We start from the raw sequence: 114,348 nt of genomic DNA on the forward strand, positions 1-114,348 counted from the left end.
ATATTATAAAAGTGTACTGTAAAGTTAAAATCAAATTGAAAAGTAGCCACACATACTGTAATAGAAATTGAAAAGTAGGTACACCTACTGCAACAGAATAAAATAATTAGTCTTTCTGACTCCATTCTGCTTGAGGCTGCCCAGTTCCTATAACACGTCAAGTGAGCAACTTCTGCTTAGACCTGCACAGAGACATGCTGATTATTAAAGGAATCTTGCCTGCAGCCTAGAAATTACAAAAACAACCTCCCTGCTCAAAAATTCCTCCCCAAGGAGGTAAGGAACGTATGCACAAAAATAATGATTGTTCATCGAAAGATTTATAGGAGCCTTGTGACCGAGCCATGGCAACCCGAGTTTGAAGTTTCACCCTCACGCTTGCGCCCTTGCTGACGTCCAGATGTCTGTGGTTAGTGGTCACCTCCTGACTGCAAACCCTTCCTGTTTCCTCGTTCCTCAGAATGGACAGAAAAGAAGCATGAATTCTGTACTTTCTCATGATGGTTCTTTAGGATGCTAGGTCACCTTTTTCTTAGCTTGCTTGCTTTCCGAATAAAGTCACTTTCTTTGCCCCACCTCCTTGTCACTTGACTTATGGGCCATGTGTTGTAAGAAGTCGGAGCTTTCACATGATTACAATACTATCATGACTCTTCCGTGATCTGTTTATGTCCAGAAGTACGTTGGGGCCCTGCCTTGGAAAAAATCGTCTGCCGGTGCTAGCAGAGCAGGACTCTGCCAGCTGATGAGAGACACTCTGCCAAGGTTACCACATGTGATTTATAGGGCAGAAGGGTCTGAATCAGTGGGTAAATGTGGTAGCAATGGCAGACAGATAGGTGTGTTGTGGAAGAGAGCACGTGGGTGAATTTGAAGAGTTGAAATACCTCTAGAGGGTTCATGGTAGACATGGTGTATTGCTCATGAGAATAGTGACATCAACAAATGAAATACCAATGACAGCAGCAACATCAATCCATGAAAGACGTCCATAATGTCATGTAATTATTTTTAACCAAAATCCTGAAACATGGACTTGCAAACAAATGCCACATTCCTTGAAGTAGTCACCTTGGAAGGGATTTCACACTTATCTTAATAGTGCTGGCCTCCTCAGGACACTGTGGGATGTCTCTGAAGGGATGATCTTTGAAAGCCTGTGGTCTCGGTGCTGATAAATCTTTACCTTTTGAAGGTGGATTTGATTCATGGTAAGAGTTGGAAGACATACAGAAGCCAGTTTGGTAGATAAAACAGTGGGTCAAATTGACTCATAAACGTTTTGGTTGAAATCAAGTAAAAAAAAAGATTAATTTTTTGTGTGTCATTTGTAAACCAAGAAGTGTTCTGTTTTGTCTTGTTTCATCACATATGGGCACCTCTCCAGGCTGGTCTTATTGGAAATTTCCCTCCCAATTAATTTACCTGACAAGGTCAAATAAAAGTAGATATTTTATATTTAATAGCCTCTTAACATCATGAAAGATGTCTTGCTATCCCCATGAATCTTTTCCTGAGGATTTCACTACAGTTATCATTTACACATAAAAAATACCAAAGTATGAGTTTTAGAAAAGTAAATGATCTCTTTAAAGCCTAAACATATAAGTCTAGGACAGATAGTAAGTCATAAAGTTATTAAAGTAAATCTGCCACTAAAATAAAACTCTAGTCTCCATTACATCATAGTCTTGTTATATAACACTACTCATAAACTTATTGGGTCAGCCACAAAGTTTGTGTGGGGGCTTTTTTCCATAGTGCAAAAGACACATTTTTCATTTTCATCAATAACTTTATGAAATTGGATATTTTGAGTATGTTGGCTATCTCCTGTGTGGTGTATTATTGATTGTTCTCAGTTAATGTCTTGATCTGATTGCTATCATCAACTGGTCTACCTGACCATGGAGCATTGTCCAGCAAGAAATTTGGCAAACCACTTTTGACATATTCTATCAGTCACAACACCTCCTCTATACATTGCACAAATCTTTTGTTCTGTGTTTCAGTTGTGTTTTTACTTTTCTGGAAATAATAAAGCATAATACGTCAAAAATGTCGCTTGTTTTCTTCCATCTTCAATATTAAAATGGCTACACAAAAATTCACCAATTTTGATAAGCTTCTAAAATGTACACTGATATGACAGCTGTCATAATATAGTCTAACAAAACTGTTTCAAATGAAGTTCAAGACAACTAAGTGCTACTAGAGCCATCCTACAGGAAAAACCAAACAAACTTTTTGGCCAACCCCATATTTCAGTGGCAAATGTTTTCTCTCTTGATAATGAATAGATAAATAGAAAGGCAAGTTGAGATGCTTTTACCAGTGCTTCCTGATTACCTGAAGTGTCTCATTTCCACCTACTAACCTCACAACCTGTGTGCTTTCAGTTGTACCCATGGCAAAATGAAAAGCTAGTTTTGTATCCGATGGCATTAATGAGGAATATGTTCATATTATCCCTCAGTTCTGTGTTCAATATGTTTATAAAACTGGCATCAGTACTAATAAGGGGGCTCAGTAGCCCACCTTTTGAAACCATGTTGAGGATGTAATTTCCTACACCCCAAATGAGGTTGGTGCCAGAAGTTGAACGTCTGCTCAGAATATAACCTCCTAAGGATTAAAAGAAAGATTAATCCACAACATTGGGGCTTTTATTGTAATGCTGAATTAGATAAACAATGGCATTTCTTTTCAATATAACAAGGTTATTAAAAAAATGCCAGTCATTGTGAATCCTTTCTTTAAAAAATTATTTTTATTTTCTTTACAAAACAGAAACTGTGCAGACAGTGAAAATCACTTCATTGCCACCTACTTCTAATTTCTGACTCGAAGGCACTCAAATTATGAGTTATGTGTGAAGAATTCATTCTGAAACGATGCATGTGTAGCTTGCATGATAGACAAGAAACAGGTAAGCAGAGTAAGCTTGGGTGCTTGCAGCTGGGTGGGATCAGCAGGGTGGGCAGTGTGTGTGTGTGTGTGTGTGTGTGTGTGTGTGTGTGTGTGTGTGTGTGATGGGGTTTTAGTCTGAGTGTGACCTCTCCAAATTCACATGTTGAAATCCTAACCCGCCAAAATGATGTTGCCTAATAAAGATAACCAATGGATTTATAAAGAATAACTGACCTGGTAACAAATACAAATGAGAAAACACAATTTACTCAAACTTATAGGGCAATTCTATATTATAACAGCTGTAATATATAACATAGAGCTATAAAATATTAACTATAAAATATAATATTCATATAAATAACTATAAACTATAAACACAGAAGAGTTATCCTTGTTAACTCTCAGTCTCCCTGTACAAGAGAATTATTGGACTGTGTCTGCAGCCCAGCCCAATCCCTTTTCTTTGCATTTCTGCCAGCCTCTTCTGGATCTTGTAATGTTCACATCCTAGGCTGCGTACGTTAGAATAGTTGCATCTCTCATGAGGGCCTTTAACCGGTGAGAGTAATCTCAGTCATCTTATCTGCCACCCATTGTTCAAAGTGAATTCTTCGAAGATGAAATCCTCATCGAGGGCCTCCCTAGGAGATGGCTTCCCCAGACAGAAGGTTGTGACTGTGTGTTACCCACAAACATCCCCCCACCCCCACACACACATCTATTTCCTCACCTGTCAACTCCGCGCTGCTGTCTGTATTGCAGCCATGGGCGGGGCGCTCAGAGTGCCTTCTGGGAGGATCATAAAAGCTTTGCTCATCTTGCAGATGCCACTATCTCAGGAATGCTGCCTGGTGCCCTCTTCTTAAACACCTTGCCTCACCCCACACCTCACCCTCTCATTGCTCATCTCCATTTTCCCACCCTCCTCTTCCTCTTAGTCAATTTAGGCTGTTAAAACAAAACGCCACAGACTGGTCTTTTGTAAGCAACAGTAGTTTATTTCTCACCGTTCTGGAGGCTGGAATTCCAAGATCATGGTATCAGAATGGTCACCTTCTAATGAAAACCCTCTTCCTGGTTCACAGCTGTCGCCTTCCCACTGTGTCCTTATGTGGTGAGAAGGACTAGGGGTCTCGCTGGAGCCCCTTTAGAAGGTACTAATCCCATTTGTAAGTGCTTAGGTCACCCTCATAAACTAAGCCCTTCTCCAAGGCTCCATCTGCTAATAGCAAGTTAAAGAGCCCCTTTGGCAGCTATTAAATATAAACCTTCCTGGACCAGATAGATCCTCAACAGACAATTTCCGACAAGATTTGGGTTATGGGTAGGGGCTCCAGGACGGCATTAATGGCCCTCCTTTCTTAAAACCTAATCATGTAAGTGACATATGCCACAAATACCTGAAATCAGTCAATCCATATGACTGAGCAGGAAACAGTAGAAATATTGGATGATAGAACCTTTCCTTGCTAGGGCACACACACCCGGATGGTATGGCAGAGAACACACTGCCATATCACTGATGATTTACATCAGGGTCTTCTCTGGGAACTTAGGGGTGACATCCCCCAGGATGTCCTGAAGCTGGGCCAGGCTGGGGCAGCCCTGGAAGGGAGATGCACTCGTTAATATTCTGTAAGCCTGGAATAGAATAAGGCACAAAGGGCAAGAAGGCTAGAGTGAGCATATCCTGCCATCTTTCTTGTTCCTAAATGTTGCATATTTTTCTGATTATTTAAGGAGCATGCCTGTGGTAGACTATCTTGTAAGTACAGAAAAGTAGGGAAAAGAGAATAAAAATAAATTAGAATTCTTGAAAAACTACTGAAACCATTAGGACCATTTATTGCTTCTCGGACCAAGGCAGTGCTCCCTCACCAGGCGCTGTGGGGTCCACCTGCCGTCTCCCCTCGCTCCTCAGCCACAGTGCTGTTCTTGGTCTCTGGCAGTTGGCATGCCCTGCGCCCACCCTCGTTACCTGGTTGCTCCCACTTATCCTTTGATCTCAGCCGGGAGAAGCCTTCCCTAACCTCCACTAAAGTCAGGCCATCCTGTTATCTCCTCCTCCAACATCATGAACCTCTCCTTTGTAGCACATGTCCCAGATGCAGTTTTATAGTTTATTTGTGGGATTATTTGTTTGGGATCTATTTTCACCATCAAGCTGCAGGATTCATGAGCAGGGTCGATGCCTTTCCTTAAAAGAAGAAAGTTGTATCCCCAGTGTCTAGTATAATGGTTCCCTTACCCCAGCTTCTTTGGTCTTACTTGACTAAACTCTCCCCATCTTTCAGGTTGAGCTTGAATTCCACACTTCTTCCACCATGCTTTCATTAGTTCTTTCCTTCTTCTCATTTCCTACTAAATTTGTATCCAGTTCCCTATGATTGGTACTGAATTGTTCCTTAATTAAATCATAATCTTAAGTGACTGTGTAAGTAAATATTGACCGGCTTACCTCCCTTGCACCCACTGTGTGCCAAGCACGGTTCTAGAGGCTGAGAGCACAGAGAAGGTCTCCTCTACCAGAAAGTCAATACTCCAGCAGTGGAAGACCAATGAGTAAATACGTAATGTAATTTCAGATATAAATACTATGAAGAACTGAAGCCAGGTAATAGGGTAGGTAGAAGAACAGGGGCTTGAAAACACTTCCTGGTGACTACATCGATGGTGGTTACAAAGCGTCATCATGCCAGGAGTCAGGGCTGAGGAAAAAAACCTCAACTAATGAATTTCTACTTTTTTTTTTTTTCAGTCAAGAAGGTAAGGATTTATTAGTTGAAGTAATGGCTCCAGTCCTGGAATCACAGGTAAGCTAGTGCTCAAAGACCTGGCTTCCAATGACTTCTGGAAGATGGGTTACATAGGGGAAAAAACACATAATGGTGGCTAAAGGAGTTGGGGTTGTGGGCTCTACTGATTGGCTGGGCCCAGGGTCAGGCATAGGTGATCACTGTGTCAAGTCCTGATGTCAGCCATGGCGATGTTCTGTCAGGTTCCATGAGGGCATAGTCTGTAGGTTCCTCCACTCTCATGTTCCAGCCCGGGGCTGAAACAACTAGAAAGACTGCTGTGAACAATGTAAGTAAATGAATCTTATTTTTATAAGAATACCTTATAAATTACTTTTATCTGCCTTTACATTATACCCCACATTACAGTCATTGGTTTTTTTAAAAAGCATTGTTTGTAGTTCATAATTGCTCACATTTCTAAGAACGTAATGGCAAAGCAAGCAATGTGCAAATGTTTTCAATTCTGTTTCATCAACACATTAATTCACTCAGCAGAGGGAGCTCATGCTTTAATTTTGGAAGTTGGACAGAAAGTAAGAAAGGCTCATGTAAAAAGAATCCGAAATAAACTATGCAACTATCATTTTTATTATTATTTTTAACCTTATTTTTATTGTTGACACTATTACAGATGTCCCCACTTTCCCCCTTCTGCCCACCTTCACCCAGCCCCCGCCCCCCTTCCCTCGGGCCATCACCACACTGTTGTCGGTGTTTATGGGTTATGCATATAGCATGTCCTTTGGCTAGTCCTTTCACCTTCTTTCATCCAGTCCCCCAACTCTTCTCCCCTCTGACAGCTGTCAGTCTGTTTGTGTGTTCATACCTCTGTTTCTATTTTGTTTATCAGTTTACTTAGTTCATTAGATTCCACAAATAAATGAGATCATAGATTTGTCTGACTGGCTTATATCACTTAGCATAATAGTCTCTGGGTCCATCCATGCTGTTGCAAAAGGTAAGTTTTCCGTCTTTTTGACGGCTCCATAGTATTCCATTGTGTAAATGTACCATAGCTTTTTTTTATCCACTTATCTACTGATGGGCACATTGATTAGTGACACTGAGCATTTTTTCATGTCTACTGGCCATTTGTATGTCTTCTTTGGAGAAGTATCTATTCAGGTCCTTTACCCATTTTTCAAATGGATTGTTTGTATTCCTGGTGTTGAGTTGTATATGTTATTTATATATTTGGGAAATTAACCCCGTATAAGAAGTATCACTGGTGAATATATTCTCCCATTTGGTGGGTTCCCTTTTCATTTTGTTTATGGTTTGTTTTGCTGTGCAGATGCTTTTCAGTTTGATGTAGTCCCATTTGTTTATTTTTTTCTTCTGTTTCCCTTGCCTTAGGAGACATATTGGCAAAAATATTGCTATGAGAGATGTCTGAGACTTTACTGCCTATGTTTTCTTCTAGAATTTTTTGGTTTTGCTATTCACATTTAAGTCTGTTATCCACTTTGTATGCACTCATGTGTATGGTGTAAATTGGTGGTCTAGTTTCATTTCCTTTGTGTATCTGTCCAACATTCTATGTTGAAGGTGTTGTCTTTACTCTATTGTATTATCTTGACTCCTTTGGAATTGGATTGATGCTGGCCTCATAAAATGAGCTTGCGAGCCTTTCCTCCTCTTGAGTTTTTTGGAATAGTTTGAGAAGGATAGGCGTTAGTACTTTTTGGAATGTTTGGAAAAATTCACCTGTGAAGCCATTGGTCCAGGACTTTTCTTTGTCAGGGGTTTTATGATTCAGTCAATCTCATTAGTTGTAACCTGTATGCTTTGATTCTCTGATTCTTCTTGATTCAGTTTTGGAAGATTGTATGTTTTGAGGAATTTATCCATTTTGTCCAGATTGTCCAACTCGTTGGCACACAGTTATTTGTAATGTTTTCTTACAATCCTTTGTATTTCTTTGATATCAATTGTTACTTCTTCTCTTTCATTTCTGATTTTATTTGTTTGGGTCTTCTCTCTTTTTTTGCTGATGAGTCTGGCTAAAGGTTTGTCAGTCTTGTTTATTTTTTCAAAGAACCAGCTCTTGGTTTCATTGTTCTTTTGTAATTTTTTTTCAGACTCTTTTTTTAAAAATTTCTCCTCTGATCTTTATTATTTCCTTACTTCTACTCACTTTTGGCTTTGTTTGTTGTTTTTCTCCAGTTCCTGTAAGAGTAAAGTTAGATTGTTTATTTGAGTTTTTTTCTTATTTTTTGAGGTAAGCTGGTCACGCTATAAATTTCTCTGTTAGGTCTGCTTTTGCCACGTCTTGTAGATTTTGGATTATTGTGTTCTCATTTTCATTTATTTCAAAGTATTTTTTGATTTCTTCCTTGATCTCATTGTTAACCCATTTGTTGTTTAGTAATATATTATTTAACTTCTAGGGCTTTTGTGTTTTTCAGTTTTTTCTTGTGATTGATTTCTAGTTTCATACCATTATGTCCAGGGAAAATACTTGATATGATTTCAATCTTCTTAAATTTACTGAGACTTGTTTTGTGTCTTAACATGTGGTCTAGCCTATAAAATGTTCCATGTGTGCTTGAAAAGAATGTATAGTCTGATGTTTTGGGACAGAATGCTCCAAAGGCATCAATTAAATCTACATGAGGTAGGGTGTTATTTAAGGCCACCATTTTCTTGATTTTCTGTCTGGAAGATCTATACATAGATGACAATGGGATGTTGAAGTCTCCTCCTGTGACTATATTACTGTCAACCTCTCCCTTTATGTCCATCAAGATTTGCTTTACATATTTAGGTGCTCCTATCTTGGGTTCATAAATGTTTACCAGAGTTATATTCTCTTGTTGGATTTCTCCTTTTATCATTATTAGTGTCCTTCTTTGTTTCTTATTATAGTCATTTAAATTCTATTTTGCCAATGTAAATATTACTACCCCAGCTTATTTCCTTTCTATTTGTATGAAATATCTTTTTAAAAATCCCTTTAATTTTAATCTGTGTGTATTTTTCATTCTGAAGTGAGTCTCTTTTAGACAGCATATGTATGGGTCTTGCTTTCTTTCCCATTCAGCTAACCTCTGTCTTTAGATGGGAGCATTTAAGCCATCTACATTTAAAATAATTATTGATAGGTAATTATTTTACTTAAAATGTAAATGTGACTATATTTTTAGTTTTTAGTTTTCTGAGGAACTTCTTGTGTTTTCCACAGCAGCCGCATCAGTCTACAGTCCCACCAACAATGCGCTAGGGTTCCATTTTCTCCAAAACCTCTCCACCACTTGTTTGTTGATTTGTTAATAATGACCATTTTGATCAGTGTGAGGTGGTGTCCCATTGTGGTTTTAATTTTCATCTCTCTGATGGCTAGTGATGTTGAACATCCTTTAATATGTCTATGGGCCCTTTGTATATCCTCCCTGGAGAAGTGTCTATGTGGTTCTTTTGCCCAATTTTTTAATTGGATTGTTTGTCTTCCTGGTATTGAGTTGTGTGAGTTATATATATATTTAGGAGATCAAACCCTTGTCCAAGGTATCATTCGCAAATGTGTTTTCCCATATGGTTGATTCCCTTTTCACTTTGATGTTTTCTTCAGTGGTGTAGAAGCTTTTTAATTTGATGTAGTCCCTTTTGTTTATTCTTTCCTTTATTTCCCTTGCCCTAGAGGATATATCAGCAAATTGCTGCATGGGATATCTGAAATTTTACTGCCTATGTTTTCCTCGAGGATTTTTATGGTGTCATGGCTTATGGTTAAATCTTTTACACATTTTAAACCCAAAGTTTATTCTGGTGTATGGTATAAGTTGGTGGTCCAGTTTCATTTTTGGAATGGTGGTACCATTCCAGCTCTCCCAACACCATTTGTTGAAGAGACTATTTTTACTCCATGTTATGTTCCTGCCCCCTTTGTCAAATAATAATTGACCATAGAGATAAGGGCTTATTCCTGGGGTCTCTATTTTGTTCCATTGATCTATGTGTCTGGTCTTATGCCAGTACCAGACTGGTTTGCTTACAGTGGCCTTGTAACATAATCTAATATCAAGTATTGTGATCCCTCCTACTTTGTTCTTCTTTCTCAAGATTGCTGAGACTATTCAGGATTGATTTTTGTTCCATATAAATTTTTTAAATATTTGTTCTAAATCTGTGAAATATGTCACTGGTATTTTAATAAAGATTGCATTGAATCTATAGATTGCTTTGGATAGTATGGACATTTTAATGATGTTAATTCTTCCAATCCACGAACACAGTATATGCTTCCATAGCAGACCCAATTTCAGTGGTCTCCCAAAGGCATCCAACAAAGGGAGGCATGATTTTTTTTTTTACAATTTAGGATTTAATTCTTTCTATCAAATTTCTGCTCTTTTCTGTTATTACTATCAATGTTACTCTGAAAAGTACAGGTGGAAGGAAATCATTTAAAACATCCATTTGTTTATTAATTTGACAATCATTAAGCATTTATCATGTGTCAAAGTACCAGGTTATATGCTAGTAAATCAAGCATGCTGAAAAATACATGATTTCTTCCCTGGGAACTGATAGTATTATGGGAAACAGAAATGTATACAAAGATAATTACAGAATGATATGATGTGTGTTAGTTGGCATTAATATTTTCCTTTATCCATGGAATCTTCCTTCACAATCTAAGGTATATTTTTGAAATTGTACTGTTTTGGGATTAGCCCAGTTATAGTGATTTTTACATTTGAATTAAGAAGAGTTTGGGGATTTTTAAAGAAGGAAAAGACAAAAATAATCACTTAAGATGCTGCACATTCATTTTAAAGCTAGACATAAAGTTGCAAGCACTAAATAAAATAAATATCTTATGTTTTTTATGTTTTCCTTAAAGTTTTTCCCCTTTTTTCTTATTTATAAATCTGTTTGACTTTGATAATAAGAAAATAATAGGGTTTTTAAAATGTTTCTTTCTATCTTGTAGAAATGTACTAATTAGAAATTTATGATAAGAGCATGAGCAATGATAGGAAAATTTTCTGCTTTTTTCTATTACTATAGTCCTTCAGATAAATGATAAATTGCAGTTTACACACACAAATCCCCATCTATTAGTTTTGCTGATTTCACCTATGATTGAAATGCTGCTGACACAACTTCATGGTTCCAGCTCTTCATCTGAGAGATTAATTTATTTTCTCAACCTTTATCTACTTTGGCTTTGAACTTAGATTATGTCATAGTAAACATCCTTTGAAGTCTTACTCAAGTAGCTGCTTTCTTTATTATCTCAAAGGACAGAGACTTCTGTACTCACATGTTCAATGCCAAATTATAGTTGCATTAAAATAAGTCAAATAAATTTATGTTCTGAGTTCACAGTGTGATGTTTAAAAGCCACAGAAAGATGGACTTGTGAACAGGTATCTTTTTTCTAGATGAATCCATGGACTCCTGAGCTGGGATACCTGTTCTAAATGAGCCAATTTGGTAAGCAAAACAGAACTTCATTGAAGAAAATTCTGCCCCAAAATTAATTCACCAGTCATATCTATTTAAGGAAATGAAAATAACATGAACCTGATCAAATGGTCTTAGTTCCAAGGTATATTAAAAGGAAACCTTATTTAAAATGAGAGTTGAAGACTTTCAAGATAGCAGTGGAGTAGATAGATGTTACACTCACTTTCTCCCAGGACCAAACTGGAATTACAACTAAAATATAGAACAATCATCCTGAATAACCTACTAAAGACCAGCTGAAGAGGAGTCTAATAACCAAGGATACAGAAGAAGCCACATTGAGCCTGGCAGGTAAGGCAGATACATGAAAAAGGATAGCCCTGCTCCCATGGGTGGTGGCTGAGGTTCCAGAGGGATTTCTCAGCTACAGGGACTCCCCCTGAGAAGCATAGGACCTAAGTTCCATGTAACATCTGACTGTGAAAAGCAATAGGGTTTCTGGCCACCAAGGGTAGATGGAATCCACTGGAGACATAGGCATCCTTGTGAAGGGCCAATCCATGAAAACTTCACTCACAACAAGTTGCCCAGGGCTCTGGTAGAGGGAGGGCAGTAGGGATTAGAGTCACCTGAAGAGAGTCTGGAATTTGAGGCTCTGGGGAGGAGGCTGGGGGAATAGCCACCAGGATCCCTACGCTGAGTCATTCTCTACCACAAGTGCTATCTTTCTTGGGTGGAGCACTTCCCTCTGAGCAGCATCGGCCTAGGGGAAAGCAATTACCCCACACGTTGGAATCCCTCTTTCCCCATCTTGCAGAACTTAAGCCCTGTTGAAGAGTCATCTGCATAGGCAGGGATGTAAAAGTGTGGGCACACGAGGGGTATCAGTGACTGACTTTGGGGTGAGGCCATTCCACCCCCTTTCCCGTGAAGCTGACTGGTGCTTCCCCCTCACAGGAGATCCAATAGAACCACCCTCCTTTCTGGGAAAACAAATAGACTCCAAATGAAAGAATAGGAGAACTCTCCAGAAAAAGAGCTAAATGAAATAGAGACAAGCAATGTATCAGATATAGAGTTCAAAGTAATAGTTATAACTATTGGGAGAACTACAGTGGCATGAAAAAGGACATAAAAACCATTAAAAAAACCCACTCAGAAATGAAGAATACAATATCTGACATCAAGAAGGAATACACTGGAAGGAAAAGACAGTATGTTGGATGAAGCAGAGGATTGAATTAGTGATTTGGAAGACAAGGTAGAAAAACAACACTCAATCAGAGCAGCAAAAAGTAAAAAGAATAAATAGTTTAAGGGACCTTAGGACAACATGAAGCATAACAACATTTACATCCTAAGGGCATCAGAAGGAGGAGAGAGACAGCAAGGGATCAAGAACCTATATGAAAAAATAATGACCAAAAACTTCCTTAACCTGGTAAAGGGAAAAGACACACAAGTCCAGGAAGTCAGAGAACCCAAAGAGGCCTACACCAAGATCCATCATAATTAAAATGGCAAAGATTAGAGACAAAGAGAGAACCTTAAAAGCAGCAAGAGCAAAGCAGTTAATTATCTACAAGAGCATTCCTGTAAGACTATCAGTTGATTTTTCAAAAGAAACATTTCAGGCCAAAATAGATTGGCATGAAATATTCAGAATGATGAAAAACAAGGACCTGCAACCAAGACTACTTTACCCAGCAAAGCTATCATTTAAAATTGAAAAAGAAATAAAAAGTCTCTCAGACAAGAAAAAGCTAAAGTAATTTGTTACCACCAAATCAGCATTATGAGAAATGTTAAAGGCCTGCAAAGAGGAGGAGGAGGAGGAGGGGGAAGGGGGAAGGAGGAGGAGGAGGGGAAGGAGGAGGAGGAAAAGGAGTACCTATCAATAATTATTTTAAATGTAGATGGCTTAAATGCTCCCATCTAAAGACAGAGGTTAGCTGAATGGGAAAGAAAGCAAGACCCATACATATGCTGTCTAAAAGAGACTCACTTCAGAATGAAAAATACACACAGATTAAAATTAAAGGGATTTTTAAAAAGATATTTCATACAAATAGAAAGGAAATAAGCTGGGGTAGTAATATTTACATTGGCAAAATAGAATTTAAATGACTATAATAAGAAACAAAGAAGGACACTAATAATGATAAAAGGAGAAATCCAACAAGAGAATATAACTCTGGTAAACATTTATGAACCCAAGATAGGAGCACCTAAATATGTAAAGCAAATCTTGATGGACATAAAGGGAGAGGTTGACAGTAATATAGTCACAGGAGGAGACTTCAACATCCCATTGTCATCTATGTATAGATCCTCCAGACAGAAAATCAAGAAAATGGTGGCCTTAAATAACACCCTACCTCATGTAGATTTAACTAGACTTTTGATCTAGTGATTCCATGTGCTGGGATTATACCCTAAGAATCCTGAAACACCAATTCAAAAGAACCTATGAACCCCTATGTTCATAGCAGTGTTATTTACAAAAACCAAGTGCTGGAAACAGCCTCAGTGCCCATCAGGAAACTGAGTGGATTGAAAAAACTGTGGTACATTTTCACAATGGGATACTACACAGCAGAAAGAAAGAAGGAACTCCAACCTTTCACAACAGCAAGGGTGGAAATGGAGAGTATTATGCTAAGTGAACTAGGCCAGGCGGTGAAAGACAAATACCATGTGATCTTACCTATAAGAGGAATCTAATGAACAAAACTGACAAATGAATAAAATAGAACCAGAGACTTGGAGACAAGGAACAGACTGATAGCAAGCAGAGGGGAGGGGGAAGGTAGATAAGGGGGAAAGAAGGGGAGGGGTCTAGTCAAGGAACCTGTATAAAGGACCCATGGACATGGACAACAGGTTGTGGGTTGACTGTAGGAGTGGGGAGTTGGGGTGGGGCAGAGGAGGGCAACGGGAGAAAATTGGGACAACTGTAAAAGAGAAACAATTTTTTAAAAAGCTCCAAAAACCCATATTAAATTTTCCTTAATTGAAAGGAAGTGCAAAATTCCCCTGATCACATTCTGTCTAAACATGAACATTTTTATGGCTCCCCCTTCATTAATTACCTCTTAAATGTTACAATATCCTTGTTTGTACAGAAAATTAAATTTCTGTTCAACAGGCTTTGCTAATTACAAAAAAAAAATAAAGAGAGAGAGATTCGGTCTGCTGAGTTGGAGAAGGGAAAATGGGAGAAATAAGTGGTGATTACTTCGGCCTGTGAAATGCCTTGAGCTATATAACTTAGAACATGTTAGCTGTTCTCATTTGGTGCTAGAGGCAAGAAACAGACTAAGTCCTCCTTGAATGATGGAGGTGGTTAGAGCTAGCTGAATGAGTTTCTGGGTGAATCAACAAACATTGGCTGAGCCTCAGCTATGTGCAAAAAAAAAATTGAGAGGATGTACAATCTTTACCAGGATTTTCCAAATTTAGGTGATATACTTTTCAAAAGATCAGATGGGATTCAGTGTTACATTGCAAAATATGATATCTTCCATCCTCATGGTCCAGGGATTTGATTAGTGTTAAATAGCCTTAGTTTTCTTTAGCAGAACCATGTGCAACAGAAGGACCTCATTATAATAAAAGAGAATACACCTTCTTTTGTGTTAGTTACTATGAATAATTTCAAAATCCATGCAGGAGAAATAGTAATTGGATAGAAAACTTCCTTAAACTTTGTATCAGGCCCAAAATGGTAAAATAATTATTACCAATGGGAAAGACACCAGCTAGATTTTGTGTTGTAAATAACACAATGGCCTGGAAGCAATTATTACAGGCCTAATAAGCAAAGCGAAATAAAACAATTACAAATGAGGCTTGCTGTCAACTTCAATCTAGGGTTGGAATGAGGTGCCAAGTTGGTCTCTGAGAGTCAGAGATATTAATTATATAAAAAGCTGGCTGTTCATTGGGCAAAGGGTGAGTTTGAATCACCAGGTATGTATTTTGATTTGTGAGTGTATGCTATGACATCTTCTTTCACTAATTTCCATTTTCAATATAGGAAGTAAGAACTGACATCTCTTTGCTGTCACCAACAGAAGTGCTCCCCACCACAAGAGGAACTTTGGGGTCCTTCATTTTCAATCCTAGAAGGTCATTTAGGGTTTTCAGGGTGATCCAGGTAGTTCTCTCTCTATGGGAAATCAGAAATTTCTTTTTGGGACCTCCCGCCATTCTCTGCACTAGATAAATGCAAACTTAAAGCTGATGTCAGTAACAAAACACGAGGACTTCATGCTCAAACTGAGCAGATTGAATGGAGCCCACCATGGATAACAAAACAGACAGATACTTGTAGAACAGTGGCCTCATCAATTCACAATTAAATTCACTGCTCTACATATTTATTCTTCCATCTCTTCTAACTTAAAAAAAATAACAAAGTGGATTTTAATTAAATCTTAACTTACAAACAAACAAGGATCTTATATGCCAGGGATGAGATTTCTCAAGTGAAGAAATAATTGTTGGCTAAGTTACAAATGATGATAGAACACTGACAGAGAGTTAACTATATGTGCACTGGGGTGTATGTGCTATTTATTATCAGGCAGGATTATGGAGCAGAAAAACACTGTACACACCAGGGAACAAAAGAACCCGTTTCTAAGCCCAGTCTGGCCAGTAGGTAGCCAGGTGAATTTAGGAAAACCGTCAACTCTCTTTAGACCTAACTCTGTCTGCAAATTAGGGATTTGACTAGAAGCTTTTTTTGGCTCTCAGGGGCTATATTTCTGTGAGATAAGGCTGGTTGTTTTATTGAACCACAGAAATGTGGTCAAAGCATAGAACGTAAGACTTTTACAAGCCTGTGGGGACCTTCGTCTCATGTATCATTGTTTCTCAAGCATGGCTGAGGCGTTTCACAGCTACAGTTGAAAGCTGGACTTTTATCAATTAGCAGAAGTAGTTAATGGGCAGAATTTCTTTAAAGTTTTGCTTCCACCCATTTGTCTAAAACTAATGGCATAAGTGATGGCTGACAATAAGATTAAATGAAAGAGTAGAAAATAAATATTTATAAGGTGATTTGCAAATAGTTGACTATGCTTTCTCTTCTTTTTAGTGGACTTCTGTGCTCCCAGTTTTAATCTAGTGCAGGGATCATATGACACAGTCATAGCATTCCTATTTCTTTCAGTCTAATTAAAGTTTCCACTATTTTATGGCATTCCACAAAGAATACAGTTTCTGATTATTTGATTCTGTTTGCTCCTTTGCAAGAGTAGATCTGAGAATCACTGGTCTAGTTTAATAGAAGAAAATAATAATGAGGCCCAAAGAGAGAAAGTGACCTGGTCAAGGTGACACAGATAGTTCATGTAAAGAGCACCATGAACGTGAGGGCACCAGGTTCCCTTCCCAGATTCCTCTGAAGCTGAAATGGTTCCATGCACCTGGAAAAAGCATGGTCTAAATAACTTCTGCTGGTTAATAATAAATAAGGAAACCATTTCTCAAGGGAATCAACTTGCTTAATTTGTTTGAAATTAAATTTTGTGGTACCTCTGTAAAAATATTTTATGCAACACTATTTTGTTCTCTGTAGGAGCCATTAAAAGGGCAGAACTTTTGGATCTGCCCAATAAATCATTTCACATTGTATAACCGCAGAGCCAGCTCAAAATAGTCCTATCCTGTTTAACAACATACTGAACTACTTTTTAGAGACAACAGACCAAATGGCATGCATGCAGCTGAAACATGCACAGAGGAGAGAATTTTGATCCCCAGTGGCTCCTGGAATCTAACACACACACACACACACACACACACACACACACGCACGCAGGTCTTGCTTCCCCTCACCCCCACCACGGCACAAAAGGACTAGAAAGTAATCACTCACACACACACACACACACACAGAGGCGCATCTTGCTTCCCCTCACCTCACCCCCTGTCCCCCACAGGACAAAAGGACTAGAAAGTAATCAGAACTTGAGCACTGGAACGATTTCTGGAGTGAAGGGTCCGCTGTGCAGGAAGATCCAGTGCTGGTGCCCTGTGGGGTCAATGCGTTGCTCTCCCGCCACTTGTGATGAGGGCTGGCTCGGGGGCCCCTGGCCAGAAGGAATGTGTACTGTTTTGGGAATGGATGATAACTCCTTTCTTATCTTCTTTTCGGAGGGGCTTCTTGTCCTGTGACTGCTTCTCGCTGCACAGACACACTGAGGTAATGTAGCTCCAGGCCACACATAGGTTTCTGCAACCTGGACCTGTGCTGCCTTTGTCTGGGACCTCTTATAAGGAGCCTCACACTGGAGGAGGTGCGGTCTCTCTCGAACCGACTCTCCGCAGTGGGCGCACTGCCCTGTAATGTCAATAATAAACGGCCTGTTCCTATCTGCCAGTCCTCCAGGCAGTTTTGGAGTATCATAAACACTTAAGCAGCTCCCTGGTTTGGGGCTCCTGAGCTACATGCACCCACCATAAATGGCTGAGTTCTAAGGTCCTCCAGTTAAAACTCACCCCATCAGCCCTTCCACATACATGTTCCCCTGAGCCCTAAAACCCTTATCCTAGTCCAGTGAGCAAGGTGGATTTGAGGTACCACTAGGTCTCCCATCTTGGCTGATGCCTTCTTGATCAATAAAACTTTCCTTCCTTCAAACTCTGTTATTTTGAGTTTCAGCTTTTTAAAGCATTAAGCACACGGACTTGGGTCTGATAACAACAAAATAATTTCAGCATTGAACAAAAATCATGGTGGAACCTTAGCTGACTAAAGCGATGGAAACTGAACAATGAAGGCAGATTGGCTAAGTGAGAATTTCTTTATCACAAGGATTCTGTAAATGTTGCCTTACATTATGTATTTTGTTAGAAAGAATGACAGAGATATGGGAATCCCGGAGGATCAATTAGAAGCTCCAGTTAAAAAAATAATTCATATGTGTTTCTCATCAGGTTAGGCCAGTGGTTCTGAGGATAGTCCAGGTTGCATCATGGTGGTACTGTGACTGGCTGAATAGATGAGCAGTTAAAGCTGTTTTCTTTTGAGACAGTATTTAAATAATTTGGAAAAATTGTAAAACAATGCCACTGTTCTCACTGATTTTTATTTGAAAAGTAGTTATTCTTCATAAACCAGATGTTCTTTATACTAATGTGCAATGAGTTCATCCGCATTATTTTCAAATAAATAAGTAAATATTTAAGATATTTCCCAGGTTTAATTTCAAATACTATAAATGTCAATAGTATTTAAAACAAAACAAAGTTTGACGGAGTAAATTTGAAAATCTAATTGGCTTTATTATGCAGTTTATGAATCAGGCAGGTTTTTATAGGAAGAATGGTGGGGTAAGGGACTATTGACAAAATAAAAAAAAGATTCAGTTTGGGGTATTTGGGAGGGAAAGAAGAGGAAGGCTTTTTAGCATGTAGACTGCATCTTCTTTCTATAGAGGTAGAGAGGGGCCATGTGAGAGAATATCTTGCTGGTGCTTGAGCAGAAAATTCCAGACTTGTTGATTAAGATTATATTGGTGGGAGAGGTTCAAGTTGTGATTTAGATCAGGTATTAAATCTAAGTTTGTTGTCAGGGGCTTTTAGCACAAGTGATGCCATTTGGGTCCTGTGGTTTTCTCTTTAACAATGGATATAACCCACAAAAATAAAAGATCTTTAGGGTTCTTAATAATTTTTTTAACTTTTTAAATTTATTGATTTGAGAGAGAGAGAGAGAGGAAAAGAGGAAGAGAGGAAGAGAGAAAGACAGAAATGCCATTTTTGTTCCACTTATTTATGCATTCATAGGTTGCTTCTTTTAAGTGCCCTGGCTGGAGATTGAACCTGCAATGTTTGCATTGGTACAATGCTCTAACCAACTGAGCTACCTGGCCAAGGGTTCTTAATAATTTTTAAGGGTATAAGGGGTACTGAGACCATACAATTGAGAATCGCCACGGTAGGCAGTGGTGATACAATGGTGAACAACTACACTTTTCTCATCACCATTGGTCAGAAAATACCCTATAGAAGGACAGAGCCCTGGCCGGAGTGGGGGAGGGGTGGAGAGGGGGTTGCCCAGGGACATTCGTCTCCAGACTTGGAAAGAATTTTTTAGTGAACAGTTTTTCAAAGAAATAGAGAAAGGGTTTCTCGATCACTGCCTTAGACTCCACCCCTTCCATTTCTTAAATATTCAACATCTTTCTTTTACTCATATGCATTCCACCAGCATTCAAACTTCTCCCACTAATAAAGAAGGTAAGACTGAAACTCTCCCATCCTCACCACTGTCCTCTCTATTCTCTCCTTCAGACAATTTTGTAAAGCACTTTTTTGCCTTACTGGCTCTGTTTTTTCTCATCCCACTTTCTCCTCAACACACTCCTTTTCTGCTTTTGTGTGGGTTAGTACTGCTATGTCTGTCATCCTTTTCAGTTCTCGTCCTACTTGATCTCTCAACAGTACTTGGTATATTTTACCACTCTCTGCTTCTCAGAACATTCTCTTCACTGCTTCTGGAATATCCCAGTCTTTGGCTATTTATGTCCCCTCTCTAGCCTCTTGTCCTCAATCTCTCAGGTCTACTCATCTGTCCATCTATTCGTTAGCTGTTGGAGTTCTCTAAAGGGTTTATATCCAGAATTGCTTCTCAGCTATGCTTGCATCAGTACCCATGCCTTTAATTCAAATAACTTGTAAACGTATACACTTGACTGTGAACTCTTCCTGAAAACGTCCAGCTACCTACTGGACACTCCCCTTTGGATTTCTTGAAAGGATTTCAAACTAGTATATGGAAATCCAGATTTCTGATTTCTCTCTCAAAGGCAGTTCTATTCCAGTGTCAATGACTTGGCTTCTCATTGTGCAAATTCAAAGCCTAGGAGTCACTCCTGACCCTCTAATCTACGACCAAGCCCTATTGATTTTGCTTCTTAAACATCTCTCCTACCTGTTGTTCCCTTCCACACCAGCACCCTAATCCACAATGCCATTGTCCTTCTCCTGGGCTGCTGCGATACCTACCTGTCACCTTGCATTCACTTGTGACCCCTTTCAGTCTTTTGTCCATACAACACCCAGAGTGAACTTTCAAAATTGTAAATATTCTCTATCAAAATCTTTTATGTTTGTCTCTCCATTACCTGTACAAAAAAATTTCATATTCCTTAGATCTGTATTAAAGGTCCATCAGAATCTGGCCTTCTTCTCCCTTTCCAGCCTTAAGCACTGTGGGAAAGGGTGGGGGTTCCAGTGACCCCCCCCAACATGCCACGCCCTAGGCATTTGGAATGGCTCGTTTCTGAAAGTTCCACAGTATGCAAGGCCACAGGCCCATGCGCGTGGGTTTTGCCTTAGCTGGAATTCCCTCTCCACGTCCCAGTTGTCCCCCTTCCCACTTTCTGATCACTTGTATTTATAAATCAAGTTGTCACTCCACTTGTGTTTTCGGAGATGTCTCTCTGCATGTCCACCTGTCTCACTTCCTGTTCTCTGCTCTACTCCCAGGTCCTAGTTCACAGGTCCTATTTAGAGCCCTCTTCACATTTTGTTGTTAATTGTTACTGACTCCACTGCCTGCCTCCCCTATTAGGCTCTAAGCGCCAGAGAGACAGGTGGTGTGTCATTTCTGTCAAGTGCCTAGCTTGGTGCTGACGTTTGGGAAGCTCCCAATAGCCATCTGTGAAACAGTTTTAAGTGAGTCCAAGGGATACCTGGAGGGACCATTTGAAAAATAAAAGAAGAAAGGCCTTTAGATGGTTCTAACCTGTGACAAGCTCTCAGGTAAGTAAGATAAGGAGCTGGTAACTGCTCTCACTTGCTTATGGATTGCACCCTGGACTTTCCTTGGATTTAATAAAGATGCCTGTGCACCAGCATAGACTTCGACTGTCCTGGCCTGGACACAGAGGGAGAGGAATTCCACTAGATGGAGGTTAAGGACAAGGCATTTGACCCAGGGGACAGGTCCTGGGAGAAAAAAAGCCTTTCACATGTTCCTGAGGGTGACAGTAGTGCCAAGATGCCCATGGGGGCAAATTGATATTAAGCCAATTAATATGTTGAGGAAGTAAAGTTTTCTGAGATAGAGTTTAAATCCTTTCCCACCTCAGCTTTATTTTTAATGGAAGGAGAACTAGAGAAAGGAGTTATAAGAAATAACATAGTCTGCCTTGAAGATGTTTCCTCTTGACAATCAGGTTCAGATATCTGAATAAAAGATGCTCGAAAGTATCAATTGGGGATGAGCTGGTGCAACTGTTTATTCCCTCATCGTCGGCCTAAAAAGAGAAGTAAATCAGGAGAAAAAGAGCATACTATTAGTTCAGGTGGAAATATATGTTCCTGACTTGGGTCCAAAGGCTGAAATTCTTTTTCGTATGGGTTGTTATAAAACTTAAGAAAAAAAATTTTTTTTTATGTTTTGGCCAGAACACAGTAATGGATTGATAAGCATTATGGTCATTAATAGCCAGGTATTAAGTTTCTCTAGTTTGAAGCGCTCGGGGCTGGGGCAAGTGGCTGTGGCGTCTTCTTGGAAGAAGGACGAGGAGGGAATGGATGCAGCGCAGATTCATGGGGGAGGCTATTCGCGAGGGGTTAGGAAGAAATCAGGAAAACGGCCTTGGCTACAGAGGAGAGGCTAGAAGGAGACGGTGTGAGAAGCAGGTCGGACCAGATTATAGAGAGTTTTAAAAGGGAGTCTTCAGGTGGGACATGGTATCTGGGGCCAGTGGGAACCACTCAGCATTTCCGAGCCAACATTTCTGGGAGATTAACCTGACTTCGGTGTGCAGTGGTTCCCAGTCCCAGACTTGCAGACTGAGCTGTGTTTGTCACCTGGGAAGATTTGTGGAGATTCGGAGCTCTTCCTGGGTCATACCACAGGAGGTTACAATTCAGTAAAATTGAGGGAAATCTCAGGTAATTACATTTTTAAAAAGCTCCCTAAGGAATCCTGGGACATTTGGGAACTCTGCCCTGGTTGGGTTGTGTGGGTGGTGTTGGAAGGACAGAGACCCTGTTGCTGTGACCTCAGGGTAAAAGACGCTGGTCTGGACCAGGGCAGTGTGAGTGCAGAGGAAAAGCAGTAGGTGAGCTTGAGGGCTGGTGCACGTGACCGTCGTCAGACCCTGGTTATGTGGGAGGAAAAACAAAAAATGGTGGTACCAATAACTGGTTTAGAGGAGTAAGAGTCAGGGTTACAATGGACTCAGGATTAGGTATAAGAAGGAAGAAAGGGCCAGGAGAGAGCAGAATTAAAAAGGGACTTGGGAATCATTTATGGAGATACTTCCTGGAATCTCAGGAATGGTTAAGACATTGAGTGAAGAAGATACATGAAAAAAAAACCCTAGCTAGAAAGGAGGCAAGGAGGACGCGTGGGGATGAGAGCTGGCTGCACCTGTGGGAAAGGCCATCTTATAGACGAGGCATGGATTTGCTCAGTATTATCCCATATGTAAGAATTAGAGGAGAGCCGATCTCAGGTCAAATAAGAAATGGCTTCCTAAAACAGAGCTCGCCCAGGGAACCACCAAATCCAACTCTGTCTATTGGCTGTTACAGTTCCAGGGAAATTTACCACTCACTTTCCAGTTCTAACACGAACTAAACTTGATTAGTTGACCCTCTGCAGGGAGGAAATGAAGGGAAAATTATAGCTGAAGAATGAGTAATGGTTAGATTGAGCACTTTATTACATCTTCTGGAATGTCATTTTTTATGCATACAGAGTGTCATCCTGGAGTTCATTCTTAATTATATTTCTACTGAAGTCAGAGGCATCAAATGTGGTTTGAAGGAGTCCACTCGCAACTTTGTCCTGAGGCCTCAGGTTACTGGGACTCTGCTCTGGGTCCCAACCCTGGACTCCTTGTGCCGCACCCTCCTCAAGGGTCAAGGAGTCCTCAGGGTCAAAGGGACATTCCAGTCACAGCCAGTACCCTAGGTATGATTCTACTCACAGCCAGTTTTCTAGCCACAAGCTGTGGGAACCCCCGTCCTCAGAATTCCCTGCCCCGAAGGCCCCAAACCCACTTCCAGGGCCCACATGGGCCTCTGCTCTAGTCCCTCCCCTTAGAGAGAGAAGATGTGCAATTCGGAATTCACCCCAGGCCTGTGAGGTGTTGGGGGATGGGCAGAGCGTGGACATGTGAGCTGAGAGTCCAGTCTGTGACGGAATCAATGCTGGGCGAGAAGAGAACTAGACATCTTCTGTTTGTACTCTTGCTTTGGGTCTTGTAAATGTTAAATGGCACGCCAGCCCAGGCAGTGATATTTGGAAAGGAGGATATTTATTTACAACTAGGTAAGCAGCCATGTCGATCTTTAGATTTTCTCCTCCTTTTTCCAATTTCCTCCTAGTTTTCAAACTAGACACCAAGCCAACCTGTTTTTTAAAGGCATTTCTGTTTCTGTTGTATCTACTATATCAAATATAGGAATTTCTTTTTGATTAAACTTTTTTTTGGTAAATGCAATTATAAAATTAATGCATGTTCATAAAAAAATCATTTAGAGCTGCTGTAAAATCTAGAAAATAAAATTCATAACCCAACTGTGCAGAGAAACTACCATTAACATTATGTGTATTTCCTTCCATATTTATTCTTGCCCTGTGTAAGTGTGCTTATATTGTATATATAAATAATATTTTCCTACAAATTTGGTAGCAGAGTACTCAATTTTTAAATTTTTTTACTTAAAAATAATTTTTACTTCAAATTCTATCAATATCACGCAGAAAAGGTTTTTCAAGACAGCTTCAGTTCCAATCATATGTTTACGCCATGACTTGTTTGAGCGATCCCCTGTTGTTGAATGCTTACATTATTTCTAAGTTTTGTTATTATAAATAACATTGTGACAAGTATCCCTATATATAATAACTCTTTGACCTACCTGATTGTTTCCCTAGGGCAAATTCCTGGAAGTGGAATTGATGGGTCAAAACCTATGTGTGCAAAAAATTTTAGTTCTCTGGACACTTTATAATTTCTGTGCCTTTATAGAGCCATCACTTGCCAAGATTCAGCCTAAGGGCAATTCTGAACATCAGCTATTGGGGAAAACTGGCATTTACTAAGTAACTGCTGTGAGCTTGCCACGGTGTGTAAAGGATGCGCCTAAATATACATTATTATGTGTCTCATTTTGTCACCCCAATAACTTCCTTGAAGCATTGTCCCAAGTACACCAAGGAGGAAGTTAAACTCGAGCTAGACATTTTCACAGCTGGAACTCGAGCTGGGTCCTCTTTTGCCAAGGGTGGTGTCACCTTGCTGGTACCATCTTTGACTAGTTTCTATTTCTGATAGGCTCGGCATGGGCGACCCTCTTCTCCCAGAAAGATTTGGGTTTGCAGTGGCTAATGGTCAATGGAGAGAATGGAGAGAAAAGAATAGAAGGACTGGGAGAAAAAGTGCCTTTAGAACTTGCACCAGCTCCGTGACCAGCACCCTAAGCTCTGTTAGTCAGGTTCATCATGATATATCAACAGGATGCACTGAGACCAAATATGAAAAGCTGCAGGTAAAAGAGGAGAGAAAAAGGAAGACAGTTTTGATGTCAAGCTTCTTTTTTTCTTGATTCAAGCAACATTTCCCTTCCCTATTCCTTTGGCAACAAGATGAACTCTAAGGAAGGAAATAAAGATGGCAAAATTAGGGAATTCTGGAGTTGTAAAATACCACGAGAGGAAATAATAATGATAATATTAGTAACGATGGCAGCAGTAGTAGTACCAGTGGTAATAGCTGTATTAATTGTAATAGGGGTTTTATTGAGCACCCAGTATATGCTCGGCCTGATGTTTTGTACTTTACAAACATGACATAATTTAGCACTCATGGTCATAACCTTCTTTTACAGATAAGGAAACAGAGGCTTAGAAAAGTTAAGTAATTTATCAAATTACATAGCTAAAGAATAACAGAATCAGAATTTGAAGCTATGCATTCTGATAATGGAGTTCATGCTTATAAAACACAAGTTCTCATTGCCTTTAAGTATTAATAACAATTACAATTTTGCTGATTGTCCACCGCAGTCGAGTGCTTCCCATTCATTAATGCACTTAATCCCCAAAACAACCCTCCAAAGAGAGGAGCGGAAAGCAGGCTGCCCCAGAAAGGACTGAGAGGCTTGGAGGCCTTGGAGCTTCGTGTGTTAGAACGGTATCCGCCCCCCCCCCGCGCCTCTGAGACCCAGGGAACTGGCTCCGCGGAAGGACTCCTCCTTCTGCTGCTACATCTATGAGCCCTCCACCGATTTCAGTCTAGGAACCCGACACAAACCTTTTCTCTGTGCTTATTTGACCTAACGTTCTAGCTGATTATACAATATAATCTTTAAATTCATGGGGAAACTGAAAATGAAATATAAGTGACAATAAAAGGGACCTAGATTCTATAACACATATTTTCAATAAATAATGAATGAATTTAAAAATGAATGCACAAATAAATAAGTAGATCTTATCGCAATTTGTCTTGCTTCTTCAGCTCAGGTAAATAGTAATACTAATATTTATAACTGCTAGGCATGAAAACAAATGTTTTACATGGATTATTCATGTCATTTTTGTTTACAAAGCTCTCTAGTCTCCATTCTTTAATCTTCCCTTTAGACTTATTTCCTTGCACATCCCCTTTTGGCATCATTCTGACTCTTTCTCACTTTTCCACATTCTTTTTAATAATTTAGGAATCCAAACATCTCTGGATATATAACTTCAGCAGTTTATAAGTTATATCTTCGCAGAAAAAAGATTGTATTTTTTGAACTAATGATTCCATATAGTTTTTCTTAGCTACTTACCACAGGTTTTCTTGGTGGGGGGAGGGGCGTTAAAGACAGAGGGAAGAAGAGGGGCTGAAATTCACGTTCTGTGGCTGCTCCGGGCCGCTCAGTGGCTATTGCTGCCACACAACATGAAGGATGGCCACGCTTTCCCCTTTCTTCCCCATAGACCATTAGTACTAATCACAGATAGAATCACACACCGAGAGAGGACACAAGCATTTATTTTCTAAAATGTTTCGCTACGACTAGGACTCCACAAATGTACTGCTGAAATGACAGTATGAGAAATAGCCTCTTCTCTGATTTTCCCTATCACAAAGCTGGATGTTAGGAAGATGGCCTAATCCATTTTCACTTAGATTATACTGTTTTATAAGCTTCACCTTCAAAAAGCCATTAAGGTGCTACCTGTCTGTATTTCTGAGAAAACTATCTAGTTACTGTCATTGAGATGGGCAAAATTGTAAACCTCTGAGTCTGTAATGTACAATATTGTGCTTTTCTTGAAAACCAATTCCATGTAATGGGTGTGATGCTGTGTTGTTTAATCCGAAGTGCTGGCTCAGCAAGTGTTAGTCGTTTCTTATTCACAGGACTACAACTTTCCCCGCTCTCCACAGTGGGCCTGCATTCAGAATTCACAAATTACCTGGGTAGACAGAAATACACAATGTTTCAACCTACAGAACACTTCCTTGCCTTTGGCATGTCTCCCTCCTCTCCCTTCCAAAAAAGATCATAGACGAAATCCCAGTAGTTTTTCTAGACTGAACCAGTGTCTTCAGAAGACATTTAGACTACTTTACTGAGGTATGGTCTGGGGAAGGGTGCAGAACAAAAAAATTGGCAAAGAGAAAGGACAAAGGACAAAGAAAACCTTGCAAGGGGAACAAGTCACAAGCCAGAAATACACACGTCTTATGATCAGAGACACTGACTGCTTTAGTTCCAGACTAGCTTTTCAAGGGTGTTGTTCTAGTGAACAGCCTTGGAAGATAAAGACAGTGTCACTCTGTGGAAGAATTATCAAGAATTTTTACTGTAAAATGTAAGAAAGATAGTGTTACCTTTTGGGAGGCTTATCACCCATTATAAAAGATTTGAGTTCCCCGATCTTAGGATGCCTGTCCTATAACACAGCCCATTGCACATCCAGCTGCCAACTGGCCCTCTGTGCATTGCCTTATGGGAAGTGGGGCGTGAGAAGCTGCCATAATACCACTACTCTAGCTACGCTATTCCTGTAAACAATGAAGTCCTTTGCCTCTGACCCAGGAGTCCTATGTCCTCTGTGAGCATCCATCAAATTGTGTCAGGCTAACTTGTTAGCTTGTAAATAGGGCAAAACCTCAGACCCTTTATAGTTCTTAACTATAGTTCTTGACGAGGTGGTATTAAAGAATTTTATAACACTGGGAGGGCTGACCCTGACACAGAGGGATTATCTCTCACAAAGGATGAGAAAGGATGGTTGGGGGCGTGGCTCCTAAATCTAGTCAGAATGTCACTTAGTTGCAGTTATTTCTGTGTCTCTTCAGAGAAGCAATACTCACTTTTATAAGAGGAGTCATAGATTCTTTGAGAACTAGCAGTTCTGTGAATATACACTTAAAATCACATGTGAATAAACACACTTTGCATGAAATTTTAAGCATTTGTGGACCCCTTAAAGACATTATTGGTCCTAAGTCATGTCCCTGGTTTGAACTAATTCTAAGGGCGAGAATGACAGTGTTACTTCTCATAAGCCACTAGCACTGAACTGATGCTCACAGAAGGGCACAGGGACAGACCTGGGAAATAAGTAAGTTAGAGGACTGGAAATTTACATAGATAATACTCTACAGCGCGAAACAAAATAGGACACTAATTCAGGGAGGGTAATAATCATAAAGGAGGTCCTGATAATTCTCTAAGAAACGTAACAACGTAAACAATCTCAGGAAAATAAACAGACTCAGACAAGGTGGCTAAGAACATGGATTCTAGAACAAGATTATCTGGGCTCAAATTCTGTCTCTTCCACTTGCTAGTGATGTGATCTGGGGCAGTAACTTCACCATTCTGTATTCAGTTTCATCCTCTGCACAACTGGTACACAGTACTTACCATAGTATAGCACCTAGTATTACATAGAAAGTACTCAGTAAAAGTTAGCTACTATGGTAGTGTCTAGATATTAAAGCACAGGCAGTGGGTGATAAAGAAGACTGGCAACTTTGGTAGAACGATGCTACTATTGTCTGATAGAGACCACTAAAACCTAAAGGGATGAGACCCACTAATGGGTGTTATATCCGGCAATGTGAAAGAGAAAACTGACAAAGGAGGCAGAAACCATATTTTCCTAAAATATAACTTGAGTGGAAGTCTAGGATCCTCACAGGAAAGAAGGGCGTAGAAACCATTTGAGTAAGAGCTTAAAGAGAAACAAACAGAAATTTGCCTGTGACTCTCTCATACATCACACCATGGGCCACTTATTTCCTAACTCACTGGGTTTTGTTTTTTTCTTTTTTTCCCAGTTGACCCTTTGCTCCTTGGCCTTCCTTGGTTTTTGATATCTGCCTTTAGCTCCTCAGTATTTAGCAAAATGCTGAGACTTCTACTTCTGGCTATTGAACCCAGCTTCCTCTGAACTTTATTCTCAGTATCCTCTGCAGTCCCAGTGTAGGATGTCTTCATACATCCACCTCCATCGTACGAGTGCTACCAACTTTCAGCTTCCAGTGGTGGGGGTGATGGGGTTGAACAACACAGGCCACTTTGTCCAACAAGCCATGTGGACGGGTCTTCCCCAAAACAAATTACAAACCTGGAAGATGAGAAGGACATAGCTGGGAAGGGGTGCTTCAATTATCTAGGCTTTAGAAATTCTACCTCTTCTAAAAGGTTCTTTTTTGGTTCAAAAGCGAGAGGAATAAATGAGGGGAACGGCCGTCAAACTAACCACAAAGCTGGTGATTTGAATTGAACATCATAGAATGTTTGGGGAGAACGTCTTTGGGTTCATAATAAGAGGAGGAGAAAAATGCTGGTGTTTTTATTTAGGGATTTAAGCTTATGAAAAGCCAGTTTCAGAAAGTACAGAGCAGTAATCAACCCTCTCCCATTTACCAGAAACTGTAAAAAGGAAATATAGCATAAAATGCATAGGAAGCTCTCAGAAATGAAATTTGGAGAATGTCAATATAAACGAAGAAGAAATTAGAAGCTGGGCAGGGGCACTGTAGCCAGATTGCTCTCTGATCAGCAATGACAAAGGACATGAACAAACGATGGAAGTAACGGGACAAACTCTTGATGAAGGCAAGAGTGTGGCACAGAGCAGTGTTAAGTCGGCCAAAACACTAGAGAGAGATGTGTTTTGTGGAAGATGCTATAACTATAAAGTATATCAAAAAGAGGATAAACACACTGCTCCATGGAGACAGAGTGATATTAACAAATGCCAAAGAGAAGGCAGAACTGTCTTATTCTAATATTTGTTTCTGTATTTCTCGACAAAAACATACTAAAAGCACCAGAAAGACTGAAGCTCAAGATACCAGGATATTTTAAGAGAGCACTTAGTCTCTTTAAATTTGTTCAAGTGGTCAGACCGATCAAAGTGAATTATGTCCCAGGACTTTGAAATAATTTGCAGGTGAGATTGTGAAACCACAATCAGGAATCTCTTTGAGACATCGCGGACACCAGAGCGGTGCTGGAACAATGGAGACAGGCAAACATCGATCCTGATTTTCAAGAAGATGGATTTAGATGCAGTAAACTTTGCTCTCAGGCAACTTTCTGGATCTTTTCTGGAATGAATTATTGATGAGAGGGCCTAGAGCACTGGTCCCTAAGAGGAGCCCAGGCTCTCAAGAAAACCAACCTCATTTTCTTTTGAGAAATGATTTCTAGGCTGAGAAACTAATCAGCGTCAAAGACACAGTACATGGGAATTGCACACGCACTTGGCCGTGTGTGTGCTCCCTCTGCGGAGGAGACGGAGAAATGTAAATGCGTGATACCACAGAAGGGTTCGGACTTGAGTTGAATGACAGTTTGATGTGAACGGTGTGATTAATTTTCTCATAGGTCTCCACTTGGCTTATTCTGCTCAGTATTTTAATCAACAGCTTACCTACAGAGGGAAGGTTTATCAGATTTGCAAATAATAGAGTGAAAGTTAAAGAGTATCTTGGAAGGATAGAGGGCATATATAAAATTTAATACAAATTTAAAATTTTCCAAAGGGCTGCAAGGGAAAACACCACTTTAAAAGTCTTAAGGCATTTCAAATGATTGCCAATTTATGAGCCATATCCTTAAGAGTCTATGATTTCATAAGCATTAATACTACATAAATAACAACTGTAGCAGCAATGGCCACAACAAAAAAATATAAACAAACCAAAAGGTCATTGCTTCTTTTGGCTAGTTCTAGGTACATAATTAAAAGTTTTTTTATTAAAAGATTTCAAAATTCCTAATATTTCCAAACACCATTCTAATAACATTGCAATTCCATCAAGTCACCAATGCAAAGTCTATTTCAATAAGCAAATGCTACCCAAACATACATTACACTGAAATGACCAGAAGCAATTGGTATGGTGCCAAGAATGTAATAATCATATGGAAAATTCACTTTACTTTTTGGCTGCCTGCCTCAGTTTCCCCTCCTGCTAAATAGGGGTGGAAAATACTTGCCAACACTGCTGGAGAGGCATGGATCATAAAGATCAGCAAAGTGATCCCTCTCAAGCTCTTTGGCTGAATTCCTTGGAAGGAAATACTCAAGCGTCCCTGTTCCTCTCGTTAAAGACAATTCTCATTCTTCAGTGTGAGAGGTCCATGACTCACCACCTAAGGTTCCCATTAATTGCTTTCTTGTTCCTAAGGTGAGTGTAGATACTCAATGCCATACCTGGGGGTGCAGGACCTGCAATGAATGCTCTGGCCTTCAGCAATTCTTTCCTGAAAGCAAAGACCACAGAGGGTCCAGCCTGAAAGCGGAGGGGTAGGAAGCTCTCAGAAATGGAATGGAGGCTTCCGATTGGTACAGCTAAAGGCAGCACAGGCCTGTCAAGTCCCAGCTGGAAGTGCTGTGATTTATTTGCATTGAAGATGCCAAGAGAAGCTTTCTGGGAAGAGATTCCACTGAGGTAGCTGGGAGAAGAAGTCCTTACGGTCAACCCAGACTTGACTTCAAGGGCATAGCTTGGTGTCAACCAAGACCACAGACATTGAGATTATCTGCTTTTATTTTGCTCTCTCCTTCATCCTGCTACCACTATGAGAAAAAAATTGAATTGAGATTTATTTTAAGGTCTTCTGTCCATAAAGAGAGCTCCAACTTTTCTACTTCTCATTTCTTGTTCTAATGTTGGGAGGGTTATCTGTTGTTTCATCATTGTGGGACATTTTTAACTAATGCATCTTCAGTATGAGTTAAAAAAATCCTATACAAACTCAGCCCTGAGACTAGTGTGCCCAGCTGTGTGCCTTTAACGGTGTGAGGGGCTTCATGGGGGCAAAAGGACAAATGGGCCCATGATGTCCCTGCCCTTGGCCTCTGGCCCAGCGGTCCGCCAGCAACGTTCATTGCACACCAGTTCCTTCCTGTGTGGGAACTATTTTTAGAACAAGACATAATCCTTACCCCCAAAGTGTTTATGACTTAATATGGGGGATACTCAGCATACATAGTCTTGATTAAAGACTGTTACATAGCATGCCAAAGTCAAATATCCAAGTCACAGAAGTATTTTTTTTTCTGGCTAAAATTAGCAGCATGCTTATTTACACAGACCAAACATAGAATATGCAGCCTTGTTTTTCTCATTTTATAATAGGAACAAAGATAAATGTGAATTATCCCCTTTCCATGTCTTTGTGCACAGACGCCAAATCAAAATCTGCAATGAAATGTGATAGAAGAAAAAAGTTACATAATGCAAAAAAGATTGCAAAGTTTCTAGAGTTTCTTACTTGCTTTGCTTTCCCAAACAGAAGGATACAGTTTTCCTCCAGGCAGAACATTAAATTTATTTTAGGGTCTGAATCCCTCTCAATGACTTGTGCAAAGGAAATGATTCTGTAGATTGAGGCAGTTCTTCTGTAGGCCATTATTTTTGAGGAGCTAAGAGTCCTTTAGGATATGTTTGTTGATCTTGTTTGCATAAGTTGATCAAACATCACTCTTTGCAATTATAGAAGTATGTAACACTGTATTGTATTTGGTTTTTATTTCAGCAGGACAAATGTTTGGCTTTGTTTCATAAGATAAACCAGCAAGAATTTGCATTCTAACACAACACTGGTTTTGGGTGAATAATAAAAGGTTATGAAATATTGAAGAGTTACAAACTTAAAAATCTTGAGTTTGCACAGTTGAATGAATAAAAGGGTTTTAATTCTCACCGCCACCTGCAAAACATGTTCTTTGTTCTTCACTCATATTTGCAAGGTTAAGAAAACAAGACCTTGGCAGCAGTAGATAAGTAGCATTATTTCAGCACTCACAGGAAAACACTGGCACGACCCACTGCCACTTCCTCTTCGTGAAAAGATGCTAGAAGACTTGATGTCGCTTTAGGAGAACATGGCGCAGAGGAAAGAAGGCAACTTTGGGAGCAGACAGATGAAAAGCAAGGTTCCTCTCATGCCTGCTAGCTGAGTGATCTTGGGTACATTAGATTACTGTGCTGTGCTTCTATTTCTTTGCACAGGCAGCTCAGATTCAACCTGGACTAACCCTTCCTCTTTGCCACTGGTGCTGAAGACACTGATACAGGGTTGCCCTTCAGGCACTGTGTCAAGGACAGTGAAAAGCCAAGGGCACATTCCTTCCTGGACTATGTCTTAGTGAAATCTCAAGAACTGAAAACATAAGTAGGACCAGAAAATTATTTTGCCCATTCTCTTAAGTGATTTAAGAATCTTTGCTTAAAGAAGCAACATACTAAAATGTAAACCAACTGTAAAATTTATCCCTACCTTTCTGGTATGATTTCCCTTCTATTCTTGCTGGTGAAAATTTTATAATTATTTGCAAAGGACCTGAAGGTTTTACATTCATGCGTATTTTTGTGTGGTGTCAGTGCTGGTTCAAGGAGACAATAGGGAGGAAGGGAAGGGGAGGAAGAGAGATGAAGAAAACATAATAAAAAGAAGTTGATGCCTAACACTGAGGTGAATACAAATGCAGTTATAAAATGTAGTCTGAAGGCATCAATCAATAAAATGAATGCTTCCCTTCTAGGAATCCTAATACCTTTTGTGAGTAGATTCTCTCTCCTGTAAGCGCTCTCCCCCTCTTACTCTCTGGCTCTCTCTCTCTCACACGCTCACTCCCCTTTTCTCCTTAGAAAATTACAAATTGGTATGAGTTTGTCACAGTCATTGGGCAAATTGCCAGCTCACACACTGGCCCCTTGAACACCTACTTGCTACCATGGTTTCTTTCTCTACATAAATTTAGAAATAACAATGTGGAAAACTTACCTTTCCTCTGTTCACAAAACAACTTCATTTTACTTCTTAGAATAGCCATCACACTAAAATGATGGGCTGCAAGTTGGGAAGCCCTGTAGGATGTATCTGCTGCTGCGCCCCCCGGGGAGGCCTGCCCAGATGCTCCAGTGGGAGGGTGGGCAGCTAGATGGGGGACAGTCCCGGGCGGGGGTGCTTTGTGCCTACTCCCCGAGTATGTTCTTCTAATCAAATCCTGTCTGTGCTCTCAACCCTCTTAGGATCCCACCTTCCTCAACTAACTCCAGTTTCCTCCGCCCTTAAGCCAATTTGGAATTTCAATCTCAATCCCATTCTTACACAACACATACTTCTCCCTGCCCTAGGGGTTACCCACTGGAATAAAATTTCTTACCGTCAGCAACAAAGACCTTCTTTAGTCAATGAAACGAAATAACCACATAGATAGATGTAGTGAATTCAGGCATGTTTTCAGGTGTTAAATGTGTTTATTAATTTGTTTTAAATTACAGAGCTAATGCGTATTTTTGAAAATTAAATATATAAAAGCATATAAAGTAAAAAGTGAATGTCCTTTACTGTTCATATTACTAATAAAATTATTTAGAAAATTGCCTTTCACTGGACAGTATGATTTCTGTTGGTGGATATAAGATATATATGAATCATATACAAGTCTTCTATTCCATTCAGCTGGATAGGTTTAAAGGACAGAGTAAAGGAGAATATCTTCTAGAGGAAACCGGTTAGGATTTATGCCATTTAAAATACGATTTCTAAATTGCTTAAGCCTATCTATCAAAATCTAAATGGAATATTTAAAATCAGCATCACATAAAAGCAATATTCTGTGAAATGATTTCTGAACTGCAAAAATCTGTCTTTCAGACCTAGCATCTGAGAGCATAGAAACTGGATAGATTGCTGTATTGGAAGCGTCACCCGATTTCCTGCAGAAGGTTGCACTTGACTCATATGGGAATATTCCAAGGAACATAGGATCCAGGTGTGTCTCTTGGAATCTAGAGCAAAAGGACAGATTTATATGTTTACATTTGGAAAACATTTGTGACAAGTGAAAACCTGCAGAATATAAAATAAGAAAAAAACCACCCAGAGGGCAACCAGGACAATGGGAGGTGAGGCAATGGCAACATGAGAAATGTGGAGGAGTCCTGGGGTCAGGCGGGCGAGAGAGAGTCACCGAGCCCTCCTGGGGAGGGGCCAGTGAGAAGTGGAATCGGCCTGCGCTTCTCCAGAATGAAGAGGTGATTCATGGGGTTAGGAAAAGCTATACGGGGCCGCACAGAGTCAGCAGGAGAGGAGGTGTGGGGGGCTCGCCCCTCAATACAGAAATAAACAAGAATAACTTTTTTATTGTCAGCGAGGTCACTGAGAATGACATGAATTCCTCCCACATTTAAAAATCTTGTCACGGACAATGACCGAGGAGAGCTGAGATGTTCGCCTGGCAGGGTGTGGATGCGGGCGGGGTTCCTGCTACCGGGGCTTGGGGAAGGGCCCTCTGAGCGTGCGCACCTCAAATTCGCAACTGCACACACTCCCAGTGCCTGGCTGGGGTGGACTGCGAGCGACTGCTGGAGTGGCCGGTATCCTCGGCCTGAGTGTCTCAGGCTCTGGGCACAGTTTCTGAACTTCTATTGAGGACCAATGTGTCCTGGGGAGAAAACCAAGCAAGAGAGGAACAAATCACTGATGGCAAAAAAATAAACCTTTTTTTTTTTTTTTCCCCAGTGATATAGATCTGAGCCCCACTGCGGGCCAGGCAGGGCCTGGCTGATGGAAACAGGCAATTCAAGGGCCACTCCACTCTTTTGCTCAAATGCCCTCAGGATTCTGGTCACCTTTTCCTCCATGGAAAACAACCATGGTGGGTTAATAAAACTTGACCACAAAGACAAGGGACGGAAATTCAAAATTTTATGAGCAGAACACACCATTTCTGTGAACTTATCTTCACAGGCCATTCTAATCTTCTCCGGGATCAGCAGACTATTGAACCTTAATGCTCCAAGCAGGCCTCTCTCCCGTCGAGCTGCATTCACCGGGTCGTGGATGGCGAAAAACACCGAGCCCCCCAGAAACACCCCAGACTCTCCCACACCCTTGAGGGAGAACAAGTGAACTAGATTATGACTCTCTCTCCCCCACCCCTCTCTCTCTCTCTGTCTATCTGTATATACATGTATCTGTGCCTCAATAGGTATATATGTGCATGTATAAAATATTAAATATTTTATATATAACTTTTCCCTCGAAAAGTAATTTACTATTTAAACCCAATATTCCCATTCTTAGAATTCTAGTCTAAGGAAATGATCCTAAATTTAAAAAGGAGATATAGGCATGAAAATGATTTTTGCAAGGTTAAAAAAAAAACAAAAACCAGATGCAACCTGATGGCAACAGTGGTTTGTGCTAGGTGCCAACATTGAGAGGTATTTTAAAAATATTTATAATGTTGTTAAATTATTTTGTAATTAAAATGTTTAATGAGGCTTTTTCTTTTACATTCCTGGTAAAAACCGCAAACAACAAGAGATGAATGTAGCTTTTCCCTCCCTGCACGAGGATCACATGAACGTGCATTTATTCAGAGAGCGTAGCTTACCTTGGAGGAGTACAGGGTTTTCGAGTTTTGAGATGGAGGCAACAAAGAGACGTGGAGCTCTGTGGGGGTGTCACAGACGGTGGGGATTTTATACTGGCCTGGACCGCGAGTGCACAGGACACCCTGAGGAGAGTAGCTCAGCTCCTCGATCGTAAAAAGTCCAATGGCTTGAGTAAATGCACCTTCAATCTGAGGCAAAAAAATAAATAAATAAATCAATTAGAATTTCCACGTATGTGAAAATACAGTCAACGGTGGCATCAACGTCATGCTGTTTGTCTGAATTTTTAAAATGCAGTGTAAGAGGGTTTTCAGCGTGTCTTGGACAATGCCTCTGGAAGTTTACTTAAAAGTTTACCTAAAAGCATTTCTAAACATCTTATGAGTGTTCAATTCAAAGTCAAAGGCCTTGAGGTGAAATCTCAGCTTGATATTAAAATGTTAAAGGTCCTAGGGGAGGCCTCAGAGAGCCCGTAGCTCAAATGGTCTCTTTTCTCCCGGATGACACTCTCATGGACTGATGTGTCCACAGACGGGCCCTGTGGAGAGCCAATCCTCTCATCCTAACATCCGCGTGGCGAGCTGGCTGGCCTCACATCTCTGGACTCAGTTTCCTCACTTGTAACATAAAGTGTATGAACTCTGTGTTCTCTAAGCTTCCCAAACAGCTTTGAAATGCTCCAGTTTATAGATGTGCTAGACATTTGAATATTTATGTAAAACAGCTTGTGATTTTTCAATCCTGTCATGTACTTCAAATTTAAATTAAAAAAGCCTGTGGGCAAAATAGGCTATCTATCCAGTCACTACTGCTGCAGTTACTTGATGTTTGTTATCCCAGCCCAATTTCACACTCCTTGAAGCTAAAGACCATCATATAAGGCTCAGCACTTAGCACTCCATCTTACTTCTCTCCCAGATGTGGGGCTCATTCTGTCCCCTCAAAGCTTAGTCCCCCTCAGTCTAGCTCCCCCCTGGCAGGCTGCATGTTTCTTCAAATAATACCTAAAACACCTTTGTTCCCTTCGTTATTTTTTAAAACTACAAGAGATGTGAGTTCTGAGGCTGGTCTGAACAGAAAGATTCCAACTACAGAAGTAGAAAAGTAAGATGAAGCATAAGTTAGATGGGATATTTTCCCTGAAGATCCTCATAGCAGTTTTGGCTTTTACAAATAGGAAGGGAGGCAAATCGGTCACACGTACCTGGCCTATGTCATTGGCTGGATTTATACTCTAACCAATATCCATGACAATGTCTGTTCTGATGTTCTAGTAATAAAAAAAGTAAAAATGTTTACTGTGATGAACACAACTCAGGGAAAGAAAGCTGAGAAATTGTTCCTGCCAGGATGGCATTGGTATAGAACCTTTCTTTGGACCACATTATATTTCAAGAGAAAGAAGCAATATTTTATGTCACACAGTTTGTTATATATAAATTTCAGAGTTATACAAACACTCTTAACCAGCTTAAGCACTGATTATTTTTACTGGAAACAATGGGAGAAAAAAATACTTACTTGACTTTGATTCTGAGTGATGTAACATACTAAGTTTAATCCACTATGATAGACATGCGTTATGACACAGAAAACAGAAAACATCTATGGCTCACAAGACCCTTGCTGCAAAACTTTGTGGCAACCACAGCGCCCAACAACCAGAGTCCAAATGGCTGCTTGACATTTACTGAATCACAGAACTCAGGGTGTACATCAGCAAAAAAAAAAAAAAAAAAAGTCTTTCAATTGTTATCTGTTCCAGATTTTTCATTTTTAGAGCAGAAGAGAGAATAAATCGAACATTGAAATTTGGTGACTGAAAATTCTCTGATAACATACAAATGAAGAGAAAGACAGCAGGCCCAGCCAGGCTGGTGGTGACACCTTCGGTCTCCAGCATGTCTGTATTTTCTTTTATGTGACATCATAGTCTCATAATGGCCATGGCAAATAGATTCTACTTCTAATTATTGATGGAACAATGGAAACTCAAAAGTGTCCTTATTTGATAAAAGGCTTTCATCTAACATATTTCTTATGAAAATTAGGTAGTGATCCAGAATGTTCTACTATAATAAAACTTCAGGCACTTACCTCTCTTATTTAAAGACACAATGAAATGTAAAGTTCTCTTTGACACCAGTTAGTAAGGCTGGCCTTCCATGACACGAGTGGCCTCAGATGGAGGGGAAGGGAAGGGAAGGGAGGGGAGGGGAGGTGCTTGCAAGTCTGCAGAGTTAGTAAAGATTTTGCTTTTAAGACTGTGGACTCACTACTACTTCTCATTGTCTTTTGATACGGCTAGAGAGAGTGGTTTTAGGTTGTGGTTGCCAGCCTGCGGAACGGCTCACAATGATCCCTACGTCCAGGTATCATAAGGATGAAGCCTTATGTAGACCCCTCCTCTGCTTTACCAGGGTTGGTTTATGTGACCAATAGGATTGGCAGAAGTAATAGGATGTCACTCCAATACTGGGTTATAAAAGACTGTGGCTTCTATCTTGTTAGCAGATTATAAATACGTATGAAATCCTTCAAGAATGTCCTGTGATGGCATTTCACAGAAATGGTCACCATTCCCAGTTGTCCCAACAGTCTACATGGAAGCCCCCTTTAGGCTGCGTTTCTTCCTGAAAGTGGTTTCTTTCCTTATTCTGTTCATAAGGGCCAGGGAAATAAAGAGGAGAGGCCACTGGTGGTTTTCCATGGGAGCAACCATTGCACCAAGGCTGAGCTTCTATTTTCTTCTGGTAACACAGAGAAATTATCTGTCGGCCAAACGCATGGTGTTTTCATGGTGCTCAGAGAGATGGGATGTGTGGGATTTTGGTGGGTCTAGAGTGCAGCCCGAACGCCCTCCCAGCCGGTACCGACCTTACAAGCGCCTGTCAGGCAAGTCTATTTCAACTTCGCAACAGGAGGCTCCAAAGACAAAGTAATCAAAAACTGGCCTTCACCTGTCTCCCAGTCAATGGTTGACTCGTAACCCCTGAAGAAAAGGATTCTTGAGATGTGTGGTTTTGTGATTGTCTTCTAATTGCAGACTGTAATGACTAACCAGACCCTCTAGGAGCTGAGCTCATTTGTATGCACTGCAAACCAGAGGAGTAGACTTGTACAGTGGTGTGCCAGACATAATACATGCTGTAAGTGTGCTGAATAAATCAGCATTTATTTCCTTCTTACTGTTTGTTTTGCCTGATGAAAACATCCAATGGCCCCCTACCAAGGACTCCTTATGCCTGGAAGCTAACTGCTGACAGCGGTAAGATTATCCACCCTAGTGCTTTGGGCCAGTATTGGTGCTTGTAATCCTATTGTCATCAGACTGGGGAATTCCACCCGCTTTTTACACAAAACATTACTTCAAAGGTTCTTACTGGCCTGTTTATTTGTCTTTCTGGCCTCAGGATTGAGCCTCCAGGTGTGGGGGATCAGGCCCCTAGGCTACCTCTCTCTGGCTTTGAGTCTACTCTGCTCTCCCAGGCCTCCCGCTGCCAGCTCCTCTTGACGGACACCAAACGGATGTCAAGGTGAAAGAGAGGCATAGGCCAGCAGCTTGCCAGCACTTTCTGCCCTTTCTTCCTCTCTCTGCGAGCCAGGAGGTGGCCCTTAAAAAAGCTCAAGGTGCTTTCTCCTGACAGGCAGCCTGCACCCTGGGACGCCCCTGACAACTGGCCAAGCGCCAGAGTCGGGTCAGGCTCTCCGTGTCACCCTGCTCTCTGAGGGCTGTCACTCTCTATTTAAATAATTAGATCATTTGTTTTCCAAAGCATGTGAGCTCCAGTTGTTCTGCGTCTTGTTAATACATTGTTATCGTCAAATGTCTTCTTTTGCCAGTCTAGAAAGTAGAAATGGTGTTGATCTTATTATGGGGTTGATTTCCATTTTCAAATCTTTGTGTCCTAACTTAAAGGATACACTGAGTGTTCAACAAAAGATGAGCCACTGCTCTGGGTTCCCGTTAAGTGCTCTGCCCTAACTCCACAGAACCCTCTAGAACTACCCAGTATAATCTGGATCATCAATTCAGCTGTATTTTATTTGTGTGCCTATTTTTCCCAATAAAAGCCTTTCTGGACATTTGGATTAAGGAGCAGCTAAATGTTCTTTATAACAGTGGGTCACTAGAAGGTACAAAATCAATTGGTGCTAAAATTGCAAACAGAAGGAAACTCTTCCTCAAGGTGCCACGGCTACTCTCCTAGCCTGCGACTCAAAGGACCGTTTACCTGAAGTATCCAGTAGCTGAGAGACGAAGGCTTTCATCAAAAGCAGCCTGCGCCTGTGAAAGAAGAGTATCACATGCTACAATAAGGATGTTTAAAATAAGAATCACTTCCCACTCCAATTTTAACTTTAGTATGTGTTAAATAAAGCTATCGGCGGTAATAACTAGGAAGAACCAACATCAATTTATCCCTTTCGGTGTTCTCCATCTCCACAGGCCTTTGTGGTTCACTGGTTGTGGTAACAGCATTTGCTCAATGTGTTATCACGGCAATAAGTGATACCCTGGTATGTTACACTCGTAGCTTGGATGGTGCTGGGCAACCCATATTCGGCTTTTAAAAGCCTGTCACTCAGTCATCTGGAAAGACTAAGCCTATTGACATAAAACATTTCAGGAAACAATGGGGGGTTGGATGTTTAATTTTTAAGTCATATATCTATAATAGTCACAGGAGAGGGGTAATAAATATTTTGCTGAATTATACCATTAAAAAAAAAAGTTTCCCCTGACTTTGTAGTGCACACAGTTGACTAATAGATGAACAAGTGGGGGTTAGGTCCAAGTCCCCAAGTCTGAGAAAGGAAGTATGGGAAGTGCAACCATTAGAGAAGAAAGTAGGCTGAATGGCGGCTTCTATGATGGGGGAGGACTGGTCCGCTTCCTCTGAGTCTCACCCCTGGGAGACGGAGTTTCTCCATCCAGGCTCTCTCAGCCCTCCTGGGCCAGGCAGCACAGGGCAGAGGGCAGAAATAAGTATGTCCCCAAAGGACTGAGAGCTCCCATAAACATGAGTTATAGAACGAGTCCTAATTTTGTGGAAGAGAAAGAACCGTTTCCATGTCGTACTTCCCAAATGCCATTTCCTCCAGACCAATGCTTTTCATGTGACATTCTAGAACAGGCATCATGGCACATACTCCCAGCCTTTATTGCTATCCATTCCATATCATCTGAAACTTTAGAGCTTACTACTCTAAAAAATTTGCTAGTTGACTTTAAAATGCATGTTTTCTCTTCCAACTACATCATAAGTAGATCAAAGGAAGCAGTTAAATATTTCCATTCCGTTCCAACTATTGGTTGACTATCTACCCAATGGCTTGCTTTTCTATTCCTAAGTAAGTGTTTATGTGGTTTTTAGTTTTATAGAAGAAGAAATGGGAAGTGTTTTCTTCCCATTTTAGGAACAGTGGAACCCAAAGAAGGAGAACAAACAGACTTACAGCTATTATCTAGAAAATACATAGGTTCTATAGGAAGAAATATTAATTAATTCTTGCTTAAAATAAAGATTCTGATAGGAAGTACAGTCAATAGTATTGTAATAACTATGAGTATATATGGTACTAGATTTATCAGGTAATCACTTAGTAAGTTACATAAATGTCAAATCACTGTGTTGTAAAAAAAAATTATACTGTATGATTTCAATTAGACAAAGCAAATTATCAAAGTGAACACTTTAAATATGTGCAGTTTATTGTATGTTCATTATACCTCGGTAAAGATATTTAAAATGAAAAATAAACACATTAAAACATTTTTTAGGTTGCTTCCAACACTTCAGTAGATGATTGGATCAAAAAATTATGGTACATATACACAATGGAATACTACGCAGCAGAAAGAAAAAAAGAACTACTAAACTTTGCGACAGCATGGATGGAACTGGAGAGCGTTACGCTAAGTGAAATAAGCCAGGGGGCGAAAGACAGATACCATATGATCTCACCTATAAGTGGAACCTAACCAACAATACAAAGATGCAAGGAGAATAAGACCAGCAACACTGAAAGGGAAAGAAATCAACAGAGACAAGAGGGAAGGGGGGGGACGGGGAAAAGGAAGGGAAGGGGAAAGTCAAGGAACATATAGCAAAGACTCATGGACAAAACCAAAGGGGAAGAGCTGAGGGAGGGAAAGAGGGAGCGGGCAAGGGAAAGTGGTGGGGGGTAGGCAGAGACAAATGTATTTGAAAAAATAAATTAAAATAAAATTTAAAAAATATAAAAAAATAAAAATAAAATAAAATGATTTCACCAATAAAAAAAATAAATAAATAAAACATTTTTAAAAAAGAGTTCTGGACAGACAAACCATCTTTTTCTCCAACACAGGATTTTCTTCCATCACACCATGAGGCAATCTCCACATGCCCAGAGCCAAAGAGCCTCTGCTTGTCGCTATGCCACCGCAGTGCCTGTTGAAGTGCTCTTTCTGTTGATAGTTCACTCACATGCATCTCTTTCACTTTCCCCCTCCTTTACGCTAACATAAAACACAAAGAGATCCTCACCCAGTCCTTCCAAGTGCCTTGAGGATTCTTGCTGATGATGGGTTCAAGGCGCTTCAGGAGAGTTTGACAAGCATCCTAGGGATTATGTTTTAGTTAAAATTCTGATCACAATTTTACACAAACACCAATATCAAAACCGCATGATATGTGCCGTTTGAGGCTTATTTAGGAGGCCCAAGGACATGGCGGGGAGGCCCATCTGGTAAGAGGTGACATGGCCGGTCTCATGGGGGTGGGCTGAAGCGTGGCTGCCTAGGATGGGGGCCACGCTAGGAGGTCAGGACTTAACAGAAAAACGGGTGGCACACCACCAGCCACTAATTTTAAACACAGCTATGGTCGGATTTATTTTGTGGGGAAGTTCACTCTGGCAGCAGGAAATTGGCGTGAAAAGCAATGAAGCCAGGGTGGAGAGAGCGAGCCTGCAATGGCCCTGAGGGGGGCGTGAGCCTGAACAGAACGGCCTCAGTATCAGGACACGGCAGTGGAAATGTCTCTTTCTACAGAGACGTTTTTGCACAGAATTGCAATGACTTGCTAACCAGTGAATTGTCATAAGGGAGGGAGAAAAAGAGGTGGCATTTCCAGCTCAGGAGAGTGCCTGGGTGCTGTGCTGCTGACTGAGCTGGAGACTGGGGAAGGGAAGTTTTCACTGAGAGGGTGTGGGAAGGAGATGAGAGCTGGGTTAATTCTTAACATCTTCTGAGTGCCGCCCACGTATTGGTCCTGATGGGGTTAATAATTTGGATACTACTGCAAGGATTCTTACCTTTACTGCAAACCCATTGACATCTGCCACCAAAGAAGCTCCAGAGATATTTGTATTAGGGACAGTTTCTGTGCTTGTTCCACACAGGTGGATACTGGACAGTGGTATCCTTAATTCATTAATAGCCACCTGGATTTTAGAAGAGAGTATTTTTCCCCCCAAATACTTTGTTTAGTCACAGACCTACGCATGTGCCCACAGTAGCATCTATGTCAAATCCTGATATGCCCAATGGGGACTAGTGGGCAGGATCATAAAATTCCTCCAGCTGCAAAAGATTCCTTTATATAAAAACCCTGTAGCTAGTGTGGACCCCAAGCCTTGAGCACATTTTCTTTTTCTTTGACTCTCTCATGTGCAATAGCATCAGGAAGAGGAAACAAGGCCCCACACCAAGGTAGGAGGAGGTGCTTTATGTCTTTGTCATCATGAAATGAACACCTCTGAGGCCTTTCCCACACTCTGCTCTGAAGAATTCTAGAAAAGCCAACCCTCTGAGAAAGGAGATGCCTTATCCACATTTCTGGAGGTGGCCCGGGAAAAGAGCCCCTCTGAGGAAGAACAATGGCCTTGTTAAAGCAGCAGCGCCAACACGCGCTCACAGCAGACGGTGCCATGGCCGCTTGCCAACACAGGATGTAGCTGGCTGCTTTGTTCCTCCTCTGTTTTCGGTGCTGGGGGGCAAAGCCACATTACTCATTTCAGCTGATCCAAAATTCTCCTCTTTCCTGCAAGCAGCATAGCTTAATAGAATCTGTTCACAGCCGTGACAAGCACATGGTCATATGGAGTCCTTCTAGACCACTGACTTTCAGAAGATCATCTGCACAAAATACATAAGCTTAGACATAAAGGCCTGGTAGCCCCATTAAGAAAACACTGACGTCTCACCCCTAAATTGGAAAGAGATATGACCAGACAATTCTCAAGTGACTGATAACATAAAAGAAAATATATATTCAGCATCTCTCTAATCAGAAAAATGCAAATTGAGCAATAAGGAGGCACTATCATTCACCTGTTGGTTTATCTAAGATATTAAAACAATCCATAACATACAATGTTGGTTAGTAGTGTAATGAGATGGCTACTTTCTGGAAAACAATTTTGTACTGTGTGTCAAATGATTAAATTGTAACAGGTTTAATAAGGTATTTGTGGGGGAAAAAAAAAGATATACTCTATGGCCAGTAATTCCATTTCTGAGGATCTATTCTAAGAAAATATTCATTGATTTGATCACAGGTTTATGAAAAAAAATTCATTGAAATGTCCAACAATTGAGGAAGGTTAAATAAATTATATATACACCCATATGCAGCTGTTACATATCATAAGTGCAAAGAATTCTTAATGACAGGGAGGAGTGCTCACTCTATGTAAGGACAGGTGAGGAAAACAGGATAAAAATTAGATAAACAACATATGAGCAATTTGAGGGGGTGGGGAGTCAAGATGGAAAAAAAAACCCCAAACAGTGATTATTGCTAAGTGGTAGAATTATGTAGGGTTCTCTAAAAAAGACTTATTTATCTCTTACAAATGTTTTATAACCTGTATTATTACTACTATGATTAGCAAAATAGAAACAGTAAAAGTTACTCTAAAGTACATGAGCCCAGAGGAAACTGGTAGAGCTTGGTTAGAAATACCATATGTGATTTATACTATCAATTGTTCAGAGTCCTCACTGTAAAAAAGCCAGAACTAGTGCAGTACATCAGAATTTACACATCATTCTATCGCCTAGCAAAGGTTTTTAAAAAGGCAACTCACTTGTTAATATATCTAAAGGAAAGCAGCAAATAACCATACAGCCTGGTTTAGCAATAAGACAACCCGAGAATCTTCTGCCACATTCTTTTAAGAGGCTCAGTTGCAAACTGTCTTGTTTATCCAGTTTCTGTTTATAGCTTAACAGTTTAAGTGGTCAAAGCAAAAGCCTCCTCTTCTTTGTGTTTTGGAAGAGAGAATGTACATTCAGTTTCTCCCTTACACCCGTACCTATAAGCACATATCCATCTTCACCCAATTATTTGCATTCTTACCTGAATCATTTTGGTGTGGACCACCTGCCCCACTTCAATTCCACCATGGGTCACCAGCACAGACCTGTCTAGATAAATGTGAACCAGGGCAGCAGCCTATGCAAAAAACATAGAAACAGTTTCCATGATCTTTTTGACTGATATTATCGTATATCTTGTCAATTAAAACTTTTTCCCTGGAAATAATCCCCTCTCTTCCATCTCCTGCGAAAATTATCCACAGACACTCTCTCCGTTGCCCTGAGAGCACTGAACAAAGTAAGGGCAACGCTGGGGCATCTCATGACCACCCACAAGAGGCTGGATTGCTGGCGGGTATGTTTTGAGACTGGGGCAGGACTCTGCTCCTTAGGCTACTATTTCCTCGCTGGGACATTCGAGCTCACTGGTACCTTTCAAGGATATCCTGACAAGGGCGGGGCAACAATTTCGGTTTGGGGTTTTCCTTGGGAGGAAGGCGTCAATTTAAGATGCAAAGTTAAATCTGCAATAGATAGTTTAGGAAACAGGGAGAACAATTATTTATATGAACACACAGTCCCACAGTTGTAGGTTGTTACAGAGAAGCAAAAATGAAAATCCTACTAAGATGAAACAGACAGACATTAAGTTTTTCACTGCAAAATGAGCTAAGCCTACTCTAAGTCCTCTTGGCACAGAATTGCAGAGCTTTCATTGAAAGGGAACTTGGAAGTAATCTTATCTCACTGTGAAGCTCTCAGAGGGATCCAGAAGGAACCAAACTGCTAACAGAATTAAAGGCTGCTGTAATCAGAAGCATCCAAACTCTAAGCTAAACATGTTTTACAATTAACAAGAATATGCCATCTTTCAAGTCTGCTCATGCTAAGCTAGGGAGTATGGAAATATCTCAGGAAACTGCAGAAAACAAGGAGGCTCCTTCAGTTTGAGTCTCCAGTGTAAGAGCAATATTAACAGCATATGGTCATAAGAAAATGCTCCTGATGCTGTGGTTCAGAAAGGCCTGCAAGGCACACCTGTGCAGCTGCTCCACTGGGATGTGCCAACCCCATAGATGAAGTCTGGAGCTGCCAGGGGTCATTTGAAGCTCTATCAGCGAGGTTTCTAAATATCTAAGTGTCCATCCACAGTGGCATAATTATCTAGGATCTGTAAAGGCAGGGTCTTCAGAAAATTCTAGTAACAAGCTAATTTCCATTTAATAAAACTAAAATCTTAGTATGCCTTTATTACACACTGAGATTACTTATAAACAACCTTGGTCATAAACCAAAGTCAATGGACTCATATGTCAATCACCAGGTACATCCCAAAGAAAGGACGGCATTCCTAGATCAATTTCTTCCCAGAGCCACTTGTGGGCCACTTTATTGGTGTCCAAAGGTCCACATTACTCCAACGAGTGACAGGAAGTAGCCTCTATCATTCCAAGTAAGACACTTTGATGGTGAAAATGGATTCTATTCACTTGGTCACAGGTATAAACTATGGATGTAATGGGAAAATAGGGATATAGGGGTACCCTGTCTCCAAGGATAAAGGTGCATACATTCACAGCCCAAGGGAGAATTTTAGAACCTTAAGAAAACCGTTGTAGCCATTATGATCAGCCCAAGGGCTTGGGAAGACAGAGCAGAGTGTGTTTTACTGTCTGTTGACACGTCCCTCCTGGAAACATTGTACTATGCTCCCGGCCATTTGTTCTCAAGACAATAAAGGTCAGGAGTGACATTCTCTGCAGAGAGCCCAAGGCCCACTGCCCTCAGGTTGTGTGTTTGACGTCACCTGATGCCAGCTGCAGCGGCTGCTTCTGGGCTCTATTCTGTGGCACTTTGTTGTGCTCTCAGCTAGAATATGAGTCCCTGAAAGGAAAAACCATGGTCCTAAGGCATCCTTTGGAATGCAACGTAACACCTCACACATAGTAAGTGCTCAATAAAAATTTGATAAGTGAATTTGCAGCAGCATAGCCATTCGATCTGCTTCTTGAGCCTGTAGGCTCTATATTTGTCCCCTTGCTCAGCTAGCATTTCAGAAGTTGTGAGTGAAATTCATAGCTGGCACGTATGAATGAGTGACAATTACAGTGAATTGTGCATGTCTTACATTGTGTGGCCCTCCTGGCAGCGGCCCTTTGCCTGGGTGTCTGGGGCAGCATTTCTATCACAGGCCACTCAGTAATTTGTTTCATGTGCTGCTGCAATCTCCCTGGGGCCATTTTCAATGTCAAATTTGGTGCAGTTAAGTGGCACCACTGGATGGTTCATTGTTAGCACCACGAAAGATAATCTCTTGAAACTTCGCCTATGAAATAGGCACAACTGGAGCGTTAGAACAGATGGTTCTACAATGTAAACTGGGGACTTAGCTTGTGAAATTGAAGTCTTCAAGTAATGACTGCTGGTATCGGTGAGAAGTTTGCTCTGGTCCCGCAGATTCCCAAATGCCTCAGCCGTTCAAACATCTGCGTTCTTATTCTATGCCAGCTTCCATACTAGGATACTGGGAATAGAGGTTAATTAGATATGGTGTGTCCTTTGATGTTCTTGCTGAGGAATTAAAAAATGTAGGTGAATATGTTGGGAGAGCAAGGGCTGCTTCTGCTCAGGGAGGTGGCATGGAATGACACAGGACCGTAGGATCTGTTTCCCGACAGTCACTTTCTTGCCCAACAGCATCACTAGCTGGATGTCCCTGGGCAAGGCAGCAAACTTCTACGGGCTTCAGTTTATAAAATAGAATCACATCTACCCAACAGATAGGGGTGCAATCAAGTGGGAAATTACAAATCACCCAGCCTAGGACCATATACATAGAAGGTGCTCAAATATCATTTCTGGTTCTTGCCTCTATTTGATCTGCTTCAGAATAGGTTTTCAGCATATGGCGTCTAGGAAGCAGCTTGACTGATCTCAGATTCTTTGATTCAGCCCTAAACAAATGTTTTAAAGATGGAAGCCAGCTAATTTCCAAGGAAGAACAGGAGGGGCTGGTGGGTGAGGGGAGCTTTTCAGTAGCCTTTGAGAATGAACTTATACTGCTAGCTGTTGCCTGGTTTCTTCCCTGCTGTGCTGAATCCCACCTCAGTTCCAACCATAAGGCTCCAGAGAGGGGCAGCCTGAGGTAGGTGAGAAAGCACAGCTCCTGCAGCCTCCCAGACCTGAATGTTAGCCCTGGCCCCGCCTCTCATCAGCGGTAAGACTTGGGCAAGTTATTTAAGCTCTCTGAGCCTCAGTTTCTCATCATTAAGATAAGGCTACCAACCTTATTGGTTGCCCTGAGGGTTGAACATAATAAAATCTAAAAGAACTTACAATATAGTAGGCGCTCAGTAATCATAATTATTTTTTTATCTACTTTTTTGAGAAATTTCTGATGAGGGAAATGAGACAGACCCTGGTCTACCAGGGGCCAGATATTAAGTAATGGCAGCCATTAAATAGAGACAGCTGCCATGTCTACTGCAGCCTAATGCCCAAGGATTTCCATACAATCCATAACAATGGAGATTGTTTTCCCTGTGAGCCTAGCCTGCCTGCTCAATGACAGATAGCCCAGGCTGACTACTTGCAAGTTGACAGCAAATCAGTTTACTCAAAACTCCATGCCAGGAGTCCCTGCTCACTATGCCTTTTTTTAGTGGTACTTTCCCCCTCTTCCTTTCTTTTGAATAACCTTGTTTTTGCCTTTATTCCTCAACCACAGCTTCTAGACTGTCTCCCTCATCCGGGTAAATCAGGTGCAGATGACTAAATGACTCTGTTGTTTTTGTCCTCACAAACAGGCAGGAGATGGGACGGCTGTAATAAGATCACCACTTGTATTGTTACACTGTCCCTCTGAGCAAATCCACCTACAATCAAAACTGCATGAAACGTTCTGATGATCACATCAAAGCTGAACCAAGATGGGTGCGTGAACAGATGACTATGGAAAGGAGGCAAGGACCTTCCCGCCTGCTTCTCTTGACTGCCTCTGCTCTCCCAACATCCAGCTTACACCCCACTGCCCTTCACAGAGCCACCCCCATGTACCCCTGTTCTGTCACCACTCAACACACCTGCCATGTCTTCACCACGGCTCAGCCAAAGGGGTGAATTCTGCAAAGGGGAGTGACAATCGTTTTGAGGGCTCTGCCATCTTATCCACATATGTGTACATATATGTATACGTATATGTAAGAACGTAGATAACAGGGGTCCCATATCACTGCTGAACAATGAGCTAGAAGAGATCAGTCCTTCATCAGCTGTTCTGGGTAAGATTCACTCAAGAATGAAGAGGTGGAGACAGAAAGTGAGATTTAGCAACCAAGCAGGGAGTATATTTAGTCGATCAAAGAAATTAAACTACAAGAATAGATTTTCAGTCTTTCCCTTCACAGTTTTAATGACGAGGAAGTGAACAAATTCCTAAAATTGTGTTTTAAAAATGATTTAAGTGATTTAACTTTCTGGGTTCAGTTTACCCTCACCTACCAAAAAGGGGAGGGGCACCAGTAGCCTGTAGCTTCCTGATGCTATTTCATGGTCCAGAGACACAGATCCTAGAGGAGTTGAAAGAGGAGTCTTGGCAGTCATTGGTCCCACCTTCTTACTTTATATTCGAGCAATCTGGGGCCCAGAGTGAGTCAACTCAGCTGTTTCATTGTCTGGGCCAGGAGTAGAAATCAGGTGTCCCGATTTCCCAGGAGGGATGCTTGTCACCAACCCTGGGAACATGGGCTCTTGTCTCCTCTGGAGAAAAGCTACTTTGGTTGACCACAACTTTGGTAAAGTTTAACAAGCAGGTTAATTCACCTTAACAAGCATGGCTGATTCACCTTAATTCCTGAACATCTTTAGATTCGTCTATTTGGAGAACTGACCTGACTCGAAGCTTGTGAGCCAAGGCCAACAGGGTACTTCAGGGGAACTATGGCCAGCCCCTTCTTCTTCCAGTAATTCTCTGAGTTGAATTTTTCCACAGCTGCTTTCCTCAGGGAGTAGGAAGACATGGCCATACATGGTTTCCAACACTCTATCAGGTTCTTGGTATTCATCTCTTGTTTGTAGGGTGTCTGATCAATTTCCTTGCACATGTTTATCATTCGTACCTATAAAAAAAAAAAGATGAAAAGGATAGGGTGGGGGGACTTGGCAGACAGACTTTTCCACCCACTGTCTCCTAGTCAAAATCTGCTCATCCTATTAAGACCCAAACTGAGTTCAACACACGCCTTGTTGAAGCCTTTCCCAATGTGCTGTAACACTCTCTTCTATTCAGAACCTCTTGCAAATGTTAGCACCCCCAGGCCTTCCATACTGCTCTTGTATAAGTTCAAGGGAAGGAATCTTTTCTTTATGTTTCTCATATAACTCAACCCAGTGCAGGTACATTGTATGCTCTTAATACCGGATGTTTGTGAATAGCTGTTGAAAGGTAATCTTGAATTTAATTTCCAGACTACATGATCTACATGATTCAGATAATTCAGATGCTGAGGCAAAATAAGATCACTTACTTCCAAATGGGACAATATGAAAGTCTCTTTAAATATAATCTGTAACTAGGATGAAGAACAAATTAAAAGATTCCACCCTAGGATGCATGAAGTACTAAGGAAAATCGTTCCTGAATTCCCAGAATTGGAGATTAAGACCCACAGCTGAGAACAGAGGGTCAAGTACTTCACATTCTCAGTTGAGAAAACTCAGCAGTTGAGGCCAGTCATCTCCTCAAGCTGACAGAGGCCATTACAGACATACAGTCTCCCCATCCCCCTAAAAAATTCCCAGATCACTATAAAGAGATGACTGGAAATGAGTGAGCTGTGCATTTGGGGCAAGGCAGTGTTTTTAAAGGTGGCTATTCTTTCCTCCATCTTTCCTTGTGGATGAAGGGAGGTCATTATCTGATTTTCTTCCCCAGAGCTACCAAATGCAACAGAGCATCTGGGAGAGAGGCTGTGGGGAGATGACCAGAAAGGGAGAGGCAAGGATCCCCTAGAGGTTCAAGAGACATAAAGAAAATGGCTCCTGCCTGTGGTCCCAGAAATGAATTGGGGACAAGGGATTTTTAAGGACTGCTGCAGCCTCGGACACAGAGGCGTGGGCATCAGGGAATGCTGTATGCGGGGCAAGCTGAAGGCAGGTGAGCTTGAACCCCCTTCACAGAGGGCTGTTGATTTTCATGAGAACTGGCGGGAATGGAACCCAGAGACAACATACTTGAAAAGTAGCTACATCTAACCAAGGAGAGGACAGAGAGCTTGCTGGGAAGAGTCAGATGAGGAGATGCTGCCTGTTTTCCTGGCCCTTGGCTTCCTCCCTACCCGCAACGCTGCAGCAGAAGGCACTAGGGAGAAGGGCTGAAGCAGCACACCCTGTCCCCACCACTGTAACTTCACTCAAGGGATCCTTGGGTACAAGACGGGTAGTGAAGAAAACAGAGTTTGTGAATGATGGAGTTGAGACAGACAACGAACTGAAGCCAGACCATCGTAGTGACTGAAGTGACTGAAACTTTATAACAGCTGCCTGAAGTGTTATGGAAGCGGGGGAAAGAAGGGTGTGACAACTTGCAGCAGTTATCACCCCAACCAATGGAGACTTCTCACAAAACAAGTTAGAATCCAATGCTTACTCTTCAATATCTTCTTGCCCCCAGGATTTTTGAGAAGGAGCCCAAGTGAAAGTAGTGAGTTGGGTTACCTGGGGCAAATCATTTGGCTCCTGTAGGCCTCACATTCCTCAGCATGAATGACTCCCAATGCCCCTCTCACCTCTAAAATTCGGTATCTTTTGTGAATGAGACTAATTTAGTGCTACCTTCTCAGGGGACAACCCACACTTGGCTGCAATGCCTGTGATGCAGGATTCGGAGGTCAGCGCTGCCTCAGGAAAGCCAAACCCATGGAATGCTGTGCTGGGTGGAAGGTTGGTTCAACATGCCCACCCTCGGCAACGCAGGTTGGGGAACTTGTAACAATTATCCATTTTCAGAATTCTGTTTTCTAACACCTGGGGAAATCCAGAGTTGATGTGAGGAGACCCTTGTCCTTCCGTACCTGTTTTACCATCCTGAGATCTCAAACTGAAACCGGGTCAGAAATGACCAACTCTCTCGCAGTCACATCAAACATTCTAAGACCCATGTCTCAATTTAAATGCATGTTTGCTGTAAAATGATATTTAAGGATTTGAATAATTTTTCTTTTGAATTCTTTTTTAAAATTTTCATATTTTAGAGCAAGTGCATTTTCCCCAGATTTCAAAAATCCCATTTCCAAAAGCCCATGAAGCATTAATAGGCCCTAACCATTTAATTTATAGAATGAAATGAATATAAATAATATCCTAGAAAACAGGAAAAAATGATTTGGCATTTGGTCTAATGATTGGATCTCATCTAGGGCTAATTTTGTCCTTTTTTCTCCTGAGAATTTGGCAATGTCTGGAGACGTTTTTGGTTGTTAAGACTGGAGGGTAGCTATGCCGCTGAAATCTGCTGGGTAGAAGCCAAGAATACTGCTAAGCATCCTACAGTGTACAGGACAAGTCCCACGACAAAGAATTAACCAGAGAAAAATGTCAATAAGGCTGAGGTGGAGGACTAATGCTTGCATTTGGGATAAGAGCTGAAAGCAAGGAAACATGGAGATAACACACCGATGCAGACTTAGCCAATATCTTTGGGCTCATTTTGGAGACACCAGTAACATGTGGCTACCCTAAAATGAGGGCCTTTATGCTTTTATAATTAAATATTGTTTAGCTATTGAAAAGTTTCTGAATTAAACCATTTTAAGTAACACTTTCCAGAATGTCAACTTGCTCCTTAAAATACTTACCAATAATGACTTATCCAGGGAGGCGCCTCCACTGCTCTCATGCTCCATATCCAGGGCCAAAATTCGGCCGTCATTCATGAACCCAGCCTGCAGAAAGAGAATTGACATTTGATACTACTGCTGCGGGCCAAGTCTCTCTAAAGTGTGCTTTGTCACTTGTGAATCCTCCACACATAGGCTAAATGCTTCATGACATTGGATTTGGTAATGATTTCTTGGATATGACACCAAAAGCAGCAGCAAAAAAGAAATAAATAAAGTAGACTACATCAAAATGAAAAACTTCCATGTATCAAACGACACAATCAACAGGGTGAAAAGCCAATCCAGCAAATGGGATAAAATATTTGCCAACCATATATCTGTTAAAAGGTTAATAACTGGGATGTATAAAGAACTCTTTCAACACAACAACAAAAAACAGTTTGATTAAAAAGTGGACAAAGGACTTGAAGAGACATTTCTCCGTAGAAGATATACAAATGTCCAGTAAGCACAAGAAAAGATATTCAACATCACTAATCGTTAGAAAAATACAAATCAAAACTACAGCATACCACCTCACATCCATTAGTATGGCTACTATTAAAAAAAAAAACAACAGAAAATAGTTAAGTGTTTGTGAGGATGTAGTGAAATTGGAACTTTTGTGCACTGTCAATGGAATGCAAAATAATGTATCTGCAATTGAAAACAGTATGGCAGTTCCTCAAAAAATTAAAAGTAGAACTACCATATGATCTAGCAATCCCACATCTAGGTATTTATCTAAAATAATTGAAGGCAGGATCTCAAAGAGATATTTGTACACTTATGTTTATAGCAGCATTACTCACAACAGCTGAGGGGTAATAGTAACTCAAGTGCCTGCCAATGGATGAATGGATAAACAAAATGTAGCATATACATACAGTGGAATAGTATAAAGCCTTAAAAAGGGAGAAAATTTTGACATTCTATAATATGTATGAACTTTAAGGACATTATGTTAAGTGATATAGGCCAGTTACAAAAGAGCAAATATACTGTGATTCTATTTTTATGACTAGTCAAATATGGAGAGACAGGACGTAGAGTGGTGGTTTCCAGGGGCTGTTGAGAGAGGAAGGAAGGGGAGTATTGCTTAATGGGTGCAGAGCTTCAGTTTTACAAGATGAAAAGGATTTTGGAGGTGGATGGTGCTGACAACTGTGGTGAATACTTAATGCCACTGAAATGTGTACTTAAAAATGACTAAGATAGTACATTTTATGTTATGAGTATTTTGCCACAGCTAACAATAATAATGAAAAAGGAAAAAAGGAAGGGTAGAGAAAGATAAAAAAGCAAAACAAACAGAAACTCTTCCTGTTTAATCTATCACTACTATTTAATCAATCCTTTTTTCTTCTTGTAAAGCAAAGCAATGATGTATTTGTAGACCACTCATTCTTGCCACCCTTGAATTATGGCTCCATGCTCACATTTCTCCTAATCTTCAAATCTGGTGGCTGCTCAGAATGTACCCTGCACATTTTTTTCCACAGGGCCATTTTCAGTCAACATTCTCAGCAGCATTTGGCGTTGCTGAAAGTCTGTTAAATAAATACCTTCCTTGCTTTTAAGATGCATCCAATATTCCTGTTTTCTCTCTGTGCACTGCTTCAATATCTCTGAACTTATTAAAGTTCACTGTAATGATTTTTACTGAATGGAAACAAAATCAAACTGTGAATTTCAGCAGTTTGAAGTTGAGGCTTGGCTCTGCTACTTAACCCGTTGTGTTCCTTAGGCAAGCCCTATAACATCTGACCATCTTTGAAATGGCAATAAATATGGTAGTGCATGGAAAATCGTAGTCAAGTAACTACAACACAGTGTGTTCTAAATATAAAGTATTAATATTAATGGTATTAATAAGTTAATACCATCTCTTGTCCTCATACCACACTTCATTAGAAAACATTTTCTCATATTTTTAATCTCCACTATGCTGATGACTTCTATAACTATAATCCAGTCCTTTCAATAAAGTCCCATATAGTGAAGGACAGTTGTTACTTCCTCCCAAAAACTTACACAAACTCATCACTGTCTCTCCAGAATGGTTCCTCCTTCCAACTTGGTTCTGTTTACTAGAAACCTCTAAGTTATGTGTATGGTTTTATTCTGCATCATATTTTTCCAAGTGTGCCACCAAATTCTATTTGATTTTACACAACAGTGGCTCTTGGAGTCATCTCTTCTACCCCTTATTATTGTAGCTCAGACTTCAACTGCTTCATGTCTGAATGCACCAGCTGCCTCCTAGTGGTCCACCTGCCTCCATCCTCTCCCCTTCCTAGGTCATCCTGCCCACTACCATGATATTACTCTCCCCAATGCACCCATGTTTGGTTAGGGCACTTGACTGGTCAAGGATCTACTCAGTTTCAATCTTTCCTATGAGAACAAGTTTAGACCCACATCCTGGGATTCTCAGGCCCCTCTCAGTCAGGCATCGCTGAGCCCAAGGAATCCTATTTCCCATTGCTTTCCAGCAAGGCCTCGGTGTTCGAATTCCCACTCTGCCCTTACTCCTGCCCCTATCAAAACTGCCATGTGCATCCCAACTCTGCACTTCTGCTCTTAGTCTTCACACCACCTGGCATGCCTTCTTTCTGCCTATCCATTCTCAAATGTCATTTGTTTCACCTTTTCTAAGAAGTCTCTTGCACACACGCCAGCTCATGTTTATCTCTCCCCACAGTTTTACTATGTGTGCCTCATCTTTTAGCCTGAGATTATTATGCTTTCATAATGACTTCATATGTGTGAGTCTTATTTCCCTCTCAATCACTAAAATATAATCTGCTTCAGAACAACTTACTCTAATAAATCTTTGCTGAACTAAACCAAAACCAAATAATAGCTTAGAGTGAATGTGAACTGAAATAGACACATTTATTATCTTCTAAAAATAGGTATGCAGGTACACCCGTTGTGGTAGAAATGAAACTATGTGTTCAACAAACCCTGTTGTCTTTTATCCTGGGCACAGAGGAAGACTACATTTCCCAGCCTTCGTTGTGGTTAGGTGGCAAAGTTCTGGCCGATAGCGCGTGGATAGAAGCAAGGTCCACCACTTACAGGCCTGGTGACTAAAACACCTCCCACATGACACTTTCTGCTCCTTTTCTTCCCCTGTTTGCTGCCTTCTGCTGAAGATCCAATGGAGGACTCTGAGTCTCTAGGGCAGTGCTATCCAACAGAACCTTCTGTGGTTTTCTATATCTGCATGTCCAATAGGGCAGCCACTAGCTGCATGGGGTTCTTGGGCAGTTGACATATAGGTAATGCAACTGTGAAATTGAAGTTTTAATGTTATTTAATTTAGTACATTTAAATTTAAATAGAGCCACAGGTACCTAGTGACTTCTGCATTCAACAGCGCAGTCTGAGGGGAGGAGGGGAAGCTGGAGGCCCTGCGTGATTTTGTGGGGCACATACTCTCCCCCCTCCACCGTCTGACCCCCAGTGATAACATTTAGCTGTTACTTGGGCAAAGATTAACATAATAATGGTTTAAATCCCTGAGAGTTTTTAGTTATTTGTTAGATCCATTAGCCCACTCTGATAATTTATAATTCTTATAAAGTCAATAATAATAATAATAATAATAATAATAATTTTCTGTTATGGAATATATTCTGGGACAGAGTTTTACAACATATTCTGATATAGTTAAAAATTAGGACCCTGTTGGCAAATAATTATAATTTTATATAGCACCATTTTTATAGGAATCACTCTATTTTTATGTCTTTTATAGCATGATTATCATATTTATTTTTATAGACCTATATATTCACATGTTTTCCAGTTAATCACTCTGTAGCAGCCAGTACCGGCTAGCTTTTCACAAATTGTCATCTTTGACAATTTGGAGCCAAGCAGGAAAGCTTCATTTTACCAGCCAGTAATTAAGCAATTAGCTCAAGAAATATAAAGTTAAACATGACCACAATTGGTTGATTTGCTCGTTGTTATTCCCCATTAGAGAATAGCTGAGTACCGCCCTCTGTATTTACAGAATGTTATATTTACAACAGGAATCCTCCCCTTCCCTTCTTCTGCTCACTTTGTATTTCCCAAGGTAAGGGTGGTGGCCCGCAGTTACTAAGTTGCCTTCTCCTCGTTCCAGGATGCAGCGGACTGGACGACCATGTCTAAAACAGAAAAAGGCAAGAACGTAAACTCTTCTACCACGTAGGTACTGTCTGGGATTTATGCAGCCCTGAATGGCAGCTTGAGTGGCATCCACTCACTTTATAGAACAACAGAACTGCTGCTCCCTGAACTCAGGCTGTGCTGATCTCAAGCACACACAGTGGCCTCCCCTCTCTTTCGGTCAGGGCACAATTGCCGGCATTCGCTACTTATGGGAGGGAGGCTCATGAGTGCCAGAGGCTCCACAGTATTGCTTTGGGGGATTTCCCACTGCGATAATAACCTCCACTGTAGGAAAACAGTCCAAATGCCACATTAGAGACTCTTTACAAATGGAGGAACTCAGGTGGTGTTCATTGCCAAGTGATCCCAGATAGGACAGGTGTGGAAAGAAGGTCTTTTCATATCATGGATAAAGGGACTGACCTATATTGCTCAGCAAAGTAATTAAGCCTTCTATGTGTACCTGCTCCAAAGATAATTTCCTATGGAAATATTTTGAGATTCTTGAAGAAAAATGGTAATACAAATAAAGGTAAGCGTAACAAAAGCAAAATCTCCATTTAATCAAGGGACCACAGGCACATACAGGTGCTAAGGATAAGTAACCTCCATCCTTCCAGTACCAGTTTCTGTCGACTCTCCAAGTGTTATAGTATTTTCACTGGGGTAATTATTCTTTTTGTAACTGATTCTTATTTTGTCTCTTATGGTATGTGGTTGGACAATATATGATAAAAAGTTGTAATAACTGGCAGCTTGTTTGTGTATGTGTACATTATATATGATTTTAAATAACCTTGACTGAAATTCTTCCTCCTTAATTCTGATATTGCTAATATTCAGCATGACTTCACTTTATGTTTAGTCTATTCAGCAGATTTTCTCCACTTGTTTGCTGCAAATGCGGTGATGGCTGCCATGATGTTAGTTTTAAACAACTTCCCCCTGAACGCCCCGCTAACACGCTTTACATGACACATGACCTTGTTAGCTGGGACCTTCAAGACCGAAGCAACTATGTCCTATGGATGACAACAGTTCTCATTAATCTGTCCCATCAGCAGCAAGGGAGTTGAGACAGCTCCTCCAGGTTTTAATTCTACAATGTTGTACATGATACACAAATTGTGTGGTTACATTAAATAACGGGACAATTTCCAATAACCATGGTGATCTCAGTGGTATTTGGCTACAATGACATCACCAAAACTATCATTAATATTGAGTAGTACTCTTGATAGCAATGAGATACTTCTGTGCTAAGTTTTCTTTGTTTTAATAAATTTCCCCCATGAACTATTCATATACCAAAGCATGTTTTTCACACGAATCCCTAGGAATATGTTTCCTGAAGCAATGAGGTTCTGTGGCCTTCCCAGCCTCTTTCAGATTGGGTCTTTTCCCTGAATTCCGCTGTTCTCCACTAGAAAATGCATTCTTTTCACCCCGCATTTGGATTACTGTACAGTTGGCCACTAGGTCTTTTCTGGATTCAGGTCTTGCTCTTTTTTTGCCATCCTAATGCTTTTAAAGATGGGGATGAAGTGATGGGCTCAACTTCATACAGGAAGTCAGGAGCAGAATAGGTCTAGAATGGAGTTCGCCTGACCCTTCTTAGTGTGTCACCTTCCAAAGGCCTCATTCTCTGCATTCCCACATTCGTACTTGCTCTGGTAATAACACTGCTCTTTATGACCTACTGAATCAAGACCTCTGCTTTCACCCCCATGCCTAAACTAGCCACCCCTAAAGTGCATCCTCCATTCCAGCCGGGCAGTTCTTGTACTATCCTTCCTTTCTTACATGCATGCTGCCTAATGTATAGGCAATAAATGTTTGCAGAAGGGACAGGTGAATGAATGAATGAATGAACGAACAAGTGGTATTTGATCTTGGTGCAGAATTGTCTGGAAATGGTATCTCTCCTCACAATCTAGACAAACCTCATTTTCAGTATAAATCCAAACTTAAGACCTGATCTCCATGGGACTTTCTGGAGGACTCTAGCTCTTAGCAGCCCTCTGTTCTCTTAATTCTTCCAGGTATGCAGACTCTGACTTAGCTGCTTTTACATTGGGTCACATTCTTGCTGGTGTGGTTTCCTAACTGCTTCATGTGAGTTGAGTATTATAAACTTTGGAGGACAGACCTTCTTCTCTTTTCTTTTTTATTCTTTTTCCAGTTTTATTGAGAAGCAATTAATATAACCACTGTATAAGTTTAAGGTGCACAGCATGATGGTTTGGTTTACATAGATTACAAAATGATTACTACAATAGGTTTAGTTAACATTCACCATTTCTTTTAGATATAATAGGAAAAAAGGAATAAATTCTTTTTGTGATGACAACTCTTAGGATTTACTCTTTTAACAACTTACCCATATTATCATTCAACAGTTTAAGGGGTAATTCACTGCTTCTTTTGTATTCTTAACAGTGTCAAAAATATAGCAAAAGAGACCTGCTGATTCCATAATTGTTTTAGTTACAGATCCACAAACAGAAGGCCTCTACTCCTATAATACTAGCTTAAAAGCTCAAAGTTATTAATTCTCAAATGCATGAGAATATGGCTATTAGCACTCCAAAGTCCTTCAGTTTCTGAAGTGACATTTTTGTCTCTAATTGCTCTTTGTGTATTTTGCAGGCAGAAACCATTTAGCTACATTCTTTCCATAAAGGTCCCATGTTACCTGCATGCCTCTGAGATACTGTGAGGATGCACAGATACCCATTTCTTGATCCTCTCCTTTGGGAACAGCAAGCATGCTCTGGGTTTCCATATAAAAATGCTCCTGACCTCCCATACGTATTTCACCTTTAGAGGAAAACACAGCAGAATCCAGAAGGCTGTCAGATAGGACAAGTAGCTTCCCCTAGCTGTTTTCTTATTATGGAGAAAGTCCACTGGCAGGACTTCTGCTGGGGCAGTAGGCCACAGGGCGAAGGGCCACAAACAATAACCTTTAGCTTTCATTATACCTGAAACTTTATTTGAAGTAAAGTTCTGTAAAGGGACCTGTCATATCTGCCAATACAGTGGGTCACAGAATCCTAGGGAAAGGTGTCTAGAGTCAAAATAGTATGACAACGAGACTTCTAGTTCTGAGACAAGATGGTGCAGATGCATATCTCCCTGTTCCTTCTGCTAACAGCCATAAACGTTATATATAAAAGAAACATATGAAGACTGTCAAAGATAGAAAGGAGAAGGCAGACAACTGGGGACTTTGGGGACTTTAGGACCCAAGGAAAGATATAATGGTAAATTCAATGGGTTACATTGTTGTTGTTTGCTTCATATAGCCTGTATTTCGTACCAGAGGAGCCAGAAATCCATAAATACTAGCTGGCAAAAACAGAAAAAAAGTCCCGAGCCCTGACTGGTGTAGCTCAGTTGGCTGGGCATTGGCCCACAAAGCAAAAAGTCATGGGTTTGATTTCCAGCTGGGGCACGTGCGGGTTGTGGGGCCAGTCCCCGGTCACAGCATATGCGAGAGGCAACCCGTCAATGTTTCTCTCCTCTTTCTCCTTCCCTTCTCCTTTCTCTAAGAATAAATTTTAAAAATCTTTGTAAAAATTCTCAAGAAAAGCTTACTTTCTCTAAACTAAGGACCAGGAAAGAAGACACCTAGCAAGGCAGAAAGATTTTATATAAAAAAACTACTCTACTCCAGTGAAACATTACAGAAAAAACTGTGGACCTGTCTTTACCTGCAAAAGTTGAGGGAAGAGCCTAGACTCCCTCCCTTATTAGGTTTCAATGAGGTACCCAAAACCCTCTTCTGGGGTGGTAGTCGGTGGAGACCATACGGGAAAACTAGACTTCCACATTGGCAATAACAAGGCATTGCTGCCCGCTGCCCCTCCCCCCAATACTTTCCCCCACCAACACAAGGTCAGAGGAGTTCTGGTAAACTAGGAGACTTAAATAAGATCCAGAGTGTTATAACATAATACACTAAGTGACCAGGATACAATAAAAAAAATCACTCTTCATACCAAGAACCCAACTTGGATGAGAAAGGACAATCAACAGTTTCTAACACTGAGATGACAGAGACCATGAAATTATCTGACAAGGATTTTAAAGCAGCCATTGTAAAAAATGGTTCAGTGAACACTGGCATGAACACTTAAAATAAATGAAAAAATATAAAATCTCTACAAAGAAACAGAAGATATAAAAAGATCCAAATGAAAATTTTAGAACTACAACAACCAAAATGTAAGAAGCTCAACTGGTGAGCTCAACCACAGACTAGAGAGAACAGAGGAAATTAACAATGAAGAAGAATATAGAACAACAGCCATTTCCCAGCTTGAACACTAGAGATAAATAGATTGAGAAGAAAATGAACAGAGCCCAAGGAACCTGTGTGACTAAAATAAAAGATCAAAAACTTGTGTTGCTGAAGTCAAGCATTTGAAGAAATAATAGCTGAAAATTTTCCAAACTTGGTAAGACACAAACCTACAGATTCAAGGAGCAGATTAAGTCCCAAAGGGATGAGCCAAAGAAATTCATGCTAAGACATCACAGTTAAACTTCTGAAAACTAAACACAAAGTGGTATCTTGAAAACAATGATAGAAAAACATGACTTCATCTATAAGAGAAAAATACTTCAAAAGACAGCAGATTTCTTGTCAGAAACCATGAAGGCCAGAAGAACTGGCACAACATCTTTCTTCAAGTGCTAAAGGACCTGTCAACTTGGAATTCTATATCCAGTGAAAATGTTCTTCAGGAATGAAAAAGAAATCAAGACATCCTCAGATGAAGGAAATCTAAGGGAGTTTGTCTTCAAAAAACCTGTCCTAAAATAACAAGTGGCTCAGGGAAGTTCTTGAAACAGACAGGAAATGATTAAAAAAAAAAAGATCTTGGAACATCGGAAAGGCAAGAGAGCAATGGAAAGAATAAAAGTAGAGGTAAACACAATAGACTTCCCTTTCCTCTTAAATTGTGTTTGAAACAAAATTATAACATTGTTTCATGTGGTTCTCAATGTATGTAGAGAACATTTTTAAAGCAATTATATTATCAATGAGGGAAAGTATGTCTGGGCCAAAGGAATCAGGAATGTCCCATACTGTATTCAGGTGGTGACTGTCCAGAAAATGTAATGAAGACTCTATATGTCATGAAAGTTCTATATATTAGTTACCTATGTACTTGTCACCATTTTCAAAAATCTACAGTCAATGTGGATGAGAGCTAATCACCGATTGTAAAATAAAGTTATAAAACCAAAAACAAATCCCCCCATTACTGACAAATCAAAATGGAATTCTAAAACATGTTCAAGAAACACACTGGAAGGGTGGGAAAAAATAAAAAAACAGAGGTTAAGAAAAAACCCAGAACACAACTATGACAGTCATCATGCTAGATGGGAGGCAGAACTTTTAAAAATTAAAAATGTACCAAATAATAGTGACTTGTAAATTGTTTGAGAAAGATACTCAAGGAAATCTCTTGTACTGGAGTCTGGACTTCCTGTCTTATCCAAAACCTGAGTAAAGAAAGAGTACAGAAGAATGAACAGATTCTGCCTCATTTACAAAATACAAAAATTAAAATGTCGAGCTCTAAGATCTCAATTTCAACTTAAGCTTTTATCAAAGACTCTACACTTATCAGCAGGCTCAAATTCATGGTTTGCAATGTTAATAATTACACCTATCCACTTGATTTATTTTGTTAAATATTTTCTTCATTTAAAAAAAAAATACAGACCTAAAAAAATACCAGACAGAGCTGTTTCTGCTCCAACCTCGAAGGTAGGCAAGCTCTAGAGCCCTGTGACAGCGTGCTGTCCAGCCCGCGCCCCTACACCGCGGTGCCCTCGCTTTACTCTGGGGTGTTGCTCTCAACTCTCTAGGTTGGAAACCAATTTGTTCAGCTAATCCCTGAGATAAAATTTTATCCCAGTATGGATTTAGGAATGATTCCTCCAGGCATATTTACATTTTAATAAGGGGCCCTTCAAGAAGGAAAAGCCGTTAAGATATGAAGGCGTTTATCTGCACGATGCCCAACAGGACAGGCTGTGGGGAAGATAATCTCCGTTCCAGGGCTCCCAGGTCCCTCGCAAATCCTGCTACACAGATTGCCATCTACCTCTCCAGCGGAAAGCCCATCCCAGCTAATGAAATTTTAAAGAGATAAATGAGAAGCAGCTTAATGTAGAGGAGAGAATGTGTTAACTCCAGAGTTGGAAAACTTAGATATATTTGATTCCTGGTCAATCGCATGCCTCTCTGGCCTCAGCTGGCTCATTTGTAAACAGTGTTCCCTAACGCTTATGACACCAGGGTTAGAGAGGGCTGGCTTCTGTCTTCACAAACAATAACACCGCTTCCTTCAAGAACAAAGTCGAAGACTTGGTATAATGCTCTACATATTTTATCTTTTAAGTATTTTTTTTCTTGGAGCACCTATTTTCCTAAGGGGCAGATAAAGTGCTGTTATGATAATTACCTCCAATTATCTCATACTGAAAGAAGTAGTCAAAGATTCTTAATCCAAATGACAATCACAGAGTAAGAAAAACCAACCTCAAGGCAGTGAGCTAAGAGAATGTAAACTTAAAAGTCCCTTCCAACATTTCTGTGCCATTTTTATACTTATTAACAGGGTATGATGCGAGTAGCAAGTTAAATTCAAGTAAAAGACAGCTTGAATAAATTACCTAACTGAATTAAATAATTAAATAAGATGGCAGGAAAAAATACAATAATTACATCCTTACATAAAATCATATTGTGGCACAAGTGGAGGAGCGCCCCGAAATATTGATACTTCCAGATGGTCACACCATGAACCCTCTCTGCTAAATATGCTCCCTCCTCTTCTGCTCCAAACAAACTCATCCTTCGAGTGTTTGCCACATTTTATTAACCTTAAGAATCGCCCGGAGCACTGTTAAAACTGGTCAAAAAAACAGATTCCTGGGGTACCCTGGATCCTCCAACTCCAGGATCCCAAGGAAGGCGCACAGGAATCGCCAGGCAGGTTTCATACGCATGTTAACAGTGAGGGAAACTGGGAAACACGGACGTTGATAAATGCACGCCTGCCATTGTGTTAGCTCAAATAAAAGGTAACCTTTTCTAGAGGAGAACAACAAAAACACCTTAACCTAGTAATAATTATTGCTCACAGTTCTGGATCTCTTCCTATGTGCCAAGCACACATTATTACCTCTTACAATCTTCATAATGGATCTTTGAGATCAGTATTATTTTATCCATACACAGGCATATTTCATTTTGTTGTGTTTTGCTTTCTTGTGCTTCACGGATGTTGCTTTTTTTAAAAAAACAAATTGAAGGCGAAACCCTCCACCAGCAAAAAATGACAGCCCGCTTTATCGCAGTGGTCTGGGACTGAACCCACAATACCTCAGAGGTGCGCCTGTATATGTATTGGAAGGAGGTCTGGAGAGAAGGGAGGGAGGGAGAAAGGGAGGGAAAGAGTAAAGTAAAGGTAGGGGAACGGAAGGAGGGAGAAATCAGAGAAAGGATGACAGAGAAAGAAGCATGGAAGTGGGAAGTCATTTAGAAAGAAAAGCGCTATCAATTTCACAACCAGCTTTGTCACTTAGTGGCTATTGTATGACTGTGGTCATTCATGTTCCTTAATCAGTCTGAGCCTCAAATCCCAACCTGCTACGTAGATGTGAACAGAAAAAGAGAAAACATTTCTATAACAACTATCACCACAACTGTTTCCATCATTTTTTTTCCCAGGTAGTTTTACCTTCAAGAATTTGATCAACCATTTTAAATGCTTCAGCAGCATTTCCACATTGCAATTTTCTTTCAGGGCAAGTGGCCACTGCGTGGTGGCTGCCATGGCCAGGGCCTCCCTGCTGTGTACCCTCCCCGCACACAACCCCGCCCCCCTCCCTCGCATTTATGCCTGAAGTGCTTGTTCCTGGGGAGCAACATTAAAGGAGGCGTGCTTTAGAAGGCTTTCAGGGTGGGTTCCTCTCTCTTCGTTTTTTTTCAGGTAGTTTTACCTTCAACAATTTGATCAACCGCTTTAAACGCTTCACCAACATTTCCATATACCAGTTTCCTTTCTGGCTCAAAGAAGGAATTGTGCTGGATGGCTTCCTAGAAAGAGAACAGAAAAGTGAGGCCACCTGGGCAACAGCCACAAGCAGTGGCATCATCTCCATCTGGGCAGCACTTGTCCTCTTGCTCTGGAACCCAGGCGCTCTTAGCGTGGCTGCAGAGCTGAGCGGAGGACCAGGCTTCCACGGAGCAAACGCAAATGTCCTCGTTTAGTCAAGAGAAAGGGAGTACGCTCAGAAAAACCTGGCACCTACTTGGTCCCAGAATGGAACTAATAGTTTCCAGGTGGGTTATTCTTTTCATTGCACAACTCGTTTTATACAGCCAAGGCCACACGGGGCATGGGCTCTGGACCCAGTTGGAGTTGTGGCCATTTTTTCCATTTACTAGCTGTTCGACTGTGGGTCTACTACTTCACCTTTCTCAGCTTCATCTGTCAAAATGGAGGTGTCGTTGTGCACATAGCTCCAATAGGGGTGGAGAGGATAAAATGAAGTGAGGCACATGAAGAGCTTCCATGGCATATAATAGGTGCTCAGTCAGTGCGAGCAGTAGACACGGCAGCCCTGCCTGCCAGCCCCATGCTCCTCCTTCAGGGAGGTGAGCACAGCATTTGCACAGCGCAGTAGAGCACCTGGGACCTCCGGCTCTGAAAAAGCGTCCACTATAATCACAGCATGGGCACCACAAATCCACCTATATACCGGTCCTTCCTGGCTTCCTCTGGGTGCCTAGTGAAGGGGCACAGTAGTGGGGCCACATAGCCTGGGACGTAGCTATAATAATCTAGGTTGTTTTTCTCACCTATCCTTAGCAATTTATCTTGCTGTAACCATTGCATCAGCTGGACAATGTGACTTGCCAGCTCCTGCAGCATTATCTACCATGGGTTATTGCCCACCTGTGGAATTCTAACCTGCTGGAAGCTGGGGAGTTTCCTAACTCTGGTTCCCTTTAGCCACACCAGTAGGTTTCTATCAACATACCTTACAGGGATGGTCTACTGTGATCCTGCCATTTTCTCCACTGAAAGGGGGTTGATTTGTTTTTACCACTCTGGGGTGCAGGTTCTTTGATATAGTGTTTGTTGACTGCTTCTTTGTCACTGTCCAGCTGTGTGGGTCAACTTGTGTTTTAGTTTCCTCATCAGAATGAGGATAACAATAGGTTTTAATCTCAGAGGATCTGAGCATTTAGTGAATTAATATAGGAAACCAGCTTAAATCTATGTAACTATGTAGTGAGCTCTGTGTGGGAATCAGCTATTTTTGTTGATCATGATGACTGATGAGAGATCCTGGTCAAGAGCATATTTTTTTCTTACCACGATCATTAGCATGACCCTTCAAGCCAAGAGTTTTTCCATTCAAACTATTAAAAACTCTAAAAAGCATAACCTGGGTTAAACCTTAGAGATTAGAGACAGAGATACATGTGTTTTTATCCTATTTTGATTGATAACACACTTTTCTACTGGAATCAATTCATATGATTTTCTTATTAATCTAAGGCTCAGATATTCCAGGTTGGGAACAGAAGTTTTATAAATCCTATTTTTAAAAGTTTAATCTTTCTTTCTTTCTTTTTTTTTTTTTAAAGTCACTGCTGCTTGCTCTTTGAGTAACTTTGAGCCAATTTTTTGGCCAGGAAAGTGATAAAAGAACTTTAATGTGTAGGGACCTGGGCATATTTCCCTACTGTAAATTGACTTAGATTAAACCCACTCTAATCTAGTAAATTGACCCTGGAGAGCTCAACCTCTGATGAAAACATGAGGTAGCCCTACTCCACCATGTCAAAGTTTAGTATTTGATTCTGGTATTCCCTGGCAGACAATTATAAGTCTGCTGATTGCAGTTGGGGAGGACAGAAAGAGAGTAGTATCTATTTGTCAGTTTGGAATTTTATTTGTCTGGAAGGTTGGGGGAAGAAAGGCAAGACAGTAAGCCACTGGTATTGGGCTAAGGATTACAAGCAAAATTTTGGACAAAGCATTATGTGAATAATATCTTATGAAGATGTAATTCTAACTCTAAAACAAAATGCTGGGGAAGGAATATATTAAAGTAAGGAAGCAGAACAGGCAACATACGAGTGAAACGGTCTGAGAAGGAACAATCGGTTTGAATTTGAAAGTGTCCAGGGAAATTTAGTAGGTCTAATCACTCTTTGACTTCAGTTACACTTTTGTATTTTTGTTTTCTTGACATGATTTTATTTTAATTTTAAAACACAGAGGATGCTGTCTGGAAACACACTCAGAGGTCGTTGGCATAAAGCAGCACGATAGGAAACATACCCAAGGCCAAATTTTGCTGGAGACACTAATCTTGGCCAAGTCATTTCTTCATTTTCTGCCTCAGGGTATGTTATTGCCTAGAGAACAGCTTATGCGTTATGCTGTGAAGATAATATTGTATTCCCAGAGTACACGGAGTCTATATGTGCTGAATCTAATCTATTCATGCTGCTTTCCCAACTTTCATGCTTTTATTGCTTAGTAAATTACAAGAACCAACGAGTTTATGCAGAACACTGTATCATTACATGGAGATGAATCTTAAAACCTTTTTAAATTTCAAGCTCCTTTCTAAAAAACAGGTTAGAAAATGCAATTCTCCAATTTGTTTAAGTTGCCAAAATATCTTTAAGCATCATAGGATTTATTTCTCATACTAATTTAAGATGTACATGAAAGGATCTAAAAGCAGTGCCTCCCACGTCTGCTTCCTGGAGCACCTTGTTGGTTCTCGCTGTGTGAGAACCTAGGTGAAGGTGAACAGAGTAAGCCCTCATTGACAAGGGCTTAGAGCTGTGACAAAATGATATATGACAAAACCAATTTGACCAAAGGCTAATTGACGATGGAAACAAGAGTTAAACTCCTAAGACATGTCATCAACATTATCACAAAACAATGTTGAATGAAACAATGATTTCCAAGGACCTGCCGCACAGAGTTGCAGGGTGTGTCTCCTCTCCTGGATGTTGTGGTTGTCCATCCAGCATTCCACCCACCTGTCCTCTTCTGGACAGCGCTCAGATTTCCGGCCGGGTCTCCCCCACCTCCCTGCACAGCCCCTGCACCTCAAAGGCTCTGGCTTCCCAGTAGCGACAGCAGCTCCCTCCCCCCTTCCTCTGGACAGTCATTAACTCAGAGTTGGATATGGGACCGAGTGGCCCAACGAGGCTGGGTTTGGGGACTCCTGGACTGTTGGGACAATGGTGCTCGCTTTTGCTTCTGGGGCATGAGCTGGAAGCTCCTGGCTGTCATCCTGTGAGCGCAGCACACACAGCCTATACTGTGGGCAGCAGGAGACGAAGCAGAAGATCAGCTTTCTTGCTGACACTGATAGTGTCTGTGTTTTGGAAGCCATTCTGAGTCATATTTTCTTTCCTGCTACTAAAGCCAAAAGCATTTTTACTGACATTCCACTGAAATCTGCTCTTCCGGCCCTACGCTTGAACGCATTACCTCAATGTTTAGGATCACGGGCTCCAAATCTTGGTAGACAATCCTCACCAGCTTCGCAGTTCTCCTCGCCTGAACCTCAGACTCTGCAATCACGGCACAGACAAGCCGACCCACGAAAAACATCTACAACACAGAAAAGATCTTGTTTTTGAGAAGGGCAGACAACTGGTCCTCTCCTCCTGTTTACTTTTCTCCTTCCTCCTAGCACAGAGCTAGACACACAGTAAGTGACCCCTTCACACGTGTCTTAACCACAGTGCCATGGTTAGCAGAGGGTCTGGTAGGGCAGTGCCTTTGTCAGAGCTGGCCTGCTGCCCCAAGGCACTGGGGAAGTTTTCTTTTGCTATGTCATCGGCAGTGGTGGCTGAAGAGGTCGGGAGTGGTGCTGCCTCCTGGGCAGCAGACTCAGGCTCCATCCAGGCCCCGCCTGCAGAGCTGCTCAAAGGCCAGCTGGCCCAGGAGAGCCAGCCCTATGGCTTGGCCTGCGCCTGCCATACCACAAGCGGGGCCGTTCTGAGAGGGAGCTTTTGCCTTCACAGATGGGGAGGACCCGAAGGTTACAGCCTATCTCATCCAGAGAGGAAGAGGAGAGAGAGGGATAGTGCAGCACTGCTAGTGAGCAAGGCTCTGCCCCAGACCGCGGTGGAACACAGGCATTTTAGGGAGAGGCTGGAGGCTGGACGAGCCAAGGCACAACCAAGCGCACAACATTCATTTCTCCTGCAGGCGGCAGAGGCAGCCTAAGGAGTTGACACAGGGACCAGGGCACAAAGTTGGTAGAAAACAGAACAAAATCAAAGCTCCAGGAAGGTAAAATACTCAGGCCTGGAAGAAGTCACCGTGACTGTTTTATTCTCTCTCCTACCTTAAACCATGATCACAATTAAGAAAGTTAAATCCAGAACACGTACACGCACACAGTGTGTTTCTTGAGTATGGGTGGGTGGGGGCCGTGAGGAGATAAATGAAACAAGAATAGCAAAATGTTGATAATTGTTGAATCTCTATTCTTGTGCATGTTTAGAATTTCTACAATGAAAAAAATTTAAAAAGGCATAACATGCTATAGACAAATGTAGAAAAAGGAACGAAACTAACAAAAGCAGCCATTTACGGTGGCTCTGTTCTCGGCTCTGCATGGATGCCTGGCTTTGCCTCTGTGACCTGGCACACAGACGTGCCCCCTCCTCCCCCCAGAGGCTTATAATCAACATACCCACACCTCAAAGAGCAGACACTATCATGCAGACTGGAATGGTTTTCCTTGTTTAGTTAACACTTATGTAAAAGGCCACTATTCTCATTGTCTTCTGCCAGTGCCGCATTACGATGTCTTAGAGGAGTTTCAACTTGACTTGAGACTGTCAGTCGTCAAATTTCCATATTTATCAACTAAGTCTGCCAGCAAGAGCCAGAGGTAGGGGCTGTTTCAAAGGATGAAGCTCTTCTGGGCGAACACTAAACTGAGCAGCCTGAGTTCTGCATAAAACCTGCTGAAACTCCTTTGTTGTATTTTCTGATAACTAACGATACGGTAGCCAAAATTTTAATCATTTGAAACTTTCAAATAGCAACAATGCTAGCATTGTTCATCTACTCATTTACTTGCTACCTGGGAAGCAGCGTGTGGAATATATAGGTCAGTCGGACGTGGGGCCTCATTCAAGGACTTTTACCAGGCAGGGGAAATACATAAGGCATTGATATCAATAAATAAGCTTACTACAAGGTAGAAAGTTCATCAGAGGTCCGCTCTGCCTTGTCTTCTAGACTTTAAGCCCTGTGAGGACAAGGACTACAAGGCATTGCCAACCGTTCTGGGGTCTCCCAGGAACCCCTTGTCTCTTTCTTTTAAAAATCTAACTAACATAGTTATAACTATGCACACACATACTTATATCAGTCTTTTCTCAAGAGATTTCATGTATGATCAATCTATTTTTATTTTTGATTGTTGTGCATTTACAGTTGTCCCCATTCCCCCGCCATTACTCTCCGCTGCCCTACCTACACCCACCTCCCACGTTCTCTTCAAGTGACCAAAACATTTGCTTATAGAGGTTAATGATTATTGTGGATATATGAGTCCTAACATAAAAATCATTAACTGTAATGCTTATGTGTCTTGTAAATATTTGATCAATGTGTTCCTGGCTTGTGCTTTTGCCAAAGTGTGGATTCTGGGAAAATATCTATATCCCTGTTTCTTTTCATATTTGTGTGTTTCTGAGGGCAGGAGTCATATTGGTTTAACTGATTTTACACAGTGTTATTTCCGTGCACAATGATATACATAAACAATCCAATATATATATAAAAAATGCCTGTTAAATACATGGTGGTATGAATGGATGAGTAAAGGTGAGTTCAGAAAGGGAGAAAGAACACCTGGATTAAAGGGCAAGGAAAGGCTGCCTGGGGGAGATACTGCTTGAACTTGGACTTTGACTTTGGACACATTGGCTGGGGCAATGGCAAGAGATTCTCAGAAGAGAGATTAGCAAATAAAAATTACTATTATTCTCTCCCCATTTGTTCTTTCATACTTGTTAGCAGCACATTATCTTACTACTAGAAAATATAAAATAATCAAGTACCTTTTACCTAACCGGTCAACTTTTTTGGCTTACGTGGAAAATGAATGTATTTGAATTCATTCACCATTAGAATAAACTGTTTTAGAGTAAGCATTCAAAAGATATTGGAATCCTTAATGATTTGCCAAATGCGATGCTTTCTTTAAGACAATCTGCAAGTGCCATAATGGGGGAAGTTACTGTTAAAACAGAAATAAAAATGCAGTACCTCCTCTGACCCCCCAAATTTCTCAGGTTCGGTCAAAGGGCAGAAGGAGTTCACGCCTTCAAGAGGTTCCTCCATCAAGACGTCCACGACGCCTGGCGGGCTGAGCGCTTCCAACAGATCAATGGACCCGGGCGAGAGCACACAGAACGGGGCCCTCCGAGCAGCCCCGCAGCCCCCGCGCGAGGGGACCGGGCTTAATCGGAGAATGAGATAGCAGAGCGGTAAGGTAAGTTCTCTACCAGACAACTGGGAAACCAGACCGGAGATGAGGAAGTTATCAGAGGGAGAAACGAACTGTAGTCAACCCTACATTTAGATCCCGTTTCACCTCCAATCTGCAGTGAATGTCTCCAAAAAAAAGCTTACCCTGCTCATACCATTACTTTTCACGAATGTGACTTAGATGGAAAGGCAATCGTTAATGTCTATCAGGTAAGAACTCAGTCACTTACACAATCTTAGCATGAGCTCTTGAACTTGTTACAAAAGCCAAGAAAAGTTCTTTATCCACAGCAGGGATGTGGTCACAGTAGATGGCTTCACCTGTGGTGTACTTAATACCAGACGGGTGCATGACCTTGAGGAAGCTGCTTTGGGTCTACATTCTGTTCAATAAATAACCAACGTATCATTTTAATAATCATATTATAAACATCTCTCATAAGGTGGTAGCCATGTAACTTACATCTAAACCAGAATACTTTTGAAAATGAAAAGTATCACTATTAATAGGACAATAAGCTAATTTCAATAATTCAATAGGGAAACTGGGATGGATGTATAGCCACAACGTTTTTCTCTTCCCACCCTGCCCCCCTTTTTCTGAATATAGACCACACACATTTCTAGTACAAATTCCATTTGTATAAGTAAATGAATATAAACCTTCCTGGTAATATAAAATTATGTCATTTTGCTAATGCTCATGTATTTCCTTATTTGTTGCTATCAAAGTTATTTTACTGCTTGTATCTAAGTATGGTGCATATATTTTGCAGAAAAGCACAGTGACATCATGACCATGTTTATAGAAAATGTTGAAGGCATGTCTTCAACCAGAAGAGCCCTCTTTTTTCTATTTTGAGTGGAACAGCCTAAGAAATACTTGGTAAAATTCATGACTCAGACATTTCTGATGAAAGAATGAAGCCAAAGGAAGATACACTTTGGGTGATTATTGACTAATATTCCTCTTTCTTAGAGACCTGTGGTGTAAAATGTCTTGCTACTGGTTCTGTACATACCTTAAATATGCTTCATTAACCAAAGAAGAAATTAAGGAACACAATGTCTCCTCCTGCATTTCAGGTTTCCTGGTTGGTTGGTTATTGGAAGAAAATTGGCGGTATAAACAAAAAAGGAGTTAAGAGACATGATATAGGCCAAGCTCAGCGCCTGGGGTGAAGGCCTTACCTGCCAGGGAGGCTGGTGAGGGGAGCGTAGCAGGTGGAAATTCCAGGGAAATTGCCAACAAAGTGACCACTGTTTAAAGGGAAAGGGCAGCTCTGGGTCTAGAGCTCCGCTTGGGGAGCAGCCTGCTCAGCTGGGCCGTGCAGCCCCCCCCACAGCTCCCTGCGTCCGCGCTGTGCTCGGCACTAGGGCTGACGCCACACTCCCAGAGGCTTTCTCTGGCAGACGCGGGGGTAAAGGGAATACAGTAGGTGGGTCAAGGTGAGGCCTGGGAAGAGCTCTGGAAGGGCTCCCCGTCCCACCCCATCTGTTGTCCACACTGCAGTTCACGGGCCCCTCGAGCCCTGGATGAGGCAGGGACTCTTTGAGATGAGTCTCACGGCATCAGCCACATCGCGGGGTAGGAGGGGAGAAAGAACAACACATCACCGACAGAACGTACGCTGCCTAAACCTTTACGGAGGGAAAAAGAAGCCATGGAAGTGGACCTATTTCCAATGCAATATCGTGTAGGGTGTCTAGGGGAAAACGTTAACTACTTTTGTATTTGATTACTAGAATGTGCAGTTTGAAAAACATATGCAGTATGTATTGATGATAAATAAAGCATTTGAGTCCACCTAAAGTGGCATCTCATTTCAATCATAGCCAATTTTCCAGAGTCAAAGCCATCCATGGTCCCGCAAAAGCTCTCTGAGGCTTCTGCTCGGTGGAATTGACAAGAAAGACCCTAGCTGTCCAGGATACCACTGGTGTTTTGTTTTCTTTTCCTTTCTAAACATTTGGATTTAATGTAACAAATACCACGAGTGGAGGAGTGCCATTATGCCTAGGATGGGAACTTTACGTAAAGATAACTGCGAAAAACACACTTCTCCACTGCCCTCTTGCCACTCGCGGGACTCCAGAAGAGCGGTCTTGGCTTGCTGCCCACCTGCTTGAGCGACGCAAAAACTAAACCTTCGGCTTGAGGTGGATCAGAGGTTCACCAAGTGCGGGCAGGCCTGGCACTTCAGGAGGCACGAGGAGAGAGTGGCATGTGTAATCTGAATAGGTGTTCAGCATTTTTATTGGTTACTTGGAAAATGAAAAAAAAACCCAAAACCCTATTGCTTTCATAATGTAAGTGATAAGCAATAAAACATCAGCCAAGTTTCAGCTGACAATTATATGTGGAAAGTAAAGTCATTTTAAAAATTTAATTGGCATAAGATGTGTAGGATGCTCGGAATTTATTCCTACTTCATATAAAATTTACTGTTTTATAGTAAAATACATACTCACTAATAAGCATTCATTGTTTTAATGTCCATGTTTGTTTCATTGAAATATAAACTTTAATTTTGTAGTGACTATAATACAATGCACAAAAAAAGAGTATTGGCTTTTTTTTTTTTTTTTTTTTTTTTGGTGGTTGTTGCGGTCCTCCTGGCTTGATAAGATAGAAAGAAGATTATCAAGAAAAATAATTTAGGGTTTGGCCCAAGCACCATTAAATAAAGGTAGACATTAGGCCACGTAGGGGGAGAAAAAGAGATAAAGAGATAAAATTTTACATATTGGGATTGAGACATGAAGAGGGCTTTGAAGCAGCCCGACACACAACAGTACCGCTGACACAGTACTGCTTTTCCTCACCACCAAAAGCTCTCAGCAGGTCCCTTTTCCCTCTCCTTTGAGGAGCCGATGGTAGTCAAAAGATACAAAATGTATGAGGGCTCTATTAGTTACGGTTTTTCATGTTCCGGATAGTAGGGGTCCACCCCCTCTGTAAAGTGGTCTCTGAGTGCTACACCAGGGTGCTGGGCTGGGCTTTCAACCTGAACAACATTTGAGTGAAAACTCCCCCAAATTCAATTCTAGATTTTTCCTTCCCAAAGAGCAAAATTTCAGGTAATTCCTAAGCTCAGACACTAATGAAACACATTTGTAGGTATCTATAAAGACTCTGAGACTTTTCTGTGACATAACACATTTTACCGTAAATAATAAAACACAGCATTGAAAAAAAGGCGTTTGAAAACTCGCTGTGTGAGGCCTGCCAAAAAATTGAAGAAGTATCCCAAAGTATATCTTTGTCCTATTCCATAATCAAATACAAACTTGATTATCTCAACTGAAGACATCACGCTGTGTTTTTGGTAGTCAGCTATGGGGAATCTCCTGGGGAAGGAGGCTATACTTGATACTTGCTGCTGCTTGTCCTGTGGCTAAAGAAGTGCTGGAAGAAAGAATGCTGTCCCCTCAAACTGCTGATCTTTTGAAGCTGATCAAAATGCTTTCAAAGCAAAGGAACTGACTTGGGGAGAAAATGCTCACCATGAGCACTGAAGTTGCTATAGCAATGTGGATATTCGTGTCTATGAACAACCACAGGGAAAACAGAAACAGAACTCGACTGTGTGGGAGATACACTGCTTTCAAACCTTGTCTTGCAATCTAGAATAGCAAAGTCCCTTTTAAGGTTATTAAGTACATGAAGATTATCACTTTTCTTTCAGTGATTTGAATGCCCACTCATTTGTTGTGGTTCCTTTCTACCGCTTACTCCATTGCCAAGGTTAGGTATTTATAAGCCAAAGGTTGCAGCTGCCATATTTTGCAGAACACCAAGGAAGATGGCAGCTGTTTTTAACAATCAAAATAATCACTTTCAATGGTGTTTGGTGTGTTTGAATTTTTTAACATATCAAACTTGAAACCTGAAGGGTATATACCGATTTCAGTGTTCATTACAACATACCATAAGCTTTTATAACCAAGTCCAACAACATATTCAATGTTCTTGACTTAATAAAACCCTCAAGGTAAAGTTTCTTAAGAATAATTTCAAGGGAAACCACATTGAATCATATCCAGTTTACCAATAGGATGACTTCAGGTGATATTTTTATGATGTTGTGGCAGAAAATTCCATTTGAAAGTTATGAGGAATTCTGTTCTCTCTGATAGTCAGCTTTCATTAGGGGAGCTTGAAATAGCTCTTAGAACATATGTTTGATCCAGCTCTAAAAGGCAACTCACAGAAAACCCACTTGGTGAATAGGGATAGGGGAACAAAGTATATTCATATTCAAACAAAATAAATTAGCAGCTCTTTTTAAAAAAGCATTACTTCATTTCATCAACTTCCAGGGCTTGTTTTTACTACTCCTCTGAAAATAAAATCAAAGCAGCCCTATGGCCCTGACACAGAATGTGAAGTTGGTTGTTCTCCGGCTTCCCTGCCGCCAAGGGCAGAAGCCTGTGACAGGCCAGCCAGCTCACTCGTACCTGTGGTTCAAGGCCACAGACCCAAACTCACAGACTTCAAGATCAAAACAGACATTTAAAAACAATGACCATTGGTAGCTAGGCTTTCAGTCACAATTATTCTTGGATTTAGAAATTTTAATTTCCATGAAAGAGGGCTGTGAGTTCAGAAGGGGAGCTCAGGCTTACAAAGCTTGAGAATCACTGAGAGGTCGGTGGGGACGGCTGAGTGAAGAAGTTACAGCCCAGGCCTTTGAATTACCAAAAAAAAAAAAAAAAAAAAAAAAAAAAAAAAGAAAAGAAAAAAGAAGCCACTAACCTGGTAGTTAATTGCACTTCAGTGATACCTAGAATGAAGGTCTTCTAAAGCACTCTCATACTTGTCTTCCAGGGTAGGATAGTGAACACGGTCCTAAAAAATAGAACCATTGTAGAAATTTAAAATGAGCCTAAGTGGTCTCGTAAGGAAAGATAGCGTGGTTCTTAACAAGCAGCTCTAATATGAAACTAACATTTATTAAGGACTCGCCCTGTCCAGAACCCTGGAGGTACAGCAGCCTCCCAGGCCTCCGGGACACACGCTCTGGAAGGTCTACACGCTATGAAGATGAAATGTGTAGAGTAGATCACTGACTTCCAGCACCTCAGTGTTTCATATGAATCTCTGACATGTAAGCCCTAAATGATTTGAGGACCCAGAAGTCAATAAAACAGGAAGATAGAAGCTAAATAAATAAAATGAAAGGGATAGAATGCTTAAACCAGGAAAAAGAGCCAAAGCACACCACAGCACAAGTGCATAAAACTTGGTACAGCACCACTTGCCACCTCGAGAGAAAGGAAAACACAGAGACTGCCTCCCAGCCACTGCGTCTGGCGTCCCAGGAGGAACACTGCTTAGAACTAAAAGAACTGGGTCATCTAGGTCTTTATCCAAGGGTTTAAACAATATATCTAATGGTTACTTTTTACATTAAAAATTTTAAATAAAAAATTAAAGCCAGCAAAGGCTTTACTGAAGAAATTGAATTGAAAGTATGAGACTATAAGGCAAGATCACTTGCATTATATCACTTGATTTACCCAGGAAATTATATTGGTTTGCTATTAATTGGAGTAATTGACAACTGGCTTATTTTTTCTCTTGTGATTACCTGGTGATAATATGCCACTTAATACGTGATTTCAAGCTTTTAGTCTCAGAAATTTGATAGATCTGTTTTGGTTCATAGTTGTTCCCATGTATAGGGAGAAGATACCCTCAGAAGCAATGATAAGAGAGTCCTTTTGTTCCTCTTATTTAGAGTGATCATATTAATTTCTATACTACACAAAGAAATGTTCTTGGCTTCTAGTCAGTTGGTTGTAGCATGGGATTAACGAGGCCAATGTGGTTCAAGCTCCCTTTGCGTCCAGCAAATTTATTCAGAGAAATGCTTTTACTCGTGTCCTCCCTAGCCAACAATCTTGTGACTGATTGATTGTCGAAAGGCAGACCAGGCAAGAGAATGCCTGGATTACCTGATTACTACTACTGCCTAGTACTAGTGTCTATGCAGTCGTCCTCATGTTCCTCTCAAGCCCTATGGACCGTACCGAGCCCTTTTTCTATGATGGCCCATTGTACGATAACCGTGTGGAGAGGCTGCCGCCATCATCATCTTACAGTTGAGAGAAAGAAAGCTGAACCAGAGAAGAAAGCCAAATGCATGCAGGTGACCCTCAGCAAGTGGAAGAAATACTTTACTGAGGAAAAATATATTCAAATCATTAACAAGTTTTCTGCACACCACCTAGATGAACAATGGATTAGAAACGAAATAACTGAGTAGTGCTAGACAATATCCTGACAACTTTGTTCTCTGCTTGCAATTCTTGCCCAAACTTACAAGCCATCAACAGACAGCCTGAAGTGTTCCCAGTAAGGTCGTGTGTTTCTAATTTGGGCTTTCTTTTCTCTTCAACAGCTATCCGGCAGGGGGTTGTTGCCTCCACTTGTGGCATCACCACAGCCTCTAATATAGGAAAAGCTAATACAGGGTTGGTCCCATTTACCATCCTCTTTAATACTGTGACACTTCCAGGTAGAACTTGAAGAGGAAGCTGACAATGAGAGTCCTCTTGAACTCTACCTTCCCACCTGGAGCTGAGCCTGGAAGGGAGACTTCATCCAGAACCAGCCTGCAAGCTGCGTCTAGCATCTCTTCATTCCAGGGCCTGTAGGGGTTGAAAAAGAAGACTCCTTGCCTGACAGGACTCATTACCTCACAGGCTCAGCAAGTGTGTGTGACAAATAGCTACAACCTAATGCATGAAATAAGAGTACAAGCTTCCAAGCCAGGCAACCCATATTCAAACCACAGTCTACCACTCTCAGGTGTCTGGCTGAGGCCTACCTCCTCCTCATCTATAAAAGGGAAATAATAGTAGAACTCACGCTGTGGAACGGTCGTGAGAACGAAATGACAAGCTGTATTAAGTCCTTAGCCAGGAAGCAAAGACCCCTGTGTCACTAGAATGTTTACTGCAAGACAGGTTTTTGTTCTAAGAACCTTATATGTATTCATTTCATTTAATCCTCTCAACTCTCTTATTGGTGGGGATGATTGCCCCCTTTTGATAGATAAGGAAACTGAGCTGTTGTAATGTTAGGTAAGGACTGAGATCATGTAATCAATAAGGGTTCAACTGAGATTTTGACCCAAGCATTTTGGCTCAGTTGAGCTCACGTTTTTAACTATTACTCTCTATTACTTACGAGAAGGTAACTGATACCTAGCATGTATTCAAGAAATACTGGCTATTAGGATTACCTACAGATATTAAAAGTCAGCTAAGCCAATGCATTTAGCTCTTTATGATAAGACGAACTCCCATAATCTGTTTTTCATTATGGTAAATTATTCTCTTAATAAAGAATGTAAATGAACTCATCTTGCTTACTGTATCTATGTGTTACTGAGATATGGGCCCTCTCTCTCTCTCTTTCTCAGGCGGACGATTCCCACTTCAGAATTCAGGAAAATCAAGACATGTGCAAATGATTATAAAATCTTATTGGAATTCCATACCATAAAATAAAAAGGTACTAAGCATTTTTCCTCTTGTAATTGCATGTCATAAAAAACAAACAAACAAACAAACAAAAAACAACCCCAAAAACTGCTCTGTCACTTGGAGTCTAAGGACATGATGCCATACCTTCCGATGAGCTTCTGGCAGGAATTCTTTGCACAGATGGTGGTTGGACCAACGCCTCCATACAAGATGGATAACTCTCTAGTGATGCCATTCCTTTCTCCAAAAAAGACTCTCATTCCTGAATTGACTATTGTGAGTGCGTTCTGTTGCCTATGGGCTTGGCAGAAGGCGGATACAAATTCCCACTGCAAGCAAGAGGTAAGTAGCACATGTAGAAACACACCGTTTCTAGGCAGTTTATGTATGTTGCCTCATAGATCCTTGTCACAGTCTGTTAGGGGCTGAATTGTGTCCTCTAACAGTTGATGTCTTTAAGTCCTAACTCCTAGTGCCTGAGAATGTGACTGCATTTGGATATAGGATCTTTAAAGAGACAATTCAGTTAAAATGAGGTAATTCGGGTAAACACTAACCCAACATGGTGGTGTCCTCATGAGAAAAGAAAATGTGAAAATTTGGACACATACGTAAACTAAGGGAAGACCTTGTGAAGACACAGGGAAAAGAGGCCATTTTCTACAAGTCAAGGAGAGAGGCCTCAGAAGAAACCAACCCTGTTGACGCCTTGATATCAGATTTCCAGCCTCCAGAACTGTGAGAAAATAAGACTGTTGTTTAAGCCACCCACTCTGTGGTACTTTGTTATGGTAGCTCTAGCAGACGAACACTCCCTCCAAGGCAGAGTTGATTGTTCCCTTTTCAGAGACGAGGGATCCAAGCCTTAGAGTAGGTCAATAATTAGTTCAGGGTTACAGTAGATCTTGAAACCAGGATTCAATCTTCAGTCTAACTCCAAAGACCTTTTTCCCCCACTATGTTCTATTGCAAATGTATTTTTTTTAGCCTCTTTCAAACCCCAAGATTTAGGCAGAAATGTATTATTGTCTTTTTTTTGGCTTATATATTTTTTCTTTTATTAAACTTATTGGGGTGGCAGTAGTTAATAAAAGTACATAAGTTTCAGGTGTACAATTCTATAATACATCAAGTCTTATTTCTGGAAAAGCCTCATGGCACAAAGGTTTTTAAAAAATTAAGAAAGTAACACTAGAGTTTGGAGTTGGGGGAGGTTAAGGGGAAGAGAGGCAGAGAAAAAGTTCTCTTGATTCCAGGAATGACAGAAGATTGCATAACACCAAGAAAAAGGACCCTATTTCATCGTGCACAATGCTCACTTTTTTGCCTAAATTTTTGAGGAAAAAATAAGGATGTACATTATACATGGGTAGTACTAATTTGTTAACGGTACATAAAATTTCTTGTACCTTGTGTCTGTTTTTATGTTTTGTAATTATTTGTTACATTAAATTTCTTGTATCATAATATGTTAAAAAATAAATGTTAAAATTCCTTTATAGTATGAAAAACAAGTATCTAAATATAAATAAATATGTAAATAAATAAATAATTGAATTAAAAAATTAAAACGAAAGATTTTTTTTTCCCCTGAAAGTTTGGGCCAAAAATGTGGGTGTGCATTATATACGGGTAGTTCCAGAATAGCCACGGGGATGTAAAGGACAGTACAGGAAATGGGCAGCCAAAGAACCCAAACGCTTGAGCCATGGACACGAACCATGGTGTGGGGATGGCCTGAGGGAGTGGGGGACGCTAGGTGGAGGGGGGCAAGAGGGGAAAAATTAGGACAACTGTAATAGAATAATCAATAAAATATAATTTAAAAAAAAAGAAAGGGTCATGCTCACTTTCCTGGAAAAGGTAATGTTCACTGAGATCAAGATTTCTTTTAGGCTTAAGATCTGCACTGGGGCACTTGCTGAGAAACTGCTCTTTTAAAGGAATCTGTCGTTCTCTGTCTGTGGACAGAAATGACACCTTCCCAGGAATCCTTACTGTTAAACAATCAAACTCCCCAGACCTGGGAAATAATTCTACCAAATAGCTGAGGAAACTGATTGGAGAAAAAAGCGCTCTTCCTATGCTTAACCGATCTTTTACTGTATAATGGCATCTTTTTTTTTTCTTTCTTGGCTTATAAATACAAATATCTAGTAGAGTAGCCCAGAGGTCAGGAAGAATAAGACCTTAGCAGCCTTCTTTTGAATAGCACAATTCATTTTGAGCTTTGTAAATAGGGAGTAGATATTAATACCCTTTTTGATATTCCAATCAAGTCATTCAACAAGCATTTGTTGTTTATGATCAGAACCCCTACTAGGTATAGTAATGAACAAATAAATTGACTTCAATGAATTTTTATACTAATGGGGGTGATATCTTTTTTTTATCTTTTTTCAGCACCTTAAGAATTTCTGTTCTTTAATCAATATATTTGGGGGGAAAATGTTTAAAGCTATAATGAAATATGACTTTGGGAGAAAAGCTGAGAAGCTTTTGATTTTTATATTCACATCACAAACCTCTTTCTCAATATACAGTTGTTAAAGGGATGCTATATAAATGAATAATTCTGAATGCAAATCTTCCTCCTTAGGATTATTTTGTGGCTTCAATGATATGAAGAGAAGGTATTTAATAATGCAAACAATAGAAATCTAGTCCCTATTTTAAAATTTAAAAAAAAACAACCCAGATTTACAGAGGATCAATAAGAATTTCCTAATAATTGTTGACCAAGGTGGAATAAGAAATAAATTAAAAGTCTTGACCTTAGTTTCAAAAACAAAGCTCAAGGACATACAGATAAAATACAGAAATAAATTAAAAGTCTTGAACTTAGTTTCAAAAACAAAACTCAAGGAAATACAGATTAAGCCTTACCATTGTACAAAAAAAAAAAAAAAAAAAAAAAAAGAGAGAGAGAGAGAAAGAAAAAGGTCTGAAGGCTTCCATCCATGACAAATTAGACGTGAGCGCACAGCATGGTGTGGGTGCCAAGCACACTCCTGAACCACCTGGGGAATGTCTTTGACAAAGGACCGAATTGTCCTCAACAGCCTCTAGTTCTCTCCATTGCTTGGATCACATCTGGACACCACTCACCCAATGTGGTCATTGTCGGATGACCAGTATGGGAAAATATCTAGCTCTGGTCCTCAAAAAGGAAGAGAGGAACACATTGGAAATATGTAGAATCAGGATCAGACTGACCAACTTTCCAGGATCCAGAAAGGCAGAGAGAATTACAGACAATATAAAGAATAGTCATTTTCAAAACTGGACTTCCTGTATCCCCAGAGAGACAGAGGGGGGAAGGAGCAGATTTAATTATCCTCAAGAAGGAGCTGTTACTTACCTTTTGAGAGCAAGTTGAGGGTACAGTTGCCCACAGCCAGGATGGGATTTAGATCTGAATCTAGATGTCTGCTCAAGATGTAGCCCCCTAAAGACTTTTTAAAATAATGAGTTATTTTCACTCCAGTTGTGCAAGTATAAAAACACTAGAGATAAAATAAGAATTAAGCAAGGCTTTGGAGAACTATACTTTTTTGCCTGTTTGAAAAGAATGAAACTGTTATGACTTGTTAGGGACAGTCATTCAAACAACATACACCAGTTTACTTTCATCAGATACATACAGCCATGTTCCTGATCTGGCATACAGCCAGAGTTCCCAAATGCTTCTGGAGAGCTTGGTATGTTTGTGTCTTCTCCTCTGGGAGCTTCAGGATTGCATCAGCCAGGATGTCTTTCACCTGAGCCAGGCTGAGGCCGGCACCAAAGATCAGCCCTGAAATGAAATCAGTAGTAGATAACACAATGCGATCATTGCTGACCTGGAAATATGCATTACGTTTCAGACTATGGATTTGGGGTCTTTATGCTGGATTCATGCTGCCCTGCTCATTGGTGATGATAGTGGTAGTGATGGAGGTGGTGTTGGTGATGAAGGTGTTGGTGATGAAGGTGCTGTTGGTGATGAAGGTGTTGTTGATGGAGGTGGTGTTGGTGATGAAGGTTGTGATATGGCTAAATGTTTTGAACACTGACTATGTCAAACACTATACTGAACACTCCACAGAATCTCCTTGAATCCTAACAAACTGTTGAGATATTATTAGCTCTATTTCACAGATTAAGAAACTGAGACTCAGTTAAGTAACTTGACTAAGTTTTTCCAGCTAATATGTGACATAGTCAAGAATTAAACTCCAAAGCCAGACTCCAGCCTCACATTTATATTGCTTCTCATCATTGCCATTAAATCAATTTCCTTTAATAGGATGAAAAGGAAAAACCAGGCTGTAAGTTGCTTAATACATAAACTTGCTTTGCTTACTACGGTGCTTCTGGAGATCAAAGACTGTGTTCTATTTGTCCTTATTTTCTGTCCATCACTTAGCACAATGCCCTTTATTGAACAGTTGTTAAATTTCTCCAATATGGAGCACATTGAAAGTTATCCAGTAAAACTTTCTAGACTACTCAGACTACTAGCATCTCATATAATTATAGAGAATCCTTTCCTGAGCCTCCTCCAGAGTGCTATCATTCTAATAAGAAGAGAATCTCTCTGTATATTGTAATTAGCAATAATTCTTTTTTCTGGTTCTCTGCTGGGCAAACAAAATAAATTAATGCATATTAACTAAGAAAACAGAGATCTTGAGAGCTCACCATTATATGCATAGTTCATAGCATTCAGTTCTTCAATTCTATCAGGAGAAATTATAACTGGGTGAAAGGCACCTTTAAACTTTACTTCAGGCCCTACAGGATTAAAAAAAAATAAGAAAACTAGGATAAAGGGGGCTAATTGCCTTGTTAATTTTGAAATTGTTATTAAAGCTGATGTCTTTAAGTACATAAAAACTACGTATCTTTCTACTGGCCTGTTCATTGCCAAGTCACACATGCACAAAGGGAATAGCCAGATGAATTTTCACTGCACTGGGGGACCCTTTGGACTTGTCAGCCTTAACACTTAGCCGATGAATCCAAGACAGCTTGTGGCATACTCAAAATTCTCCTGGGGAGGAACTCCAGGAGACTCCTCAAAGAGGCAGGCAGTCAAAGTGAGCTTACAATAGATACAAGAGGAAGACCCTGTAACTGCAGCTTATACCTACTGAGATACCACTGAGAGAGGAAAACAAAGAACCATTTCAAATATGAGCCCCAGATCAGTCTCCACAGGGCAAGACGGGACAGCTGTCACTGGACTGCTGCTCCTGCTTTGCTGTGAAGCAGGCCTCTTGGGTGCTACTCTGTGCACTGCTCCAATTAGGGACAATAGGAATTGACTTATGTAGCAGAAGTCGTGGAGGTCTTTTGAGCAATGCTGAGGAAGTCAAGATGGAATCAAGCAGATTTTCCTGAGACATGTATATGAGGTTCTTTTCCCCAGTGGACTTTCCCCAGGTTTCCTTGGGGTTCTGCATACCCGTGGAGGTGTTTCCCATGATGACAGGGGCCTGGGGATACTAGACTTTAGCTTCTAGAAGTTCCTTCAGGGTCACTGGGGAAATCCAAGTTATTCTATCACCACCAAAAACTCTGGTCCTTTGTGGTTGTCTCTCAGCCATTATCTGTTGAAAAACCAGTAGGAACTTGAGATTATCTTATGACAATATTTTCACCTGTTTTTGCTCTATCTTTGTAGGAACAGAGAAAGGAAATAGAGATTCTTAAAAAAATAAAAAATAAAAATGACCTAAAAGTACAGCTTCACTAGGAATCAGAATAAAAATAGGACAATATTTTACTCCTTCTGGGGACTGTCCCAATGTCTTTTTTTGGTATTTTTTTTTATCTCAAAGGAATTCATTTCAATGTTTGAAAATATTTTAACATGCCTAATTTTGTCAAAACATTCTATGGAATAATACACTTTCTACTTCCAGTAGAAAACATGTATAAATCTGCAAGTGTTGTCATGTCATTTCTTAACTTTTTTATAGATACTCACTTCTGATTCATACATTCAGCTGCCTCCTTGACGTAATTTCACGCTTACTCCCCCATCTCTGCATTGGTCCCAAACCTTTAGACATTGAACTAAGGATGACAGGTGGACATTACCTGTTTGCCAATCAGCCTTTGAGAGGATCCAGAAGCAAATATGATTCCTATCATTTCATTATGAATTCCTCTAGGATGAACTCAACTTTGCCTTAACTTACCATTTAGCTCAGGAGGAAAAATCAATTCCTGAGTTGGATCCAATGGCAGAAACTCCTCTTCTGAGAAAAGTTTTTGGCTTGTCTTAGAAAGAGAAAGCAACAAAAGTTACTGTCATCAGTCAACTCTAACTACTGTACTTTAAATCTTTTGTGGAATGAGGTCAGAACAAAAAAGATATACAGAGACAGATAAAAAAGCAGCTGGCCAGATATAATCCCTGGGCTTTAAGTCAAGGGCTCTAACACAGACCTGGTTCTTAGCACCACTGCAGATGTTTGTGAGCCTCCAAAGCCCTATACTCTCTCTGGAGTCTGGGGAAAGCAGAAGAGGCAGGCAGCAGCACCAGACCCCGCTGAGAACAAGAACGTTTCCCCGAGTTCCCACCTGTTCTTTCATCTCCCTAACATCTCCACTTTGCTTCTGGCCCTTGAAAAAAGACTCGAAGGAGGCTTTTTTAAAAACTAAGAAACACTAAGGTATCAATGTGGTTTTTTCTCCTAGAGATTGCTGTACTTTGAACAAGAGTAATATCTGGCATGAGGAATGAAGTTGTTAGGATAGATATTTTTGGGGGGGGTGGGAACAGAGATGGAGTGAGAATAGGAGAGGGGACACACCCCAAACTGACTTAACTTGGGTAGCCATTTATTCTTCCTAAAAGTCAGTGGGTTTCTGATTATGTCCTGAGAAATCCTTCTAAAAAATTTGTATTTCACTGACCTTATCTCCTTCCTCAAATTCTGGTAATCTATTTATTCCTTGGTTCAAACAGCAAACCCCATTTTCTTTACTTTGACAGCAGAGAGAAGTCTATTGGGTGAAAAAAACAAATAACCAAGAATTTATTCTGATTCTACTAAGAATTTTTCAGCTTTATTGAAGTATAATTGATAAATAGAATTGTATGTATTTACAGTATACAATGTGATGAATTGACATTTGTATACTTTGTTAAATAATTACCACATTCAGGTTAATTAACACATTTATTACCTCACATAATTACCATTGTGTGTGTGTGTGTGTGTGTGTGTGTGTGGTAAGAACACTTAAGATCTATTAGCAAATTTCATGTACACAACACAGTATTACTAACAGTTGTTACCATAATTTAAACATCTTATGACAACATCTGGCACATAGTAATAAATATTAACAATGGTTTATTTTTAATATTGATATTTAACATTTTATTAATAATAAATGTTAACAAGTATTATTACCACTTTGTTCTTGTTTATGGTATACTGGTTTCATGGTTTAACTTTCAAAGGACAATCTGTGTCCCTCATTTCAAGGTTGTTTGCCCACCTAGTCATTCAGCAATTATTGACGGAGTGGTTATTTAATCAGTGAATGATGACCAGCTCTGGAGAAACTTGGCTTCTACTGTCAAGCACATGAAAGGCTGATGAACAGACAGAAGAGCAAATGGGCAGTCCCACCACTGTGTGCGCAACGCTGTGATAGGGTAAGGCTGTGATAGGTTACGCAGGGAGGGCCGCAGGAGCACAGCACGGGGTATCTGACTCGGGAACAAGGACCCACAGCCCATATCAAAGGGTTTAGGTGCTCCTTACCAGAGTACTAAGGCAAGCCCAGTGAATGAGAGTACGTGCCCTGCCTAAGGTCAGATAACAAACCACAATCACAGACCTTGAGATAAGAAGTAGCCCTGAATCAGTACCCACGTGGCTGTTCTCCTTATCACGCCTGACAACCATAGTGTTTTGTTTCATTGGGGAAAAAAATGTACTCAGTAGATTCTGTTTCTTCTACTCACATTAGAGAAAGTCTTGCATGCATCAATTATGGGCCTGTATCCAGTGCAACGGCACAGGTTACTTAAAGGAGAAAAACCCAGCTCTGTTCATCAAGGCTAAAGAGGGGCACAGACTGCCAAATGCATGATGGAAATAAGGGCCCCGTCCTGGAAGGAAGCCCTATTTGACTGACATTTCAGTCCACCAAATCTACAAAGGCAGATTTTTTTTCATCAGTAACTTGGGATATTTGGTCAATATATAAAGTTACTGCAAAGAGTAAATGAGATAATCTTTACATAGGCATTTAACGCACCATGGGGCACATGGTAGGTGTCCAATATTAATATTCGTCATTGTCATCATAAACATTATTTAAAAATAAAAGCACACACACAAAGAACCTACCACCAAGGGCATCAGTTAACTGATCCAGAGTGGGATCAGGATGGTTCTTGAGCAGCGTGTAGATGGACATCTCCATCCCAGGGTTGCAGAACCCACAATGGGTGCCATGACACTTGGTGATCCTCTCCTGGAAGCAAAAAAAACGTTAGAAGTGCAGAATCTTGGGCTCCACGCCAGACCTACTGAATCACAACCTGTATTTTCACAAGATGACCAGGTAAATCACATGCACATTAAAGTTGTAAAAGAGGCCCCAGGCAATCCTTTTCATCCCAGACATCTCCCTTTCCTGGGCTGGGTGGCCATGATTACTGGTCTTCACCAGTTTTGGAGCCTCATTCAAGGTTTTAAGCCTCCTGAAACACCAGGGGGAGTTGAAACATTTCCAAAAGCAGCAACCAAGATCACACAGGCATATGTTTTTTAAAGATTCCCAGGTGGTTTTGATTTGTAGTCCCGAATGGGAATAACTGAGATAAAGGTTACTTCTCAGAAGCCTTGCAGAGAAATGAACTGAATCATACTCAAGGTGAGGGGGGATAAACCCCAAATGAACAACAACCAAACAAACCCCAAGTATTTTCAGCATCCCTATATCTGCCCACTACCACCCTAATGCTTTGGCTCATAGAAGTTTGTTTACAAAGCGCCAGTGCGTCCTGAAAACAATCAAGAAGGAAACATAGCCTTGAAGGAAACACAGCCTTTATTTTTCTTCCAACCCTTTCCCACCCCCAGCATGGCCTCTTGGGAATCTAACTTCAAAGGTGCAAACCCATTTTGGAAGCTGTCTTTTGGCTGCATTGCAACCAGGAGCTCAGCAGCAGCTGCTGAACGAAAGTGTGTTTTTGTGTCTGCAAACAGCAAAGTCTCACAAGAGTATCCAGGCAGAATTCGCTCCCTCTAGGTAATGGGTTTCATAGAACATAAACAGAACCCAAGATACTTTCAAGTCCAGAGCATTTGAAGTTGGGCCACTTTCTAGGTCATCCCAATCTTTTCCCTCTTCAGTCCTCTCCTCTTAAGTGACCCTCATCAACTTAGATAAAAACATGTAGCAAACAGCATTTTCATGGCAAATGTATAAAAAACTTGAAAGACCTAGGAGTGACAGGTGCCCTCTCACTTGAGGCAAAGCTCTAAGAAGGTGCTGCCTTAGAAGGAAAAGCCTCAAAATTCATTGACAATTCCTATGACCTGTCTTCTAAACACGTCCTACATTTAACTCTTTTGGGTAGCTGAGATTTTCATTCAGCTTTAAAATCATGGTATTTTCTACTTTATAAAAACAAAACAACAATAAAATTATATTCCTCAGTGCACATGGCTCTCATTTCTTTGTAAGGTTGGAAGATGTAAGGTGGATAACGAATAGGTCCCATCTAATTAGAACACAGAAAACAAACACAGTGATGGCAGGGTTTTTGTTGCTGTTGCTGTTTGTTTTTAGAGAAAGTCCTCTAGTCTCTGGAAAGCATCTTTCCAAGAAGTCAGTCACGAAACACCCACGCAGCCCAGGTTTCACTCGCGGTCCCAGCTTCTTTTCACCTGCTGGCTGACCAAGCATGAGGGCCCAGACAACGCTGCTGTGTTCATCTCAGGGGCTCATCATGACGTGAACTGTTTTCAAAGCCCAGAAATCTTAGGAAGCAGCAGCTCACCCTTACCTGAACAGGATGAACCCTGGTCGTGGTGCCTCCTATGCCTTCTACTGTCGTGATGGCAGCACCGTACACAGAACAGAAGGGGATCAGACAGGCGTTGGCTGGGCAGTGTCTTCAGAACGCAAAAGAAAAGCACAAATTATACTGTGCAAACCTCTACTGAGCATCTCCGATATGAAAAGTTTCATATACTGTCCCAGGCTTTGCATATAAATTTTATCTTGAGCTCACGTTCATTTTACCAAAGCAGGTATCTGAGAGTCAGAGGGATTTGCTCAGGGACACAGCTGGATGCCAGAGACAGGATTCAGTTCAACCTCCACATTCGAACTCCAGAACCGTTCCCACTAACTTTGTGTTTGTTCTCTTCAATGAGGGTCTGACACTCTCCTCTCTAGAGCATATCCATCTTCTATGCAGGTGCTGAGCCAGGGGTTGGTTGGGGGAAAAAGTGCATTTGAAACTGTGCTTCAGAAGAAGAAATAGGGTGTGGGATACACAACCCCTCAACCCCACAAACCTACTGCTTGAGTATGTGCGAGTCAAAATGTTCATTTGAAAATGTTCCCATTCGCCACACAGAACTACAAATGATATGGCCAATTAAATACATGAAACATATGTTCAACTTCAAAATAACCAATAGCAATTCAAATTATGCAATGAGAAACACAATTTTATTTAAAAAAATTATAAATATTTTAAAAAGTTGTAACAGCATTATTACCAAAGGTTTGGAACAATGAAACTCATGTATTGTCGTATAAAAATGTAACTTGATAGAGCTCTTCTGGGAGTCATTTGTCTGGAAGGCATGAAAACCTTTCAGGTGCAAACACTCTTTTACTCTGAAATTCTGCCTCTATGGATGTATTATAAATGGTCACAAACATAAATATATATATGCACACACACGTATAACTGACATGTTGCTAAAATGCACAAGAAAAAGCAATCTGTCTGGGGATTGATTTTTGTGCACTCAAGCAATGGAATATACACAATCATTAAAATTACATTATTTTAAAAAAATATTCATGAGAAGTTAAACAAAACGTACAGGGTTCTAAACAATCATACGCAGTATGCTTCTGTATGAACACACACAAAGGAAAGATCAAAAAAATATCATTCACTTATAAATAAATGTAAATATTTATTGAGTGCCTTCTATGTAGCAGGCAGAGTTCCAGATGCTAGGAGTCACTGGATAAAAATCCCTTCCTGTGTAGAGGGAACATTTTAGTGAAGGGAAGATAGACAATACCTATGTACATAGACAATACATACATACATACACTGAGATGGTGAGAAGTGCTATGAATAAATTAACATAGGCTAAGAGAATTGGGAACTGCAGAGGTAAGGTGGGGACTGCTGCGAAGGCGTGGCCAGGGAGGGCTGAGAATGTAATGTTTTTGCTTAAACCTGAATGATTTGGAGGAATCAGGCATGAAAAGTTGTAAATGAAAACATTCCAGGCAGGGGCACAACGCATGTACAGGCGCTGAAGCAGAAATGAGCTTGGGGTGTTTAAGGACAGAATGAAGGACAGAAAGAAGGCCAATGAGGCTGGAGCTTGTGAACACAGGGGTTCACATTCAAGGCTGAGAGAGGCAGGGACAAGATAGGTAACGGTGAAGGACAGGAGGCACAGGAGGTTGAATATTGATTCAGAAGCAACAGACCGTCCAGTTCAGATGTAGAAAGTTGTAAGAAACTTTTCACTCTCTTTCTAAAACCCTTAACGATTCCTGTAATAAAACCCTTAAATGCTTTATAGTCATAATTTGAAAGAATTCATGAGATGCTTAGTATGCTAACATACTATGTTAACATAGTATGTTAAGTATATTATAAGAGAGAAGGCTATTCTCATCTGTAACTGAAATGGACAGAGGAGAAGGAATCTGCCTTAGTTAGGGAGGAGTAGGAAGGACCCAGACCAACTTTCAGAAAACTTTTAACAGCTACATGTCGGCGGATGTAATAAATTAAAATACAAATCTGGACTCACAATTCCCAAACTCTTCCCCACCAGACTTCACTGAACACTGAGGGCAGGGATGGGAGCTGAAAGAAACTCTCCAGGCAAATTGGCCCTTAGACGAGGAGGACGTGGGGAGAGCAGGAGAGCTGAGAGAAAACCATGGGCACAGAGTGTAGGGCAATCGCCACCCTCCAGAGGCTAAAGCCAGGTGGCACGGCTGCAAGAGATCTCCCAAAGCATAGAAAGTGAAACAGGAGAGCAAGAAGAACTCCCCAGTGACCGAAAAAGTGGGTATCCAGGCTGTAAAGCTGGGAGAGATGCCCAGAGTTCAGGAAGCGGATGGCTTGGCCATGGAACACAGGCAGTTCTCTGAAATATTTGTCATATCAGTTCTCTGATATCTCACCAGTGTTCACATTCTTGGCCCTCATCTGAGATTTGTGAAACAATGTAAAATGGTCTAACATGCATACCTGGAGTCCCAAAAAGGGGAAGGTGAGGGAGAGAGAGAGTGAATAAATATTTGAAGAGGTAACGGCTTAAGAAGTTTCCAAAGCAGATAGAAGACGTAAACCATAAATCCACAGATGCAAGAAACTCGGCAAATGTGAAGAAGAAGAAGAAATAGCAGACATGAAAGAGAAGAGGTTAAATGTAATGGGGATCATTGGTGATTTTTCAGTAGGAGAGTGTTGTGATCTGACTTAGACTTGAAACAGATTTCTCTGAGCGATTTATGGAGAATCCACTACATGGGAGCAAGGGTGGTGCAAGGAGGTCATCAGCCGGCTGCAGTGGTAATGCAACAGCGTGAGGGGGACCTTATCCTTCCCTGCGATTTCAGCACAGGGGGCCCGACAGCCCTTTAACTTTCAGCAGGGGCTTCTCCGACTATGTGTTATCCTCATTGATGGCACATTTTAAATAATCCATTCATATTCCTGAGATAATGTTTGCTTTGTTCATCACTAGGTACTACCTAGTACAGTTCCTGTCACAGAGCAGGTGCTCAATGCATATTTACCAAATAGAGGACTAAAACGAGGCTTAAAACTACAAAATTTCAATTGTATCTGAACTTTGCTACAAGGTACCTTATCTTCCTGGTAGCGGGGCTATAGCGTGATACCCTCACTGTGCAGGCTCCGCAGCCTCCCCCTCCACAGCTGTACTTAGTTCCTGTGAGTTGGACTGCAAAGAGCACAGTTAAGGATAATGTATTTTCCATAATTCTCTTTCCAGAATAGCATGAGTTCAGGAGACAATATTATCAAAGATTTAAATATATAATTAATTGATACATAATTTGATACATAATTATCAAATGATGATTTAGATCTTAGCTACTATTATTCAGAGTCTTGTAAATTCTTCATTTCCATTTCTGTGTTATATCTAGTCTTCCTCCTTTTCAAAACAACTGAACTTCGGGTTGCCAAAAATTAGGCCAAACTAAGAAAAAGGATGAGTCTATACATACAAGGACTTAAGTATGAGTACATTGTACATTTGTTCTCAACATTACCTGTCTTTGATGACATACAAAGTAAAATGTCACTTATAAAACAATTCTTGAAATATTTGTCATATTATCCATGTTTGCCATATTTCTCTGCTTCTTGGTGGCAGAAACTGCTAGTTGTTCCCCGACATCTGATTACTTATTCTTCCTTGGTAATAGAAACCTCCATTTTAAGCTACACACATGGTTTCCCAGAATAAAAATTATATTTTCCAAGCCCCCTCTGCAGCCAGATGGAGCCATTAGCAATGGCGGCCATAGGGATGTAAGTGTAGGTGTTGTGTATGACTTCCAGGAGTGAAATGTCTTCAAAAGGAGGAGGGTGCCTGCTTCTTCATCCCTTACTTCTTCCTATTTTCTGGAATTCAGATATGATGGCTAGACCTCAGTAGTCATCTCTGATGATGAGGAGCAAGCTGCATGCTAAGGGCGGGCAAAGCAGGAAGATGTAAGGAACTTGGTTCCCTGATTACATCGCGACCCTGCTTTACCAGCCCTGATCTAACTGCCTTTGGGATTCCTTTACGAGAGCATGACATTCATGAGACTGTGCCTCACACACCTTCAACAGGGAGGGTAACTGACCAAGAGACCTGGTGGCTGCACTTTGAAATCCATTCCTCCAGGTGTTGCTGGCTCCCTCCCTATTTCCTTTCACTCAGTCATTTCTTTTAATAAGATTCTTGCACATTTAATCCCATTGTTTGGTCTCTGATTCCCAGAGAATCTGAACTAACACAATGAGAAAGGAATAAACTTTTCTTTTCTATCTTGTTTATTGATATTGGGGATTTTCTTTCACTCACAAGAGAACCAAATCTGAAATAGTATACATTAGTACCATGGATAACCAGGAAATCAGTGTTCATTATATTTATGTCCAAAGATCTTAAGGATTTTCAGAATATAGTTATTGAGGTTTTTTGAGAATTGTTTTGGGGATTTCACTCTTTCCAGAAGGAAAAAAGAGTACAAACTCTCATTGTCACATAATTTTGAATATAATTTAATGAGTTCTACAGAACTCTGGAAGCCCACTGGAGTTCATGCTTAGTAGGCTAAGAATTTATTCCTTACATGACTTTTATTTAGAAAGTTTTTCTAAGGTAGCATTCTCAGGTTTAATTTCTCCATTTTTCTTTTACTTTCATTTCAGGAGATTTCGGTGCTCTCTTTTTCTGATGGGCATGATGATTAGTCCTCAAAGACAGAATGTCAATATTGTGACTCTTAATTCTAAAGGATGCTTAATTAAACCCCTTTTAACATCCATTGTTTTCATTCTCATTGGTAGCTTTTCCATTTATAAAATATTAAGTGCCGAAACAGAGATTGGAAAGAACTTGGTTCTTCTGACAGTCACAATTGCACAATTGCACACTGCCCACAAAACTAAGAGGTAGGACTTTCTCAAAGAAGAACCACAATAAAACCACAATAGTAGACAATATGACTCAGTGTGTCTCTAAAAAGCTACTTGAAATATCACTTGATGGGGATGTCAGAGCCACCCTGCCCCCACACAAACACAAAGCAAAGGGAAAGGATATGCTTCTTTCTCAGATATGGTAACAGCATTGTTTCAGGATCAACATTTTTTTCTATCACCTGAACCGGAAGGAAAAATAAGTTATGTACACAAATTTTAAAGAGCTTTTGTCATTTTCTATTAGCAGGCTTATGTTAATTTGGTGAAAGTGCACATTAATTAGCTAATTTTTATATCTGCAACTTGATTTAATGTTTAAGGAACATCCATAATAAAAAAATCACCTCACTTAAGTGTAAAGTCTTTCTCCAAAGAGGACATAGAGATGGCCGATAAACATATGAAAAAATGCTCAATATCACTAATCATCAAAGAAATACTAATTATAACCACAATGAAACATCACTTCACACCTGCCAGAATGGCTATCATCAATAAATCAATGAACAGCAAGTGCTGGTAAGGATGTGGAGAAAAGGGAACCCTCATGCACTGTTGGTGGGAATGCAGACTGGTTCAGTCACTGTAAAAAACAGTATGGAATTTCCTTAAAATTAAAAATGGTACTGCCTTTTGACCCAGCAGTCCCACTTCTGGGAATATATCCTAAGAATCCTGAAACATCAATTCAAAGAAAATATGCAACCCTATGTTCATAGCAGCATTACTTGCAATAGCTTACAGTTACTTACAAGATCTGGAAACAGCCCAAGTGCCTATCAATAGATGAGTGGATAAAAAAGCTATGGTACATTTATACAATGGAACAGTAAATGGGCATAAAAAAGAAGGAAATCTTATCTTCTGCAACAGCATGGATGGACCTGGAGGTTATTACGCTAAGTGAAATAAGCCAGTCCGAGAAAGACAGATACCATATGATCTCACTTATATGTGGAATCTAATGAACAAAATAAACTGATAAACTGACAAGTAGAAACAGAGGCATAGATACGTGGCACAGGCTGACAGCTGCCAGAGTGGAGGTGGGAGGGGGGAATGGATGAAAAAAGGGGAGGGGATGAGCCAAAGAGCATGTATGTGTAGCTTGGCATAACGCAGACACAGACAACAGTGTGGTGATGGCCAGAGAGGGAGGGGTGGGAGCTGGGTGGAGGCAGGCAAAGAGGGGAGAAATGAGGACATCTGTAATAGTGTCAACAATAAAAATAAAGAAAAAATATTTTTTTAAAAAGTGTAAATTCTACATCTAGGGCCCCACCACCACTTGGCCACTGTCCTTGGTCCTGAACCATCACATCCCTGTTCACTGCCCTCTAAGGCAGCGGAACACTAATGACGCCTGTCCAGCTGCTCCAAGAAGTCTAACGTGGGTAACGGAACAGATATTAGTAAAAAATAATGATGGAGGGAAGGAGGGACAGAGGGGGGAGAGAGCGAGAAAGAGAGGGAGAGGAGAAAAAGAGGGATATACTGCTGGAATAGAGTGGCTTCTGAGAAATTGATATAGTTTTTTTTTTTTAAAGACTGATTTGCTTATCATGTTTAAAGTTTCCAGAAAGAGATTACAATCAACCATGGCCCATAAATCAAAAGAAAAGAAGAAGAAGAAGAAGAAGAAGAAGAAGAAGAAGAAGAAGAAGAAAGGAGGAGGAGAAGGAGGAGGAGGAGGAAGAGGGAGAGGAGGAGGAGGAGGAGGAGGAGGAGGAGATAAAACATGCATGCCAAGTGATACAAAGAAGTGTAAGCAAGGACACCATTAAGAAGCAAGTCTGTGTGTGCAGCACAGCAGCAGAGAGGTAGAACAGGACACACAACAGATGGCATGATTGAAATGGCACCATTGATTATGTTTTCCAAACTAATCAAGTTTTCTCTTTTTTGATTAAAAATTTGAATTTCTTATATATTCACAAATAAAAGCATCGTTTACTTCATAATTTCAGAAGTAGAGTTCTTCTTTCACCATGTTCATTAATTTTCCCTTCTGGGAGGGTAGATGAGGAGGGGGCACATGTTTATTCTATGGATGCCTCCTCACCCTTAATTCTAAGTGGCCATATGCCTGGCAAAGAGACACACATACCAATCACCAAGGTCAGATATATGCCTTAGAGGAATCTCCAATATAGTAATACAGGGAGTACCCCAGGCTTAATTGACCCTCAAATAGAACTCTTTATTTTACTTTTTCCCTTCTTGTCCCTTACTTGTTCAATAGCTCACCATCTGCTTAGGTCATCTAAGATTAGAAATTTTCAATGTTTTCTTTCTTTTGGTCCCCCACAATCAGGGACACCAATTATACTTCCAAAATGATTCTCTAAACACCCTTCACTTCTGTGCCCACTCCCTGAAATCAACCCTGTTGTCTCTGGCCTGAACAATTATACCAGCTCCCTAACCAGCCCCCTGCCTCCATTCTTGGTGCCCATGATGCCACCCTCTATACCATGATCAGGGCAAGTTCTCTAAAACCCAAGTCTGATCATCTCCTGCACCTGCCTACATTCAACACAGGCTCCTGGCTGCCAAACTGCCATGCTGGTTCATGGAGATACTTGTTAAAATGAAACTCCATGGAACTGGAATTTCTGAGAGAGGAAACAAGAAAATGTGCATCTTTAATGAGCACCCAGAGTGGGTCTTGGGTGAATTTATATTCAAGTGCACCTGGGATACAAGGAGAGATTCAAACATCTTGGAATAGCCTACAAAGCCTCTTTGATAAACTGCCCATTATCTTTCTTCCACTTAACTCGTGTATCTTGAACTTCACTCACATGGCAGAACCAGCCAGTCCTAGCACTGCATGGACCTTTATCCTTCACTACATGTGCAAGTACAGAATCCCTGCGGCTCTGAAAGTCTTCTGCTTCTCCTAGCTTGACAGAATTTTGTGTGTCGCTCAAAGCTCTGCTCAAATATTCTCTCTTGTTGGCAGGTGCTGCCATCTACTACCCCCTTCCCACTCTGCTCCCAGTAGCCATACTCTTCTGTGCTCCCATGGCCAACGCCCACACATCGTTCACAGAATGTTTGACCCTGCATCATAATTATTGGTGATGTATAAGCCTTTTCTTGATCCCTGAGATAAATCACCTCCTGCTACTATCCTTTGTGTCAGCCACTGAGTTGGGTGCTGGTGATATACCATAGGGACATAATAAATGTTAATTAATTGAAGTGAATAACTTGAACATGATGTGTACAATTTGCTGTGAGAACATTAAGGAGGGAGGGATGATTTCTCACAGGGTGGGACATCTGAACAGAAGAAAAGGAAGACAAGGAGAGAAGTGCCAATAATGGTGGCAGAAACTGCTGGTTGTCTATCCCACCATATGCTCTTCCTTTCTTCCTTCCTGCTGCCTGGAATAGGAATGAAATGGCTAGAACTCCAGCAGCCACTTTAGACCATAAGGCAACATATTAGCAGCAGCAGAGGAGAAAGAAGGAACCTAGGTTTCAGATGACACAAAGCTTCTGGACCAGCCCCGTAATGTCTATCCCCAGATATCCTTTATTTAAAAATAAAAAAAATGATTTATCTTGTTTGAATCACTGTTAGTTTTGAATTTGTGCCATTAGTAGCCAAAACTAATCCTAATACATAGGCTGGCAAATCCACAGAAGCCAAATTTTAGTGGAGAGACAGATCTGGGCAGCCTAGATAGCAAAGAATAGTATTTTAGGCTTGAGATGTATTTGTATATTTTTAAAAGAAATTAATGGAAGCAGAGACCTTGCTTGTTTGGGTATTTATTCCACATGTTTCAAGAAATTGGAGTTTGGCTCCAACTGTCACTGGCTTGAAATATGTTTATTTTTCTTGATTTGGTGGACACATATTTAGAGGAGGGAAGAAGAGGAGGGAAGTAACATGCCCCCTTTCTCGGTGGGTGTTGGAGTTAAACTGGGAGGCCAGGATCAGATAGTGGCTGGGGGTGGGGAGGAAATGGGAAACAGAGTTATTCTCCCTGACTTTAGTTTGGAGAGATGATGCCAGTTCTCAGGTCAAGACAGGCTGCTCTTGCAACGCCAAGTCTTAGGTGTTGCAAGAACAGCCTGTCCCTTTGTATTCCGACCAGCCCTTGGGGAGATTTCAAGTTCGTATTGCACAAAGTTGAGAAATCACTTTCCTCTGTGTAAGGCTGAGGAGGGCTTCTCAGACCCAAGACAGAAGCAGAAAGAAGAAAAAGGAAATTGAGGGGAGAGGGAAAGGAGGTGACAGAATGGCGACGAGGAAGGGAGAGAGATACGTGTGGAAGGACAAGGCTAACAAGGAGCAGAGGGAGGAAAGAGGGCACACAGTGTGGGGCTACTGGTGGTAGGGAAGCAGAATAACCCACGGCAGCATTAGAGCAGAGAAGGAGGTCTGAGGGGACAGCCAGTGAGGACACTTCCGCCTGAGCTTCAGGTGCTTTAAAATTCATTTTAATTCCTGCCTAAGCCGCCTCCATCCCTTCCATCTTTCTCGGAATTATCACAGCCATCCCAGCAGCCCAGAAATGTCCTCGCCCAGCCCTGTAAACCAAAACCCCAGAAACCACTAGTCAGTGGACAGCTTGGTCCAGATTCTGATATTGATATCAAGGCCGTACCTTTTGTTGAGCAAAGAAAAGGCTACTTTTTAGCCCCCTTGATATTTGGCAGGTTCTGGCTCTATGCATGAAGCAGATTATTTTCCAGTCCAGATATTAAAAGTCATTACCGAGTGTTTAACTGGGTCCCAAGTGCTTTGCTAACCACTCTCCGTGGAATTTAATCTTCACCTCCATTCCATGGGAGAATGTGTTGTTATTAGCTCCATTATGCAGAGATATTAAGCAACTTGTCAGTCAGAGATATTAAGCAACTTGTCCGAGGTTCTAGAGCTGCTGAGTGGCAGAGCAGACAGGGCAGGATTCAAATGTGTCTAACTAGTTTCAAAGCCCACATCGTTGATCTTTACCCCTCACTGCCACGTAGAATGACGTGCTTCCGTCCAGAGTTGCATTAGCGAGTGGCATCCAGGGCATAACATATTCATGGGCTCTTCCCCTCTCAAGCTTCATGGCAACTGGAACACCTGTTCTGGGGGCTCTGGTGGGGCAAGTCAGACTTCAGAAATCTCTCTGCAACTAAATCTCTGACCAATGAGCAGTGGCCTTAGACCCTGTCCAATGCCATCTTTTGGAGATTTGGGGGGTTTCACAAAAAGCACAGACCGCAGGCCAATCACATCACCCGGAGTCTCCTAATTGGCTTCTAAGCTTCCTTGCAAGGGCAAGTTTTTAATCCCAGAGGTTATGCTAGACTTCGAGACCCGTCTTCCCTGATGGTTTCTGTATCACACTTTTCTCAACAGTCTTTCCCCTGTGAACCAGAAACTTTATACAAATGCCGTCCATGTGATCCTGGCTTGCTTGCCAGGATTAAAGCACACTCTTAACAAATATTGGAAGAGAGGGGAAGGAAAGGGAAAGGTTGACAAGATGTCTTTTAACAGGGTAATTGTAAAATCAACATCCTTACAGTGTACTTTCCAAAAGATCTTAGGACACTTGGCTCATAAATCAAGCCCATAAATAAGAACCAGCTTATTTATTTTTAAAAATCAACAGGGTACAAACTGTTATTAGCCACTGTGTCAAAAATCCCTCAGCAGTTTGTTTGGGAGCCAGGGAAGGGGGTGTTGGGTGGGGAGGAAGAAACTAGACTCAAAACATCTATTTCCTCATTTAACCAAAACCCTTACCAGTGCCTGCAAAGCTGTAGTAATCTGACCCCTGGCCAGTCTGCAGCCCCACCAGCCTCCTCGCCATTCCCTCGCAGCCCAGGAGTCCTCCTGTGGGAGGACCTTCGCACCTCCCCTCCCTCTAAAACACCCTCCCTTCAGGTGTTTGCAGGCAGGGCTCCCTCCTTACTTCACGCCAGTCCCTGCTCAAATGTCGTCCTCCCAGAGGCCGCAATGTCCATCCCACCGAGAGTATCAGCTCCCGCCCACTCTCTGTCCCGTCACTTTATTTTTTGTCCTAGCTCTTATCACTGCCTGACCTTATACATTCCCACTTATTTGGATGCTTGTTGTCTATTTGCCAGCACAGTATAAACTACACACAGGCAGGGACTTTGTCATTTCTGTGCTCTGCTGTATCCCCTGAGCTGGGGACACTGCCTGGCATAAAGTGGACCCTCAACAAAACCCTGCTAAGTACCCGTCATCACTCTGAAGTAAGCAGTAGTATTCTCTTTTTAACAGAGGAGCTGAGGCTCTCAGAGGTTAAAGTGTCTCCATAAAAGTTAGAGCCAAAATTGAACCCTTGTTTGTTTCAATAAAAAGGCCAGGGTTGCACTAACTGTACCATTCAGTTATGCAAAAGAAGAAAAAGTGGCATCACGCGAACACTTCGCTCCTTCGCCCTATGTCCCTCTCACAGCCGTCCTGTCAGGGGGTCCTGACAGTCTCCTGTACAGGTCGGGAGACACAAGCTCACCTTAGGCAGCGGGGAAGCCAGAGAGCACGGGCAGAGGAAGGCTCGACGGGAGCTAGAACTTGTGTAGTTTGAGGGGGCGGGGGGAGCAGTCCTCTTCAGAAAAATACTACAAAACCACAAATGTTAAATTAAGCTCAGGGCTTAGAAGTCCTCTCACAGTGAGAGAGGCCCTGACGCTTGACCTTCCTGTAGCTCCCAGGCGAGTTTCCTGGGCCAGTCAGGAAAAGTGCTGTGGATTCTGTGACCCGGGAGGAGGGATCACAGGTGGCCCTGCAGGCGATGACACAGTGGAAAGGCAGGTAGCACAGCTGGGATGTCGGCTCTTCAGGACGCCCCTTAACCCTCCTGTCTTAGTTCCCCCCTTGCAACATGATGCTAAGATGCTGGGACATGAAGAGCGAGCAGAGTCATGCCTGTGTGGGGCGAGGGACAGCCGGGATAGGGAAGGTGTCTTAGGTGATGCCCCGGGGCTTTGCGTCCGCAGCGACGTCAACGCTGCCTGGAACTGTCCCAGAGGCTCTGCAGAGCACGCCTGGCTTCTGAGTGGACAGAGGCCATGCCAGGCCACACCAGCAGTGGACTTAGTGGAGACCAAGTCCCCGGAGCCCGACATGGGCGCCGCTCTGCCAAGATCTGTGCCTTCAGAAAGTTATAATTTTGTTATCTGAGAAACGACGGCAGGGATTTGAAATCAGTTCAACTCTGCGGTCCTGTCCCAACCCTAACCGCCCCCCCCCGCTCCTCCAAACCCGCCCCCGGAGCTGAGTCTCCGCCGTCTCCAGATCGCTCTCAATCTATTGGAACACAGTCTCCTTCCCGGTGGGGTAGGAGGGAGGGAAGAGTTGGGAGCGCACAGCTCGGTGAATAAGAATAGCTCTTTCTTTCCTTGTTTATAGGGTGGGGCAGGGAGGAATCAGCCCTTGCGCCTCAGAGGAAGCGGGGAAAAGGAACAGCAGGAAGGTGGGGGCCCACAGGCCCTGGGCAGTCAGTAAATACTCGAGCTTTACCTACCCCGGGGTGGAGGTGGGGTGCAAAGGCAAGTCCGCTTGCAGCCCACAAGCGCCCCGCGTGCATTAGCGCCCCAAGCACGAGGGCCAAGGGGCCGGAGCCCCTCCCTGCGGTTCCCCGAGGGCCCGGTGCGCGCACCTTGCGCCCGTTCAGGTAGAGGAGCAGCTCGGCCGCCCCGTCCATGGTGGCGACACACGCGGGTTCCTCTGCGCGGGCTCGGGATTCCGAGGGCCCCCGGGAGGGATCGCTGGCACCCCAGACCCGACCAGGCGAAAAGACGCGACTGCTGGAGCAGGAAATCCAGCCAAGCCGGATGGAAGAGTCCCGATTAAGACGCCAAAGTTCGGCGAGCGCCTTCCAGGATGTTAGGACGACACCGGGGCGCACTATCCGGGCTGATGCCCGCGGCGCAGATCCCTTCACCTCCCCGCTGCGGGCGCTTGGCGTCCGCGCCCCGCTCCTGCCTCTCACCGGCCCCGCAGGTCCTGGGACGGCCTCTGGGGTCATCCGATCTTATTCCGTATTTTAAGTGGCTTCTCAGCTGGACTTCCAGTCCGGGAACAGTAGCGTTTGGGTGGGTTTTTTTTTTTTTTTTTTGTGGTTGTTGTTGGGTTTTTTGTTGTTTTGTTTTTGGGTTTTGTTTTTTTTTTGTACATGCCCCTCTCACCACGCCCTCTGCAGTCCTGCACCCTTCGCAGTTAATAAACAATCACATTTATTCCAAATCTACAGGAAAGGAGCTTAAGGACAACTAACGGTTTTCCCACTTCGTCTAGTTTATTTTCAAAATCAAGAGTTACCTTCATATGGAAATAAACTTTTAAAAAGATCTGTCATTATTCAGTTTCCATAGTAAATAACCACAAAGTTTATCTGGCAAATATCAAAAGAGGTATAAAACACCTGGGAGAACTTTTTAAAAACTTGGAAAATGCTGAAAAGCCTAAAAATAAAAACCACCTGTAGGCTTGCGACTTAGAATTCACCACAGCTAACTTCTTAGGTCTGTCTTTACATTTTTGAAATCTGCTGTGTAACACCTTTTAAAATTTTGAATGGCACTAGTTATTTTCCTCGCCTTGTTTTACCTACTCCACCCTGGAAGTACGGAGGAGGGAGAAATATCCAACTTCCTTCTTGCTCCCCACCCCGGTGAGCATCCCCACGGAAACGGCGGGCACTGGCAGGAACTCCGACTTGAGCAGGAACCTCTGCCTCCAGCTCGCGGCTTTTTCGCCTTCTCAGACCAGCCTTGTCCGGCCCTTCGGGGACACGGTGCCGACCAGGTGCACACCCTCGCAGAGCGCTGGAACTCTCCCTTCAGGACTTTGTTTCAATCCCATCCTTTCCTCTGCTCCCTCAGCCCCAGAGCTGGGGGGTGCTTCCTGCAGCTGCTTCCTCCGTGATATTCCACTGGTCTTTTTTGCGCCTTTTCAGTTCTTATCAGTTCTCTAGTATATGGTTAACACTTTATAAAGTAACTGTCCCTTGGCTGGGCTCTAATACAATCTCCATCAATGCCAAAAGTCACGTGACAAAATACAGCACTCATTTTTTTTTTTAAAAAGCACTCAATAAAGTAGTAATTTATAAATATTTTAATGTGATTATAAATATATCCAGCATCTTATTTAATGGGGTAAAACCAGAGGCATTCCCATGAAAATCAGGGACAATAGGTATAAAAGTCCATTATTCCTACTTATTTACTATTTACTCAAGGCAGCAACCATGCAATCAGACAAGAGAACGCAACAATCAGCATAGGAACTAAGGGAAAATGAGGGAAACCTAGCTTGGTTTCAGGAGGTATGTCTGGGAAGTACAACAAACAATAACACAATAATTAACATAGAGAAATCAGTTCTTCATACATGCAAACAATAATCAATTAGAAGATAAAATCAAAGAGAAGATCCCATATATATTACCAAGACAAAAGATAAAATAGCTAGGCATAAATATATCGAGAAATGTGTAAAACCTATGAGAGACACTTTGAAATTCCCTTAAAGTCTATAATATAAAAGAGTATGTTAGTGGGGCATAAAAAGCCAGACTGGACAGAGAATTGAGAAATAAATTTTAGTGGACATGGGAATATGTTAAAAAAAAAGGTGGCATTTCAAATCAGTATTGGAAAACATGGACTTTTTCATTAATGGGAACTCAGCTGGGAAAAGGTCAAAATTCCATTCACAGCTCACAACATACAATTGAACAAAATCTATGTGCATCAGAAATTTAAATGTAAAAACAAAATGAAACCACAGGGAAATGTGTTTATAATCTAGCACCAGAAAAATTGTTTCTTACTGGGACCAAACTCCACCAGAAACAAAAGGTTGATAGATCTCACTACATAATATGGAAAATAATTTGCATAGGAAGGGGAAAAGAAGACAAGACAAATCTTATAAAAAGGAGAAAAAAATAGAAAGAAGCAATGGGAACAAATATAATCCCAGAGAATGGCTCTAGGAGGTCCAAAGGCTGAAATAGGACTACAGGACAGGGAACAAAGACTGCCAGGGTGCCAAGCTCTTGACCACGGTGTCAACTGTTCCTTTAAACAAAAAAACTCCTCTGCCCCCCCCCCCCACAGCCCACATTGTTATTATGAGTAAGTTCTGTGGGGCTCAGTATGCCTACAGCAGCTTTTCTCAAAGCTTAGTACTAGGACATCTGTTCCAGAATTATCACCGTTTGCTAAAAATGCAGATTTCTGGGCCCACCCTTTCAGTTGTCAGATATTGTCTAAGAAAGCTTTTCCATGGAATAGAATTTGACTAGTCAATTTGAATATATGTTCACTGATCTCAGATATGAATAGGATTTATTACTTTTACTAGACTAGTAAGCAAGCTTTATAAAGTTACAGAAACCAAATTTAAAAGAGCCTGAAAAGTTACCTCTCAGCCAAATCATCAGATTACACATAACAGAATTCAGACCCCGACACCTAGGTAGTTACTGACCAAGAAATTCTGAAAGTGGGAACTGGCCAGGGCATAGACTTTTAAAATCCTACGGGTGTTCACGTTTATTGGTTAGTTTAAAGACAAAACTAAACAAGTTAACTTGGTATACAAGATAACCACTGCAAGAGTATTTATAATACATTTTATTTGGTTAAAAGTTAAGAGCTGTTGTTTAGCTCAAGTCTTTTAGGTTGAAAAATTGAATGAGCAGGAAGATAAGGTATAAGATAACCAAAATGATTTTAAATTTTGTAATCAATTTTAATATTACAGAACAGCTATTTTATGCACATATAGCTGAACATTAACAATGGATAAGTCAGCACTCTGTGATAAGGCAGAAAAAACAAAAAAATAAAAATAACCCCCCCAAGCTTCTCATTACGTATTTCCTCTTCTAGTTATTTCTGTTTCGCTCATTATGGTTTCAGAATTCAGAAAATCCAGAATCCATAAATCCACCTCATCTTCTCATTTTGCTGCAGAGTAGAAAAAAGGTAAGATTAGTAATAACCCAAAACAAATGCTTTTGCTGTGAAGCATGGAAAGAAACTGCTGTGTCATACTAGTAGAAAAGTTTTCTCAAAACATAAGCTTTGCCATGTATCTGAAAACTGAGAGTGGGAATTATAAATACAATTTAAGAAAAATTAACTAACATAGATTTTATGTATTACATGTTTTACTGTTTCTTTTTAACTACAAACTTGAGCATGTACAATATATGAAAATGTATAATTTTAAAACCATTAAATAAATCCTTAAGTACATACCACCTAAGAAGTCTTAGCACACCTCAGACGCCTCCGGTCTGTTTCTGATCACAGCCTTCTCATCCCTCAAGTAACCACTATTCCATATTGTTAATGACTCCTGTGCTTTAGTTTTAACCATTTATATAATGTATATTGTTTGATCTATCAATAGAATCATGCTGTAGGTACTTTTCTGTAACTTTTTTCACTAAATACCTTTACTCATTTTCAAGTCTCTCCTTTATTGAAACATTAAACATTATTGTATATTCTGTATCTGATTCTGCTCTCAGTTGCTTTTGCTAGTGTCTAGTTCCCTTGTGTGTTCTTCTTTGCTGTGAGCTAGCTGTTTCACTTCCCTTGCAACTTTATCTGTGGAAAATGTGTTGTAGGCCGAGATGAAGAGGAGGCTTCTCCAGAAAATATTTGCATTTGCTTCTAACAGACAACAGGGAGCACTGCACGTCATGGGCTAATACTAAATCCTCAGCTTGAGATTTTTTTGTGAGTTCCAGATATTGTGACTTACAACTGCAATACATGAGGGTTTGATTTTGTTTATGAATCCTCAGATCTCTTTTGCTCCTCAATTCAGTACTAGAGTTATTTCACAGGGCTTACAAAAGCTGGTGGGCAGGTTATTGTTAGTTTGTTTTTCCATTTGACAGCAGCTCTACTTCACTGTAGGAGATCTACTATAGACTCCTCGTTTTAGCTAATCCCTAAAATTTGCCTTCTGTCCCAGGTCCCTAAGGCTTTGAATCTAATGCTCATTATGCAAATGTTTTCAGGCAAAAATCAGTTTCAGGCTCCCCTTACCTTTCTGGCTTCAACTCTCATTCAGTCTCTAACCTGAGCTTTCTTACTTCCCTACTATTTAACAGACACATTGACAGATTTTTGTTTGTTTTGTTTAATAATTTTTTCAGTAACTTTATTTTTTCAGTAAGAGGGTTGATCTACAAGGTCAGAAAGTATCCAGCCATGTACTACGAAAAACATACATGATACAAGAAACATTGTAATAGGACAATGACCCCTCAATCCCCTTCAAAGAAGGCACCTTGGGACCTCACACAGCTCTCCCAATCGCCATCAGCTGTCCTGCTGTATTTTCCTGAATCTCATCGACAGTCTGAAATCTCTTCCCTTTTAAAGGTGATTTTAGTTTTGGGAAAAGCCAGAAGTTGCAGGGCGCCAAATCTGGGCTGTAGTGGGGCTGAGTCATGTGGGTGATTGGATGTTTTGCCAAAAACCTCTGCATGAGATGTGAGGCACAAGCGGGCATGTTGTTGTGATGAAGCTGCCAATCACCAGTTGCCCATCAGCAGGTGCCCATAGCCACAGTCTTCTGAACCATCCAAATAGTTTCCACAGAAGAATGTTCAAGCTTATCGCAAAAATCTGATGCAGATTCATTGCTCTACTCACTGAGTTACTTTGAATGTGACGGCCACACACTATACATGCTCACTCAATCGTATCTACCATCCCCACTGACAAGGTAGAGTGAAATGGTCATTGTTCACACATGCGCATTCCAGTCCACTCTCCTTGGTTGCCAGTTACATTGAAGTTGTGTAAACCATTCTTGTTATATAAACAATTTTTGGACTTTTTCTGGAGAGACCTTATGTAAATGTAGCATATTATGTTGCAAGAAGTGCTGTTGTATTTATTCTTTACATTATATATGTTTTTTGGATGAGATACATACACATGGTCCCAAATTATAAGGCATACATATGATAAAAAGAGAAGTTCTCTTTCCCTTCTCTGTACTCCTCTTCAGAGCGAATATGGTACCACTGCCTTGGGCAATTAGATATAATTTAATTACTTCTTTCAAAAGAGTGACTTATTCTGAATGACATAGCAAAGTGTTGTAATAAAATAGTATTCTATTTTAGTTTAAATCTACTGGGCATGCATATTGTTTAGTAAATAGTTTAGCTGGCAAACTTTTTAAAAGCAAAAATCACAATGAGCATTAGTATAAATACTAAGAGTGATGACAACCCAGCTGCCGTTTTTCTCTTTTTGAATTGGGAATGGCATGCAACGTGTGTATCACAGCTTCCGATAGGTCCCTAATGAGAGGAGATCCTGACTGAAACTGCTTGTTAATATATTATGGAATGATCATCATAGGTATTGAGGACAGGAGTGGCAGGCATTATTAGAAAGTTAATACAAATATATTTTTAAAAGTCTTTATCTCTTAAGTCCCTAAGTCTGAACATAACAGAGGACATTTTACTAGCAAATGCCCTAGTCCACAATGAATATATAGTAATTAGGGTATTTATATACCAAAATAGCAGAGCAACTATGTTTATGAGGCAAAAACTACAGGTGATTCATGGAGACGGATAGAAAAACAATAACAGATTTTAATATATTACTCTTAGTACAAGACAGATAAAGTGGACCAAAAAAAGGAGACAGAAGATCTAATCAACATAATCAATAGGGTAAATCTTTTTTTTTTTTAAAGTTTGATAGAGAGAGAATCGATTTTTTTTGTTCCACTTATTTATGCATTCATTGATTGATTCTCATATGAACCCTGACTGGGGATGGAACCTGCAACCTTGGTGTAGTGTATTGGGATGACACTCTAACCAACTGAGCTACTCAGCCAGGGCTAATGGGGTAAATCTTATGGATATATATCAAACTCTACACTCTGAAGGGAATACATATTATTCTCATGTGCTCATAGCAGTTACAAAAGCAAATCCATACCACATCATGAGGAACATACACCATGACCAAGTAAAATTTATTCCAGGAATGCAAGGTTGGTTCAATATAAGAAAATGTATCATTATACACCATGTTAATAAATCTAAGGAAATAAAGCATATAAATTTTTTCACTGATGCTGAAAATGCCTTTGACAAAATTCAACATTCATTTGTGATTCAAACATTCAATAGACATTGAGGAATACTTTCTTCATATGATAAATTACATATATATACCTTAATCCTAAAACTACTATCTTAATGGGGAGACAGTAGTATTTCTATTCAAGTCAGGAAGTCCTACTACTATTCAATATTGTACTTGAAGTATTAGCCAGTGCAATTAGGCAAGAGAAATCAATTAGAGGTAAATGAATAGGTAAAGTAGAATTAAAAATCTCTCTTTTCAAATAACATTATAGTACACCTAGAAAACTACAGAGAATCAATGAGATAGAGAATAAAAGAATTTAATTGTGTAGCAAGTTATAAATTTACACAGAACTCAACAGCTTTCATACCCACAAACAATAAACACTGGACAAGATTTACATTCCAATTTACACATCCATTTACAATAGCGACATGGAAGACTGAATATCTATAAATAAATTCAACAAGAAATGTGTAAAACCTATTGAGGAAAATTTCAAAACATTTCTAAAAGATGGAAAAAAAGACTTGAATCAAGTAGAAAGACATTTCCTATTCTCATACAGCACAATTCAATACAGAGATGTTAGTTCTCCCTCAATTAATGGATAAATTCAATGCAATCACATTAAAGATGCCAACAAGGTAGACCAGTGGTTTTCAATTTGCCCTCCAGGTAAAACTGTATAAAACATACAGAGACATTTTTGACTGTTAGAAGTGGGCACTTTCTACTGACACCCAGTAGGTGGACACCAGGGATACTGTTATACATCCTGCAATGCACAGAACAGCTTCCCACAACAAAGAAGTATCTAGGACAAAATGTCAGTAGTGCCAAGCTTGAGAGACCCTGAGCTGAACAAATCAATACTAAAGATCATGTGTAAAAACAAACATGTAATAAAAGTGAGTGAAAGGAACTATGAGAGTACTTGCCCTACCAGACATTAAATCATTATAAAAAGCCTCTATACTAAACAGGTAGACCACTGCAATAGAATAAAAAGTCCAGCATTAGACTCCTCAGAAATACATGACAAAAATTTAGGATATGACATAGTTGACATCTCAAATCTTTGGGGTAAGATTCAAATAAATAAATGGTGCTGGGACAGTTTGGTAGCCATTTGGAAAAAAAGATAAAATTAGATCCATATCTTATACCACATGCTATAATGATGGACTAGGGATTTATGTAAGAAATGAAACTATATAAATAAAGAAGAAAATATGGGTGAATCTCTCTTTAACCGCAGAATAGAGAAAGGTGCTCTATGTCTTAAAATTCAAAGAAAATTAAAGGAAAGATTGACAAATTTAACCACATAAAAATTTAAAAAAATTACATAATTAAAAAACATAAGTCAAAAGATAACAGATAACTTCAAAAAATATTTGCTACACATAGTACAAGGGCTAATTACCCTAATACACAAAGAATTTTTAATAACTGAGGGACAAAGACTAAAAAACCAATTAAAAATAGGAAAAAGATATGAACAGACCAAAAACTGATACAGTGGCCCTGAAGTGTGAGGAAAACATTTAAACTCACTTATAGAGAAATGTAAATAAAACACCGAGATACCATTTCTTGCCTATCAGACTGGCAAAATATTTAAAGTATGACAACATGTTCTGTTGGTTAGCCTGTGGGAAAACAGTGCCACATACAGCTGATGGTAATGAAAATTGGTAGTAGCCTGTAGAGGGCAGTGTGGCAATACCTAACAAAACTACATATATGCTTATTTTTCACCCTTGCAAAGCCACTTTTAGGAATTGACCCTGAAGACACACTCCCAAGAACATGAAAAGATATCTGCACAAGACTATTCAATGTAGCATCATTTATAATTGCAAAATATTAGAAAAAATTAAGCATGCACATATAAGAATATGATTAAATAAACTATAGCACATCTATACACAATTAAGTATTCTTCAGCTGTGAAAAAGAATGATAAAAATCTCCATGAATTGGTAGGGAGTGATTTCCAGAACACATTGTTAAAGAGGGGAAAAAAAAGAAGCTCAACAGAGTAGCTATAAAATACTACCCTTATGCAAGAAAACAAGGGATATACATATGTATTATCTAATTATTTGTGGAAAAGAAATAGAGGAAGGACAAACCACAAACTAAAGAAACTGGTTGCCCGCAGGAGGTGGGTGAAAGTAGGACAGAAACAAGGAGCAATGGACAGGGGACAGCAGGCATGAAAGGAGTTGGCCCTTCCCTGCATATGCCATTCTGTACAGCTCTGACTTACACAATCCAAGAAACACTACTACAATGTGGGAGGGAAAAAAATGGAATATAAACAATAACAAATGTACCTAACTAAATTGCAAAAGGAATAACATAATTATATTCAAGGGGTTGGTAAGAAAAGAACTAACCTAAGACAAAAAGAACTATATCTAAATGTTATAATTTAGTAGTAAATATGTTTCTCGCAGGGATATGGGTTAGCAATTTTGAAACTACTTTATATAGTGTATGCCAGAAATATAACAGATAAGTAAATATGTTATAGATAATGAGAGCCAGGTTTATCGCCAGACTCTAGGGAGGACCTTCCTCCCCACGATCCCCGCCTACTGGAGTTCATACCCTTGTGTAATTCCCTCTCCTTGAGTAAGAAAGGAGCTGTGACTTGCATGTAAACAATACAATATGGCAGAGGTAGGTGATGCGATGTCTCACTTCTGTAATTACAGTTCATTATAGAAGACTCCATTTTGCTACAGGAGTTGCTCTAGAGGCTCTCTTGGGGCAGCTTTGAGTAAATGGCCACGTTGGGAGGCTCCTGTAGCAAGGAGCCGGGGTGGCCTCTAGGACCTGGGGATAGCCTCCAGCCAACAGCAAGAAACTGGGGCCCTCTGTCCGGAAACCACAAGGAAATGAATTCTGCCAACAACCTATGTGACCCTAGAAGCAAATTCTTCCCCAAGAGAGCCCCAGGTGAGAAGCCGCCTGGACAACACCGTGACTGCAGCTTTGTGAGATACCAGGCAGAGCAGCCAGCTAAGCCAGGCCCAGGTTCCTGGCCCAGAGGAATGGAGAGATAAATGTATATACGGTTTTAAGGTATTAGGTTTATGATAATATTGTCATGAAGCATTTGATAACTAATACAGCAGAATCTGATTCTGGTTTTTAAACAAAATTATTCAATTAAGGAAACCGGGATCTTTGAAGAAGTGACTGATTTGGTGGCTAGGACAGGAAAAAAACATCTGCTCCTGGAACATCTATGTGTCAGAAAATAAGAATGTGCTCAAAATAATAGGAGGTCTTGTTGAAAGAACACAGAAGTCAACCTGGAGAAACTTGTAATAGCCAAAGTTGGAATGATTTTAGCAATTAAATAAATGAGGGAAAGGGAATAGCTCTTCCCTACAGAATTCCAATTATTGTATAATGAAAGAGGGAGAGAGAAATCACCACTAGGCAAACGCCACAGTAGAATTGTTGCAGACAAGCTCCACCAATCGATGTTAAAATCAGTGGTGAAAGTATGAGCAGAAACAGGAGGTACAGACTCAAAGTATCTCCCCCAATGTTCATTAGCTGTAATGAAAAGCAATAACTTTCTAGTGAATAATACTCAGCAGACATCACCTTAATCAAGTGATCAAGGTTAATATTACTAGTAATTAGACACATTGACATAATAAACCCCCAAATATGATGCAGAGAGAACATACCATTTTTGTGGAATTCTTGCCAAAAATGCCTAACACATCGTAATCATGAGAGGACAAGAGACAAGCGGTTTTGAGGGGTATTCTACAAAATCACTGACTAGTCTTCAAAGGTATCAAAGTAATGAAAGAAAAGAAAGGACTGGGACATTGTCACAGGCTGGAGGAGTCTAAGGAGAAACAACAACTAAACGTATATGGCATCCTGGGTAGGATTCTCAAACAGAAAAGGATGTTAGTGGAAGTTTATTGTTTAGTTAATAGTAATATATCAATGCTAAAATTCTCAACTGATCATTGTACTGTAGGTAAAGATGGTAAAATGAGGGCAAGCTGGGTGAGGAACCTCTGTACTCTCTTTATAACATTTTAGTAAGTCTAAAATTAGTTCCAAATAAAAAGTTTAACTTGCAACTCAATTATAAAAGGGCAACCCAATTGGAAAAAAGCAAAGGATCTGAATAGACAGCTCTCCAAAGAAGATATAAACGCATGAAAAGATACTTAACATCATTAGTCATTAGAGAAATACAAATCAAAACCGTAAGATGCCAGTTCATACCCACTACTATGGCTAGAATGATGAGAGAGTCAAACAATAACAAGTGTGTTGGTAAGGATATGGAGAAATCATAACACCTATACCTCGGTGGTAGGAATGTAAAATGATGCAGTAGCTTTGGAGAACAGTCTAGCAGTTTCTTACATAATTAAATGTAGAGTTACCACATGACTCAGCAATTGGGCATATACCCGAAAGAAATGAAAACATGTACACACAAAAATTTGCAAAAGACTGTTGATAGCAGCATTATTCATAATAACTAAAAGGTGAAAACAACCAAATGTCTATCAACAGACAAGTAGGTAAATAAAATGTGGCATATATCAGAATGTATATTCTATCTATGCAATGGAATATTATTTAGTCCTAAAAAGGAATGAAATACTGATACATGCCATGACATGGATAAACCTTGAAAATATCATGTTAAGTGCAAGAAGCCGGTCACAAAGACAGACCACATATTATGATTCCATTTACGTGAAGTGTCTAAAACAGAGAACCCTAGAGCGACAAGAAGCAGGTGAACGGTTGGTGGGGGGCGGGAGTGACAGCTAAAGGGCAGGGGGCTTCTCTCTGAGGCGAAGCAATGTTACAAAACGGAGTGCGGGAAATGATACGCCTTTGGCAAATACACTAAAAACCTCTGAATTGTGTACACTTTAAATCGATGAAATGTGTGGTATGTAAATCACAGCTCAAGAATTTTTTTAAAAAGCTCTCAGTCCTTCATTCAACTTTTGTTTCTTTCACCTTCTCTTGTGTTGCTGCCATGTGCTGGTTACTGTTTTAAAATGCCCGTCAAAACCATCATGCCTTCCATTTTATAAAAGCAGCAAACACTAAATCAACTGAAAGAAAAAATTTAAGGATATTTTTCTCTATCCTGCTGAAAATACATCCCAAATATAATTAGGTTCTACAAAACAGGCTGTTTCATTAATTATTTTAAAAAATGAAATTCTGAATAATACACTTTAGAGTCATACACAGAAGTGTTTCAGGAATCAAATGACCCGATATTTGCTTTAAAAATACTACAACAGCCCTGGCTGGTGTGGCTCAGTGGACTGCATGTGCTGGCCGGTGACCCAAAGGGTCGCTGGTTCGATTCCCAGTCAGGACACATCCTGGGCTGCAGGCCAGGTCCCCAGTCGTGGGGGGGCGGTGGTGTGAGAGGCAACCACACATTGATGTTTCTCTCCCTCTTTCTCCCTCCCTGCCTCTCTCTCTAAAAATAAATAAAATCTTCTAAAAAAATACTACAACAAAAAAAGATAGATGAAGTAAATATGGCAAAATACTGATAACTATTGAAACTGAGGGACGGGTAAATGGGGAAAGTACTATTTTTTTCTTCACTGAGATATGTTTGAAGGCCAAAGGACATATAAACCACTTTGAAAACCACTTCTGGGGAACAAGGTAGAAAATAAAAAAATGGGAATAGCAGATATGTAAATAGTGGTTTG

General features: G+C 40.7%; 1 protein-coding gene across 1 annotated transcript; it reads right to left on the reverse strand.

Annotated features, from left to right (window-relative positions):
* Positions 1–34,381: 34,381 nt before the first annotated feature.
* On the reverse strand, positions 34,382–102,141 carry LOC129080714 (aldehyde oxidase-like). Its single transcript, XM_054586212.1, is given in 40 exon segments — positions 34,382–34,432; positions 35,369–35,536; positions 36,043–36,231; positions 37,248–37,313; positions 38,921–38,941; positions 38,943–38,992; positions 38,995–39,035; positions 40,279–40,331; positions 42,577–42,651; positions 43,346–43,474; positions 45,394–45,489; positions 50,243–50,470; positions 52,185–52,376; positions 53,207–53,293; positions 57,306–57,393; positions 58,286–58,419; positions 60,093–60,217; positions 65,429–65,525; positions 68,962–69,084; positions 71,767–71,920; positions 72,219–72,344; positions 72,346–72,371; positions 76,748–76,840; positions 78,484–78,497; positions 78,500–78,645; positions 79,630–79,814; positions 81,336–81,377; positions 81,379–81,446; positions 82,847–82,940; positions 83,130–83,281; positions 84,169–84,261; positions 84,935–85,081; positions 85,677–85,755; positions 86,395–86,484; positions 87,458–87,518; positions 87,842–87,972; positions 89,513–89,621; positions 92,594–92,690; positions 94,572–94,629; positions 102,097–102,141. Coding segments are annotated over 40 exon segments (4,023 nt in total).
* Between the last annotated feature and the right edge of the window lie 12,207 nt (positions 102,142–114,348).

Source organism: Pteronotus mesoamericanus, unplaced genomic scaffold (assembly GCF_021234165.1).
Source record: "Pteronotus mesoamericanus isolate MK-2021 breed Mesoamerican mustached bat unplaced genomic scaffold, CSHL_Meso_final contig_90, whole genome shotgun sequence".
Classification (NCBI taxonomy): Eukaryota; Metazoa; Chordata; class Mammalia; order Chiroptera; family Mormoopidae; genus Pteronotus; species Pteronotus mesoamericanus.